The following is a 144,179-nucleotide window of genomic DNA, read 5'->3' on the forward strand; positions in this document are numbered from 1 at the left end:
CATGGGCTGCAGAACATCTAAAATATTTTTTATCTGTGGATAAAACTTTTTTTCTTGCACCCTCAGAAAATTGTCTCGTAATCACAAGTGCTAACTTTTTTCTGCTGTGCTAACAATTTTAATGTGTACTGTTCAAACTTTTAGGATAGTTAGCTATGTAAATATGCCACAACACGCATATCTTGAATTTTTTTTACTGAGATATTTGTGCCCACCATGCTTTCTTTTCCGCATTTTTTTTGCGGTAGTTGCAAGAAATTTGTTGTTTGGGATTTTTTTTGTGCTATTGTGTTGCAAACACATGTTTTGTATTTATATCATGAAAAAGCGCATTTATTTGTCTACATTTTGGTGTATTACAATCAACAAAAAATTATTGTTATATAACGATAAACTTTTTTTTCTGCACCACATAAAAACGGGTCTTTTCCTGGAGGTAAGGAAAGAGTTAATGAAGTTGTGCCTGTCTTACAAAGGAGTGGTTCATATAGGTATTTATTAATGCACATCTTTACACATCTCCATACACTGAAACAGTTTTTAGAGACGATAGTCTTTCTTGAAGACCTTCGTCGCAAAAATTTTGGTCTGTCTGTCTATACTTTCGTCTCTTTGTTCATTTTTAACAGCACCGGGTAGTTGAAACGGTCGACCCCATCTGCAGCGCCCACCAATGTTGCTCAGGGTTGAGCGTTCATGCTTGTGCCATTGTCAAATAAAAAGCAATTATTGCGCATGTCTGGGGCACCATAACAACATGTATATATATTCTGCATGTGCATCTTTTACTGGAAAAGGCATACGTAAGTATTTTAAGGATCGTAGCGCTAATCACGCTGCGCAGACCATGGAACGGTTGCAGGAAAAGGGGAGTGCTTGCAACGATTTCATAAGACGAGACAGTGGTGGCACCTAACTGTCACCTTCGGTCTACACCTTATCACCTCAGAGACAGGCGCACACACCCGTCTCAGAGGCACGCGCTTTGTTTTCTAAGAAAACTGCCAGATGGCGCTCATGTCTCACATGTGACATGACTTGATGCGCTCGTTCGCTTCCGCTGCATGCTCGAGACACTAACGCAGCGCCTCCACAATAACATTCACCAATTTTCTTGCACAGAACATCAAATAAACGTCTTGTTCACTCTCTCCACAAGCAAGACTATCGTCTTTCGAAGACATTTGCAGAAACATGCAGCTACGGGGCCAATTTTTTATTTAAGTGACTGGCTCTCTTGGTAGAGGCACTTTGATATTCCCGTCTACAATTTGTAAATGCTTGTAATACAAAAAGAGTACTGTGGCAGTCCTGTTTTGTTTCATTTTGCAATTGAGCCCCTGAAAGCTGCATACATCTCTTTATAGTGCTCCACAAGATCTCAAAATAATGTTGACAAACATTATTCATTTATTATTTTTTGGAAATTGCATACATTAGGCAATAACCACCTTAGAAGTATTATTAGCAGTGGATCTTAATCGGGTAGCTGCGGAATGCGAGAGCTTCTTACAAATAATTACTGGAGTATTTACTTACTAAGAGATGACAATTTTTATAAAATGTTTTGTGTCATTGCACTCTTACTGCTTCAGTAACATGTGCTTCGTAGAGGTGAAGGTGATTGTGTTCTTTATTTACAAGTGCAGCTGTGGTTCAGTTGTAGACAACGTGTGTGACAGTTTGCATTGCTTTTCTTGTTGTGAATTGGCAGGTCCCTCAACAGTGGATTTCGATGAGCTGTACTATTCTCTTGTCTCCCCAAAAGTTGGATGGATATCCAGAAAAGCAACAGGCACGCCAAAGAGACAACTAAGATCACAGGAAGACATCTGTTGCGCCTGTTGTGGCAAGGGCATGGTAGCCTGCCCCCGGCAAGGTTGAACAACCTCATGAACAAACTGCAACCCTTTGCTGAGGTTATCGAAGAACTCAAAGCACCCTTCCAGGCCTTGGTTGAACAACCTCATGAACAAACTGCAACCCTTTGCTGAGGTTATCGAAGAACTCAAAGCACCCTTCCAGGCCTTGGAAGATAAAATAGACCACGTGACCTTGCAAGCAGCAGCCCCTAGTTCAGTAGAAATCCCGCTGCCACGTTCGACAGCGATGGTAGCATTGTGATGATAGTCTCCGCCATTGAAATCTGCTCATCTTATTTGATTCAATACACTGTTGCTAGCATTTTTACACGTCCACGTCTTTTTTTTACACCTCCTGGAGCGGAAGACTCTTGCTTGTGGAACCACACGGAAGGATCGTCGCACGTTCCCTGCGGAATTGAAGGACTCCACATGGGAGAAAAAGGCAAAGAGGGGAGATGTTCGCTGGCTGCGGCATCAAGGCGTCCTGTACCTTCAATGGAAAGACAGACGCGCGGTGCACATGATGAGCACTGCCCATACTGCGAACAGCCATGTGACTGCAACACGGAAACTAAAGGTCGCTGGCCAATGGAAGAAGATCCCAATTAGGAAACCAAGACTACTTGAAGAATATAATGCAGGCATGCTTGGAGTAGACAGGTCAGACCAGCTCATCGCATCGTACAATGTGTTGATGAAGTGCGTCAGGTGGTGGAAAACTTTGTTCCACTGCATCGACATCGCTGTTGTGAACAGTTTTATTCTTTTTAGGGCCCATAGGAGAGAGCACCCCAAATTTCCAGAACTGCACCGAGCGCCTCGTTACGATCAGCTTGCCTTCCGAATGGAGCTTGTGAAGCAGCTACTGGGAATTGAAGCCACAGGTTTTGGCAGCGCCCCTCCCCCTCGAGAGTCTGCGCACAAGCCAAAAGTGATGGAAACGAGGCGCAACTGCAAGCTCTGCTATGCGAGCCGCAAGGTTGAGCCCAAGACGAGCGTCTTTTGTGAAACGTGTGGCGTTTACTTGTGCTTCAACGCGACCAGAGACTGCTTTGGCGAGTGGCATCGCCACCACAAGGGATAACATTTTTGTGTGGTCTCACAGTTGTTTACGTGTACTCTTGTAACCTCTGTGGTCTTTAGAAGTAACTACTACCTAACCAATGTATATTCAGAATTTGTATTGCCATCTTTTCGCTTGTTACACCCACTTGTTTTGAAAAAAAAAAAAAACTTGTGTCCTTAAGAATTTTTTTGTTTGTTATTTTTTTATTCTTACTGTGTAATAAAAACTTGTTCTAAAATTATTGAAATAAATAGACCATTCATTCTTCTACATTTTCATGGGCTGCAGAACATCTAAAATATTTTTTATCTGTGGATAAAATTTTTTTTCTTGCACCCTCAGAAAATTGTCTCGTAATCACAAGTGCTAACTTTTTTTCTGCTGTGCTAACAATTTTTGATGTGTACTGTTCAAACTTTTAGGATAGTTAGCTATGTAAATATGCCACAACACGCATATCTTGAATTTTTTTTACTGAGATATTTGTGCCCACCATGCTTTCTTTTCCACATTTTTTTTGCGGTAGTTGCAAGAAATTTGTTGTTTGGGATTTTTTTTTTCTGCTATTGTGTTGCAAACACATGTTTTGCATTTATATCATGAAAAAGCCCATTTATTTGTCTACATTTTGGTGTATTACAATCAACAAAAAATTATTGTTATACAACGATAAACTTTTTTTTCTGCACCACATAAAAACGGGTCTTTTCCTGGCGGTAAGGAAAGAGTTAATGAAGTTGTGCCTGTCATACAAAGGAGTGGTTCATATAGGTATTTATTAATGCACATCTTTACACATCTCCATACACTGAAACAGTTTTTTGAGGCGATAGTCTTTCTTGAAGACCTTCGACGCAAAAATTTTGGTCTGTCTGTCTATAGTTTTGTCTCTTTGGTCATTTTTAACAGCACCCGGTAGTTGAAACGGTCGACCCCATCTGCAGCGCCCACCAATGTTGCTCAGGGTTGAGCGTTCATGCTTGTGCCATTGTCAAATAAAAGCAATTATTGCGCATGTCTGGGGCACCATAACAACATGTATATATATTCTGCATGTGCATCTTTTACTGGAAAAGGCATACGTAAGTATTTTAAGGATCGTAGCGCTAATCACGCTGCGCAGACCATGCAACGGTTGCAGGAAAAGGAGAGTGCTTGCAACGATTTCATAAGACGAGACAGTGGTGGCACCTAACTGTCGCCTTCGGTCTACACCTTATCACCTCAGAGACAGGCGCACACTCCCGTCTCAGAGGCACGCGCTTTGTTTTCTAAGAAAACTGCCAGATGGCGCTCATGTCTCACATGTGACATGACTTGATGTGCTCGTTCGCCTGCGCTGCATGCTCGAGACACTAACGCAGCGCCTCCACAATAACATTCACCAATTTTCTTGCACAGAACATCAAATAAACGTCTTGTTCACTCTCTCCACAAGCAAGACTATCGTCTTTCAAAGACATTTGCAGAAACATGCAGCTACGGGGCCAATTCTTTATTTAAGTAACTGCCACTCTTGGTAGAGGCACTTTGATATTGCCCGTGTACAATTTGTAAATGGTTGTAATACAAGAAGAGTACTGTGGCAGTCCAGTTTTGTTTCAGTTTACAATTGAGCCCCTGAAAGCTGCATACATCTCTTTATAGTGCTCCACAAGATCTCAGAATAATGTTGACAAACATTATTCATTTAATATTTTTTGCAAATTGCATACATTGAGTAATAACCACCTTAGAAGTATTATCAGCAGTGGATCTAAATCAGGTAGCTGCAGAATGCTAGAGCTTCTTACAAATATTAACTGGAGTATTTACTTACTAAGAGATGACAATTTTTATAAAATGTTTTGTGTCATTGCACTCTTACTGCTTCAGTAACATGTGCTTCGTAGAGGTGAAGGTGACTGTGTTCTTTATTTACAAGTGCAGCTGTGGTTCAGTTGTAGACAATGTGGTGGAGGGATAAGGGGGGGTGGTGATCGACATTTCTCTTCACCCTCAGTACACGTATTTTTCAATCACAAGCTACAGACGGGCAAGGTGCGTGTGTCCGACGAAATTCTTGCAGAATTCTGCAACGCATTCCCCTACTTACACGTACATTACGAAGAAAGGGTGGCGCTTTACATATCTGCCATGGGAGGGACTCTGTTTAATCCCGACAGGGGAGGCACAATGTGTCATCCACTGAGATCGATACCTTCCGGAGATCTCAAAAGGAGGCACTTTTTCGACCCACACAACGATCCCGCGCGTAACACGTTGGTGTTCGGCATGATAAAACAGGCCGTGTCAAAGGCGTCAACGGGCACGGGGCGGACATGGGTGCGCAACGGAGAGAACAAAGTGCTCTTGTGGTCTGGCGTGGGCCACTACGGCAGCGAGGCGAACGTATTGCCTCTGGCCATGGGCTCCTGCGTGGAAGACGGCATAGTGCTATCGACCTCTTTCACAAAGAGAACCGCTTACATACATATTAAGCGCTTACTCATACCGGCAAACGCGTACGGGTGCACTGTCTACCCGTCTCTGCCATCGGAATGTTCCATGCGCTACGACACCAACGTGTGGGGTGTGTTACCGGGAACCGTAATTAGAGAGAGAAAACAGCCCGTGGTGGTTGTGTTGGATTCCAATAATAAATATGTTGCCGTGTTTGCGGGTAAACAAAGTAACGTGGGGTATGCTTTTCAAAATTGTTATTGGGTAGGTGTGGTCGACAAAAAGCTGGCAGTGTTTATCACCAAGTGTGCAATGCCGATGCTGGGTTACAAATTCGCCACGCTTCACGGTCAAAAAGGGGTAGTTTGTAAAATTCTACCCGATTATCTGATGCCCAGAGGAGTACGCGACGGGTGCATTCTGGATGCAATAATACACCCGGTTACAATACTTTCTCGCCTCACGGTGGGTCAACTGAAAAATAACAGATTTGCGCTGCAAAAATTCAGACTGGGTGACGGCAAGTTGACACTTAATGAGTTACAAATGCACAGAACGGCGTTCTTTCAACAGAGAAATGTACCTGAGGACAAGTTTCATTATCGGAACAGAATTAATGTATATAATACATTTACCCGGCAACCGACTGAAGGTTGAGCAAATGACGGCAGCGCGCGGATGGGAGAGATCGAATGCTCTGCCCTCTACGCGACAGGAGCAACGGAATCTTTAATGAGGTTAGGGACCCAGTGTGACACTTCGAATCATAAAGCACGCGCCTGTATGGATTGTGGCCTGATCACGATCTTTTGTGACACCTGGCTGGGAGACGACGGCAATTGTGCGCACGAAAACGTCATAGAAGACGTATCCGTTAAATACGCCGGGGTTTTAGCGTCTCACATCTTTGCTTCTATGCGAGTCTGTGTGGCGTTATACGACAATTAAAGGGAGAAGAAGAAAAACCTTTTTTGCCAGCAGAACAGTTTATTTTTTGCCAGCAGAACAGTTTGTTAAAAAATGGACATCAATACAGTTCTTATACCTTGTCTGAAGTACTACATCGAAGATTATGATCGAGAAACGTTCTTGTCTTACATCAAGATTCTACAGGGAATCGATGTGTGTCGAGGGGCCCATCACCGCGAGTTGCTGCTCACGCAACGCGGCATCGATACGTTACTGCAGGTATTCCAGTACATCGACAACCAAGCAAGTGTGGACATGATTATGCAAAGTAAGAATGTCTTTGGTATTGAATTTACGAGCGACCGTTTCAAAAACACTACGTTCTCGTGGGAAGATACGCAAGAGCTAGCAGAGAAGGCTGTGAATACTAGATATGACCGCTTTGTGGAGTTTAACGAAGGAGTGAAGGTCGAACAGTCTACTAGTCCGAGCAATGACGACACAAATTTACCCACTGTAGACTGCAACTACGAAGACCTGATTACGGAGGCACACAAGCAGTATGCAGACATCAAGCCGATACCGCTGCAGACTGCGCGAATGCTTACCGACAGTGATATGGCCACCGAAGAGTTTCGCATCGCCATCACCGAACTGCTTTACGATAGGTACGGGGACAAGGAAGAAAGCATGAAACTGGCTAAAAATCTGCGGCGTCCTTCCGAAAATGAAAAGGAAAAGGTTGTGGGCTTCGGATTCGTCACTATTGACGGAAAGAGACTGTACACTTTGGACTTTATGCTCGTTGCGTTTGCAGCCTTTCAGGAGGAATCAGACGATGTTGGCGAAGAATTTCACGTGGTCATGCCTTTCCTCTACCGGAACGAAACAGGCAATGTGGTCGTGCCCCCCTTCGATGTGGTCATGCAAGCCGTCGCAAAAAATAACGCGGCACTTTGTTACTTTCCTCTAACGGCTCGCTACTGGAACGACAACGACTTAACAAACGAGGCCTGTGCGTACACTTAGATATTTTCTTCTATAGACGTGAAAGAAGCCAGAAGCGATTACTATGGAGAAGAACTGTCTATTTACATGCAAGAGATGACCTCCTCGTACTCGTGGCACGGACGATTACTGCTTGCTCGCAAGGCGGCGCAAAAGATAGGAGAGCCGCAGGAGTTCTTGTTTTCCGCATATCGCATGGGTCTAGAGTCCTACACGAGACTGACTGAACGAATCGATGGTCTCGCAAGGTTGGGTCGGATTGGAACCTGTGTGGCGGCAATTTTGAATGAGCCTAGCGAAGACGTGCGGACGGCATTCTTCAGAGCGCTGGATTCTGAATTCACGTTCGACTTTACGCGACGAAAGCATTCAACGGCTCTGCAACACGCCTATACCACCCTCGTTGGAACCACCGTCAAAAACGTCATTCACAACGGGCTAGATCCAGACCTAGACAACGATATGACTTTGCTCGGAGAGAAGATACAGTATTATTACAAGAAGAAAGACGGCACAGCCACTCTCTCAGATCTACGACACATCACATCTTTGAAGTCCGAAATGAACGCAAGGCGTCTCGACCGCTTTCCGGGTTTGTTGGAGTATATCGAAAAACACAGAGGCACGCGGGCCACCGTTTGCAGCGGTAAGAAGGAGAGTACTGTTGTGGAAACCATCCCCGACTACGTTCACGTCTCTCGAGAAGAACGCAAGCAGCGGGTGAATAAAGTCATGGAATACATGACCGATGCGCTAAAGAACGCGGAGAGTTTGAAGGAAAGCGTGACTAATCAAATGGAACATCTTCGTGAGTTGAGAAGTAACGATATCGAGCAATCGGGAAAGTCTCTCATTAGCGACAGCGACATCGAGTTATTGAGGAAAAAAATCGAAGCAATTGATGTGGACATGGACGCGATCATTGATCCGGAAGAGGCCAGAAAAACGGTCGAGGCATACATTGAAAACATCATGATACGCATGTATGCGTACAGGGACAGGATAATGATGAATATTTTACTGGGACGCATAGAGAACATCCCCTTTGCAGATATTCTCAAGGTGTTTAGTATCAGTGAGCCATCTCTGGACGAAGAAGATGCTGCCAAGTATCGTCGCATGAACAACCAGGAGCTGATTAATGCGATGAGGGAGGTGACGCTAGAGCGTGCGTCTTCTATCGACTACGAAGTGTTCACATATGTGCGGATGAATCTTGTCATTCATGAACTGTTTAATATGCATGTGACAAGCAAAGAGGGCAACACGATCGTCGCATCGGATGCCCTCCTTAATGAGATGCTGCTGCGTCTGCAGAACGCGTGGGACGTTAACGGCATTATTTACGACATCATCACTAAGCCGTACAACGAAACCTACGTCCGGTCTCTGATGAGCAGAACCGACCCGGTCGATGTGTACATCTTGCATCTGATCACACAGTCTGTGCAGCAGCAACAACAAATGCACAAGGTCGTGGGCAATGACGACGCCATGGTGCAGATGTGGAGCCAATACAGCAACGAGCTGTACAGAGCTTTTTCGCTCAAGATGCTGGAACACAAACGCGTTATTCAACAAGTGAAGGCCGAGGTGACAGAGGAAGGCGACGAGTGTCGGTGGGTCCGATATAAGGAGCTCATGGTGGGTAACAAGAGCGCCGACATTTGTGCCAATTTTTCGAAAAACGTATACATTACGTTTTCGGTGGATGGCAATATGGACATTTACATTTACGACGACGAGAAGAAGAATCTGATCAGCATAGTGAATTACCACCCTTGCGTATCGGTTCGCGCTTGGGACGTTGCATTCAATTACCCCGAGCATATAATATACTCGGATTTGTCTTCCGAACAGCAATACCAACCCATTCTGTATACGTTGTTCAAGAGAGACATTTTGGCAGAAAACTCGTACGATGATTTTGACGACCAGGAACAGCGGATGAATCGACTGGTGTGCATTCTAATGTGCAAGAAGTCCATTGAGACGTCTTTTCTGTTTGGTGCAATGACAAATCAATGGGACGCTATTTGTTTCAAGCAAAGCACGTGCTTTGTGACTCTCGGTGTGCAAACCATGACCTCAGTGGGCGAATTCAATCAACTGATCAATAACATTCCCAGGGCTACATTTGAATTTGCCGCCGCAGACAGAATCGGAGAGGCCATTCCAACAACGGTTCCGCAGTTGGCGACTATGGCAGACCAATGCAACGGTAACAGGGATGTGGTTGTCGAGCAGCACAGTATCTGGTACATGTACGAGATCACTCGTTTCCTGCTCTACCTCGATTCGCTATATCCACATATGATGTTTGTCTACGCGGTATGGAAATACGGATGGTCAAACAATCTGATGTCTGAAACTCACGGAGGTACCGACAACACTCTATTTTTTCATCTGGTGAGCATGTGCGCGCTAGACTTGCCCAAAAGGTGTGAATGCATAGAAAACCTGCTGAAAGAAACGACAGATTGGACCGAAGACTTCAGAGACGTAATCAAAGCCAACCACAATAATGAAAACAACTCACCAACAACAAAAGAAGAAGAAGGAGTCGGTGGAGAGGGAGAAGAACTAATGAAGTACACTTACTCCTGCGTCGTTAGACACCTGCTACGGTACGAGCATGATGGAGAGCACAATGACTTGTGCTCAAGAGAACAGGAATGATTATCTAAAAAAAGAAAGGAATAGGCTAAAAAAAAGAAAACGAGGAGGTTAAGGCCACAGCGATAGAGCCGAGTGGCATTGCTGCGGGGATTGCATGGCCAGGCACAAGGGCACCCACGAGGAGGTCCAGGGCTGTCGCGATGCGTTTGCCAGCTGTCGCAATGCGTTCGAGGAAATCTCTATCAAACCGGGCGTCTGCACCTTCGTGGTCTTTCTTGGCACGCTTTGCAGCGCCTCGCGATATGCGCCCTTCCTCGCCACTTCACATTGTCGAGTGTTTCACAATTTCTGCTTTGCGACGCTGTCTTGCCGATGCCGCTTTTTGTTCTTGTGCAGAAGGATCTTGCCGGCGCTGACGTGTCGCTGCAGCTTCTTGTTCACGTATGGCGGGATCTTGCCGACGCTTCCTTGCTGATGCAACTTCTTGTTCCCGTACAGCAGGATCTTGGTGGCGACGTCGTGAAGCTTCCCGGCGCGCTTCTGCCTCTCGGGCTCTCACTTCAGGGTCCTCTCTGCGAGCACGCGCCGCCGCTTCCCTTTGCGCCCGTCTTTCGGCATTCTTATCCATACAAACACATACTGACGGCAATGAGCATGATCAACTGCAAAGCTGTAGCGCGATATGGTTTTGATTATATAATCATTTCTTTAGAAAAGACCTGGTGTATCTTTTCGTTTTCATACTAGAACATGCCAATGGCTGCTAATAGGAAAATGGAACCATTGCTTCAGAAAACACCTGGTGTCAGAAAACATTGCTTCAGAAAACACCTGGAACTATTCACTGCTAGTAGACAGCAGGTAATTGTAATTCGGGACCAGCAATAAGGCAGGTGAGAAAGAGGGTTTTGCCGGGTTCGTCGGCCTCCCCTTCAACGGCACTCTCCTCTTTGTGGTGCTTAGTGGCTTGGTGCAAAATGTCGTCCTTCACGTTGGCCACGAGAACGGCTGCAAGGGCTAGAAACTGGCAACTATGGATTTCGTTGGGTCAGCATGTCTAGATGAAAGACCGTGCGAAGGTCACAGTGCTTCGGGCGAAAAGGCACATTGGGTTGTTGTGCGATAAGCGATAGACAATTGATCGTAATAATATTTAGTTTTTTCCTTCTACCTAAACATATCTACTGCAACCAACTACGAAATGCCGTAGAGCGATACAAGAGTCGATGGAACGAAGAGGAGATTCCTTACCAGTCGATAATCCCACTACCCATGCATTACCGAATTGATCACTTCCAGAGACTAACACACGACGAAAACTACTGGAACTTGCCATCTATGGCCACTAACAAATACGATTGCATGACCTTGTATATTTACTGGAACGACACTTCGCGAATAAACACCCTTACACCCGACGTCAGTAAATGCAAGATACGAGAGCCCATAAAGGAGTGGTCTCGTAATTTCTTTTCCAAAATGACGACCGGTAGCCCCGGGGATGCCCTAAGCCCCACATACACCCTTATTCAACGTCGACCGAGCCTGTGAAAACAACGGCACTATGACATTTTGGCCAATTACATACCCGACAACGCAATCGTACAAAATTGAAGCAGATCGAAACACGTGCCAAGAGCGCTTCTTCAAAAACAGACACTTTCCGGAAGCACGCTACGAGACGCTTTTCGAATTCAACTTCTCCTCGCCTTTGGTGTCAGCGAAAGAATGTATGAATGGTGGTAATATTCTCGTATTCAATGGTACTGAATTTTAAATATACAATCTAGAGAAAAACAGTTGGTTAATAAGCATGGAAGTATCTCAAGAGGAGGACAACGTGTTGTATTTGAAAAGAAATATTCCTTCTATCACATTCTGTACGACATCTCCTTACGATTGGGACCTGGCCGGTCGCGGTCTGAAGATGGGCTGTTATCGTTATAACGACTCGACTGCGGTCGCGGTACCCATGGATACGGTGCTGATGAGTCCCATTGCGGTGCGTGGGTGTCGCGGGTGGGTAGACGGTAGCGTCATGGGAGTGAAAAAATACGGCGCTACCACGACCTGTTCTAGCGTCAACACACCTCTGTCGGGTTTCTACACCGTGGGCACCGTTTTTTACGAAAAGTGTCTCAACGATACTACTTTCAAGGAAGCAGCGTACGAGTGCACCAGCGATGGCTTAATTAGGACGATCGAACGTCGCATTTGCTCGCCGGTAACAACTTACTGTCGCGCTTACATCTACAGTGGAATATCCACAGACGACGACAAGCGCACGTACGTGGACGTGTCTCCCTCGGTAGTCAACTCCGAGGACGTCATAGTGTCGAGTCTCAATTTCTATTCTGACAAAAGGACCAACGATGCCGCCTTCACAGGTCTCTTGTGTGGCCCCGTGAAACGCGTGCGCGATTACTCCATGAGCCTATATTCCATAGGTAGCGGTCGCCACGTGAGTACCGATACGTTAACGAGCATGTATGCGGCGCAATGACCACATCTGTTTGAATGGAAGGACCTTGAACCCAACGTAATCGTCGATTCAATTGTTATAGCGGATAGCGTAACCTATCATGCAACTAGACTCTTGTTTATAACGCCGCAAACCGAAATTACGGTAACGTTTAAATATATCAAACAAATGCCGTTTTCAATGATTTACTCTTCCGAGGGAATATTTAACGCAACTTCTTGCGCGGGCAAATACTATTTCGAACCCCTCGACCTGGTCATGTCAATTTGCAACGACAAGATAGTCTTTAACGGTACGATAACTACTTGTACGTACAAACAGTCGCGTCATCTCTCAATTTTATACCACATTAGACATTATTTTAAATCTGCGTTGGAATACAGCGCAATTCATTCACAATACCTGTACAATTTATTAAGTGGACCTTCTTCGTATGCACTCCCCAGCTCGCCGCCCGTGATAGGAGGAGACGACGCCTGTTCTCGAGAGAGGCCGAGCTACTATCAACTAATGAGTAGCTGCGTGAGAAACGTCCAGTGCTTCTTTTTTACCTTCCTAATCTTTTCTATCCCTTATTCGCTACTCTTTCTATTCATATATATATGTAGCGCAGTTATCATGCGACAGCGGCGACGTCGAGATATGATGCGCAATGAAAGGAAGAGAAGTGAGTGGGTGGCTTCAGAGAACGAGCTCTAATGGAAGACGTTGCTTTTTTTTTCGAATTGGGTCCTACTTGCAAAAGACGCGTTCGCCAGTTGTAACCACCGAGAGTAGGAGGAGGGGTCGATAAACGGAAGAGAAAATAATAAAAGAGAGGACGCGTCAGCTGTCATCGAGAGATAGGGGCGGGGCAATAAAAAAACGAAGGCGAAAAAAAAGTGGGCGTGTCAGTTGCTGGCCGCCGAACGATGGGAGGAGTCGTAGGACGGGGGTATTTAAATAGCTACATCGATCGTTCAAAAAAAGCATCAAAAATGCATCCCGTTGTATGTTCGTGTCTTTTCCATACCGATTTACATCGGTTGTGCAGAAGAGTACAGAAGGAACTAGACATGTCTATCGTTATGGAAGAAGGAGGAGACAATTTATTTCAATTGATTTATGACGGTACTAATCAACGTCCGATCAAGCACGCCGAAGACGTGGCTCAAGCCCTGGTGTGTATGATCAAAAATTTTCACTTCACCGTATTTGAAGTCCCACTGGTGCAAAATCACATCTCATCAGAAAACTGCCCGTTCCTCAAGGCGATCACTCCCGTTCACATCCCCAAGAACACGGCGGTGGTGTTTGTATTCCCCAAACCACCTTACCAAGACGACGGACGCTTGCTCGGGGACGTCAAGCGGATCCTTTCTACGAACATGACCAGTGCTACCAGTTGTGAACTGTGTGTGCCCGCATACATGCGGGATGACAATCTCTACACGGGACCGGTCTTTCTTAATGTTTCAGTAGAAGATGTTGTGTTTTTTGCCACGCACTGTACCACGCAATTGGTGTTTTGGGGGGTTGCACTTAACTATACAGGACCTGGAAATCTTTGCAGTTTGTTGTTGGAAGCCACGCCAGACTTTGTAGCCAATGTATTGCAACTGGTGTTCACATACACTGATGACCTAGTAAATACTCCCTCGTTTTGGCAATTACTCAGAAAATTGGGTCCCAAATGCGAACACGTGGGGGTCTTACTATGGACACACAATTGCTTCTATCAAAAAAAGCACTTCATTGACATGTCGTGCAGGGATGGGACCGAACTCCCGGTGCACGTGATGTATCCCACAATCAGCTTATACGAGAAGACTTTTCACGTAGTTAAGCCTCTTACCCAACAACATAGACTACCAAATGACACAAAATATGTGTTCATCACAAGCGTCAACCAACCATGCACTTACGAAGACGTGTTGGCCGCCAAATACCACGTGGCGGCTAACGAACACGATGCATGTTTAGTCAAGGTGGATAAAATTTCAGCTAGTGGAGTGCCTCTCTTTTACGATGCACCTAATAACATAACTCTCAACATGATGACCGTGGATGAGAATTATCCGAATCTCGAACTCGTCCTGAGCGGCGGATTGGCCATTTCGGCACTCAAAATTACCGTTAGCTCGAAAAGTGGAATCTCTAGGTTAGAAAAGGCGATCGAGCAAGTCGCCAAGACTCGTAGAATGCTACCTCGATTGGGTTATATCGAAGTTGACATTGAGGATCCTCCCGAAAACACGGAGCGGATCACGCTACGAACTGAAACTGAGCACTTGCTCCTTCGACTAGGTTGCAAGGTCCAAGTGCGTGCTTTGCACAACTTCAGATTGTACAATCCAGTAAATGCAGTAACCAAGTGCTACGAATGGATGGACAGCAACTACAGGCACGATTGCAACGAAAACGCAGTGTACACGACCATGTATAACTCTAACGACTATGCCACCATGGACTGCACCCCAATATGCGACTCGAGCACGATGCCCGAATATGTTCGCTTCCAAAATCTCAGAATGATTGGGTGTATGTTTCATATGTATAACTATCTCTATGCATATGCAAATCACTCCGCACACATGACATTACAGAATTTGTTTCTCAGAGATGCGAGAAGACTCACGCTGAGAGAATTTCTTCTTGCAAGGTCTGTCATATTTAGTGAGGACAGATTATTTTGTGAAGACGAAGAGTCCATGCGTAACATGAACATTTTGGAGCAAGTGTGGACAGAGTATGTTATGAAACCCTATGCTGTACAATTGTTTTCGGTCTAACAGTTTGATAAATGCACCTATTGTCAGTAGGAAAAACAATAAAAATCCATTTTTTCTTCTTCACAACAATAGTCTCGTATTGCCTCTTTTTTTTCTTTTTAGATGCGCACTCTCGAAAACTAAAAATTTTTATATGGAACCTACAATTAAAGCAATAACATGGCATATTTTTTCCCGCGTTGACGGGGCAGCCACACTTGTGGCATGCCACGTTCTTGCAAGTTCTGCCACACAGTTTGGAAAAAAAAAACGAACCACATGCTTAACGGGGACTACATGTAGATCTTTTTTTTGTAATTTTTTTGTCTCTCGCTTTTTTGTATGGAGACGCACCCGCTTTTACTTGGCTCTACGGCAACGCAAATGCGTCTTATGTATTAATTTGGACGATTATGAAAGTGATCTGACCATATTTTATGGAACTAATAATCGAAAGAAGGCTGCGTTTCGTCGCAAGAAAGCAGCCGAGTTGCATGTGAATCCCGACAAGTGGGCCGTAATTTGTTTCAATACTATTTCGGAGATTATGGAAGAGCAGTACGGAGAGGTTTGTATTCATGACAAGGAAAATAGGATAGAATTTTGCGATTTTGACGTGAGGGACACGCTTGTGGAATTTGTCAGGAACAAATTTTTTTGCGAGATCCGTAAGTTGTTGTTAGTGGGTAAGGTCACGAAACGCATTGTTTTTCATGACAAATTGGATCCAATCATGTTGGTCGCTTATGCCGAGCGTTTTCAAGACGGTATGGCTACTGATTTATGGAAGAAAATGCGCAAGTGTGCATCTATTTGCCAGAGCCGTGGGAATAACGCATCATCACGAGTAAGAAAAAATCACGCCATATCCACGAAATGAATGACGATGAGTGGGCGAAGCGCCGGAGGTAATCTGGTAAACCGCCAATCGCCGTAAATTTTGCCCACTCGATCATCATACAAAGACCTGACACACAAACGCGGGGGTCCACATATATGACGTTAAGCTCAGGGGAACGTTTTATTGTCGGCTTTGCCGTTTTGCCTTTCAAGGACGAGAGCGCCTTCACGATTGTTTTCATCCATGGCAGAAAGAGAATGTGTGGTCTGCAACACGCTTATACTTCATGGTCTTCAGCGTCATCGTAATCACGTGTAGGAACGCGCTTATTCTTCATGGTCATCGTCATCTTTATCACATGGAGTGGATACATCCCACTATGCGTGGCTACATACTACAAAGGAGGGACAGGCCCACACTGAGGAGCAAAATCTTGTAAAGTACTAGCTTTATGCATGTTCCTCAGATCGTGGTAGGACGTTCTGCAGATCCTCTTCGCGCTGCTGCCGTGCTGCTTCGGCCTCCCGCTCTCGTACGGCCGGATCTTGGTGGCGTCGACGCGCAGCTTCACGGAGCGCTTCTGCCTCTCTTTCATTTACGGCCGGATCTTGGCGGCGTCGACGCGCAGCTTCACGGAGCGCTTCTGCCTCTCTTTCATTTACGGCCGGATCTTGGCAGCGTCGACGCGCAGCCTGACGACACGCTTCGGCCTCTCGCGCTCGCACGGCTGGATTCTGTGTGCGAGCACGCGCTGCCGCCGCCTTGCGCGCTCTCCGCTCCGCAGCCTTGTCTGCTGCCTCCATCCAGCGACTCCGAGCAGTGAATGAGAAAAGCGCGCCAAGAGCGAGTGCCTTTTATGATAGGAGGCATCCAATGGCGTGCGCCATATATGACATCATTCGCATTATACAAGCGCCATCTGTCATCATTACATAGTTATTTCCGGAAAATTTTCGTTATTAACTGATTTTGGGGGCTAAATTAGTTCGTTAAATCGAGTTTTAATTGTACCTAGCACTCGGAGAGTCAAGTTTTTTTATGCTGCAGTTCATAAACTAGAGGTAGTAGCCTGGACACACAACACCATCTATTGAGCCATTCATAAAACTAAACTAGAGGTGGCTACATACATACATACATACATACATACAGAGGAGCGACAGACCCACGGCTTAGGAGCTTCGCCCCTAAAACAATGCCTCGTCCAATACGCGTTTAATAATGGAACTCCATCTGTATGAAACGCTAATTGGATCCATGGCTAACAATGACTGGCTAGTACCTATTGACTCGATGGTAGTGGACGATCAACTTTCGGATACGATGAGATGGCGGAGAAACCGGGCCGTGGAATTCCACAGAAATCCAACTCGATGGTCTCTCCTGTGTATTAACGGACTCGTGCAAGCAATCACCGTCAATCATCGGCGGTCTTACGAGGGAATTGACTATCTGGCAAAAATTGAAAGTGAGCTCGGAGTTAAACAAATGTTCATAGAAACGGTGGCTCATATGTACACTTTTTACCTAACTAGATATTGGATGTACAGGTCCAAAAACGTGTGTCCCATTTTAAAACGTGTTCACGAAATAGACAGGTTTGACCCTATAATGTTGGTGGCGTACACGGAACGTTACCAAGACGGCGTGCACACGCGCCTTTTCGAAAAATGCTCCGATCTGCATCATGCACAAAACGTTCATTATCAATCTCATTATTCGTGGCAAGAAGAAGACGACATTATTAATGCAATGCAGCACTGTTCATTATCACGCTAGCAGCGGAAACGTGTACTACTTTTTCAAAACTTCCGCCCCTTACAAGAACACCTTCGTGTCCTATGCGCTTCCACCGCAGTACGCGCGGCTTTTTACCGACAAGGAGTTGGTGGTGGATACGGGACACACATTCAGGGACTTTCTGAACATAATCATAAAGCACGTGTCGCTCATTCAGAAGAGGAAGAAGCAAGGCGACAGACGAGCCAGACAAAAGATCGTGTTTGTCTTTTGGGAAGGCAAGGGCATGAGTGTAGACGAGCGGTTCACTAAGGCCTTCGAATCCATGATTGAGGTGCCGAGACGGTATCCGGAGGGGGTGGACGTGCCGCCCACCTACGTTATAATTGACATCAACGATCCCGGAAGGATGCTCTACGATAGCCGAGTGCGATACAGCGCAGACAAGCCTCCCCGAGGCTGGAGACGCTCGGCCACCACAAACAAAGAGAACTGGTGGACGACTGCACCCGTGTACTTGGGCGGTTACTTCAAAGTCAAGGAGTTGGTACAGCTCGGCGGCACCGCGAAAAAGGCGAACGAACTGCAAATCAGTGCACTGGAGCATTCCATCACGGTCTACATGTACGTCTCGAATCAAAACAGTCAACACTGTTTTGATGCAGTTTCGGTGGTCGGCACGGGGCGGAGAGGAGCACCCGGTCGCGTGTATTCAAACTATGACGACCTGATTCAAGACAGGTTGGGTCTGGCTGCGGCCACGCATCACGCACCCAAGAATCAATGGACTAGGGAAGCCATATTGCAAGCTGTCCCAGACGATGACTACATGATTTTTGACGGTGTCTACATGGGTACCTACGTGAGTAACGTGGTGCCCGTACCCTTCGAAACGCTCGTCTTTCTCAAGTGCATGTGCAGTGGGCGCCAACCAGACACCAGCGAACAGGCTTGCATGAGTGGTCTCAAGACGTACGTTGACCACTACCTCGGGGTAAAGGATCAGTCCGATCATCGCATCCTTGATGGAATAGGCACTATAGTGGCCCGAAACATAGCAGACGGAGACAAGATAATCAATGCCGTCAGGCGGATTAATCCTCGTGCCTCACGCAAGGAGCAATGGCGATTTATCAAGAAGAAGTCCGGTACCAACGTCAGATTACTCAACAACTTAGACTATCTCTTATTGAGTGGAGACCAAACAATAATGTAGATAAAAAAAATTTATTGTCGTCTAGTCTTTGATCTCGTGTTGTAGGGGTGAACGTGCCGTTCCTCCTGCTGCTGTTGTCTCTTCTTCGTCTTGTTTGTTGTTATTGGTGGTGGGTTCTTCTCCGACACTGTCGTCGTTGCTGCTAAATGTGGTGGTGGTATTAAAATCAGGCAACGAGATTCTGGTAGAAGTAAAAGGGGGGGTGAGATAAAAATAGTTAATCATCATTGCTTTTAGATCTTTTGTTGAATTTATGTTTATTATGTGAGTCACTGTCGCTATCACGCATATAAGACCGATTTGAAATAGAGCGTAGCGAATCATAAACACCGGAAGTAATGTTAGAATTGCAACGTACAATACGCCCAATGTCAGAACCGCGGACGTAAGGTGTATCGGTAGTGGCATTCTTATATGCCTTTACTTCCTCTACCCGTTTCATTTTTTATATTAGCGGCGCGTAAAGAGAAAAATAAAGGTTTTTTTTTACACTTACCTGTGTGAGCTATGATGTACTGCAGTAGTTTGCCCGCAGCCTCGTCTCGATCGTTTATGTCGGGGAAAGGATGTGGCATGGGTGTCATACTATTCAAATCCACTTCAGGTCGCATGCACTTGAATCTCAAGATGCGGTTTCGAGAACAAAATCCCAAAAGCACTTTTGTTAGAGGACCAAACGTGGCATCGTCCGGGACGTTTATCAGTTGCACACATTCCACGTTACGACAATGTTGATAGAGTAGTTTCGGGAGAGATCTCTCTTCCGATTGCCAGCCATCAACCACCACCTCCGTTACTAGATGACCGTAGTGGGTCAGGAAGATCCACAGCGATGCAAGTGCAATCTGATTAAGAAAACGGTCGTCTGTAGTGCACTTCATCATCGTTAGCTTGATGCGATTCGATGACATCCAATCTAACTTCACGCAGGCATCTCGTACGACATTACACCACGAAGACACATATTCAAAGTTTAACTCGGGTGGTGGTGTTATCGTATCGCGACATTCTTGTGGACATTCTTCATCAACTTCGGTAATAGTAATAAAATCGTCACAGCGACACAATTTCATGCACCCGGCGAGTCTTATATGATTCAAAAAATCACACACTTTAGTCACTAAATGCATCGTGGATATTAAACCCCATGCTTCGAAAAACGTGCATCGCATGCGTGCATCCATGGCTCTAAGTTATGGTATACCCAATACTGTACATATCTCTCGCTCTCTCCACCACCTTCCCCCATATCTCAAGATAATTCGAGGACCTTATCGTAGAAGAAAACAGTCAGACTACGAAAACGACGGAACGTTTATTGATATTTCGAAAGTGCCGGTAGCTGGCGATGACACATGATTCGATGGATTACACTCAAATTGTACTCAGGTGGCGACCTGGGCATAGTCTTGAGATAATCACTAAACACAAGAGCCATGTAGTTGTACTTCGTGAAAAAAAAAATTTCAGTCAGAGAGGTGGTGTTGCACTTTGGATAGTTCAGCCTGGGAAATGTCGTTGCTCATGTAGGTAATCTGTTGGTTGATGCTCATGGACTCCACTTGCATGCCGGTAATCAGCTCCCTGCTGTCGTTCACTGCCGAGCTAAGGGCTGCGTCCGTGGTACTCGGGCAGTGAGGGCATGTCGTTTGGCATGAAATGCATGTACAAACGCGTCAGCTTGGGAAAAAGGTCCCCTCTGCAAGCATCTTGCACCACTCGCTATCACTGCTAATTGCCAGGTCGTAGCCGCAGTCTTGCTACAATGAAATTTAGAAAGGAATTCATCGAGAACAGAAACACTTGCTCTTCCAATAAGGGAGCCTGTGGAGTTCCTCCCATGATGCGCACGTAGCGAATGCTGGCTGGTTTTCAGGATGCTCGCCCAATTCTTGAGTCCACCGATGGGAGTCAATGCATTCGAGTAGTCACCAGGACCGGAACTTACCACCACATTGTAGTCTTTTTTAATTAACAAAGCTCATTTCTCTGATTTAGAGTAAAAATCACGTTGCACCTTTGCGTATGAAATAGACATGTTCCTCTGGTAAAGTGAATCTTACACTTCCTGTGCACAAAAGTAGATCGTAGTAAGCTCGGAGGTTACTTAAATACATATCAAGATCTTTTATTGTCTCTAATCTATCATTCAAAGTCCATACGTCTTGTGGTGACATTAAAGGCTCCTTTGTGTCCATCTCTTCCTCTCCACTATCAGACATACCGCTTTTTTTTATCTTCTGGAACGCCCCCACGATATGTCTCTCTCCCCTTTTTATCTTCTGGAACGCCCCCACGATATGTCTCTCCCCTTTTTATCTTCTGGAACGCCCACAATCTAAAAGTCTTTTTTCTCCTCCCTTAGTCAAATAGCCTTTTTTTGTAACGCAATGTTTTTTTTTTTCTTTTTTTGTGTTGTTGGTAAGTCTGCGTAAAAATGTCATTTTGAAAAAAATTGATATATCGCTCATTGTCTTTTTTTGAGGAACAAATATAGATAGCTAAACGTATATAATGGAGTCTTCTCCGCTGCTGCGCTCCCCGTGTTTTTCGAGCCCCCCCGACAATATCATGCAACCATTATCTCTCGGGGCTGATATTGCACAGCACCCTCTCGCTGTACTTCTTTCCCGAGATTAGATCGCGTGCAAAGTGGAGGGAGCCGTCGTCATTCGACCATGGCGGCTTGATGGAAGAAGCAGTTCATGGTCCAAAATACGGAGCATATGTCCGTTAAGGAAATAATTTCCCTTACTTCCAGTGGCCGGTCGAATGCTGATGTTGACCATGATAGAAGAGTTGGCGTGTTTGCCCGTACAAGGAATCCTCTGTGGTTATTGGAACGACGACTGTTGGGACTCTCCTAACCACAAGTTCCTGGCTATTCAATTTTGCAAGATTTTCCACAAGATGCATGGCTACATGATGATGGCTCAACTTCCCGAGCTGGAATTCCAAGCGCGACACATCGAGCTGAGCAAAGACCAGATGGACCTGTGGGAAGTGTTTACGCAAAGCGGCATGTCGACATCATCACAGGTATCCGTGTGCATCTCTACGATAGAAAGTGTTTTTTCTGTGACAAGTATTGTGGACTCGAGACTCTTTTCGGGATGTTGTCATTTTTTTACATGCATGGAAAACGCATAACGGGCTTTCTTACTTGTGATGACAGAAGGCTTTGTGAGAAGCACGGAAACTTGTCGCATGAATACATAGAAATTGCAGTGGATAGATTCTGCATGAATGCACACATTTTGTGGTGCAGAAAAGACATTCCTTGGATAGGAAAGTGTATAAGAGTGCAGAAAGTTGTCGATGTTGAGGATGACATGAAATTGTACAGTGATGTTTACATGCAGATTCCCACCTCATCTTCCTTGAGTTGTTTTTTTGCAATTGCTAAAACAAATGCAAAGATTTTGCAACGCGTGGACGTGTGCATTAAGACAGAGTCTGAATACAGTACCTTGTTAGAAATTTTGCCCCTCTGTACAGCCATTAGAACTCTGAAAATTGTATTATTGTTGAAAGAACAAACTTTGCACGCTCTCGCACAAAGCATCTCTCGTAACCGACTCGAAGTGCTCGTAATTCATATGAGTACTAGTGTCGTCGATCAGAGCATTTACTGGGAACTAATTGGAGGATTGAACTTGCCCGTACTGCAAAAATTTTCAGTCAAATGGAACTATTCGCAAAACGACCAGCAACCCCTGCTATATTTAATGAAGAATAGTCCTCTGTTGGAATGCGTGGCGGTTTACGCTCCAAACGAAGAAGTGCGCACGCTGGCTAACATGAAGCAAGTGCGATTACAGGAACCTGAACGTGTGTTTGGGTATGGCTTTACAAAATGCCTTGATAACATATCATATTTGGACTTGAGATATGTCGATCGAAAAGCGACCTCGTTTCAAAATGCAAGTGATTTAGTTCAGGCATTAGGAAATGTAAAGGAAGTGCAGTTTGACTTTTTAAGTGGAAATATTGTAAAAGATTCCATAACTGCTCTGATTGACCTGTATGGCAGTATTTGTTCTCATGCAAATATTCAATCAGTGGTGCTCACATATGGACAAATGAATCTTCCAAAGAGTGTTAATGGTGTTATAATTAATGCTTTGTATAAAGAGAAACCATTGTTAGTCTGTGGTGTTCTAGCTGGCCATTTGGTTTTGAGGCTGCGTTTGTAAAGCACGACAGATTTTATTCAAATTTCAATCTCATGGAGATGAATGTACACCATGAAAAGATTGTGTCTTTGTGTAACCGAAATCGACTGTTGCTTGTGCGCGTGGCATGTGATGTTATAAATGGCCAGATTCGAACTCTGTTTGAGAATATTGCAATGCATGACTTGATGCTTCGTCATGCTCTCATAGAGAAGAAAGTTCGCCAACTGCTGGTGATTCCTACCAGGAAATACAGTGCCAAAATCTTGCTGCCGTTCATTAGGAAGACCGTGAATTCCGAAATGTGGTCGGAAACGGTGGGTCCTGAATTGCCTTCCTGCCTACCCAAAGATTGCTGGGATTGCGTCAAGAAGTACTTTGCTTTGTCTGATGTGAAACTTACCCCCGATCACATAAAAAGAAATCAACACTTGACATTTCTTGGGTTACATGGCAAGATCATCAAATCTCAGCTTGCCATTGGTGACATGCTGCGGACAGTCATTAAGAAATAAAACGTTTCTCTTTTTTTTTTCTTGGAAAAAAGTCGTCTGTCCTTTTTTTCATCTCCTTTTAATCTATTTTTCTCTCTCGTTTTTTTTATATAGCGCGTTAGAACACATATACATTTTTTAACTTTTTTTTTACTGCAGAGCCAATCTCTCTAGTGAGTATTGTATGGGATTGCATGAACCCACGTGTACCACTTCCTCACACCCACTGCAGTCACGTGGTCTCACCGACTCAGGTACACCAGTTCCCAGAGTCCAGGCGGCCGCACGGTGACCTATTCTTTTTTTCCTCGGTTCGTTTATTGCGCCGCCTTTCCTCACCATCAGGATCTGCTGCTACCGAGATCCGCCCGACTCCCCCCCCCATTGACTTATGGCAATAAAAAGGACGCCGGTCGATGCGTGTCGTATTCTTTTGCTACAAGATGGCTAAACGACCAGATTATGAAAAACTAATCTTACGCATGGTCACGTTCGACGGATGGCCGTCCGAAGCACAGTATACCAACGTAAAAAAACTTGCAGAAGCAGGCTTTTATTACATCAACTACAAGGACTTTACACGCTGTTACTACTGCGATGGCGGTCTGTGCGATTGGATGGACACCGACGACCCCTGGGAGGAACATGCGTGCGTCTATCCATCGTGCGAATTTGTACTGCAGCAGAAAGGCAAGGAATACATCGACTTGTGCCGTAAGCGATGGTTCAATCATTTTTCGAACTTGTCCATAACTCCTCGCTGTTACGTGGAAGACAACATTTATCAAAAAGAAGTGGACATGTGGCTCAGTTCTCCTCAAGTGCAACAGTACATCAAGATGGGACTTTCCGAATCCTCCATCCGTGCCGCACTCTGGAACGCCATACGAAAGCAAGGCAGCGGTTTTGAAAAAATTCAATACGTGATGAAGATCATATGTAAATTGTTCTTGGACCACGAGCCTTCCGACACCACCACCAATGAAGAGCAAGCACAATCCGAGTTTCTAAAGAATCTAGTGTGTAAAATTTGCCTCGGTGAAGAAGCTATCATTGTAACCCTCCCATGTGCCCATCTCACAAGCTGCGCTAATTGCATCTTTACCTTGCACTCCTGCCCACTGTGCCGTATGGTCATCAAAGGGACCATTCGAGTTTACGTTTAGTGAGAAAGGAGAGGGGGAGAACAAAAAATAAAGCAAAGTATTTTTCCAATTTTTGTTTCAAAGTTTTATTGCAAACATTTGCAAAGCATGTGACTTCATTATATGACTCCACACAATTTCAAGAATGTACAGTACTCGTTGAGCGCTCTCGTCGCCGTTACAAAAGAGTCTGTCTGTCGCAGGAATCACATGGCGAGCAGTGAGAAACTGTCTAACTGTTAGTCTCCGAAGACCGTTATTCATGAAATATTTCACCATCGAAGAGTCAGACTTGTACGATTGTATGTCCAATAAACGATGCCACTTCACAATCATACCAACCATGCGTAGATTAGACAATTCTTCCGTTCTCCTATAGTAGCTCGAACACTCCAATTTATTAATTGTACAGAAAGTACTCTTTGGGTACAGTGAGTAACAATTCATTTGAGATTTAAAGTTTACATTATATAGCTTCTGTATCCAACTGATACATTCATCGGCTAACACGGGACTGTAAGAGCGCTTTTTTTGTCTGGGCTTATAAATATCCACTGAACAGACAATTTTTGTGAGGAAGTATTCACTATGGGAATTGAACCTGATGTTCTCATCAACTTGTACCATGATATTCCCAAGCATATGAGTAATGTTCTCTCCATTTAACCGCCGGCAGTACTCATCAAAAATTGCACGCATAAATAAATATGACTGCTCTTGCGTGTGAATGCGTACAAATAGTTGTAACACAGCAAGTTCTCCGCTGAGCATTTTACGCAGAAACAGCAGGTTGTATTGATCTGTGATATAAACGGCACAATCCAGCAATATTTTACTCGGGTTTTCATATAGAGACGGAATAGTATCGTCACAAATCACATATTTCACACACACATACATTGCTCGTGATATTTGGTATCTAGAAATATGACGGAATACTTTCGCTCCTTTCAATTTCCACGTATTTAACATCCGATGGTAGTCTTCGCTGCAATAAGCCCGCCTTCCCTACATAAAAATTGTCATTACGAGTGATAGGAGGAAAGACGATATGCAGGGGTAACTCCTCACCACTTCTAAATTGTTCACAATCATTCAGAAAGGGGAAAATCGTGGATTCATTATCCGTATATAGAGAGACTATTGTATAATTGGTGCCTATCACGCGCATCATGCCATAAAATTCCTTAGGTTGAAAAATGTCGTCTCGATTATAAGTGAGCATAAATTCGTTGACATTGCTCAAAAAAACGCCTACCAAATCTAACTAACACATTGGGAATAGAAAAAACGCACTTCATGATAACACCACGAAACTCGAGCACTTTGTCGTATCTAGTGAGGAACAAAAAATTGTCCATGTCCATTTTCAAACTCACAAATGACGTATCGTGGTTGCATAGCACAAGCTGCCTGACTCGATTATTAATAAGGAGACAGTCCTTGATTGTTTTCCAGCAGTATATTTGGTAGCGTATCACAAACCTCAGAATGATGTCGTCATTTCGAATCGCACCGAGTAGTTTCAATAAAAAGTGCCTACTGGGTACGAGTGGGACAATCAGGTCGATTCGATGGATGCGATTCCCGGCAAGCAGGCAGCATAAGGCTTGTTGCACGATGATTTCTTCATCTTGAGGCTGAATCATGGAGGTCGGATTGCCAGAGTAGATGAGGTCGTAGTACAAGATATAATTATGCACATGATGAAGGATTAACGGCCAACCGTAATAATATAACAATAACATATTAAGTTTGGTTAGTTCCAGATGAGCTAGGCAGCGGCAGTTCTCCTCCATCGCACCGATTCCAACGATAGTAAAACAGATTCCACCTCCTGCTTTTCAACTCTATCTTACATACAAGTGCCGGCTTTAACGTCACCTCCTGCTTTTCAAGTGCAAATGCACTTAAGCGCCCCGGAAACTCCATCAGCATCCGTGATCCGCCTCCTCTCCCCCTAGCAACGGCGCAGCGTCGCTCCGTGGCTGTGCACGCTCCGCCCCCCTTCACTCCATGGCTGTGCACGCTCCGCCCCCCTTCACTCCATGGCTGTGCGCGCTCCGCCCCCCTTCGCTCCGTGGCTGTGCGCGCTCCGCCCCCCTTCGCTCCGTGGCTGTGCGCGCTCCCCCCCCCCCCCTCATAGCATCACTCCATGCTTCGCTTATACTCCTCTTCGGGGAAAAAATGCGGGTTTTCAACTCTATCTTACACACAAGTGCCGGCTCTAATGCCATTTCCTGCTTTTTTGCTCTATATCATACACACAGACACAACAAGATTCAATGAGTGGAAAAAAAGAAGCAATTTCTTTATTCCGTCTTATCTGTTTATGAACAAGTGACACAAAATATCGACAACTTCTCTATAATTAGCAAAGCCCTTAGTTTTGCGTTTAATTTCATTACTAATGGCACATAGAGCCAATTGAGACGGAATCTCTAATTCTTGAATGAAGAATTTAGTGAAGCTTGCTTCCATCCAGTATTTTACTTCATTATTAATAATATTATCATCAGTAATTTGACACATGTGTTTCTTGGAGTCCCAATAAGTTGCGTCGCACTTGTAACACTTGACCATGTCACCGTACCCCACGTAGAACAGACTGGCTCGAGCAAGTGGGCTTGGTTCCTCCTCTTTGTTCCATTTGGCAAAACTTGCAAGTCGAGCTTCGTAACTTTCGAAGCTCGGGTGTGCGATGTCGGTGTCGACAGTGCAGGTGCCAGCCATGGAATAAATTCCACATTCGTCTCGCGACTGTACAAAATCACACTGGGGAGCATACTTGCAGTGCTCTATGGCAGGATCTTCACCATATACCCACTTGCCAATGGTGATGCAGCAAGACACGCATTTCACAAAATCCTCTTTGCCCAGATAATAAAAGCCTGCATTTGCCATGTCAGACGCACAAGGACTCATCAAGGGCCATGTTATGAAGGTAGCCAGACGGCCCTCAACGATGCCTGTCCCGATACGCACTGAAGCACTGTCTTCGTCGATCAGAACCGTCATTTTTCCCTGGTGTCTAGTGAGTGTCCTGCACTCATCCGCAAGCTATATATACCAATCAACGCCGCCTGATAACGACACCCCACCCCTCACCCCACTATAAGAATACCACGTATCTCTCCCTACTTCGCAAAAAAAGGATGAATTGCGTTGAATTGTACGAAAGTGCTAAAGTTAAGGGATTGCTGCTACCACTGGGTCTAAAATTATGTCGAGGAAGATTGAAGAGCATCGCAGCGCCGTATATTACCACACCGGCGCCTACCGCCACCCGGTTGGAAACGCTAACAGGCATCCATTGCGTTACAGGATTGATTGCCACGCACAGCACTTGTTGCATTAACGCTCTAGACGTGACTCCCGCGCTGCTCACTACGTACGCCATATCCGATCTGGCAAAAGTGTATCAGAAGAACTTTATCAAAGAACTGTACGTGCAATGTTTCGACCTGCATGGCACCTTGCCCAATTTCATCGCATTGTTTGGAAAACTCAATAAGTTGTGGCTGAACACACCAATGTGTCTGTCGGATTGCCTCTTTCAAAACTTTCTGGCCCCGTCACTGGTATCGAGCGTGACGTGCGTGGACCTCGAGGGGCTGGCCTATGGCATCAAGGACGACTACCTGGCGACGGCGCTAATTTACGCTCTCAAGTCGAGTTCTTCTCTCAAGGAGCTCTTTCCCACGCTGGTGGAAGGCGAAGCTTTGGAGCGTGCCGCGGTGGAAAACCCTCCCGTTCCGTTTTTACTCGACAGGCGCTACGTGACCACCGCGACGCCCGAAACGGATCGATTGTCCAAGCTGGTGCTGAAACTAAATACGTATATATGCTTTCGTCTGGATTTGTCGAGAACGGTGGCACCCCACGAGGATTTCGTCTGCCATACACTGCGCGCTCTGACCGTGGTGAACATTCCCAGCGTGGTGCTCTTCCGCTGGTTCCCGGCCGCACCGGGCATTCCTCTCGCGACGCGATGTAAGCCGGATCGGTGGAATCAACGAAACCTACCCGAACTGGACGAGTTTGCTTCGAAGCACGAGGAGTGGGTGGGTAGCGTCGCTTCAACCGCATACAGCGACTTTTGCTATGGAACATCGGCATCCCACGTGCGATTTCCGAACCACCACTCAGTGACTTACACTGCCATGCTTGCATTTCGAGCGAACGTCCTGGATCGCAGCAAGAGGCGGGTCGAAAGCGACATACGCGTCGACGTGGACTTGTCGGATACGCTAAGGATGCAGTGTTTCGGGGAAAGTCTGAAAACTTCCACGTGTATCTACTTTTGGTCCGCCCTAGAACCGGAACACAGTTGGCCCACATTGCTTACTAACGTCAACCTGGACAAGGTGGATGCAACGACGTCGACCAACTATCAGGTTTCGGACCTGCAGTTCGTAAACGACGTGCATGCCAAACACTACGAGATTTTGATGCACAAAACCTTAATTGATACCACATGCCACACGATACCAGCCTCCTACCTGGAGTTGAGTTACAGTACCCGAGTATACGAAAGTGTAGTGCTCGATGGACACATGTTTGTGTACTTTTACGACATCGAAGACTACTCTAGACAGGTGTTGCAGTTTATGGACAGTAGTATCAATTTGAGAAGGTATCCAATCACGTCCGCGCCTCTAATTGCATGGCAGATCTGCAGTTCGATAGAGAAATGTAAATTGCAACTATACAAGATCATTCAAGTAGACGACGCGTTAAAGCGCATTTCAATCCTCGGCGAAACTTCGCAAGCATACGAGTGTTGCGGCATGGAGGTGCGCTTTCCTCGCCTCCACGAGAAGACCGTCAACCCTGAGCTCGCGATCGCGGCTATGTCTCGAGCCGAAGCTGAGCGCACGCTCCTAGAACGCCTCACGGACGTGTGCAACACGTACCATTTGACCATGCGCAGAATGCACCTGTCCTACTACAACAAAGAGGTTCCTCCTAAAATGATCACCAAAGAACTCTTGAGTACCTTCTTCGATCACAACAAGGTGTTTTGTTTGGACTACAGGCCCATAAATGGACTGGCGTCTAGAAAGCTACTTCTGCAAGAATTGGCGTCCCTTTACGAAAACACGAAAGAGACCCAGAAGAAGTTATATTATGATCAATACGCCTCCAGCAACGAGGGCAGGACGAAGGTGCTCTATGCAGCACTACACAGCGCCAAGTACGGATCGAGCAAACCCGTGCCTCCAGCAGAAACGAAAGCGCCCGCTCCTGACACCGAATGCCAAGACGGCCGCCTTTTGAACACGTACGACTCAATTTCCCATCAGGACTACGTACTGAGCGAAAGGATTCCATGCAGTGTCAAAAGTGACGCGAAGAGACTCCTCCTAACCATGGAAAAGTTCTATGGGCCCGTGCCGCCCGGATTGTACACTTTCATCGGCACCCCAGTGTTCCCCGTTACATCAATGATCAAGTGCGGTTGTTCTCTGTGTAAATGTCTGGTTAAACAAGACGAAACGACGTTTAAGAAATAATAAATTTTTGTGGACCCATGCGAGGTTTTGTTGATGTACGTTAGCCACCTCTGGTTTTTTTTTTGTTTTTTTTTTTTCAGTTAGTTGAGATATTTAATAGATGGGAGAGAGGATGATTATTGAAAATGTTTTCTATCATTTTTTTTCACGCAATGTATGCACGAATAGTGCCTTTAATAGCAATTCTGCATATTGGGCAATTGAATATGACCGAAACACACTTGAGACAGGTACAGGTGCGATCAAAAGTGTGCAGACCACGGGATCGCGTGGCAGAATGCATCGACGCGCCAGCTAGCGACGAGACACGACGAGACACCTGCTGCAAGGGCGCATGCGCGTCCCGTCTTATCACTTGGCTTCTCATGTCGCTCTGTTGGACGCGGTTACGGCGCTCGTACCCAAAACGACAACTGGGTGTCGCTTTCTTTGCTCCATCGAATCTGTGTCATTCTTTTACGTAGCGGCTGCGACGGGGCCGGTTCAACACCGGCTCGCGTTGTTATTGACACCGGTTGATTAGGATAAGTAAGCATAGCGAGCATCGCACAACCTGACGAAGCCAAACGCACAAAATTAAATTTTCTCAGGCCAGCTTGCCTTTGTCGGGCTAATCCAAGTTGCACTTAAATGAGCTTAGCTAAGTCAAAGTTAATGTAGCCGAAATTACTCAAATGTAGTCGAGCACTTTATGACCTAAATAAGTGAGGTGTAAGTAGCTTTAGTTAAGCCCAGTCCAGCTTGGTGTTTTCATGTTAAGCGAAGTTAAGCTTAGATGAGCCCAGATGAGTCGAAATAAGTATAGCCAAATCTAATTAGGCAAAGTTGATCATGCTCATCCTTAACCTAGCCGTGCAAAATTAGCCTATACAAGGCAAACCTTATCGGGGCCAATTAATCTAGGTCGACTTCCCCATGAGCCCACAGAAGTCAAGGTCAGGAAGATACTAATTACTCTTTACCGACTCCATACTAATTAGGATAATTTACGTCTAATTAGTGCTAATTATTGTGAACACTAATTATGACTAAATATTAGTCTGAAATCCAGCTAGAGTATCCTCTATACTGGAATTTCACGTGGCATAATTAAGCTAAATATGCATAACTAATCTAATTAGGCAAACACCAAGGAAATTATAAAAAGTCTGATTAATCTTGGTTGGTCATAGCATCATCAAACCAATTGGATTATGATTAGCTTTAATTAGGCAACATCTTATTAAAACACAAATAATTAACGTAATTGAAATCGAATTCTCATGAGCTCAGAGAATCCAAGCTCAGCAAGATGCTGATTACTCCTGACCGAGTCGAGTCTCATTTACCTAAATATAAATCTAATTAGCCTTAACATTATTTATAAATATTACTGAATAATGTGCGTGACATCAAAGCCCACCCGAAGTACTCGAGTTTGATGTCGCAGAATTATGCAAATCACGGCTCGATCCGCCTAATATAGACATCTATTGCTGCATAGCACGCTTTTGAGAGTAAAGGTGTTTAATGCAGTGTAATTATTCACGTCAATGTCTCCAGCGCAAGCAGGCTGTAAAATGCTAGTTCTATTTTTTCTGGAAATGTGCAACAGAGTATCTAAATTATAATAATGGGAATTGTGGTAATTAATGCAACATCAAGAAATGCCAGTGAGGGCTCAAGAATGCGCCTTCGGTTTTGGCGCCAGCTTGCATCAACAAAAAAAGGTGTCAGTCGGTCGCTAGTGCGTAGGGTTGCATTTTATATCTCAGATGATTCCGCTTGATAATTGAACCCCTGAACGATGGTTATGCCAAGCGACAAAAAAGAGGCATAGGTTGAAGCATTCGGCCGCATATGCTGCAGCAATTCTGTGTGGCCATCCTTAGCACGCTTAGTCCGACGCCCTACCTCCGTTATCACTGCAAGCGATGAGAGCCGACGGTCACGTTGACGGATAATGTAAACGGCTCCTAGGTAGCAGACTGTGGAAGCAGCATCGAAGTGGTAGTGCTTCATTTTGTATTTGCAATGCCGCCATACGTGCCACTGGAGCAGCGACAACGTATTGTGGAGCTGTCGTTGCAGGGATGGTCCCAACGCGAAATCTGCCGCTTGATGAATAGGTCGAGGGCCGCAGTTAGTAGAATTATCAGGACCTACCTCGACCATGGAGGAAGTCTTGCTGACAGAGAGCGCAGTGGACGTCCAAGAGCAACGGACACTCAAACTGATTCGCTTATCGTGGCCTGTGTGGTGGTAGACCCATTCATTGATGCCAAGGAAATCCGCCGTGAGCTTCAACTGGACGTCTCCCTCAGCACTATTCGGCGGCGACTGCGAGAGGCCGGGCTGTGGGGCTGCGTGGCTGCTCAGAAACCTCAGTTGACGGAGCGACAGAGGCAGCTAAGGCTCGAGTTTGCGCGTTCTGTGGAGGGCTGCACGGTGGAAGAATGGGGCGAAGTAATTTTCACCGACGAATCTACCTTCTCTTCGCGATGGGACCAGCAGCGTCATGTATGGCGCCCTATGAATTGCAGGTGAGATTCACCTGCAGGTTTGATTCGTGGCAGTTAACAAATTGACCATTACTTCAGTAATGCCATTTGTCAGCTCCTCACACTTTGTATCAAACCCTCCCGTGAACAACAACACTTATAATACAAATGTCATTGCTTGTCTCCTTCCGAGGCAAGATTTATATATCTTTTCTCCCATAGAACAAAGTATTTCAACATATATAATATCACGCGGGCCTTGAAGCATCGCTAGGTTACCTGTCGCGACTATTCCGTAGCACCTGAACTATATACAGGACGCTCGGCAGCTTACCCGAAAGCCGCGGGTTCAATCTCGGCAGTGGCAATCGCATTTTTATGGAGTTGAAATGCTAAATGCCGGTGTATTGTGTGATGTCAGTGCATGTTAAAAGAGGACCTGACAGTCAAAAGTTCCGTAGCCCTCCACGACGGCATGCATGCCCTATAATCCTATGATGTTATGGCACGTAAGATGACAGATATATTATTATGAGTAATTGATGCGTCCCGTACTCCAACGAAACACCGATTTTTCTGATTAAATTCCCCCAGATACCTTCCAGAATACTGCCACAACGTTTTGTCCAGCGGCCGCTGCGCCGTGAGCGCATGGGGAGCCATCAGCAAGGAGGGACTCGGTCCACTTGTCCGAATCAATGGATCCTTCACGGCATCCGCTTATTGCAGATTGCTGCAGGAAGTGCTGGTGCCTTACGCCCTGGAGGGACCATTCGAGGATGGCTGCTACCAGCTGCAGCACGACCGAAGTCCAATCCACACAGCTCGCATGGTGGCCACGGTACTCAAGAACCTTGCCATCCGCACTCTGCCTTGGCCCCCCGTCGGTGCTGACCTGAACCCGATTGAAAATGTGTGGGGCATCGTGAAGAGCCGCCTGTCTGCGCGACGGCTTTCAAGCGCGACTTCCGAAGCGCTTTGGCAGGCAGTAAGCGAGGAGTGGGAGCGCCTGCGCCTTACCCCTGAGGTGGTCGTGAGGCTGTACGAGTCGATGCAACTTGGATTAGCCCGACAAAGGCAAGCTGGCCTGAGAAAATTTAATTTTGTGCGTTTGGCTTCGTCAGGTTGTGCGATGCTCGCTATGCTTACTTATCCTAATCAACCGGTGTCAATAACAACGCGAGCCGGTGTTGAACCGGCCCCGTCGCAGCCGCTACGTAAAAGAATGACACAGATTCGATGGAGCAAAGAAAGCGACACCCAGTTGTCGTTTTGGGTACGAGCGCCGTAACCGCGTCCAACAGAGCGACATGAGAAGCCAAGTGATAAGACGGGACGCGCATGCGCCCTTGCAGCAGGTGTCTCGTCGTGTCTCGTCGCTAGCTGGCGCGTCGATGCATTCTGCCACGCGATCCCGTGGTCTGCACACTTTTGATCGCACCTGTACATAGGTGACAGCAGGATAGTATCAGAGTGTTGGCTTCCTCGTCCATACATATTTTGCAATAGAGGGGATTTTTAATCGGTGATCGCTCGAGTGGCGTAAATAGCCCATTGGATAATGCCTCTACGAGTTCGTTTGGCGATGCAAATCCACGACTTTGTTGTTTCATGGTGTTTAAAAGGAAGTCGCCGATGATTTGCCGACCGATCCCGGCATTGACGTAGTTTTGCATGAAACTCGCGTTTAGCCACACATTCAGTTCAGTAGCGTATAGTGCGGTGTTTTTTTGTATATATAAGTAACGTTAATATTGATTACCAACAAAGAAAACAAGCCCACAACTTGCACTACTTCGCTTCATTTAGACTATTGCCTCGCGTCCAACGGCCTAAACACGCATTTTGAAGACATTAGGAACTTTATGGTGCATATATATCAGTACTTAAGGTTTGTGATTGAAAAAAAAAGCGACTTCGCCATCGGACACATGGGCTGACCCAGGAATAATACTATAAGTAACCACGTCGAAATCACGCTGGTGGCTGTTGTATCCCCCTTTTCTCAATCCCAGCTTAGGAGAAATTGGCGCCAGCCGTGACAGACTTCCCCAGATACGTGGTTTCACATGTACAACTTTCGAGAGTACACCAAGTAGTTCTAGTCTGGTAGCACGTGAGCACGTGATATAGCTATCCCGGTAGTCTTGTCGGAGAAAGCAGTGCAACTGACGCTGCCGTTTAATTTCAGTTCACGGCGTCCATCTCAATACTTGAACAAGAAAACACCGTCAGGGAAAACCTAGAGCACCTGAAAGAGATGAAAAGAAATTGCGAGCGTGCAAAGAAGAAGCTAAAGGAAAAAGAGGCTGAGTTGTATGCAAAGCTGGGCACACATTGCTTGAACATGTGCAGTGTCTACATTCCGTCAGAAAAGGACCTTCAGGAGATGGAGCTTCGGGTTCAAGCTCTTGAGCAGGAGAAGGTTTGTGTCTGCTAGCGCAGCGGCATCGAAAAGATTGCTTGGAAAACTTTGTGCTATATTGGCAATAGCAATCATGAATCTGAAGTCTGGCAAATCATGAAGTCTGTATGTAAATACATGTTCTGAGACGCCCAATGGCAATGTAAGCTTGTGTCACGCAATATAACTGCTATTTTTTATTGCATGGTGAAAGGGAGTTTGTAAAGCATGAACGTTTTCACTGTGCTGTCTAGCAGAGAAAGTTATTTCACTGTATTCCCAAGCAGGAACGTACATGTGGTAGAACATTTGCTTGCCACGTGCGCGGACAGCTTGTGTTCGACTCTCATTCTGGCCCGGAGAATTTTATATTTCATTTTATTGCGATAGCAATTATATGGAAACTTTCGACTCGATTTGGCCGCCGATGTCGTGCACCGTATATGCACACGTACCTATATATATATGAAAACGCAAGACAAAAAAAAATTGAGAAAAAACACTCCAGCGCACGGAATAGAACGTGGTACCTCTGCGTCGTGAAAGCGAAGCGTTAACCACTGAGCCACCCAGGAGCACATCCTTCACCGTTCTAACGGCAAGCTACTTTTATTATTTGCATCTTCCTCGATTTTTCGGTCGCGGACGAGATCCATGGTTATTGCTCACAACCAACGACTCCCACGCCGATGCCGACACAACTAAAACAAAATAAAATGATTCCCGGAGTCCTAGTGGGGATCGAATCGAACTTAGGCCTCCTGCGTGGAAAATTTTGCTTTCTACCTGTGCGCGGCACATTCCCAGGCTTTTTTTATTATTATCATTTATGCGCCAGGGCGGGGTTCACGAACGGTGCGAGTGTAGACATCGCAGCTGACAAGCGCACAGTGAGTGAAGGTCACGAAAGTCCCCGCACCAATTGACCGACCGACGTTTCCTGCAAATGCGAAACTTTAAGATCCAAGCACATGCGAGCGATTTTCAAGCGGCGATGACAGAATTTGCTGTCACCACGGCTGTTGGGAAGGACCGTTTGTCGCCATTGCGTCACAGGTTTCTGGAAAGCCATTGAAACAGAAAACGATTGTCCTTCAGAAAAGATTGTGATTGTCATCCGCAACATGGTAGCACCCCCGATTTATCGCCTCGGTTACAATTTGCTCTTCGGGCTTTAAAGTTTTCCCAGACCAAACCAATGTTGCGAGAAAAGATAGCCACGAACTGCCTTTATGGCCCACACGGGAGGCGCCCCCGAAGTGCTTCAAAGCAGCTGTTGCCAAGCAGTAATCGCTATTCGACCCAACATTTTTTTTCTCGCCGCATTTTTTTGCCTATCCCGAATAAGTTTTCATAACATTTACTCTGCATAATAAACGCACCCCCAACTTTACTCTGATTTTTCGGGGAAAATGCGTCCTTAGGCGAGTAAGTGCGGTACGGCATAGATGTACCCCCCCCCCCCCCCCGAGAGATAATTGACTTAGCCATTCTATCTAATAAATTTGCCGATTTACGTGACGTGTAGCACCTTCGTGTCATTCAGATTGGTGTATACCAAGAAAGATTTAAATAAAAAAAAAAGAAGTGGAACCTCCCGCAATGCCTTGCTCGCAGAAGTGAAGCCATCTTTTGCCACTCCCAAGATGGCGGAAACATGCTATTTTCTGATAGTGCTCACTTAGAGATCAAGTGGCTTTGATATGTTATTGTTATTTCTACGTTAATTCTATATTAAAAGACAGTTGTTACCAACGAGATAACACACAAGGATGACTTTGGCCGACTGAATTTCCCAAGTACTTTGCCTCCGATCGGAGGCTCACTAAGGAAAACTAGTAACACTAAGAACAACTTGGAGCACTATGTGACCCGAAAAAAGTTTCCAGATTACACTCGTTGGGCGTGCGAGGGAAACGCTCTGTTCTTAATCGTCGAACGGTGACACATTATCATGCCCCTGGTAATATGGCCCCCGCAGCCGCCATCTTGCCGGAGACACGGCTTCAGTTCAAGGCTATGATTTCCACTCCAGAAATTTTTTAATCCTCCTTGGTGTATACCCATGCAGGCACACGTTCGGGTCACTGGCTATAGTGTTTAATTATCGTGGTAGGTTTCTTCGAAGAGCCTACCCCCCACCCCCCCTGTATTCAAAAACGACCCTTTATATACGCAGTGGCGTAACTAGGGGGGGGCAAGGGGGTACAAGTGCCCCGGGCGCCACTAGGGAGGGGGCGCCAAGCCGAGTCCTCGGGTTGGCGCCCCCTGGAAAGGTTGTCAATGTTTTTTTCCGTAAAACCGCCTGGAAGGGGGGAGGGGCGAGGTTGTAATGTACGACTGGAAGTGGGGATGGTGGTGAAGGAAAGGGTTGCCGCAATGGCTTTTGCATCGGGAAAAGGATCCTCTATTTTCATTTTGCTGCGCTACCTCCGTGCCTTCCCATGACCCTCGGCTAAGCTTTGTTTTGTGCTCCGCAGCACTGGGTTAGATGAGTTTCAGCGAACCCCACCAGCCTCCCAAACCACTTACTGAAAGCTTCCCTGAAACCAACCACGTACGTAAACAAAATAAAATAAAAAAGTTCGAATGCACCTTTTTTGAGTAAGAACAGAAAACTCCAACGAAATAGCCGATCGTCCAACGACTAATCGTCCACGCAGCGGCGGAAGGAAGGGCGAATATAATCCGTGACCTCGGCACCAAAGGCTAAACAAAGGCGTTTATTCGCAGAGTTCTCTGGAGGAAAGACGGAGAAAGCGTGACACGACGGCGACGTTTGTTGATTCCCTGCATCGCGGGCGCCAGCAAAGCAATAGAAGGGCGGGGGTCAACGTTTCCCACATGCCATCCACCGCCATGGGCAGGTTCATCCTTTGGCCCAAAGAACACGCACCTGCGAAAAAAGCGCAGAGCGTAGTGTACCCGACAGCATGTGCCGACTGCCCCGCTTCGTACGTTGGAGAAACCAAGAACTTCCCTGAAAGAATGCGGCCGCACAAGGATGACCTCCATCAATGGAACAGCGAACGGAGCGAAACGGCAGAACACTCCGACCAGTTTAACCCCCATACCAGACCCGAGGGCGCGGTGTCTAGCTGGTTGCTTTGTTTTGTACTCACCCTGCATTCCTTGGGATGCACAAATAGCGCGAAAGCTTAGGTACGAGAAACTTGGGCCTGGGAAGCGCCCGTGCCGTCAAGATTTTTGCAGTGTGGACTGGAAGAGAACAATGACGGGTAAGGGACTTCCGGAAGTTTGAATAAAAAAAGAAAAATACTATACAAAAACGCGGGCGTAGCTCATCGAAATCAGAACTGGTGGCCCTTGGCCTCCGAAATGGCCCGCCGCGCGCCAGTAGGCAATCGCGGAAGCCTACATTAGCGCTTTTAATGGGGGGGGGGGGGGATTTTGCACGTTTGTAACACCAGATGTTCCTTGGTCCACACCTGTCGTCCCGTGTTGGCCACCAAAAATCATGGCGCGTGCCTCACCGACGCCAGCGTGCATGGGCAGACTATCTACGCGGAAAAGGCCCATTCTAACAGCGTGCTTCTTCTAGCAAAGTAGATGCGCAAATTGTGTAGTAGTAGTAAATTAATCAGCCTTGCTCGCTCAGGAGCGTGAAGGCCGCCCACAACGCTACATATAAAATTTTTGAAAATATTTTTTTTTTACTTTTTGACCTTCGCACAAATAGTTTTCACCACCATGAGGAACTCAATAACCAGAAACGCAGCTGCCGTTGCATAGAGAAAGAAGCAAAATTTGTTTTCAAGACAGAGTTGATGGGTCTTATCAACTTTGTAGCAACTGTTATGTAGCAACTATCATAAAATGTCGCATAGTGAGACATTTTGCGAAAGTACTTTGCTTCATTTTACAAGTTTCATAGAATGTTACTTTATTGTTATTCAGTAAATTTCTACATACACGAAATTCATGCTCGAAATTTCTTCTTTGTAACGGTAATATTTGTCTGTTACATCTTCATGAACTTTCGAGAACGACGAGTTGTGAAACTAGTCCCTCCGTGTTGAATATGTTCTATATTTTTTGCCTCCTAAAGTTATATAGGCGCTTAAAAAGAAAACAAGGTTCCTTTTCGGGCTGCTTGGTGAGATGGGCATAAAATATAAAATATTCAATCAAATCGAAAATACTAATTTTCAGATCCGTGTCGATCTCTCATGGAATCACCCGTCTACGATAACAATGGTTAGGAGACAAACTGCGGACATGTCTGCCGTGTAGCTAGCATACCTGTAACCGTGGTTAGCCGTAGTGCTCGTGTGACAGAGGTATTAGTGGGCTTTAGTTGAAACTGGGGTATGCCAATCAAAGTACCAAGTAAAAAAACTTTTTTGCGCTACAAGAAAAATTCGAAGTTTTGCATCTCGCATTCTCTTTAAGGCCCTTCTTCCTGCCATGTACTCGCACCTAATGTTGGATCGCGAGTCTGCGAAATTCCGCTGAGGCAGACTGTCGATCGGCAGCGCACCTGTAGGCCGGTTGAAGTTACCGGCTGTCTCCTCGATGGGCCAGGATTCCACAAAAAGCTGCTTATAGTAATCGACCTCTAAGTAGACCACGCGGGAATTGTCAAATTCGATGCGGTTGTCGTTCACCACGCTGTGCTCAGGCAGCTCAGCGAGTGTATTCCTTTTTCACTGAAACTTGCACATGTCGTTTTTATGTTGCCTCAGACTCTCGGGGAAGTTCCCCAGCTGCATCGCCCGCGAAGGGAGCGTAACTATGAGCACGTGCATACCTGCGAAGTTCAAGTATTCTGAAAAAGGTGGGGGGGAGGGATTGCGCCGATTTATCTCCCCCCCCTCTTTTTGCGCCCAAAAGAAAACTGCGGGATCAATTAAATGCAATCTTGCTTTCGTGGCGAGATGTCGCTTTAAGGTATAAAGTCTGCAACCCCCTCCATCGCGGCAATAGCTAAAGCCGCGGCGAAGCAGCGGCCATTTGCACGTGTGGTGAAGTATATGATGCCGCTTTCTAACTCGCCGAGAGCAATCACATGAATGTGTGATTAGAAAGAAAAGGAAAAGGCACGTAATTTCTGCAGCCCTATAGGGAGCACGGCGCAGTGCCCTTCGTGACGACACCGCTTCAACACCGACAGAGTAAGGGCGCGAGAAATTGACCATTTGCAGAAATCTGCAAGGCGGCTTTCCTGCAAGGTTGTTTTCTAACCAAAAAGGAAAAAAAAAGAAAACTATCGTGCCCAGTCTGCTTTTCTCGCCCACTGTGCTTTTACCACTCCTATTCTAGTGAAGGCACGCGAGTGCGACAAAACGACTTTTTCCCCCAACAATTACTGTGTGGTTGTCCCACCTCTAACGAACCCTCACATCGCATGGAGGGCGAGGCACCTGTCGTTCGTAAAGAAGGGAGTGGGGGAAGGCAAAAGCACAATGAGTGAGAAAAGCAGTTTGCGAACGAGACCTTTTGGTTGGAAAACAACTTTGCAGGAAAGCCAGCTTGCTGATTTCCGCAAATGGTCAATTGTGTCTGCTTTTGTTTTGATGAATACCGGAGAGTTCATAAGTCAGAGTGGATCACGTGATTGTGAACAAACATTCGGTTATCGTTGATGCAGCCAATCAGTTGCCCTGTGTGTGTTACTTAGTAGGCCCTCTCACAGGGTGCCGCCATAGTCCTCTTTTCGCTTCCGTGCAACAGCCCAGGAAGGAGGGATTCCTATTGGTACATGCCCTTGGAGGCGTGGTCTTGGTGTTATAAAACTACAATGTTAGGGGTTATGGGTCGATCCAGAGAAGCGAGAAACGAGGGTCAGTCAACCGAACGAGAGTGGTCAATGAGACGTACATTCGCGAGTTAAATTGTTTAGCTACCCCAGAAGCTCCACAGGCATTGAATATTGAGTCTCCGGACCGAACAAGATATCCTAGAGGCAGGCCACAACCAGTCGCTACATGACTCCATTCCTGCAAACCCCGAGTTGAAATCCCAGCTCACTTCTCCAGAGTTTGTCACCACGACGAGGGACGTCTTCGCAATAGAACTTCTGCCTAGGTGTGAGTATTTTTTACCTATGTTATTCTTTTGCACATGGATTATTACCACTACGTTGACACAAACTGCTGAGAGTATAAAGGTGTTATTCTCGGGAAAATATACAGGTTGTCCCAACTATCATAAAACCCGATTAAAAAAATGAGTAACTCCGTTACGCGAAGCAAACCTAGTGTACATTGTTCCTAGTAATTTGGAGCAACCACTTATAATTCATTCATGCATGAGAATAAATTAATGAGTAATCAAAGTATTTATAATTCCGCAAGTACTCACCTGATTATATTCATTGGAGGGCATGTTTAGTTCAATTACTGTACAGCTTGAAGCTTAGAATATACTTACACATTTAGTTTCTCATATATGTATGCATAAAGTGTTATATATGTAGCCATTGATGAGGCTATTCATGTACGATAGTTTGTATGTATGTTCCCCTATGGAACGCCGGTGTCTCCACTACTATTGCTCTTTTTTATTGTAAATGTGCTTGCAATGATTCGTATGCTATAAACACATTTTCAAATTAATTTTTTAATTTTTTTTTGTAGAAGCCATCGCCTAGTTCTTCGTAATGTTATGTTCTTGCATTTCTTATTCCAATGCAGTTGCGTTGTGTGACGAATGTACTGTGTGGTGCTAGAGGCCTAGTAAGGTGACTTATAACGTCGCCTTTAGTATCCTGCGCCACGACAATCATCTACTGTCAAACAAACGAATAAATAAATAAAGTAATTGAATGTTGAAATTACATCTAACTGCGCTATTTTCAACAACGTATTGCATCCACATTTTTTTTTTCCTGTTGATAAAGAAAGCCCACCAAATATGAAAAGTGACGCGTAACCAGACTGCTGCGTACATCAGGAAGCAGTACCCTCAAACAGGCTCAATGGGAGGTAGCCAGCGTCAAGAAATAGATGCAGAAAGAAAAAAAAAAAATGTGCATGGCCCTTTGTGCCAATCCCCGGTCAAAGAAACACGCCGCTTTGAACTTACAGAGTCAGGCCGTAATCAGAACAGTGCTCCGGTCGCGTTATCAGTGGAACGGTTGACCGCTAGATATGAATAATTATAGTGACATACAGTTGAGCGAAAGGAATTCCTGCAAACTTGCAACGCATGTTGGCGCGCCCTGAACACCCTTGTCAAAATGCGGAACGCTGCTGTTTTCAGCGGACAAGAGGCAAAGCGGTTGCTTGCTGCTCTTTTTTTTCTTCCTCAGGGGGGCGCGCAGTCATATGTTATTTTCTGATTTCGCAGGCTTTTTTTATTGGCCGCAAAAATGAGAGCGCAATCAATGCGTTGTTGAAAATGGCGCAGTTGGATGTCGTTCGAACTTGCTTACTTATGTCTAATTGTTATTTTGATAATTACGCGAGTACTTGTCGAGTTATGAATTGAATTGTGACAACTTACTTAAACTACTTGACGAAGAAATAGTGGTGCGTACTATAGTGCACTGTCCACTGGGAATAATATGTGCGAGGTTAGCTTTGCGTACTACCATTTCTCCTTTTTAAAATCATGCTTCATGATAGTTGAGGTTTTTCTACTTGAACAACGTTTTGAGCAGTTGGGTTAACCGCGAGTTAACATACATTTATGGATAGAAAACGGAGCTGTGAAATTGTAAATCCACCTTAATATCAGCAACAATTCTTATAACCAAGGCCGATGATGCCACCGCAGTGGATCATTTGCCGTCACCAACCTTAATCTGAGAATGTACGTATATTGCCGCGAACTATGCCTTCTCGTTTGTGAGACCAGCGTTATCTGTGTGAACGATGTTGGTGGAGAGGATACGGCAAGGTATAAGAACGCTTCCACTAAAAGCGCAGGGACATTCGTTTTCCGCCGTCGTCGACCGGTGGGCTGTTTCTTCACCACCTGTGTTCCTTATCATTTTTTTGCACTTTTGCCGAGCACAAGTTCGCTCTAATAGAACTAGCTTTCCGAAAAACTCTGAATCGTTCCTGGCTACATGACAATACACATACATTGTGTCTTCGGTGACAGCAAGTGTTCAGGCGACTGGCCGCATAGCTGCATTGCTTGATGGCTAAAAAGGCATCTGAATGTATAGTGAATGAACGGCTCAAGGATTTTTTATTTTTTTCAGCCAAGCAAAGCCATGGACCGGGTGACAAAAACAAAAAGAAAAGAGAGCGGAGCTGAAGGACGCAAGAGGAGAAGGCTACAGGCGCAGGAAGCTGAGAAGTCAAAAAAGTTTTTCGCGCCATTTTTTGAAAAACCTGGGGCAAGTACTTCATCATGTCCTTTGGAAGTAGCTCCATCTCCTGCCACTTCATTAATGTCCGTACAACTTGACGAAGGAGTCGTTCACGAAACTTCTAAACACAGTATGCTATGCGCAGACAATCCCGGGGATATTGCAGTAGAGGAGGAGGACAACGGAACCGACATTGGACTTCGGCTGGTTGAGCCTGTTGCTCTGAAGCTAAGCAAACTGGATTCCACGAAGCACCCTCAACCTATCATCTCAGAACTCGTTCAGAAGCATGACCTAGGTCTCTTAAAATTTGACACTGGTACTGGAAAAGCCGTTGTGTCTGACGCTGTACGAACGGAAATTGTTAAACTCGGGGCCATGTATTTCCAAAATCGGGAAGGACCTTTCTTGCCAACAAACAACCGATCAATGACTAAGAGTTGGTTTAAGAAGAAATTAGGTGATGGTCGTGGTGAAGAAGTCACCCGTTCGTGGCTGGCCTACTCTCCTGCCAAAAAGGCAGCATTTTGCATTTGTTGCCTCCTTTTTTCCCGCTCAGATCACCTATCATCTTTGGAACAAGAGGGGGGATTCACCAAATGGAAGGCACCCGAGAAGATCACCCTTCACGAGAATGCAAAGAATCACCGAATGTGTTTCTCACAGTGGAAAGAAATGGAAAGAAATTTGATGCATACTACGGGAATAATTGACGCTGACCTTCAGTCACAGATGGAGAAAGAAAAGCACAAGTGGCGTGAAATTTTGACGAGAGTCCTCCACTGCATAAAATTTCTTGCTACACAGAACTTGGCATTACGAGGGCATCGAGAGAGTTTTCAAACCAGCCGCGAGAACAATGTCGGAAATTTTCTTGGTCTTTTGAAGTTAATTGCCGTTTTTGACCCCGTTATGAAGCAACACCTCACATACGTTGAAAGTCATCCAGGGTCCACTTCGTACCTATCGCCTTCTGTACAGAATGAATTCATTCACATGATGGCTGTCACAGTTCGCGAGTCCTTGCTGCGAAAAATCCGTAAAGCCAAATATTATGGCATTATGTTTGACACCACTCCCGACCAGGCACACCGTGAGCAAATGTCAGAAGTTGTGCGATATGTGGAAGTTGACTTTGATAAAAAATCTGTTTATGTTCAGGAGTCCTTCCTCGGCTTTATCCATGTAAAGAACAAAGACGCCGAGAGCTTCGTTGACGTGATACTTGGCAAGCTGGAAGAGGACAGAATGAACTTACAGGACTGTCGGTCACAATGCTACGACAACGCTGCCGTGATGGCTGGACAAAAAAGTGGTGTCAGTCAAAGAATCGCGGAAAAAAACAAACTGGCAATCTTTGTAAACTGCGACAACCACTCACTGAACTTGGTTGGTGTACATGCTGCTAAGGAAGAAGCCATGATGATGACTTTTTTTGGGACCATCGAAGCACTTTACGTGTTTTTTTCTCGCTCAACGTACCGTTGGGAGAAATTAAAAAATGCAGTGCCTGTTGTTGTGAAATCAGAGTCTGAGACCAGATGGAGTGCAAGGGTCGAAGCAGTGAAGCCGGTCGGTAGATACCTTGAGAAGATACTTGAAGTTGTTCAGGAAATGTCAAATAATGACCAAGAAACGAGCGAGACGAAAAGTGATGCTGCACTACTGCAGAAGCGGATATTAAGTTATGATTTTTTGATTTTGCTGGGCTTTTGGAACAAGGTACTTGTTCGCATAGACCGTGTTCAAAAAAGACTGCAAGATCCTAAAATGAACTTTCACGATGCTGCCTTAGACATGAAAGCTCTCAGAGATCACTTTCATGAAGAAAGGGAAACTCTGGTAAGTGAGTCACTTGGTGAAGGGCTTCGTCTCTGTGAGACGTATGATGTCGACGTTGAAAGGCGTGCACGACGAAAAAAACAGATGCCTGGTGAAAAGTCGAAAGGAGAGGCGTTGACGGCTAAACAGGAAACAGAAAGGGTTATGAAATGCACACTCGATCGTCTTCATTCGGAAATCGACCAGAGGTTTACTCGCCTGCAGGACACCGACCTCAAGTTTGGCTTTCTGCTCGACATCAACAAGCTGTGCTACAGCGAAGACAAAAACGAACTAAAAACAAATTGCAACACATTTGGCAATTTCTACAGTTCCGACGTTAACGCGCAAGACCTCTATGAAGAGATTTTAGATTGTAGGCTGCTGCTTTCACGGCGTATTGACCAGACAGTATCAAGACCGGAGGAACTTCTTAAATTTATTGTGGAGTATGGTGATGATGGCGTATTCCCCAACCTTCGCGTCGCCCTTCAGATGATGTTAACCATTGGAGTTTCCATCGCTGGCTGTGAGAGGTCCTTCAGCAAGCTGAAGCTAATACTCTCCTATTTGCGTGCCACAATGGGCCAAGACAGACTTACTGACCTTGCGCTACTGAGTGTGGAAAGAGAAGAAACTGAAAAAACGAACTTTGACGTCATTATAGAACAGTTTGCTTCATCGAAAGCAAGGAAAGTGCAGCTCTAGTTTTTACGGAGTGTTCCAGTGTATAGTGCATTTTATATTTGTCTTAATATCCAAATGATGTAAATAAAGTGTTTTAAATAAAAAAACGGGTTTTTCTTGACAACAATTATTCACGATCAGCGTTACAGCACTGACGTCATAAAAGGCAACAATATGCGATAACAGGGAGACAACAGGGTTTGCCGGAACGAGTTTTTTAACGCATCATTAGCACTGATGAAAAAATGCAGGCATCATATGCAGATTTGGCGTACGCAATAATTAATTTTGAATGATACATTTCACGGTAATGTAGCGAGAAATGGTATGGACTATTTACATATGCCTAGTTCGTGATTCTATTTTCTGTGCTTATATGGATTTCATGAATTTCGCATATTTTAAGTAAAGCGAGATGACAAGAAGTGACCACCAAGGTCCATTTTTTGTTAAACTTTTTTTGCTACCATTGTGGACTTCTGGTGTGTTGTGTGATGCATGGACGTACAAGGCGGCTATAGTACACTGTAGTACAACAGCAAGAATAATAATAATAATAATAATAATAATAATAATAATAATAATAATAATAACAAACATTATCACGGGCATAATGAGGGGCGCGGAAATATATTTGCCCTGGGCGCCGTCCTATCTAGTTACGCCACTGTATATACGTGCTCCATCTTGGCTCGAAAATATTGATGGCGCATCCACATTCCGACAAAAAATCATGTTCGTTCGGTGGCACTGTGCTCTGCTCAATCATAGCAGTTACTGATGAATATGTCCAGCTATGACCAAGTTGTGTATATGCTACCTCTAGTCGGAACTTGAAAGTGCGTCACTTAGGGCTAATTGGTATGACATGATGATAGTTATAGCGCGAGAACAGAACGATGACAAGAGGACAAGAAGGACATGAGCACTCGTGCCCTTCTTGTCTCTTTGTCATTGTTCTGTTCTCGCGCTATAACTATCGTCTAGTCCGAAGGCTGAAATTCGAGTTGAGTACAGTAGTTACATCACTGTTTAGCCAAAGGTCAAAGGCAGCACCGTAGCAACGATGTTCAACGCTGAAGTGAGCGGTTGCCAGTGCAGCAACGTCGGGACACGTGGTGCTACGTTTCCCCAGAGCGCGCCAATATCAAGAGTGGCAAGCACAGTTCACTGGTGCTTGGCAAAAGCACTCCAAAAACAGCGCTTTCTTGGCGACTGCAATGAAAATAATTTTGCGCACAACTTCAGCGAAATAAAAAAAATCATAGCATACCCACGGAGTGCACGATGATGAATTAGGCGAATAGCCCATCCCTGCGTTCTTCCGTGTGTCCGTTCATTTATGTGTCCGTTCGTCCGTCCGTGCGTCTATGTAACACTCCAAGCACTGCCATCTCGCATCTTTTCATCAAATATTCATTATATAGACGTACCGCCATCCAGCAGACATTCCAAGAGCTAAGTCAGAGGAGGCATGGCCAGACAAGAGGAGCTGCAGGTGCGCATTCTCCAACGACCTGTGACGAGAGTTGTGTAAGATGTTGATGCTCAATGAGGCAAATGTAGTCTTTACGAAAATTTGGGTAGGCTGCTTTTGAATCTGTTAAAACGAAAGCGGACCTTGGATTTCGTAGGGCGAGGGCGATTCCTGCTTCTTCCATACTAGTTGTGTCTGTGTCCTGGGCTGATATACAATCAGCCTGTTTTCCACAATGAATGACGCTTGCTGTACATTTGTTGTTCACTTGTACAGCTGCATCGACAAGATGTGCGGGACTTCTTTACAGACAGAGAAGTCACTATCGGCATAGGGGACCTTAACTCTAAACCCATCGCCATGGGTGATTTCGGTACTCCCCAAGGGGCTGTCCTTTCTCCGCTCCTCTTCAATATCGCCCTCATGCGCCTCCCAGAGGCCCTAAATTAAATTTCGCAAGTACGCCACGCCATATATGCTGATGACGTCACTATCTTGAGCCTGTCTGGTAACATGGGTCAGGTAGAAGACGCCTTCCAACAGGCCGCCTCCATCGTAGAAAATATAGGACGCAAAAGTGGTCTGGAGTGCTCCCCAACTAAATCAGAAATAGTAGTATATAGAAACAAGGAATCTGACAATACATCCTTCAACGTGTAACTCAATGGAACGCAAATTAAAGAGTTTGAAACCACCCGAATTCTGGGGGCCCACTTTAATGAACGGGGTAACAACTCATTTGCTTTACATAAACTAAAAACGTCCTGCCTACAAATCTTTCACATGATTAGTCGGGTGGCTAACCGACGACGAGGAATGAACGAACTTGATATAATGCAACTTATTCAGGCATTTGTCATCAGCCTCACAATCTATAGCTTTCTTTACCTGAGGGTCTTGAAAGCAGGCGAGCACAAAATAGACAGAGTCATACGTGTGACTCTCAAAAAGGCTCTGAACCTTCCCCCGTGGACCCTCACGGAACGTCTGCTTCAAATGGGGCTTCACAATACCGTATCAGAACTATGCACATCACACGAATCAAGTCATGCGCCTCGCCATCACTAAAACGGGGCGGAAAACACTATCAGAACTTGGCATCGAAGCCCCCATTGAGAAAAGGTGCAAACAACGTATCCCACATGAAAGAAGGCAGGACTTCATCATCAAACCACTTTCACACAACATGCATCCTCAGTTACACGAACATCGATGTCGGGCATGGGCAAAAGTTCACGACAACTATATGTGAATTTAAACGTGGGAGTGTCAGTCAGCGCCACCTGTAGCCATGGCGGCAAGTGTGGCACACTCTTTTATGAGCCTGTATGGCATCACGTAGCACATGAACTTATTACGGGCTGGAAGCTGACCAATAGTTCCTCGTATATATATATATATCTATATAAAAGTGTTTCTGCAGGTCCAGTGCTTTGTATGCGTTGAAAAACTACGAAAGAATGTGCAAAACTATTTTTTTCTTCCAATGTTTTGACCAGCCGGAACGTTGGAAGAAATGCACATTTTTGCACATTAGTTCGTCATTTCAGGATGCATCTATGTATGTGTGTGTATATATATATATATATACACACACAAACGTCCTTTCTCGCAGTTTGGAAACCCTTCCCGCATTTCGACAACAAAGCCCGACATATAGAAGGGCCACCCCATACACAATTAAAACCCCCAAACGCGGATTCGCAGAGCAAAATAGCATTCAAAACGACAGACAGCGCCTTAAGAAACATTTTCTCCCGCGCCGACTTCCTGGAGCCTCGGAACGCTGTCCCCGACGCCGAATTAGTGACGGTCTTTAAAAAATAAAAAATAAAAAATAATAATAAAAAAAGCATTTTTCGCGACACGCAAGCCCTTACCTTAGCCAGGCCCCGTCTACAATAAAGGGACCGCCACCAAACTGCACTGAACGCAATACTAAGAAAATACACACTGACGACGCCACTCGCGAAGCACAGTGGAACCTGGAACTTTCTGGATATCCTTTCCTCTCTCGTTTTTCAAACTCTTTCTTTCTTTCTGTTTTTTTCGTTCCTTCCCTCTCATTTTTTACCCAAAATACTATAAATGTGAGCGCAAACAGAATGTACCATGACTCCTGATGAAGGCCAGACTCTGGCCGAAACTGTCGAATTAAACACTTCCGTTGTTACCGTTCTCTTGGAGGATCTACTTGACTTATTGCAACGCTACGGCCATTTTCGCCACCATGCCTGCCTACTCCAGACCGGCCACCGGCGCACCTCCAGCGGAAAAAGTATCACGGAAATTTCCTAAACATGCACCAAGTACAGCTATCATTGGAAATTCACAAACGAGATACCTTCATCGACACTTCAACCCCTACGACAAGTCAACACCGGCATTCATAACGATCCGCGGAGCATCCACTTTCGATATTGAAGATGAGCTGGCAAATGTGCCACGCTCAGTAACCACGCTCGTTTTCCACGTGGGGACGAGCGAATTGGAACTGTACGGGCCGGATGAGTCCCTTCGCCGCCTTCGCCGCCTGGTAAATAACACTCTTCAAAGACGCCCGGAACTTGACAGACTAATTGTCTCATGTGTGCCACCACGATCCACCAACAGGCGCCTACAACGTTCCAACGAGAAATTCGTCCACCGCTTCAACAGGGAAGCTCGTCACTTTAATGAGACAATCAAGACGTACTGCCGGAAACCGGGCAAGGTGTCATACATCGACTATGAATTCGACCAACTGCCAGCCAGACGTTTCCTTGCTGCGGACGGACTACATCCGAGCTTCATGGGGGTAGCACTCATTGCTCAAACGCTGAAAGGGGCAATATATCGCGGGAACCTCGAGCCTGCCGCGGGGTGGTCATCCCAACCTACCACTCCCATCCAAATGCGAACAGAAGAATATCACCAGGGAACCAGAAGTCACCAACACGTTCCCGGAGCACTGCAGACCTCTGACACCACGACAGAGTTCCCAACGATCGTTGAAAGTATAACACCTCGACGCCCGATACAGCCCACCGTCATCGACAGCAGTACCGCACCTTCCCAAGAGGTGAAACCTGCCGACCAACAGAGGCGTGTTGCTCTATTGCCGACCCCACCCAAAGAAACATCGAGCAACACGGACATCCTGCCCTCAACGCTCGCTCGGAGCTCAACGCCTGCCAGCAGCTCGACGCCCGGATCATCCTTTCAACGACGAAGGCCTACACAACACACCTACAACCTGCGGACTTCTGCAGTGCCGTCCCCGCGCCCAAAAGAAGACTGACTTCCAATCTGTAAGTCCAGCTCTCTGCTCTCCGGTTACAGTGCCACTTTTCTTAAAGTAAGAAAACTCACGGATAAACGAATCAGACATGCAATGCATAGATCGACGCTGCAAGTATACCTAAATGCTAGAATAGCCCCCAAAGGAATGACACTCTCCATCACCCCTGCCGCCACAAATCTCGACGAAAACAACCAGGCCGCATGGCAAAACGTCCTTCTAGAAGCATCACTCAAGCTAACAGAAATTGCAATCAACCACAGTGAAAAACAAGTAAAGAAACTGACCAACATGACCAACGCCATTCTGCGCGACAACAACCACTTATCAAACGAGGAAATCACCCTACTAACAGAGTTCGAACAGAATAAATACCAAGAGGTCAAGAAAACTAAAATACAGAAACTTAAAAGAGACAATGTTTCCAACCCCACACTACCAGACGCTACACTGTATGACTACAACACATTCACCCACGAGGAAACTCACGGCACAAACAAGAAAACACCTATCAACACTCACTACGACGCTGCGATTATAAACCTATCAGACACGAGTTTGTCAACTGATGAAGTAAAACTATTATCTAAAGGACTAAACTTCTGCCCAACTAGAAAATCTTTCGATGAGTTTCACTTACTCCGAGACCTCGACAACTTCGCTAGAAAATTGAGGCTGCACGAATATTTCTTGGACAAGCCGTCTAACATTCCAAAGACTCCCCGCCACCAAACAAGCGATTGGACACCAAATAGTCATCGAGACAAGTGTCTGGACTTATATATTAACGCGGTCCAGAAAGATATATTACAGGAGTATCACAGACAGAAGGGAAAGCGGGAAAACATGACAAAATCCGAGAAAAAGAGTATGCAAAACCTAACTTCTAGGACTGATATAATAATAAAGCCCGCTGACAAAGGAGGGGCAATTGTAGTCCTAAATACAACCGACTACCTACAAGAAGCATACCGTCAACTAAACGACTTAAAATTCTACGAACGCCTCCCAGGGGACCCGACAGAGAAATACACGCGTATTGTAGCAACAGAACTGAAGAAGCTGTTGGACGAGGGAAGAATAACACGCAGTGAGCACAAATTAATGCGGCCAGTACACCCTCGTCCAGGGCGCTTCTACATACTCCCAAAAATTCATAAACCCGGTAATCCAGGCCGACCAATCATTTCAGGTATAGGCACAGTAACCGAGCCCATATCAGGGTACGTAGACAAATTAATAGGCCACATTCCGTGCACTCTCGGGTCGTACGTAAAAGACACCTCACATTTTCTTCGAGATATTGCAGACCTGCGCATTCCGAAACACTCATACTTAGTTACCCTTGATGTGTCTTCACTTTATACAAATATTCCCCACGATGATGGCATAGCGGCATTAAAAAACACATACACAAACCATAGACAACCTGACACCCCAGATTTCTCTGCCATCGCAAGCCTCACAAGACTTGTATTAGAACTGAACTCATTCGAGTTCAACCAAGAGTACTTTCGACAAATCAGCGGCACCGCCATGGGTACCAAACTCGCACCAAACTATGCTAACATTTTTATGGGAGAACTAGAAACCGAATTTTTGTCCCAAACTCCCTTGAAACCACTCCTATACAGGCGGTACATTGACGATATTTTTCTTATTTGGACTCACAGCGAGGATGAACTGCTAAACTTTATCGATACTTACAATACTGTGCATCCAAACATACACTTCACACACACCTACTCACAAGTAACCGTAAATTTCCTTGACGTTACCATAATAATAGAAGATGATAAACTTTCCACAACCCTCTACCGCAAACCAACAGATCGACAACAGTACCTCCATTACCAAAGTGATCATCCACGCCATTGTAAAAACAGCATTCCATACGGCCAGGCCCACCGTTTTAAGCGAATTTGCTCAAAAGACACTGACTTCCACGCGAGCTCACAAAAGCTTAAACTCGTGCTCGAAAAACAGAAATATCCTCCACATGTAATTGATGACGCTATTCAAAAAGCTAGAAAACTTCAGCGTGATGACCTTCTGATGAAGCGGCCACCACAACACAACCTGCAACAGACACACCTATGTTTAACATACAGCACGAATTTCCCCAACGTTAACAAAATCCTTAAACGACATTACAACATACTGGAACAAAGTGAACGTCTAAAACGTGCATTCCCATCGGCTCCTGGCGTCGTTTACCGACGAACACGCAACCTCAAAGACACACTTGTAAACTCCCAAATCAATACTTCAACTTCCGACAGTTCATGCCGACCTTGTCTGAAGCCTCGATGTTTTGTATGCAAAGCGATGCGAGATACAAGCAAGGCAAGCAGCACACAATCCAACTTTTCAATTAACATACGAGGAAATCTAACATGCGATTCCCCTAATGTGGTATATCTACTTGAATGCAACGTGTGCGGCATGCAATACATCGGACAAACGGAAACACCCTTTAGGATTCGTTTCAATAATCACAGAGCCCACGCGAAATCAGCGCCGAATCTACCTCTATCAAAACACCTTAACCTTCCCGGCCACTCCTTCGACAAATTGTCAGTCACACTTTTAGAAACAGGATTTAAATCAAACCGGGAACGTGAACAACGTGAATCATACCTCATACACCGATTTAACACCCTCGAAAAAGGCATAAATGAAAGTCCGGGTACACTTGCAGCAATCAAAGCACTATAATATATACATATGCATTTATATGTGTATATGTACTTATGCATATGCGCATATGTATGGGGGTGTATGTGTGTATATGTAAGTTTATAATTGTAATCATAACAGTTCAAGATTTCGCGGCACTGTGGCGGCGACGAGGACTGGACAACTACAAATATCTTTGCGTGTTTCAGTGAACCACTGTCGTCTATTTCTATTTCTCTGAATAACCGAACAATAGTTGTAAGCCCGACTTGTCGAAGGGTCACCGCATGCACAACTAAAAGCCCCGAACGTGGATTCCCAGAACAAAATGCAATCACTTCAAACGCCCCTTCTCGCCTTTTGGCAACCCTTCCCCGATTTTGGCAACAAAGCCCGACATCCACATACACAACTAAACGCCCCGAACGCGGTTTCCCAGTACAAAATAGCAATCACTTCAAACGTCCTTTCTCGCAGTTTGGAAACCCTTCCCGCATTTCGACAACAAAGCCCGACATATAGAAGGGCCACCCCATACACAATTAAAACCCCCAAACGCGGATTCGCAGAGCAAAATAGCATTCAAAACGACAGACAGCGCCTTAAGAAACATTTTCTCCCGCGCCGACTTCCTGGAGCCTCGGAACGCTGTCCCCGACGCCGAATTAGTGACGGTCTTTAAAAAATAAAAAATAAAAAATAATAATAAAAAAAGCATTTTTCGCGACACGCAAGCCCTTACCTTAGCCAGGCCCCGTCTACAATAAAGGGACCGCCACCAAACTGCACTGAACGCAATACTAAGAAAATACACACTGACGACGCCACTCGCGAAGCACAGTGGAACCTGGAACTTTCTGGATATCCTTTCCTCTCTCGTTTTTCAAACTCTTTCTTTCTTTCTGTTTTTTTCGTTCCTTCCCTCTCATTTTTTACCCAAAATACTATAAATGTGAGCGCAAACAGAATGTACCATGACTCCTGATGAAGGCCAGACTCTGGCCGAAACTGTCGAATTAAACACTTCCGTTGTTACCGTTCTCTTGGAGGATCTACTTGACTTATTGCAACGCTACGGCCATTTTCGCCACCATGCCTGCCTACTCCAGACCGGCCACCGGCGCACCTCCAGCGGAAAAAGTATCACGGAAATTTCCTAAACATGCACCAAGTACAGCTATCATTGGAAATTCACAAACGAGATACCTTCATCGACACTTCAACCCCTACGACAAGTCAACACCGGCATTCATAACGATCCGCGGAGCATCCACTTTCGATATTGAAGATGAGCTGGCAAATGTGCCACGCTCAGTAACCACGCTCGTTTTCCACGTGGGGACGAGCGAATTGGAACTGTACGGGCCGGATGAGTCCCTTCGCCGCCTTCGCCGCCTGGTAAATAACACTCTTCAAAGACGCCCGGAACTTGACAGACTAATTGTCTCATGTGTGCCACCACGATCCACCAACAGGCGCCTACAACGTTCCAACGAGAAATTCGTCCACCGCTTCAACAGGGAAGCTCGTCACTTTAATGAGACAATCAAGACGTACTGCCGGAAACCGGGCAAGGTGTCATACATCGACTATGAATTCGACCAACTGCCAGCCAGACGTTTCCTTGCTGCGGACGGACTACATCCGAGCTTCATGGGGGTAGCACTCATTGCTCAAACGCTGAAAGGGGCAATATATCGCGGGAACCTCGAGCCTGCCGCGGGGTGGTCATCCCAACCTACCACTCCCATCCAAATGCGAACAGAAGAATATCACCAGGGAACCAGAAGTCACCAACACGTTCCCGGAGCACTGCAGACCTCTGACACCACGACAGAGTTCCCAACGATCGTTGAAAGTATAACACCTCGACGCCCGATACAGCCCACCGTCATCGACAGCAGTACCGCACCTTCCCAAGAGGTGAAACCTGCCGACCAACAGAGGCGTGTTGCTCTATTGCCGACCCCACCCAAAGAAACATCGAGCAACACGGACATCCTGCCCTCAACGCTCGCTCGGAGCTCAACGCCTGCCAGCAGCTCGACGCCCGGATCATCCTTTCAACGACGAAGGCCTACACAACACACCTACAACCTGCGGACTTCTGCAGTGCCGTCCCCGCGCCCAAAAGAAGACTGACTTCCAATCTGTAAGTCCAGCTCTCTGCTCTCCGGTTACAGTGCCACTTTTCTTAAAGTAAGAAAACTCACGGATAAACGAATCAGACATGCAATGCATAGATCGACGCTGCAAGTATACCTAAATGCTAGAATAGCCCCCAAAGGAATGACACTCTCCATCACCCCTGCCGCCACAAATCTCGACGAAAACAACCAGGCCGCATGGCAAAACGTCCTTCTAGAAGCATCACTCAAGCTAACAGAAATTGCAATCAACCACAGTGAAAAACAAGTAAAGAAACTGACCAACATGACCAACGCCATTCTGCGCGACAACAACCACTTATCAAACGAGGAAATCACCCTACTAACAGAGTTCGAACAGAATAAATACCAAGAGGTCAAGAAAACTAAAATACAGAAACTTAAAAGAGACAATGTTTCCAACCCCACACTACCAGACGCTACACTGTATGACTACAACACATTCACCCACGAGGAAACTCACGGCACAAACAAGAAAACACCTATCAACACTCACTACGACGCTGCGATTATAAACCTATCAGACACGAGTTTGTCAACTGATGAAGTAAAACTATTATCTAAAGGACTAAACTTCTGCCCAACTAGAAAATCTTTCGATGAGTTTCACTTACTCCGAGACCTCGACAACTTCGCTAGAAAATTGAGGCTGCACGAATATTTCTTGGACAAGCCGTCTAACATTCCAAAGACTCCCCGCCACCAAACAAGCGATTGGACACCAAATAGTCATCGAGACAAGTGTCTGGACTTATATATTAACGCGGTCCAGAAAGATATATTACAGGAGTATCACAGACAGAAGGGAAAGCGGGAAAACATGACAAAATCCGAGAAAAAGAGTATGCAAAACCTAACTTCTAGGACTGATATAATAATAAAGCCCGCTGACAAAGGAGGGGCAATTGTAGTCCTAAATACAACCGACTACCTACAAGAAGCATACCGTCAACTAAACGACTTAAAATTCTACGAACGCCTCCCAGGGGACCCGACAGAGAAATACACGCGTATTGTAGCAACAGAACTGAAGAAGCTGTTGGACGAGGGAAGAATAACACGCAGTGAGCACAAATTAATGCGGCCAGTACACCCTCGTCCAGGGCGCTTCTACATACTCCCAAAAATTCATAAACCCGGTAATCCAGGCCGACCAATCATTTCAGGTATAGGCACAGTAACCGAGCCCATATCAGGGTACGTAGACAAATTAATAGGCCACATTCCGTGCACTCTCGGGTCGTACGTAAAAGACACCTCACATTTTCTTCGAGATATTGCAGACCTGCGCATTCCGAAACACTCATACTTAGTTACCCTTGATGTGTCTTCACTTTATACAAATATTCCCCACGATGATGGCATAGCGGCATTAAAAAACACATACACAAACCATAGACAACCTGACACCCCAGATTTCTCTGCCATCGCAAGCCTCACAAGACTTGTATTAGAACTGAACTCATTCGAGTTCAACCAAGAGTACTTTCGACAAATCAGCGGCACCGCCATGGGTACCAAACTCGCACCAAACTATGCTAACATTTTTATGGGAGAACTAGAAACCGAATTTTTGTCCCAAACTCCCTTGAAACCACTCCTATACAGGCGGTACATTGACGATATTTTTCTTATTTGGACTCACAGCGAGGATGAACTGCTAAACTTTATCGATACTTACAATACTGTGCATCCAAACATACACTTCACACACACCTACTCACAAGTAACCGTAAATTTCCTTGACGTTACCATAATAATAGAAGATGATAAACTTTCCACAACCCTCTACCGCAAACCAACAGATCGACAACAGTACCTCCATTACCAAAGTGATCATCCACGCCATTGTAAAAACAGCATTCCATACGGCCAGGCCCACCGTTTTAAGCGAATTTGCTCAAAAGACACTGACTTCCACGCGAGCTCACAAAAGCTTAAACTCGTGCTCGAAAAACAGAAATATCCTCCACATGTAATTGATGACGCTATTCAAAAAGCTAGAAAACTTCAGCGTGATGACCTTCTGATGAAGCGGCCACCACAACACAACCTGCAACAGACACACCTATGTTTAACATACAGCACGAATTTCCCCAACGTTAACAAAATCCTTAAACGACATTACAACATACTGGAACAAAGTGAACGTCTAAAACGTGCATTCCCATCGGCTCCTGGCGTCGTTTACCGACGAACACGCAACCTCAAAGACACACTTGTAAACTCCCAAATCAATACTTCAACTTCCGACAGTTCATGCCGACCTTGTCTGAAGCCTCGATGTTTTGTATGCAAAGCGATGCGAGATACAAGCAAGGCAAGCAGCACACAATCCAACTTTTCAATTAACATACGAGGAAATCTAACATGCGATTCCCCTAATGTGGTATATCTACTTGAATGCAACGTGTGCGGCATGCAATACATCGGACAAACGGAAACACCCTTTAGGATTCGTTTCAATAATCACAGAGCCCACGCGAAATCAGCGCCGAATCTACCTCTATCAAAACACCTTAACCTTCCCGGCCACTCCTTCGACAAATTGTCAGTCACACTTTTAGAAACAGGATTTAAATCAAACCGGGAACGTGAACAACGTGAATCATACCTCATACACCGATTTAACACCCTCGAAAAAGGCATAAATGAAAGTCCGGGTACACTTGCAGCAATCAAAGCACTATAATATATACATATGCATTTATATGTGTATATGTACTTATGCATATGCGCATATGTATGGGGGTGTATGTGTGTATATGTAAGTTTATAATTGTAATCATAACAGTTCAAGATTTCGCGGCACTGTGGCGGCGACGAGGACTGGACAACTACAAATATCTTTGCGTGTTTCAGTGAACCACTGTCGTCTATTTCTATTTCTCTGAATAACCGAACAATAGTTGTAAGCCCGACTTGTCGAAGGGTCACCGCATGCACAACTAAAAGCCCCGAACGTGGATTCCCAGAACAAAATGCAATCACTTCAAACGCCCCTTCTCGCCTTTTGGCAACCCTTCCCCGATTTTGGCAACAAAGCCCGACATCCACATACACAACTAAACGCCCCGAACGCGGTTTCCCAGTACAAAATAGCAATCACTTCAAACGTCCTTTCTCGCAGTTTGGAAACCCTTCCCGCATTTCGACAACAAAGCCCGACATATAGAAGGGCCACCCCATACACAATTAAAACCCCCAAACGCGGATTCGCAGAGCAAAATAGCATTCAAAACGACAGACAGCGCCTTAAGACACATTTTCTCCCGCGCCGACTTCCTGGAGCCTCGGAACGCTGTCCCCGACGCCGAATTAGTGACGGTCTTTAAAAAATAAAAAATAAAAAATAATAATAAAAAAAGCATTTTTCGCGACACGCAAGCCCTTACCTTAGCCAGGCCCCGTCTACAATAAAGGGACCGCCACCAAACTGCACTGAACGCAATACTAAGAAAATACACACTGACGACGCCACTCGCGAAGCACAGTGGAACCTGGAACTTTCTGGATATCCTTTCCTCTCTCGTTTTTCAAACTCTTTCTTTCTTTCTGTTTTTTTCGTTCCTTCCCTCTCATTTTTTACCCAAAATACTATAAATGTGAGCGCAAACAGAATGTACCATGACTCCTGATGAAGGCCAGACTCTGGCCGAAACTGTCGAATTAAACACTTCCGTTGTTACCGTTCTCTTGGAGGATCTACTTGACTTATATATATATTTATATATATATATATATATATATATCACCCTAAATGAGTGGTTAACTGTCTCCTTTGCCTTTTACTGCAGATCGTCGTGCACGGATCCGGCCATCGAGTTACTCCGCACACAAAGGTGGATTTACATTGCACAACCATTGCACAGTCGGAATACACCGAGCGCATCGACTGCTCCTTGATGCGCAACTGTCCATTTCAATGCTAGTGAGTGTTTTCATAATAATAACAACAATAATATTTGATGGGGTGTATTGTCTCCAAACCCTGTTATGATTGACAGACACCTAAGGGGAGGACCCGGAAACCTAGACCATCTGGTGTTGTTTAAGGGGACGCTGAAAAGGAAGAATGGCTTCATTGACAAACTGCACTCTAAGAGCTCAAATGCTATACGTTTCACGATCACAAGTTCGTTAATATTGGAGAAAATTGAGGTTAAAGCTTAGTGAAAAATGTTTAAAATCTGTGCATGGCATCAAAAACTTCAAAATTTATTTTTCGTATTTTCACCACATTGGCTCAGGTGAAGTTCGTATGCTAGGTCTATGGCATCCACGAATGACAAAGTACTCTATTCTTATTGATTAGGTGCTACGTAGGAGGCAGTAGACTTATTGAAAATAAATCTAGGACGTCCTGGTGTTTGCTGTGGGAACCTGAAGATGTAGTTGCTCGTAGCTTCAGTTTGCCCATTTTGTCACTTATCGAGCCCGGTGTTGCGGTAAAAGTTGTGGTTTTGGGGTTGTTAAATGGTACTGTACTGATACACGAAACTTCTTTTTTTTTTTTAGTGTCCCTACAATGTGCACTCACCTCTAAGCGGATGTGCAGCAAACATTATCGCCTCGGTATGAAATCCGGCACCGGAGGTCATTCTGCGACCTTTGGGTCAGTGGTGGAGCACCATAACCAGTGAAGCACCGCGACGGGCTGAGCATTTCTGAACTAGTGGGCTCTGTGAGGATGCCTTTCAGTGTGCTCTCAGCGGCACGACATTGTTCTACGAAAGGTTTCCTCACCCGCATTTCTCGTGTACAGTGAAATGTGACATTGGTAAACGCCCTGAACAGAGAGCTGCGGAAAGTGGTAACCCATGAAACAGATCATTGAAAGGGATGCCCACACTCCGAGAGAAGCTTAATATGCAGAAATTCACGTATACATTTTCTGGTGCCGACACCTGGGCACTTGAGGGAATGGCAAATGTTAGATTAGGTCTATCATTACTTTGTTCTCACTGCACAATCAATTTCTAAAAGGTGTGGTATGTATTTTCGGCATTGCCCTGTTTTTCTTACTTTTGTTGTGCCATATGATGTGTCGTCGTTCTCATGGCCGCTGCGAACTGTATTGTACCAAGGTACCCGTGGCCTCCTGCAAGGTCCCTTAAGAGAAGCTTGAAGCCGTAGGTTTCTCCGCCAACAAGAAGAAACATTTATTGTTGTTGCTGTCGTCGACCTTGTTCTTGTTCTTTTTGTGAATGCAGCGCTTTATGGGTGTTCTGCCTTCAGCGTAGGTCATCCCGTTTTCGCAATATCTTTGACAAGTTTTCATTTTGAAGGAGAGACGTGAGCTGCAAGCAACAAGAGATTTTCACTAGCTCAAGCCACACGCAGTTTTACCGCGAAAGACGACGCCAAGAAGCTGACCCAACAAGATTTGTATTGGGGCTTTTTTGTGTATCGTTATTATAGTTACGATGCAAAAGGACACACTCAAAGCCCAAGTTGATACAGAGGAAAGTGCTACGAATAACTTGAATATATATTGTGCTAACAAACTGCTGCAAACACAGACAGAAAAAAATAGGCCCTGACAATGCAAATGTCGACAATTCATTGAAAGATGGCACTGCAATACAGAAAATAATGAATATACACAAAACTCACGGAATAAATGTTCAATGGTGAAATATGGTGTGATTGGAGTCAAGGATTCGTGAAGTGAAAAATAAACTCAATAACGTTTCTGTCGCCCCACAAGAGCCTTAGTCACAATCTTGAATACTGCTGCTAACAATGCTGCCATGGATGCCTAAACGACAAGCTTTGGCCAACACAGAGCTTATGTGCACCTGCTCAGAAATGTCGCGAGCTGTCTGCACACGTGAACATCTGCAGCTTGAGGGTGAAGTTTATTCCTTATGCGGGGTAGTCGAAGGCTCGCTTGCTGATCTTGTTGTGATATGTAACTGCATACCATTGTTCAATGAATGTGCAAGTGCATAGACGCCCGAATGAAGAAATGCATATCATATACCTATACAATATATCAACACGTGTGGACTGAATGTGTGATTAATTTGTATTAAGCAGGTGTGAGTCTTAGTTATGCACCAAATACCACGAGCGGTCCCATCACTTTAGTAACTTCTCTATAATTACGGTACAGCAGTAATATACACGTCCAGTGGCCACACTGTATGGTGACTCGGCATTTGTGAGGCTTTTATAGCCTGCCAGTGCCACTTGTGCACTCGTAGCAGACTGTTCAGCCGCCACAAGGGCATAACTGTATCTGCAGATTGAATCATGGCGCTGCCATTTCAGAGCATGTGCAGGCAAGTTTTTGTTATTCTTGCATTGTCACAACGCAGCCTTTTCAGTTGATAGTCGAACAGTGCGCTATCTGGTTATCTTCTGCGGCGTCCGTATTCAACTTTCTGTCTTTCCAAGCATTCACACTCGTATCCAACTAGAGCTTTTTCTACTACACAGTGTCAAACAAGTTGGTGTTCCTGGCCTGCAAATTGCATTGAAAAGCATGCTTGGGGGGAGCAATGCCAGGTGAGAGTATCCCCGGAGTACGGATATGGGGACGTGGGCTGCGGCCACAGAATTCCGCCCGGCGCGATTCTGTATTTCGAGATAACCCTGCTGAACTGTGTCCGGACCCACAGTGACTGCGTCGTGAGCAGCACAGAAGAGTGCTCCAGGCTACCGTTCAGCGAGCTCTATAAGGTAAGCCAACAGCTTACGGTCACTCTTGTATGGCACAGGTTGTTTTGCAGGGCACCCTTGTTATGAGGTACAGAAAAGGTGTTAATTGTGTGATGCATGTATGGTATTGCAAGTAACCACTAATTCCTGAGCATGAGATATAGTTGTTCAAGTTATTTAAGATAGAACAGGATGTGACGGTGAAATAACACGGCCAGGAATCATAGACAGTTGAGAAAGTGTCCCACCATGTCAATACGGTGAACTAAAAGTGTCGTTGAGCGCTTCGCATGCAGCGTACGCAATGTATTGCCGCGTACGTAGGCTTGTTACGTACGCCCAACCAAAAGTGCTCAGTAAAATTAATTTTTGAAGGAGCATTATCAACAGTTTTCGGACGTATAATTACTTAAAAATAGTGTTCGCTTTTTTTTTTTCAAAACAATGGATTTTTTTTGTTGATGCAGTGCTAAATAAAATATCGAATTTCTCATTGGACAGTTATTTCCAATAATGCACCTCTTGAGATGCCAAGCTTCCCTTCACACTGTAATTTTTCAGATGGGCTGCCAGCTATATAAGTAACGTTAATATTGATTACCAACAAAGAAAACAAGCCCACAACTTGCACTACTTCGCTTCATTTAGACTATTGCCTCGCGTCCAACGGCTTAAACATGCATTTTGAAGACATTAGGAACTTTATGGTGCATATATATCAGTACTTAAGGTTTGTGATTGAAAAAAAAAGCGACTTCGCCATCGGACACATGGGCTGACCCAGGAATAATACTATAAGTAACCACGTCGAAATCACGCTGGTGGCTGTTGTATCCCCCTTTTCTCAATCCCAGCTTAGGAGAAATTGGCGCCAGCCGTGACAGACTTCCCCAGATACGTGGTTTCACATGTACAACTTTCGAGAGTACACCAAGTAGTTCTAGTCTGGTAGCACGTGAGCACGTGATATAGCTATCCCGGTAGTCTTGTCGGAGAAAGCAGTGCAACTGACGCTGCCGTTTAATTTCAGTTCACGGCGTCCATCTCAATACTTGAACAAGAAAACACCGTCAGGGAAAACCTAGAGCACCTGAAAGAGATGAGAAGAAATCGCGAGCGTGAAAAGAAGAAGCTAAAGGAAAAAGAGGCTGAGTTGTATGCAAAGCTGGGCACACATTGCTTGACCATGTGCAGTGTCTACATTCAGTCAGAAAAGGACCTTCAGGAGATGAAGCTTCGGGTTCAAGCTCTTGAGCAGGAGAAGGTTATTGTCTGCTAGCACAGCGGCATTGAAAAGATTGCTTGGAAAACTTTGTGCTATATTGGCAATAGCAATCATGAATCTGAAGTCTAGCAAATCATGAAGTCTGTATGATAAATACATTTTCTGAGACGCCCGATGGCAATGTAAGCTTGTGTCACGCAATATTACTGCTACTTTTTATTGCATGGTGAACGGGAGTTTGTAAAGCATGAACGTTTTCACTGTGCTGTCTAGCAGAGAAAGTTATTTCACTGTATTCCCAAGCAGGAACGTACATGTGGTAGAACATTTGCTTGCCACGTGCGCGGACAGCTTGTGTTCGACTCTCATTCTGACCCGGAGAATTTTATAATTCATTTTATTGCGATAGCAATTATATGGAAACTTTCGGCTCGATTTGGCCGTCGATGTCATGCACCGTATATGTACACGTACCTATATATATATATATGAAAACGCAAGACAGAAAAAAAATTGAGAAAAAACACTCCAGTGCACGGATAAGAACGTGGTACCTCTGCGTCGTGGCAGCGAAGCGTTAACCACTGAGCCACCCAGGAGCACATCCTTCACCGTTGTAACGGCAAGCTACTTTTATTATTTGCATCTTCCTGGATTTTTCGGTCGCGGACGAGATCCATGGTTATTGCTCACAACCAACGACTCCCACGGCGATGCCGACACAACTAAAACAAAATAACATGATTCCCGGAGTCCTAGTGGGGATCGAATCGAACTTAGGCCGCCTGCGTGGAAATTTTTTCTTTCTACCTGTGCGCGGCACATTATCAGGCTTTTTTTATTATTATCATTTATGCGCCAGGGCGGGGTTCACGAACGGTGCGAGTGTACACATCGCAGCTGACAAGCGCACAGTGAGTGAAGGTCACGAAAGTCCCCGCGCCAATTGACCGACGGACGTTTCCTGCAAATGCGAAACTTTAAGGCCCAAGCACATGCAAGCGATTTTCGAGCGGCGATGACAGGATTTGCTGTCACCACGGCTGTTGCGAAGGACCGTTCGTCGCCATCGCGTCGCAGGTTTCTGGAAAGCCATTGAAAAAGAAAACGATTGTCCTTCAGAAAAGATTGTGATTGTCATCCGCAACATGGTAGCACCCCGATTTATCGCCTGGGTTACAATTTACTCTTCGGGCTTGTTGTCCGCGCGCACTTAAGAGGTAGCAGTCGTATTTTATAGTTAATTTGTTTTTGTTTTGATGCTTCAGTGGTAGCTTGCTGCAATGTTGGTTGCTTGGCGAGAAGTGCAAAGCTGAGAATGGCGACAAAGGGGCGAAAGAGACAAAAGTATCGGCTTGCACAACCATAGTTTTTTTTAAATTTTTTTCCTCATTTCCTTAGGTTTACTTCTTGTTTTTTTTTTAATTTCTTGCATAACTCATTGCATTGCTCATATTTGTTGCATGGTTACTGCATCCTTTCTATGTTTTTGCGCTCTGCACAATGAACTCGGAAGTTAGCGCTCATCTTCTTGTCCCCTCTGTCGTCGTTGTCAGATCGCGCTGTAGCAATCGTCATGGCTTACCAAAACCGCCACACTTCTAAGTTGGTTGCTACAATGTCGACGGTATCGTAATGGTGGACGTGCGATGTTGCCGGGAAGTTGGGGAATTGCGTCGTAGACACTTCTGGGCGTCTCTAGAAATCACAGCTAATAGAGGGCCCAGGATGGGGCGCTAATTCTCGGCCTTACTGTCCCATCGTGGGAGTGGCCCGCCGTGTGCTACGGCGCACGTCTTCGGACTTTCACAATAAAGTTTTCCCAGACCAAACCAATGTTGCGAGAAAAGATAGCCACGAACCGCCTTTATGGCCCACACGGGAGGCGCCCCCGAAGTGCTTCAAAGCAGCTGCTGCCAAGCAGTAATCGCTATTCGACCCAACATTTTTTTTCTCGCCGCATTTTTTTGCCTATCCCGAATAAGTTTTCATAACATTTACTCTGCATAATAAACGCACCCCCAACTTTACTCTGATTTTTCGGGGAAAATGCGTCCTTAGGCGAGTAAGTGCGGTACGGCATAGATGTACCCCCCCCCCCTCCCGAGAGATAATTGACTTAGGCATTCTATCTAATAAATTTGCCGATTTACGTGACGTGTAGCACCTTCGTGTCATTCAGAATGGTGTATACCAAGGAAGATTTAAATAAAAAAAAAAGAAGTGGAACCTCCCGCAATGCCTTGCTCGCAGAAGTGAAGCCATCTTTTGCCACTCCCAAGATGGCGGAAACATGCTATTTTCTGATAGTGCTCACTTAGAGATCAAGTGGCTTTGATATGTTATTGTTATTTCCACGTTAATTCTATATTAAAAGACAGTTGTTACCAACGAGATAACACACAAGGATGACTTTGGCCGACTGAATTTCCCAAGTACTTTGCCTCCGATCGGAGGCTCACTAAGGACAACTAGTAACACTAAGAACAACTTGGAGCACTATGAAACCCAAAAAAAGTTTCCACATTGCACTCGTTGGGCGTGCGAGGGAAACGCTCTGTTCTTAATCGTCGAACGGTGACACATTATCATGCCCCTAGTGATATGGCCGCCGCAGCCGCCATCTTGCCGGAGACACGGCTTCACTTCTAGGCTATGATTTCCACTCCAGCATTTTTTAATCCTCCTTGGTGTATACCCATGCAGGCACACGTTCGGGTCACTGGCTATAGTGTTTAATTATCGTGGTAGAATTCTTCGAAGAGCCTACCCCCAACCCCCCCTGTATTCAAAAACGACCCTTTATATACGTGCTCCATCTTGGCTCGAAAATATTGATGGTGCATCCACATTCCGACAAAAATCATGTTCGTTCGGTGGCACTGTGCTCTGCTCGGTCATAGCAGTTACAGATGAATATGTCCAGCTATGACCAAGTTGTGTATATGCTACCTCAGGTCGGAACTTGAAAGTGCGTCACTTTGGGCTAATAGGTATGACATGATGATAGTTATAGCGCGAGAACAGAACGATGACAAGAGGACAAGAAGGACATGAGCGCTCGTGCCCTTCTTGTCTCTTTGCCATTGTTCTGTTCTCGCGCTATAACTATCGTCTAGTCGGAAGGCTGAAATTCGAGTTGAGTACAGTAGTTACATCACTGTTTAGCCAAAGGTCAAAGGCAGCACCGTAGCAACGATGTTCAACGCTGAAGTGAGCGGTTGCCAGTGCAGCAACGTCGGGACACGTGGTGCTACGTTTCCCCAGAGCGCGCCAATATCAAGAGTGGCAAGCACAGTTCACTGGTGGTTGGCAAAAGCACTCCAAAAACAGCGCTTTCTTGGCGACTGCAATGAAAATAAGTTTGCGCACAACTTCAGCGAAATAAAAAAAATCATAGCATACCCACGGAGTGCACGATGATGAATTAGGCGAATAGCCCAGCCCTGCGTTCTTCCGTGTGTCCGTTTATTTATGTGTCCGTTCGTCCGTCCGTGCGTCTATGTAACACTCCAAGCACTGCCATCTCGCATCTTTTCATCAAATATTCATTATATAGACGTACCGCCATCCAGCAGACATTCCAAGAGCTAAGTCAGAGGAGGCATGGCCAGACAAGAGGAGCTGCAGGTGCACATTCTCCAAAGACCTGTGCTTTGTGTCTAGCTCCCACCCTGCACCGCCGCTAGTTCATGGCATCGCGGCCAAGCCCTCACTAAATCTGTGTTAAGAAAAAGTGTAACGATTTAGAGTATTCGGTACTCTACTATAAGAGCGCTGAACGCCGTCCCTTGTGCCTCACGGCAGCCCCGACACCAGGTACGTATCTTGCTTATATCAAGGAGGTTGCGCCCAGCGAGTTTAACATAGCAACCTTTTCTTGTCAGATAGTGCTCAAAGTGTGTCCTTCTGTTACTAGTTCTTTTTAATAATCATCGAATTCAAGGCAAATTTTATTGGAGATTAGGTCACCGATACTCGTCTCTGTAGGTCATTTCATCAGAAACAACTATTTTTTTATTAATGATTAACGTACCCAGATGACGTCCTCAATTAAAAAGAGTGCTTGTGTGCCGCTCCTCTAGTTCGGCTGCGGAGATGGCTACCTACTGCTACTACTACTACTACTACTACTACTACTACTACTACTACTACTACTACTACTACTACTACATACATCGCGGACGCACGACCCACGGCTTAAGGAGCTTTGCCCATAAAAACAAACAAAAAGGATCTATTGTGTAGCCACATCGGCCGATAAGCAATAAGTGAGCGTTCCTTCAAGATGCAAGAATTCGAGTAGGGCAACAGCAAGATGGCCTGCTTTGCACCAGTCTGCCGGCCACCACTCTTTTGGAAAAAAATTGAATGTGCGCGCCGAACTTTTACTGGGGAAGCTTATTTATGAGTGGCACATATATATATATATATATTGATACTTTGTATCATTGACGCTGGTTGCGCTTGTTGATGCTACAAGCCAAAATGAACATCTAGGCTTAGAAGGTTCAGAAGATGCCCAATTGCTACAAATGGTCAGCAAGTCACTGGACCAAAGCAAACGTCATACCCTGCTCGACGTTCTGTCTAAGCACTCGAAAGTGTTCGATTTTTCTAAATACAGCCAAAGGCCCTTAATCCCAGCGTCCCGGATACGTCATCAGATCCACACCGAATCGGCGCATCCCATTAGGCAGAAACCTTACCGAGTGGCACCATCGGAGCGCAAGATCATCAACGAGCAAGTTCAAGAGATGCTGGAAAAGGGAATAATACAGGAATCGGCGAGTCCGTGGGCTGCTCCCGTCATTCTAGTGAGGAAGAAGGATGGTACGTGGAGATTTTGCGTTGACTACCGCCGACTGAATTTTGTTACCAAGAAAGACGTCTATCCACTGCCGCGCATCGATGACGCTCTAGACTGCCTGCATTCCGCGTCCTACTTTTCATCTGTTGACCTGAGATCAGGTTACTGGCAAATTCCGATGCACGCAGCTGACAAAGAAAAGACGGCATTTGTTACGACCGACGGACTTTACGAGTTCAACGTTATGCCATTCGGATTATGTATTGCTCCTGTGACATTCGAAAGATTTATGGACTCTATATTGCGTGGTTTAAAATGGCATATATGTATGTGTTACCTTGATGATGTAATTTTTGGCCGTACGTTTGAGGAGCACAACACTCGCCTAGACCTCGTGCTCAGCTGCATTGAAAAAGCTGGCCTTGTATTGAATTCAAAAAAGTGCCACTTTGGCGAGCGACAGACATTGGTGTTAGGACATCTCGTCGATAAAGATGGCATTAGACCTGACCCACAAAAGACCGCGGCCGTTGAATCGTTCGAGCGTCCTAAATCTGTGAAACAACTGCGTAGCTTCATCGGGCTCTGCTCGTATTTCCGCCGGTTCGTACCCAAGTTTGCGGATGTGGTTCACCCCCTGACGAGCCTTCTATGCAAGAACAGCCTGTTTCAGTGGACCTCCGAGTGTGATGCCGCTTTTCACAAGCTGAAGTGTTTGTTAACTTCGCAGCCAATACTTCGGCACTTCAATCCTTCGTCGCCCACGGAAATTCACACAGATGCAAGTGGCATCGGTATCGGTGCCATTCTCGTTCAGCGTTCTGGCAAGAAGGAACACGTTGTGGCGTACGCAAGTCGTTCTTTAAGCAAGCCTGAACGCAACTACACAGTGACCGAACAGGAATGCCTAGCGGTAGTCTTTGCCGTGCAACGGTTTCGCTCATACATCTATGGTCGCCCGTTCACTATCGTCACAGATCACCATTCCCTGTGTTGGCTGATCAACCTTCGTGACCCATCCGGCCGCCTCGCACGATGGGCAATTCGTTTGCAAGAACATGTCTTCATCTCATACAAGACTGGCCGTCTACACGCTGATGCGGATTGCCTTTCCAGAATGCCGCTACCGTCGACAGATTGTGAAGGCGATAACTTTGACCACCTTATCACTTCGCTGTCTGGCTTTCCCGATGCCGTGACTTTCGCCGCTGAGCAGCGTAATGACCCAAGCTTGAAAGCTCTCTTCCCTGGAGCGAGAAATTCATTAAGCGAAGGCCGATTCTGCGTCCGAAATGGTCTTCTTTACCAGAGAAACTTGTCCACGAGGGGCGCCCGCTTTCTGCTGGTTGTTCCTGCGTCCCTCCAAACGTCTGTTCTGCGTCTCACGCATGATGACCCCACCTCTGGCCATCCAGGCACCGCACGAACACTTAGTCGCACGAAAGAGCGGTTCTATTGGCCGAAAATGAGCAAAACAATTCAGAACTACGTGGCCAGCTGTATGCAGTGCCACAGCCACAAGCGGCCCTCCTCGGGTCCAGTTGGTCACCTGCAACCTGTAAAGCCTCCCGGTTCCCCTTTTGAAAAGGTCGGCATTGATCTGATGGGACCATTTCCACGCTCCTCAAAAGGTAACCGGTGGATAATTGTATGCGCCGACTACCTGACGCGGTACTGCGAGACGGCTGCCTTATGCTCCGCCACGGCAGTCCAGGTTTCGGAGTTCCTGTTGAACTCAGTCATCCTCCGACACGGACCTCCTCGCGTGATAATAAGTGACCGTGGTCGACAATTTACCGCTGATATTGTCGAATCATTACTTCGTTTGTGTGCCTCCAAGTTCCGACACTCAACTGCGTATCATCCGCAAACTAACGGCCTCACCGAGCGCACAAACCGAACGTTGATCAACATGTTGTCAATGTACGTCGCCTCTGACCACAAAAACTGGGATGAAGTATTACCGTTCGTCACGTACGCCTTCAACACGTCAAAACACGAAACGACAGGCTATAGCCCTTTCTATCTGCTCTACGCTCGCTCACCTCGACATACGCTGGACACTATCTTTCCTTTTGTCATCCATGACGATTTAACAATTCCTGAAACCTTGTGTCGTGCGGAAGAAACCCGTCGACTTGCCTGCTTACGTACACTGGCAGCGCAAGAGTCATCCAAAACTCGCTACGACAGTCAACACGGGCATGTAACCTATGCCCCCGGTGATCTAGTGTGGGTGTGGACCCCAATACGCAGACGTGGCTTGAGCCAAAAGCTACTGGCACACTATGCCGGTCCTTTTGTGATACTCCGTCGTGTCAGCGAGGTCAACTACGAAATTGCACGTGTCACCACTAGTGGCCGACATTCATGCAAGACGGAGGTGACGCATGTTGCCCGCCTGAAGCCATTTACACGAAGGATGCAAGAATGACTCGCCCAGAGGGCTTCGTCTGAGAGAGGAGGAATGATACAAAGTATCACTACCAGGAAAAACAAGGGAAGCGTGGGCAGAGAAGGAAGACGACGTTGCCTCCACTGCGATCCCCCTGAGTGGGTACGAGCCATGGCGGTGATCATCATCATTAGACTGTGATCGCGGACTCGGGGCCCATTAAAAACCCCCATTATTTACCTCGCCTTGTGTAAGATTAATTTACCTCGCCTTGAGTAACAATATTATAGAGATCTAACAGACAATAATACCAAGGAGAGTATACAGGAAGTTATTAGACCGAATTGCAATGCAAATGTGAAGAAAGAAAAGTGGGTGAACAGATAACTTGCCGTGGGCAGGATCCCAACCTGTGACCTTCAAATAACGTGTTCGATGCCTTACGAGTGAGCTCTCACGGCGGCTGTCCCCCCAGCCACTTTATTGGCTTTATATGTGAATTTAGAGAGAGAGAATAAAACATTTATTTGCAACCGAGGAAAGAGTGTCGGTGAGTGGGCTGCTAAGTCCCATTGGCACGGGCCGCTGTCCTTGCTCGTCTCAGGGGGCCTCTTGGGTCTTCGGATCTGAGCTGGACAGAACTGTCTCCCACCCTATAGTGTTGTGCTTTGCTCTGAGTTGTAGAGGTGTATTGTGTTGGCATTACCATACCATGTGTACAGGGTGGCTGTTTAAGTGATGCAGAACTTGCACTGTGATGCGTATGTGTTGGGATCTATTTTGGACATTATGTATGGATAGGGGTAAAACAAGGTCTGTAGGCGACGCCATGCTACCCGAGATTCTTTATTGAGCTTTGCCCCCGGGGGCGGAAGTTTCGGTCTTTCAAGTTTTTGATGTTCTAGAATATCTGTGTATGTTAGGAACGGGTCCATACGCATAGCCGACGGTGGGTGCGATATGCCGGAGTCGGAAGTCTGGAAGAGTAATTCTCGGGCCGAGGCATGGGCGAGCTCATTGCATCAAACTCCGCAGTGGCCGGGTATCCATATCAGCTGTTTCCATTCACCCTCTGAGCGTGAGGACGAGAGTTGTGCAAGATGTTGATGCGCAATGAGGCAAATGTAGCCTTTACGAAAATTTCGGTAGGCTGCTTTTGAATCTGTTAAAACGAAAGCGGACCTTGGGTTTCGTAGGGCGAGGGCGATTCCTGCTTCTTCCATACTAGTTGTGTCCGTGTCCTGGGCTGATATACAATCAGCCTGTTTTCCACAATGAATGACGCTGTACATTTGTTGTTCACTTGTACAGCTGCATCGACAAGATGTGCGGGACTTCCTTACAGACAGAGAAGTCACTATCGGCATAGGGGACCTTAACTCTAAACCCATCGCCATGGGTGATTTCGGTACTCCCCAAGGGGCTGTCCTTTCTCCGCTCCTCTTCAATATCGCCCTCATGCGCCTCCCGGAGGCCCTAAATGAAATTTCGCAAGTACGCCACGCCATATATGCTGATGACGTCACAATCTTGAGCCTGTCTGGTAACATGGGTCAGATAGCAGACGCCTTCCAACAGGCCGCCTCCATCGTAGAAAATATAGGACGCAAGAGTGGTCTGGAGTGCTCCCCAACTAAATCAGAAATAGTAGTATATAGAAACAAGGAATCTGACAATACATCCTTCAACGTGTAACTCAATGGAACGCAAATTAAAGAGTTTGAAACCACCCGAATTCTGGGGGCCCACTTTAATGATCGGGGTAACAACTCATTTGCTTTACATAAACTAAAAACGTCCTGCCTACAAATCTTTCGCATGATTAGTCGGGTGGCTAACCGACGACGAGGAATGAACGAACTTGACATAATGCGACTTATTCAGGCATTTGTCATCAGCCTCATAATCTATAGCTTTTTTTACCTGAGGGTCTTGAAAGCAGGCGAGCACAAAATAGACAGAGTCATACGTGTGACTCAAAAAGGCTCTGAACCTTCCCCCGTGGACCCTCACGGAACGTCTGCTTCAAATGGGGCTTCACAATACCGTATCAGAACTATGCACATCACACGAATCAAGTCATGCGCCTCGCCATCACTAAAACGGGGCGGAAAACACTATCAGAACTTGGCATCGAAGCCCCCATTGAGAAAAGGTGCAAACAACGTATCCCACATGAATGAAGGCAGGACTTCATCATCAAACCACTTCCACACAACATGCATCCTCAGTTACCCGAACATCGATGTCGGGCATGGGCAAAAGTGCACGACAACTATATGTGAATTTAAATGTGGGAGTGTCAGTCAGCGCCACCTGTAGCCATGGCGGCAAGTGTGGCACACTCTTTTATGAGCCTGTATGGCGTCACGTAGCACATGAACTTATTATGGGCTGGCAGCTGACCAATAGTTCCTCGTATATATATATATCTATATAGAAGTGTTTCTGCAGGTCCAGTGCTTTGTATGCGTTGAAAAACTACGAAAGAATGTGCAAAAATATTTTTTTCTTCCAACGTGTTGACCAGCCGAAACGTTGGAAGAAATGCACATTTTCGCACATTAGTTCGTCATTTCAGGATGCATGTATGTATGTGTGTGTACATATATATATATATATATATATATTTATATATATATATATCACTCTACATGAGTGATTAACTGTCTCCTTTGCCTTTCTGCAGATGGTCGTGCATGGATCCGGCCATCGAGTTACTCCGCACACAAAGGTGGATTTCCATTGCACAACCATTGCACAGTCGAAATACACCGAGCGCATCGACTGCTCCTTGATGCGCAACTGTCCATTTCAATGCTAATTAGTGTTTTCATAATAATAACAACAATAATATTTGATGGGGTGTATTGTCTCAAAACCCTGATATTATTCACAGACACCTAAGGGGAGGACCCGGAAACCTAGACCATCTGGTGTTGTTTAAGGGGACGCTGAAAAGGAAGAATGGCTTCATTGACAAACTGCACTCTGAGAGCTCAAATGCTATACGTTTCACGATCACAAGTTCGTTAATATTGGAGAAAATTGAGGTTAAAGCTTTGTGAAAAATGTTTAAAATCTGTGCATGGCATCAAAAACTTCAAAATTTATTTTTCGTATTTTCACCACATTGGCTCAGGTGAAGTTCGTATGCTAGGTCTATGGCATCAACAAATGACAAAGTACTCTATTCTTATTGATTAGGTGCTACGTAGGAGCCAGTAGACTTATTGAAAATAAATCTAGGATGTCATGGTGTTTGGTGTGGGAACCTGAAGGTGTAGTTGCTCGTTGTTTCAGTTTGCCCATTTTGTCACTTATCAAGCCCGGTGTTGCGGTAAAAGTTGTGGTTTTGGGGTTGTTAAATGGTACTGTACTGATACACGAAACTTCTTTTTTTTTTTTAGTGTCCCTACAATGTGCACTCACCTCTAAGCGGATGTGCAGCAAACATTATCGCCTCGGTATGAAATCCGGCACCGGAGGCCATTCTGCGACCTTTGGGTCAGTGGTGGAGCACCATAACCAGTGAAGCACCGCGACGGGCTGAGCATTTCTGAACTAGTGGGCTCTGTGAGGATGCCTTTCAGTGTGCTCTCAGCGGCACGACATTGTTCTACGAAAGGTTTCCTCACCCGCATTTCTCGTGTACAGTGAAATGTGACATTGGTAAACGCCCTGAACAGAGAGCTGCGGAAAGTGGTAACCCATGAAACAGATCATTGAAAGGGATGCCCACACTCCGAGAGAAGCTTAATATGCAGAAATTCACGTATACATTTTCTGGTGCGGACACCTGGGCACTTGAGGGAATGGCAAATGTTAGATTAGGTCTATCATTACTTTGTTCTCACTGCACAATCAATTTCTAAAAGGTGTGGTATGTATTTTCGGCATTGCCCTGTTTTTCTTACTTTTGTTGTGCCATATGATGTGTCGTCGTTCTCATGGCCGCTGCGAACTGTATTGTACCAAGGTACCCGTGGCCTCCTGCAAGGTCCCTTAAGAGAAGCTTGAAGCCATAGGTTTCTCCGCCAACAAGAAAAAACATTTATTGTTGTTGCTGTCGTCGACCTTGTTCTTGTTCTTTTTGTGAATGCAGCGCTTTATGGGTGTTCTGCCTTCAGCGTAGGTCATCCCGTTTTCGCAATATCTTTGACAAGTTTTGATTTTGAAGGAAAGACGTGAGCTGCAAGCAACAAGAGATTTTCACTAGCTCAAGCCACACGCAGTTTTACCGCGAAAGACGACGCCAAGAAGCTGGCCCAACAAGATTTGTATTGGGGCTTTTTCGTGTATCGTTATTATAGTTACGATGCAAAAGGACACACTCAAAGCCCAAGTTGATACAGAGGAAAGTGCTACGAATAACTTGAATATATATTGTGCTAACAAAACTGCTGCAAACACAGACAGAAAAGAATAGGCCCTGACAATGCAAATGCCGACAATTCATTGAAAGATGGCACTGCAGTACAGAAAATAATGAATACACACAAAACTCACGGAATAAATGTTCAATGGTGAAATATGGTGTGATTGGGGTCAAGGATTCGTGAAGTGAAAAATAAACTCAATAACGTTTCTGTCGCCCCACAAGAGCCTTAGTCACAATCTTGAATACTGCTGCTAACAATGCTGCCATGGATGCCTAAACGACAAGCTTTGGCCAACACAGAGCTTATGTGCACCTGTTCAGAAATGTCGCGAGCTGTCTGCACACGTGAACATCTGCAGCTTGAGGGTGAAGTTTATTACTTATGCGGGGTAGTCGAAGGCTGGCTTGCTGATCTTGTTGTGTATGTAACTGCATACCATTGTTCAATGAATGTGCAAGTGCATAGACGCCCGAATGAAGAAATGCATATCATATATCTATACAATATATCAACACGTGTGGGACTGAATGTGTGATTAATTTGTATTAAGGGGGGACGCGGCCCTAGAGAACCGAAAAATCGCGAAAAAGTTGGTTTTTGAAAAACCACATTTTTGGGTTGTATGTCTCATAAACTACCTATTCTGTAATTATCAGCACCTAATTCAACCGCAAAGTGCAAAAAAAATACTATTTTCGAGGCCGCCGTGGCGTCCAAAACAGGCGCAAATCCCGAAATCAAACCAAACTTCGCGCGCGCGCCATTCCCGGACTATGCGGTCGTCCCGCGCCATCTTGGTGTTGTTTCGACCATGAATTCTTTTCTCGTTCGCCGCCTTGCAAAATGGCGTCGGCAGCACAGTTGGGACGCTATTGGCGTTTTCCCGCGATGCGATGCGGAGCGCTGATTGGCTAGAGCAGCGCATTCATATCTCGCGGGAGAAAGCATGCCCGCCATTGGCTGCTGTGCAGCAGCGGGGGCGGTCGCTCCTCTAGATGGCGCGTCCAGCGCGCTCGCTTCGTTGTTGCTCTCTGCTCCGTCCGCCTCGACAGACGTCTGCTTACGAGCCGCTCTTCGCCTTGTGCTATCTTTTCGATCATTTTCTCTCGTTTTTTTTTTCTTTTTGCACTAGTTCTGTGCCTTTCGTCTTTGTTGTTGCGGGCGATGCCGGCAACGAAGCCGAAGTCAGTGCGGAAGTCCGGTGCGCGGAGGCGCGCTATGCGGCTTGTACGATCATCGAAATTCCGCTATTCTGCTGCGGGTGCCGACTGCGTAGACGCTTACAGCGACGGAACTGTGTTGTCGGCTGTCGCCAGTCGAGAATCCGACACATGGAGTGTGGCTGGAGCCGCAAATGCACGAGTGTTTCCGAGATCGCCGGGCTCAACACGTGCTCCGAATTGATGCCATCCAGTGTGACACCGAGTGCTTCTGATATCACCGGACCCAGCACTTCGTCTGAATCGGTGCCATCGAGCGTGACACCGAGTGCTTCTGATATCGCCGGACCCAGCACTTCGTCTGAATCGGTGCTGCCATCGAGCGTGAGTGGACCGTCGCTTCATCTGCGGACGCGTTTCCTAACGAAGGAAGAAATCGATGCGAATGCGAAACGTCGTGATGCCGTTCGCGCTGAACTTGAGTCTACGCCGGCGACGCAGAAGAAATTTCAACTGATGCAGCCGGCTCTTGCACCTGCAGTGACAAGTGAGGGCGAACATTTTTCGCTCGTTCAAAGGAACATCTTTAACGTCGTGCTCAGCCGCACAGTGTGCAAAGAATGTTTGAAAGGTGCTATGACTGTCCGAGAGAGCACCAAGCTTGGACTTGCAACAAAGCTTGAAGTCATGTGCGCCTCTTGTGGCACCGTCGATAAAGACTTGAAGTCGTGTGCACCTCTTGTGGCACCGTCGATAAATTATGGACATCACACCGCAAAAAGGACACGCAGGCCTTCGATGTAAACGTCCACGCCATAATGTCTATAAAGCAAATAGGCAAGGGGCAAACAGCTCTTAAGGTGGTGGTCCCACTCCAGTGGCAAGAGCTCGACATTTTAGTCGTTTACTGGCTCACTGTGCTTGCTCTTCTCAATGAAAGAATATGAGTTCTATTGCATTAAAAAGTTTACGTTCTCCGCTTTCTAATGACAACTAGTATTTTCGCCTAGTCTGGAGTGTTATTTCATGGCAATTAAAACAGTGTGAGCAAAAAACAGCGTTTTTGCTGTACAAGCCTCCGTTGTACTGCCGGTGCAGCAAAACTGTCCAACATAACGAAATGAAATTTGCTGAGCCTTTTAACGAAGCGTTATGCAAGGTTTCTATGAAGAGATAATGCCAGTAAAGCAATTAGAAATTGATGCACGCTCTAATAAAAATGGGAAAAAGAATGAAAGTTTATGAGTAAACAACTTTTTTTCTATTTTGTGCAGAACAACAATATTGAATGGGTTTCCAGGCTACAATGTACATTACGTGTACGCGAAGTTGTTTTGTGTTCTGATGAACAGTTCTTGAATTATTACTCCTTCAATACGGCAATTTATGGCGCTACTTGGTCAGGCATTACCGACGAAGGGACAAAACTATCCAAGCTGAAACTCTGAAATCTTCAATAATAAATCAGCAAGCCTTTCCCTAGGTTTCTATGAAGAGAAAATTGTCGTAAGTTAATTAGAAAATTTGTAGGACAGCAGTGAATTTAGCTCATTTTTCTGCTTGCCAGGTTCATGCAAATTTCCTTTTTTTTTGTCTTTTGTAGGCTAATTCACAAGTATTGCACATTAGCAGGACCATGTAGTGTCTTGTAATCACCAGTACTCCCTAACTTTACGAAGCGGTGCTTGAAACAAAAGATTTTTCAAAAATAATAAAGCTCGCAAACACTTTCTGACGGTGACGCCATCTGTCAAAAAAAAACATCAAGTTGTTTCACGTCAGTTCCGACGTTCGTCAAAAGTGGCGCTTCTAAACATAACTAAGCGGCCAAAACAGGGATGGACTTCTTTAGACTTCAGTGGCTAAATCCTGCTGAAAAAGAAAGCAAGAGAAGGAGAGAGAGAAAGGAAGAAGGGAATAAAGGGTGTTGCACTGTACATCAGGAATGCATAGCCAGCAGGTTAGGCTATTGTGCCAAAGATTCCAGGAATTGCTTGGTTGCTCGCCTTTGTACTCAGGTGACTGTAGAAGTGTTTTTGAAGGACGCAAAGAACTGGACCTTGCCTCCCCATATTTTTGAAGCCCTTAGGACATTATCTGAAGTGGGCTTTCCCATGGCAGCCAGTGTATGTGTGTTTGAATATTTCACATGATGCTGGTTGAACTAGGATAACAATGGACTTTTTTTTGGGAGACTAGCCTGGGCATGCGAAGTGGTGCAAGTGGTGGTGACTTGACGCCATGTTTTGGGGGAATAACAGAGCCAAACAGCTTCTATAAATGTTGCACAGGGCGGCGACAGGTGCGAACTGAAGGGCACCTGGCGTCATTTGCAAATTATCCCGAAAAATACCAGGCCTACGAGATTTTTCTACCGGGCCGTGGCGGATAACTTCGGAGGCCACGGACTCCCAGTTTCGATTTCGGTGATCTCCACTGGAGGCGCTGTTCGGACCTGAAATAGTAAATATACGGCTGGTATTGTGAGCCATATGTCAACAAAGAGCGTTAAGGGAAAAGTCAGGGAGGCGGAGAGGATTTACTGGATGGCAGCTATGGAGAAAAAACCGGCTTTGAGTAACTACCGAAAGGGAAAAAATGAAATAAGGAGGGAGGCATTTTACGATAATTCAAGGGGAAGCGCTTTACTGTTTGAAGCGAGATCGGGTTGCCTTAGAACGCGTAGTTATAAAGCAAGATTCAGTAAAGAAGAAGAACAATGCACATGCTGCGGGAAAGATAAGGAAACGGCGGAGCATGTTCTGATTGAATGTGGAGATATCCACCCAGGTGTACGTTTGGGCACGAGCCTACAGGAAGCCTTGGGTTTTAGGGACAACAATGGAAAGCTGAACACACCCGCGATTGAAATAAGTAAGAGACGGTTAGAGTATTGGTGGCAGAAAATTAGAGAGAAAGGACAAAAATAAATATTGGAAAAATAAAATATGGACAGTGTGCCGTAAATGGCAGAGAACTTAAGCTGAAAATTTACCTTTTTTTCCATTAAGATAGAATTTATCGAAGTAGAGGCATTAGGCCAACATAAAAAAAAAAGGGAAAAAAAGGTTTTTTTTTTTTTTTCTTGTCGAGCCTGGTGGCATACTTGTCACCACCCCGTTATAAAGGGGACGCTCATAGCATCCATCCAAGGCCCATTGACTCTGATGATTTGAGGCTGATCACTTTGTATCGGGCGGGCAAGATTAATTCGCCCTAACCAGAGAACAAAAAAAAACACCTATCAAGTAAATAAACTAAAACACTCCACAGGCGTACACACCCCGTACCAGTTCGTATAGTTAGTCTGCAGGCCTTCAATTTTTCTCCACATAAATCACTACCTCTGTATTGTGCGCCACCACTGCAACAGCCTTGTTGGATGGATGGATGATATGAGGGTCCGGGTTATAATGGGGTGGTGACAAGTGTGCCACCTGGCTCGACAAAAAAATTTTTTTTCTTTTTTTTATGTTGGCCTTTGCAAAATAGTGAGGGACCCCTGGCCAATACCCTCTAGACTAGCTGAGGCCTCTTGGTGGCATCCATCACACTATGATGGATGCCGCGTTCTCAGAAATGCCCATTGCTACGCCCTGGGAATCCATTGTTCATGCTGTCTCCACCTGTAAAACTTCTGCTTCCCTGAATGCTTTTCTCCCTCTAAACATGTTCACCACTCCACATTCATACGAAGGGGCAGGATCAGCACCAAGACTTCTCAAAACGTACTTCAGGAATGTCACGCCTCATTGCAAGTTTCCTCTTCCACTGAGAGAAAGGAGAAAACGAAAGAAAGGAAAGACAGGGATTAGTGGTAAATGGGAAAAAAATTATTCGTCTGCTAGTCTGTGGTTGAGGCTTTCGTGTGGAAAACAAGCTTACTCGCATATGCGCAGTAACTCTTTTGCAAGCCGTTAGTTAGCGAGCCATAGTTCCCCGACTGCAGCGAAAAGTGCGGATGGCTGCGTGAACTCTAGCGTTCCCAGCCGCGCGCAGCAAAGCAAACGTAACACGTCCCGACGCCTACTGAAGTTTGGAAACACAGGAATAAAGCTTGCACTGCGCGAAATAGACAACACGCGCACAATTTATAACAACCTATAGCAAAACTAAATTTAGCAGATAATCCCTTTTCTCATGTAGATCATGTGATGTCTTATTTTCTAGGCACCCTTCACTGGCCAGAAATAAAGTTTTTCAACCAACCAACCTTCACTGACCAGAGCGCGAGACGTAGCTCATTTACCGTCTCAGTATCGCTCGCATCAGCCGCTAGACACCTAGTAAATGAGGCGTTCGCACTAAACATAGGCGCGCTCAAGCGTGCCCCTCCGATGGACCTAGGCATATGTGTGAGCCGCCTATCCCCCGTCCCCCAAATGACAAATGTGGTGCCGGGACCAATTTTGCAGCTTCCACTCGCTAGGCCAGGGGTCTCAATCAGCTAGCGTGCTGCAATCACGAAATTTAGTCCCACAAGTGCCGAGACACTGAAGATGATAAAAATATAGAGGGGGGGGGGAGAGGCACAGCGAATTTGAATAAAATGTCACCTAACGTTGTCATTGAAAGAACGCCTTTCCAGTATCCTATAAATGGGTCATTTGACGTCAAAAGGGTTTTGACGTCAAGTTTCGAAAAAAAAAAAAAAACACATCACTAAAGACTTCCACAATGTCTAAAATCTGGACGCCGATTCTGAAATAGAGAATTTTCGAGCCACGGTGAAGTTTCAATTCATAGTGACCGCACGGGGTGCCTCAAGAAAAAAAAGAATGGTTGAGACCAGTGCCGTCTCTGCAGCTTGCGAGTACTCTTTAGCAAAGTAAAAAAATTTATTCCGTGCGAAGCCGCGGGCGCCCTTTTTCAAACCCTTGCGCTAAGTTGCATGCTCCGGGGCTTCTGTCGCATCTCAAAAATGTCCGTCGGCGAAACGTGAAAAAAAAAAGAAGGCTGTTTTTGAACAGCCTTCTTTTTTCGCGATGGTTTTCGCGATGGTCATCACATATGCTGGCGCTATGAGTGCTCGCATTGGTGAGCGCGTGCGAATTTCCTACAACACCGTTTTGTGTGATCGCTTCGTTTACCACACCACTGTGCTGCGGCTCTGAAACGAATGAGAAGATCTGCAGTGCCATGTGCGCGAACTGATCAGGCTCTGACAGGTGCGCCGTCACAAGCCCTTCAAGTGCGCAGGGTGTGTGCGAAATATTTACCCCAATAAAACTCGCAAGGTCCCTTGTGCATTTGACTAAGAGGATTCGAACGCCAAAGCCGCCTTCTTTTTCTTCTCAGTCGACTGCATTGATCCCCTTCCCGAAAGCTTTCCGCACCTCACGCGGTTTGTCAGTTCCTCGGGGATCTGCCCACCTTTGACCAAGCGGCGATGTCACGTGATGACGTCATGACAAAAATTTTGGTGATCTGTGACGTCATAAGGTGACGTCAACCAACGATTTTTTTTTTTTTTTTTTTTTTGTAGCACTCACGTAGATGGCGACGGGCACTTTTCGCGCTAGATGAGGCCTCTAAACTTTCCCAACCATGTGTACTGTGCTGTTTATTTTGTAGGGGAGCGCGAATATTAACTTTTCACATTGAGTCAAATACTGCCAAAGGCAAATCAACTTAATTAAAGACCTCCTTTTTCAATTAGAAATCTAATCGAATATGGTATTATTAGAGTTCTTGTTCAAGGTTCGCTCTAAATTCATTTCCATAAAAGTTATTTCCGAAGCACACAAGGAAAGTGCTGCTGTTTGCGTGATAGTTGTATAAGTGGAGTATACTTGGGGAAGCAACCAAACAAATAGACATGGTCACATGGCCGATCGAGAGATAGCTCTAAAGTGTTGAAATAAACCCATACAGTAAAGAATTTATATATACGCATATACGTATCTTCATTATTTCACTGAGTGACAATCACTTATCCACAAAGTATACAGTCACATGTAAGCAATGTTCTTTGAGTTGCATTGCTTGCTTCACGTGTTCGCTTGTGAATAAAACAATTTAGTTGCTTAGGCGGTGGTTGCAAATGAAGCACGGCTTTCCGTTTTACGTGGGACGCACTTGTGCAAAGCGATACACAATAAAGGGGTGCATTATACAAGCATCGGTATATGACTACTACGAATACTAATGTGAAAAAACGGAACTGCGACTGTTGTGAATTTATCTGAACTAGAAGATAAAAACTGTATCCTTCTCAAGTATACAAGCACATGGACGAAAGGATGGGAAATTCCGCTCGATGCTGAAGTCTATTCGGCACCTGCAGCCTTTCCCAGTCTGTGAGAAAGGGATAAGCTGAAAATGATGATGATATATGGTGTTTTTTGGCGCAAGGGCCATTTGATGGCCAAAGAGCGCCAGTTCATGAGACAGGAATGTGGACAATGATTGTGATTAGCGGCTGTATAAGGGCCATAGAATTCCTCGCGGTAATGCGGGTAAAAACATACAAGTGATAAAATCATGACCATGCCGTGAAAGGTGTGTGTGGTGCGAATAGATGAACAAAGTTGGTGATAATAAAAGACGATGGTGGATACGTATGGCATTAGCACAAGTGCCTCATTCGTTCATACCCTTGCGTCCAAGGGCCGTGAGGCACGTGCTTTCTTGTGTAGCCACCGCAGCAAAAACCTCTCAGGAGAGGTCGTGCTACGGAATGCCGGGGTATATGATATGAAAACTATGAGTTTCTTTTAAAAACGCTAGCAATGATTTATAACTAAAAAGCGGTTCCCTACCGACGAACATTGCAGGGTGTAAAGGTATATGTTGTCGGTAGGGTAATGGAAAGTATTGTTTTCTTATACTGTCCAATTGCTTGCACTGAATTAAAATGTGAAGAACTGTTAGTGCTTCACCACATCTGTCACACAATGGTGGGTCGCCATTGGACAAAAGATATGAGTGTGTCGTGTATGTGTGTCCTATCCTGAGTCTCGTTAATATTACCTCTGTATGACGTGATTTTGATACTGGTGGCCAATGGCCAAGGTGTGGCTTGATAATGTGTAGTTTGTTTTGTGTGTGTGTATCCCATTTGCTCTGCCAGTAGTCCCTGAGGTTTCGTTTGAGAGACGGCTTAAGATCAAGGGCCGGGATTGATATGGATGTAATGGCGGTGCTCTCATGGACGGATGCAGCGAGCTGATCCGCCCTCTCGTTGCCTTGGATCTCACGGTGCCCTGGCACCCAGCACACTACAACATGTTGGTTGAGTGTGTAGAGTGTGCATAAAATGGAGTAAAGTGAAACGAGGACAGGGTTTTTTTGTTTTTTAAGACTGTGCAGAGCCGTTACCACACTGAGGGAGTCTGTATAAATTACTGCTTTTTGTATTTGTAATTGTTTAATGTGTTTAGCTGCCACAAGTATCGCGTAAGCTTCCGCTGTGAAGATACTTGTGCCTGGATGTAGAAGGCCAGCATCCGAAAAGGAAGGGCCAACAGCAGCGTAGGACACAGAGGAGTTAGACTTGGAGGCATCTGTAAAAAACTCAGGACGTGTGTATTTCTGTTGAAGTTCCAGGAAATATGTTCGGATATGGGCAATGGGCGCATGTTTTGTAACCTCTAGAAAAGACACATCGCAGTCTATAGTCTGCCACTGCCACGGTGGCGGGTATGCTACAGGAGCCATTAAACTGTGTTCGAGTGACACTCCAGTGTCCTCAGCTAGACCCTTCAGGCGAACTGAGAAGGGCTGCCTCATTGAAGGCCTGTTTTGAAAAAGAATGGAGCTCGGCAAGTCATTAATAGTAGAGTATGAGGGGTGCCTCTTGTCTGCTTTCACCTTAAGGAAGTATACAAAGGACATGTAGGTTCTTTGCAGATGAAGCGACCACTCATTTGACTCAACATAAAGGCTTTCTACGGGGCTGGTGCGAAAAGCACCCGTAGAAAGGCGGATGCCCAAATGGTGCACGGGGTCCAGCATCTTCAAGGCACTTTGAGTAGCAGACCCATAGACAACGGCCCCATAATCTAAGCGGGTGCGAATGAGGCTTTTATAGAGGTTCATGAGGCATTGCCTATCACTACCCCACGTAGTACGTGACAACACTTTTATAACATTCATGGCTTTTAAACATTTTGTTTTTAAATACTTGATGTGCGGTACGAAGGTCAACTTGTTGTCCAAGATTAAGCCTAAGAATTTATGCTCCGCATTGACAGACAGACGTTGACCGTTCAGTTCAATGTCAGGTTCTGAGTACACACCTCTCTTTCGGGAGAACAAGACACAGGTACTTTTTTCTGGGTTCAGCCGGAATCCGTTTTCCTCTGCCCATTTGGACACCTTGTTTAAACCTAACTGAACCTGCCACTCACACATTGCTAGGTTGCATGACTTAAAGCCAAGCTGGACGTCATCGACATATGTGGAATAGAACATGTTGCGGGGGATGGACAGGTGCAAGGAATTCATTTTGATAATAAAAAGTGTACAACTAAGTACACCACCTTGTGGTACCCCCGTTTCTTGCACAAATGTTTGGGAGAGAATACTGCCCACACGGACACGGAATTTCCGATTGGACAAGTAACTCTCAATTATGGAAAGCATTCTACCGCGCACACCCAGGTGAGACAAGTCTGCCCTCGGCCTTCCCCCCAACACGTCCACCGATCGTCTTCTCCGTTTGGGTGTACACAACACGCTCGACGAGTTGATTGAGGCTCACCGCTCCGCTCAAGTGCAACGCCTTTACCGTTCGCCGACCGGTCGCCACATCCTTTCCTCCATCGGCCACGACACCTCCTCCCACCCTCCGGATCTGGTCTCATTACCCCATGCTATTCGAGCGGCGTTCTACATCAAGCCGCTACCTAAGAATATGCTGGCGGGCCACCACGACGCTCGCCGCCAAGCCCGTGCCGCCATGCTTCACGCAAAGTACGCCGACCACCCGGCCGTCGCCTACGTAGATGCGGCCCGATACAATGCACGCAGGGACGCCTTCGTAGTCGTTTCCGTGTCGCCCTCCTCAGCTCCTTTGGGGCCGACCATCACGGCTGGCACCGTCAGAACGCCTTACGCCGTCGAGGCGGAGGAAGTGGCCATTGCTTTGGCCGCGACCTCGGCTGACGCAAGCGTCATAATCAGCGACTCGAAACAAGCCATCTCGAATTTCGCGCGAGGTCTCGTCTCGCCTACCACCTTACGGCTACTTCGGCCCCTACTGCAGCAAGATGAGCAGTGCCGCATAGAACTGATCTGGGTCCCCGCCCACTCGGGTCACCCCGGCAACGAGACAGCTCACCAACGCGCTCGAGGATTCGTCGACCGAGCGGTGGGCCACTCAGAGTCGGACGCCCTGGTGCCGGAGCCCCTGGTCACCTACCACGACATCACTCAGCACTATCGCCTCGAGCGATATTTCTATTCACATCCTCACAGCAGCCTTCCCAAGCGGTCCGAGATCGCCTGGCGTCGCCTACAGACCCGCACCTTCCCGTGCCCCCTCGTGTTTTCATACATGCACCCAGGTGCCATCGATCCACGCTGCTGCCTGTGCGGCAACGTTGCCTCGTTGAACCACATCCTCTGGGGCTGCCCGGAGGATCCCCCGCCCGCCGACCTCCTTTGCTCACCCCCCACCGAGGGACAATGGGAGGCCCTTCTCTCCAGCAACGACATAGACATCCAGACACGGGTCCTGAAACGAGCGGAAGAAGTCATCGAGAAGCACAGCCTGGCAGCCTTCGTGGCTTAGCCTCCCTTACCCCTCACCCCTTCGACTAATAAAGTTGTTACTCACTCACTCTTAATATGCCGAAACGCCATGTTGTGTCGTAGGCCTTCTCTATATCGAGAAACACAGAGAGGAAGTATTGTTTGTGGGCGAAAGCGTCTCGGATCTGTGCCTCGATACGCACCAGATGGTCGGTGGTGGATCTACCCTCTCGAAACCCACATTGGTATGGGTCGAGCAAATTGTTTGTTTCTAAGTAGTGGAGTAAGCGGCAATTAATCATTTTTTCAAATAGCTTGCAGAGGCAGCTTGTTCACGCTATAGGTCTGTAACTTGATACAGTAGAGGGATCTTTTCCCTGCTTCAAAATTGGAATTATAACAGCCTCCTTCCAGGAGGAGGGGATCACACCCGAAAACCATATGCGACTGTAAAGAGAGAGGAGGGTTTCTTTAGTTTCGGAGGGTAGTTCCTTCAGCATCGCGTACATTACGTTGTCAGAACCTGGGGTAGATGTATTACAGCAGCTGAGTGCTGTTCGCAGTTCTGCTAAGCAGAATGGTGCATTATATGCCTCATTTCTTGCGGACTTTCTTTCTAACTTTTGTTTTTCTGTTCGTGCCTTGTAATTCTGAAAGTATTCGGAGTAGTTTGAGGAGCTCGATATGTGTTCGAAATGTGTGCCAAGAAAGTTGGCTTGATCCTCCAAGCTTTCCCCGAGGCTATTAACTAGTGGAAGAGAATACGTTTGTTGGCCCTTAATTTTCTTTATCTTATTCCACACTTTTCCCTCGTCTGTGTACGAGTTGATACTCGATATAAACTTTGTCCAGCTCTCTCGTCTAGCTTGTCGACGCGTTCTCCTTGCCTGCGATTTGACCCGCTTGAAATTTTCCAGGTTTTCTGCTGTAGGGGAATCGCGAAGCAACGCCCATGCTTTGTTCTGAGTGGTCCGCGCTTTCCTGCATGCGTCGTTCCACCATGGGACTCGCCGTTTAGAACACATGCCAGTCGTTTTGGCAATACATTTAGATGCGGCATCAAGTATAAAAGCTGTAAAATACGTGACAGCGTCATCTATGGTCAGGGCAGACAGCTCAGTCCATGTCATGTGTGTAAGAGTTCTATACCCTTCCCAGTCAGCTGAGTCAATCTTCCATCGAGGAACCTGCGGGGGTAGTTGATCTTTGTTCGGCGCACTCAGGATGATTGGGAAGTGATCACTCCCATAAGGGTTCTTAAGAACGTTCCACTTAAAAACAGGTAAAAGGGACGGTGATGAAATGCTAAGATCTATGGAGGAGTATGTGTTGTTTGCAAGGCTAATATATGTAGGCTCCTTCATATTTAAAAGACATAAACTAGAAGAGAAAAGGAGCTGCTCAATGAGACGTCCTCGCGCATCACAGTGAGCATCGCCCCACAGGACATTGTGTGCATTAAAATCACCTAGAACCAGAAATGGCTCTGGGAGTTCATCTATTAATGATTCCAGATCACGTCTGTGTAGCTGTTGATGCGGTGGTATGTACACAGAACATATGGTAATGAGTTTGTTAAAAAGTACAGCTCGAATGGCCACTGCTTCCAGGGCCGTTTGGAGCTTCAAATGCTGGCATGCTATACTACGATCGACTATAATGGCTACACCGCCAGATGGTACGACAGGATCCTCCCGGTCTTTCCGGAAAATAATATATTGTCGTAGAAAGTCCTTGTGCTTAGGAGTTAAGTGCGTTTCTTGCACACATAGCACTTTCGCGTTAAACTTACACAGAAGCTCTTGGATGTCATCTAAATTTCTAAGCATTCCCCTTACGTTCCACTGTATGATTTTGTCCATTGTGGAAATAAAAAAGGAAAAAGTGCTGTGTGCAAAGAAGACGGGGATTAACTCATTTTACAGGGCCTTTGTCAGGCCCTGTAATCGGCGTTCTGTCCTTTTTGGGGCGGTCGAGCGAAGCTCGCCGCTCCTTCGGCGCTTCCTGCGCCGTTTGGCTTGAACTGGTGTCCATAGCCTCTTGCGAGGCACTGGACACCCGCTCTAAAGAGCGATCTGTGCGTCGCTTAGACTTCGCCTCGATCGACGAAGTCTTTGTCCCCACCGAGCTGGGGGTTGATGAAGCCCCCTTGGCCTCGTGATTGCCCTGGCTGCTGCCAGAGCTTGTAGAGGCCACTGGTGTGGACAGGGTGAATGTGGGCAGGGCAGCGCTGGCTGCTCCCGCCGTAGGGGCTTGTGGCGTTGGCCTCGGCACGCCAGGCGCGGTCCGGGCAACTGCCAAGGGCCTTTGTGGTGCCGCCCCTCGTTGCACCACTTCGGCGAAAGGTGTTTTTAGTGCCATTGTTAACGACATCCGTTGTCTTGCTTCCCTGAATGTGATATTTTCCTTTACTTTTATAGCTATTATTTCTTTTTCTTTTTTCCAGGCTGGGCACGCTCTGGAGTATGCGGGGTGACTACCTTCGCAGTTAGCACAGAGGACCTCATCATGTCTACATTCATCAGCATTGTGGCCGGTTGTGCCACACTTAGCACAGATCAGCTGCCCTCGGCAGCTCTGGGATGCATGACCAAATCGCTGGCATTTGAAACAACGCCTCGGGTTTGGAATGAAAGGTCGGACATGGAGTTTTACATAGCCAGTTTCGAGAGTTTCAGGTAAAGTGGTTGAATTGAAGGTGAGTATCAAGTGCTTTGTTGCTATTTCATTGTTGTTACGTCTGATTTTGATGCGCTGGACATGTATCACACCTTGGTCCTTCCATCCATCAAGAAGCTCTTCTTCACTCAGCGTCATCAAATCTTCGTCCGATACCACGCCCTTCACTGTATTCATGGTACGATGTGCGCTCACTGAGACGGGGATGCTGCCAAAGGCTACAAGGTGCGAGAGTTTATTGTACTGTTCTTTGTCTTTTAATTCAAGAAGCAGATCACCACTTGCCATCTTCGTGGCCTTATAACCGGTTCCAATAGTCTCTCTCAAGCACTTGGCTACAAGGAAGGGTGAGATTGCTCTAGCTTTTGTAGACGATTGTTCGCAGTGAAGGACATGGTATTTTGGGAAAGTTTCTCTGTTTTTAGGCCAAAGTAGTAAAGTTGCGTCGGTGCGTACCCTTTTCGAGGCACGATCAGTTAGCGAGGGGGTCGAGGATCCCATGGGAAAATGTGGATTTTTCGGTAACGGCGCCTACCACCCACCATGGAGTCCAACAAGGGGACGTGGCAGAGCATGTGGGCATGTCTGCGCAACGCCAGCAGTACGCAGTTACTATAACCCAATGTGGTTTACCCTAGTTTGGATAGCCACACAAGGTTAACCCTTGCCGCCAGGAAAAATTGGAAGTAAAATGAAGTGAGGAGGAGACAGGAAAGATGTAAAGTGAGAACAAAAGACGAAGATATAGGGAGAGAAAGATAGGAAAAGGCGACTGCCGATTTCCCCTGGGTGGGTCAGCCCAGGGGTGCCGTCTACGTGAAGCCGGGGCCAAAGGGGTGTGTTGCCTCTGCCGGGGGGCCTGAAAGGTCCAATCACCCAGCGTCGGCTCAACCCCCAGGATCCCCTTTTCCCCGGACACGGCAAAGCCACGCACGGCTAGGCGTGGGAGGGAGTAGAAACTCCCCTGTTAGCTCGGGTCCGTGGTGTCGCTACACACCAAACGCCTACTTGCGCAGGCGCCCCTGCGGGGGGGATAAGCTGAAAAAGCTACCGGGATTCCTGGGAGTGTAGGATTCTAGAGAAGAATCGAATTCGCAAACAAAACATGTTCTTGAGAGTGGGAACAGTGTCGGCGGGGGTGTCACTATTCTCACCTCTTTCAAACTGGAGACACAAATCCATTTACAAATCAGACGAAACGAATTGTCTCCCTCTCCATCCATATATCTATTAATGTTTGTGCTCCAATCGGGACTTCCGAGACGCTACGCCATGCTCCCTCAAGGGCTGCATAAATAAGCGTCTGTTCTCCACACTCATCACCACCACTTCGACGTCGACTCAGCCAGTCTGGTTGAGTGGTAGCTCGCTTGTGAGTTTTGCGGCTTTCAACGCTGTGTTTCACTTGTGTTTGACGTGCGTCCTGCGAGATACTGCGGCATTGCGTGATTTGGCGCCTTCGAGCCCTGCAGTCAAACTGCGCTTCCATATCATGAGGAAGCTGAGAAAGGTCCTTTCGCGAAAGCCAACGGTACTATCGGCGAAACGCAGAAAACATCTCAACACCTTGCGAACGAAAAGGTAAGCCTTGCATTCTTTCGTACCTTTCTCGCAGTGGTATGTCATATACTGCTCATATGCATGGCACGGGCACAGTGAGCCTTTTTTTTTTTTTTTTTTTGCTCTCACTTCACTTAATAAATAAGTTTACAGAAGTTTTATTCCTGTACGATAATGGAAACAAGCCCGATGACGCGCTTACGCAACAATGAAAATGCTGATCTTATTTTCTATCCTGAGTATCGAATGGTTTGTTATTTCATTTTTACAGAGAGAGGCCACAATCCATTTTTGAGAGCCCAAACAGCGACAAAACTGCAAATGAGGGTACCATTCCTCGTACGGAAGTGACTGCTGACGTCTGTGATGAGGTTGCTGCAGACTACTGGGACGGCCTAGGGGTGGACGAACACTTGCCAAATCTCTGCTTTTCAAATGCTTCGAATGAAACTTCGTCACAATGCATGAACATCTCTGGAAGAAGAGTTGTCTCAGTTGTTCATTTTATAAAGGCCATACAAGAACTCGGCAACCATCGCTGCACCAGTCCACATGGTGGGTTCTTTGAACTGCAGACAGAGCGTAGAGTAGGCTTCTGGTCAGAATATACATTCAAGTGCAATGGATGCGCCGAAAACAGGAAGGTCACCACTGATCTTGTAGCGGAGCCAACACCCCTAACAGAAAAGACGGCACTAGGCGTCAATGATGCTGCAGTGTGAGGTTTTATGAGCATAGGTTCTGGACACTCGCACCTAGAAGAGGCAATGTCCGTCATGGAAATTCCTGCAATGAGCAAGAGATCGTTCCTGCGGTGAGAGGAAAGCATTGGCAAGGTAAGAGACACATTTTGCTATACTGTATATACATCAAGACATCGATGAATCACCCAGTATCCGAGTATTTTAATTCACAAGGTGCCTTAGAAGTGCAACCTTTCCTCTATACTTTTGAGTGAACCACTAGCTGAATTCTGTAAGGTGGCTACAGTGCTGTTCAGGAGAATACCTGCGTAGACCCATTCAAATATCCACGCAGAAAACGGTGAAAAGCAGTGTGAGGAGAATAGTCTCGCATAGATACAGTACTTGTGCAGCGGTAAAAACTTAGAAAGACGCCGACAAGATGAAGAAATATTTAGGTGCGTCACCGCAAATATATCTTCATTCATATTAGTCAGCGCCTTTGAAAGCTTTCAGGGATGGTTTGTCTCGATCAAACGAATCGTGAGTAAGCTTCCGTTTCATGCACTCGGTTAGGGCGTCGATGTCATTTTGCGCTTCAATACTATTTGCGGCTGCTAGGGCACCACTTACGAACGAGTAATTTTCATTGAAATGACAACACTGTAGCAATTTTTTAGTACCCTGCAAAATGTGGTGCTTAGAGGCGAATGTAGCCGCCAAAGGTAACTTGAGACATAGCTGAAAGCTCTGCCGTCTTTTTTTTCTTGTTTTTCAGTTGTGGAAGGTAGCCCTCCTGAAGGAAATGACTGAGGCTGGCGAACAAGAGAAAAGGCTCGCAGAGGCTGCAGGAGACTTCTGCGAGGACGGCAGTACCCCATGGATCACCGTAGTAGTGGATGGCGGTTGGTCCCACAGGAGTCATGGCCACAGGTACTCTGCCAACTCAGGTCTGGCTGTCATCGTAGGAAAGCGCACGCAAAAGCTGCTTTACTTGGGCGTGAGAAACAAGCTGTGCAGCACTTGCGAATATTATTCCAAGAAAGGCCAGACGAAAGAGCACACATGCTACAGAAACTGGAATCAAAACTCTGGCGCCATGGAGGCCGATATTCTTGTGGAAGGGTTCCAAAGAAGCACTGAAATGCATGGTGTGCAGTATCGCACTTTCATTGGCGACCGAGACTCGTCAGTATACTACCAGCTTCAGACTAAAGTATAATATGGCCGTTTCATAAAGAAAAACGTGTGCGCCAATCATGTGGTCAAGTGCTATACTTCTCGACTTTATAGCATCGCTAAGGAAAGCAAGGGCACTCACTCGTTGCTGTCGGCTCCTAGAATCAAGCGAATTAAGAATGGAGCTCGGAAGACTGTGAGCCACTACGCCAAAATTCTGCGCGATTGCAATGGCAGCACAGAAGACCTGAAAAAAGAAAAATCACGACTCATTCAAGAGCTAGCTTCAGACCTCAGGAATGGGCCGCTACATGTTTTTGGAAGTCACGATGGCTGCAAAAGCTACTTTTGCAATGGAAGCAAGGCAGATAACGTGTATCAAGCAGTTCCTAAAATACATTTGCGGACAAAGCAGACCGTCTCATCACAGATGGCACGAGCAATCTTGCTGAAGCCATTATGTCCCTTGTGGCTAAATTTTCTGGAGGAAAGCAGATAAATCGTTGCCAGAAGGGCTCCTATGAGCATCGCTGTCAAGGTGCGGGGCTTCATTTTCAACTGGGACCTGAATGGCACGTGAAAGCAAGCAAGGCTGTCACTTGCACAAGCCCAGCTGCAACCCTAAAGAAATACACGCAGAGGAGATTCGAAATGAAAAGGCAGACGATGTCACGCAAAAGGCGGCTAGTTGAGGAGAGCGGCGTGAGCGCAGATAGGGCAATCACGCAGCCAGCAATTCGGCACCCCATTATGGACCAAGTTGTCAAAAGCCAGACATGTCGGCTGCCGTATTGTCTGCGAACACAGAAAGGCAGCTGCAGGACCTACAGGTGGATGACAGCAAGCGAGCAAGCATCGAAGAAGAGACGCGTCGGCAAGCCAGCAGTCCCGAATGGCACGAGCAAAGAAGGCTCCGCCTTCACCGCCTCCAATTTTTATGCTGTCTGCACAAGGAAAGACAGCACTCCTTGTGATGCGCTGGTGAAGCGGCTCCTTCAACCCAAAGGCTTCACAACCGCCGCAACAGAGCACGGGAAGCAACACGAAAGTGTTGCACTCCAACTGTATGCAACAGAAAAAGAAACGGTTGTTCAGCCATGTGGGCTTTTTATTGACCTGAAACACGGGTTTTTGGCAGCTACCCCGGATGGGCTGGTTGGAACAGACCGAATTGTGGAAGTCAAATGCCCGTTGAAGTACAAGGAACATGAACCACTGGAAGCAGCAAGAAACTTCTCTGAGAAAAAACAAAGAGATGGCGCTCTGGTTCTCTCTAGGTCGCACAGCTACTATTTTTATCAAGTGCAGGGCCAGCTGCACATCACCGGGCGGATTATCTGTGACTTTGTAGTGTACACCACAAAAGGTATACACGTGCAGGAAATACGCAGGGATGATGCTTTCTGGAGAGCAAAAATGGAACCATTTCTTTTGCGCTTCTACAAGGACTGCATCCTTCCAGAGATTGTAGACTCCAGACTTGCGGAATATAAGCGGTGATCTTCCCTTCGCGCCTTATCAAAATATGAGTGGTAACTATCTTTCCGTGTCGCTGCGTTTCCTTGTGTCAGCTATTCCGAGTGTGATTTGTTTGGGATCAACTTGCTGTGATAGCATGGAAACAAATTCACTTTCTAGACCAGCCTAACTCGTCGCTGTTCATAGCACGGAGCAATTTGTATTGATGCCCGAGAAACACTGTTCCTAAAGACATTTTTTTAACGTTTTATCTGAGCTCCTGAAAAAGTAGCTCTCTCTGCGCCTGTCATGTTGTAATTTATTTGAAGCATATTGTGAGAAATGTCGCGGAACTGATGGTACAACCACTGCACTATATTTATGCAGTGATTCTAACAACATCGAAATATAAGCCCATTCTAGAAAAAAGCATTATTTCAGCAGTTCGTATCATGTTTGTGTGTTTACAGGGAATAGGAGCAGCGGACGCCAACGCAAGACACTCGTGCCCGGTGTTACAACGGTGCATGGCAGTGTGCCGTTTCCTAAGACGGCGGAAAAGGATGCGGCGATATCCACCACCTCTAGCAGAAGCAAGAAAGCCAGAAAAAAAAAAACGGTCCTTGTCAGGACCAACCTTCTCGATGCTTCGGTGGAGATTTCGCACTGAATGCGTTCTTCGTTCAACTGCCGTCTCTCTCTGTGTTCTGTTTTATTTATCTCTTACTTTACGTTGCTGCTATCTAGACAGCTGAAAATAATGCACATTGCCCAATGTTGCCCAACTGCCATTAGCAGCCAACCTGCGGAATGAAATTATAATTTTAGTACAAGAACAATCGCTTCCGTGTGCCTTATTGGACAGCCTCTTGGAAAAGCTGAGCTAGTTTTCGGGTGTCGACTCTAGGTCTATACAGATAGGTTGGGTTTCGCTGAGAAAGAGCCCTTACGCATTTTATTATTCAATACTCCCAAAAGGACGCAATTCGCATCTGTGTTACGACTTGCGCTCTTCGGTGCGGTGCTAGGAGGACTCGTTTTATAGATGAAAAAATTGTCTCTCATATGTTTCGCTAAAGCTGAGTAGCGCATTCGTGTATACGCCTTGTGCACCGCCTATAGAGGCGCCACTGATAGCCACCTGCGCCCCATACATCTGTTTACAGCTGCGCCCCATACATCTGTTTTGAGATGCATGAGGCTCATAGTGTTCTCGCTAGCAAAAAGGCAAAGCCCTTCTGTCGTTCATGCATACAAAATCACCATTTTTGGCTCACTGCAAGGCACGGAAAAGGGGCTTTGTGTAATGATAGCCAGGAAGTAGTGGAAAGAAGCTTCCTGGGTAGCTTCTGAATGTAGCGACATAAGTATCAAGCGGACCATGCGCGACACCCACACTACATTCACAGTCGAACCAAAGCTGCTGACAGTGGAGAAATCTATAATTACTATGCACGTGCACAAGGGCCACGCGACCCAACACTGCCGGTATTCAGGGCCACTGAAGAACAAAAAAAGGAACTCAAAATGTCTGAGTCATCAGATAATTTAGACAGTGTAAAAACCTATCACAATGAGTACTGCAGAGCAGCACGCAGACCGCCGAACTCGGCGTCGTATCTGCAAGCAAATCAAAGCGCCCGCGCTTTTGAGTCCAAGCGTTGGCAGGAGCTGCTCGCTCAGTACGAAAAAGCTGGATGTTGTATCGGCTGCGACTTCTTGAGTGTCTCAAGTGAGAGCGCCAACAACATGCTTACCATGGCGGATACAGCGCAAAGGCTGTATGGAGACGTCTTGGCCGTTAGAGCTGTAAAAGCTCCAACTACTGGTTCAAAGGTGGGATGGAGGATAACTGCCTCCCTCGCCGACCGGCGGTGGCTTAGTGAAACGGACGACAATCATGTTCTACTAGCATTGTACAAGTTCGTTCACGTTCGCTCCCACGGTATGGCAGCCATCTGCAACCTAGTCCAGGAGACCGACGTCTTTGGGGTCTCGAGTTTAGTACTCGACCTCATTCCGCCTGCGAGGTGTCAGCTATGCAAAATAGCTAATCCGGAACTACCCGTTGGAGGATTGCTCCCAACTGGTGCTGTTGAGCAAGCGTCTTCACGCGCTCCAGTGGTCCAGACAGTGGAGCGGAAAAGTTCCGTTAAGGCTACGGCACAAGCGAAGGTTCAGAAGAACCCACCTCCAGCACCTAAAAAGGAAGAGCAACATCTTCCGAAACAGGTGTCTCCACCTACGTCCGTTCCTGCGAGCAAAGAGCTCAGCAAGAAACGGATGTTTAACAATCTCGCGACGGGAGCGTCAGATTCCTGGTCACACGCGATGCGTCGAGGCTATATGAAATATGGTTTCTACGTAGCATACATCCGTGTACCAGAGGGGAAGAAGGCTGCGGCTATGGAAGTAGCCGACAGGGTTCTTTCCTACGAATACCCGTCTTGGCCACCAGATTGCAAAGCAATCTGGGACTACGAGATGAGTCAGTTCCAGCCTCGATTCCGAGTCTGGAACGATCCGCGCGCAGTGCTTGACCCAGAGTTCGAGCAAAGGCGCGAGAAGGCTATAGCTACGCAGCAAATTGCGTGAGCAGCCAAACAAAAGTCAGCAGTTGGGAAACCAACTGCCAAGGCCAAGGACGACAGTCCTGTTCCTGTTGACAGGGAGAAGCTGATCGACGCATATCGAGATCAGTACGCACGTTTCTTATGTGCAGTCGACGACGCTGATCCCTCAACTGAACTGGATGTCAGCAGCCCTGACTTAACAGACCCACGCATCAAGGAGACAACGTCTCCAATAGCTATGGAGGTGCAAGACCTCGTGATTAGCTATCTTGATAGCTGGGCAAACGAAGAGTGCATCCAAGTGAAACCACTAGATGCACAGTTTCTTGATCAATACACCAAACCTATTGGCTTGTTTCAAGGTAGAGTGGGGTACACTGAAGATCAGGTCGACCCAGTCACCAACGAAACAACTAAGGTTGAGCGTTTTCATTGGCGAGAACTACTGTTTTTCTACTCTTTTTCTTTCTACTCTTTTTAGCGAGAAAGAGTCGGTTCAGAAACCAAACCATTATTTCCAGCAACCCTTGGGGTTCAGCGCTCTATTGTAAATAGTTATAGGTTACCAGGAGAGAGAGAGAGAGAGGCACCTCTTTTGGGTGCCTTTTTTTGTTGCTGTTGTTGTTATTGGGGAGCGGGGGGGGGGGGGGGGGAGGCGTCAGGCACATTTGAAACGTTTCAAAGGAGATATGGGAGCAGCCGCACCCCCGAAAAGAATGGATTAGTTCCAGCAGGAACAGGCTCTTCGCCACTGCATGCTACAACAGCGGAGAGTGCATTTTCCTCCCTTTTTTCCAAACGTGACTTAGTGGGGTCTTCTGGTGGCTCAAGCAGAAACTACTCGTGGTGGTACCGTCACCTTAAGGAAGCATGGCACCGTGTCTGTGTGTACTGCCCCGTCCCTGTAAGACGATTGGTGCGTGCCTTTCTCCCTTTCTTGGGACTGCCTGGTTGTCGAGTGAAGTGAAAGATGACAATCCTATTGGAGGGTCCTGGACTCCATTGTCTTCCCTCGCAGGGAATCTTGGGAAGGCGGAGGGTATAAAACGTGAGCGCAGCGACACGGGTTTGCTTTTTCTTTTTGTCGTGGATCACGCTACACCGCCTAGCTGCCTGGGCACTGCGTTGCTAAGCCAGTTCGTATTCGAGAGGAATTCTTCCAGGGCTGACAAGTCAGACCACGCCGACCAGTCAAGAGTCATCAGAGCTCGCAACTGTCTTCTTTGCGTCTTCGAAAAGGCAATCCAGAAAACGGTCATGCAAATGTGTGCTTCAACGTGTGGAAATGAAGCTCAGCAGTCAACTGAGCGTCCCGTGCAGCCTGGTCATCGCGCCGTACTCAGCGGATTTTGCTGCCCTTTCTTGGACATGCGTGAATTCACATTCGTGGAGCCGATTGAGAGCTGCCGAATCTGCGTTTTCTGCAAGAGGGTTCCTGGTCTTGCCACCCAACTACCATGTTTTCACATCGTGTGCTACGGCTGTCGTGATAAAGCCTTCTGGGAACACGAAGAACAATACCTTCGAAGCGGAAACAACGCTGCCATGTGCCGTCTTCATGCTCTATGCCCCATGGACTACACACCGTTCGACCAGACCCATCTCCTGGGTAAGCCGGCCAACCTGCCTCGCGTTCAAGAGAAGCTCGTATACTGCTTACAAGCAAAGCGCGGCTGCCAGTACTGGGACAAGCTCAAACACCTGAAATGGCACTATTATAACGACTGTCCTTTCGGACCCAACAGTTCCCACCACTAAGGACGCGCCGAGATCGAAGTGGTCGACATTTTGAGACACCCTCTGCAGTGCCGGCCAACACGTCGAATGATTGAGATGATGGACGACAATGAAATCTAGTCAGTTTGACTGTTACAAGAAATCGCACGAACTCCTTGTATTTTGCGCAAGTGATTTCACTTTGGCTCATCGTGAACGTTTGGGTTGTCCATACGTTGTCATCTTAAAGCCTCATGTTGCAAATATGTGCTCTTGAACGAATGTATTGTATTCATGCTTGGAAGGCGTTGTGGATAGTCTGTGATGGAGGCATACCCTACAGTGATGCTGAACTAGCGATTCTCTACGCAGGTGCTCCTGTTCGAAGTAGGAGTTTCAGATTCCCGAAAAATAAAATTTCAAAAGACTGCCTTTTTGTTGTTGTTTTTTTCTGAAGCGGGAACCCTTCAACCTGTATGCGTTCACTTTTCAGTTCTCCTAAGAATAAGAGTGGCGAATGCACCCTCTTCATGCCGTAGCTCACACTCACTCAGTGCGTGTAGCTACCACTAACCTACCCGGAGTCAAGTTCTCTCAATAAGTAAACATCTGAATATTAGACAGATTTAGTTGCGCGTCCACAGCATGCAGCCGCATGGACGCAGCCTCCCATTGCGAATGGCTGGCAGGCTTCGTCCGTACGGCTGCTGTGACGCGCGACTAAATATGTCTATGATCATGTTCAGGAAGCCAGAGGCCACCGCTTTGGAGAAGTTTTATGCTGATTCTGCCACAGCAGTGATCAAAACATATAAAGAAATGGACCCCAGCTTCTGCAAGGACATCACCGTAGTGTACGATGGCACATGGCATAAGCGGGGTCACACATCACACATCGGAGTGGGATCGGTAATTGACTTCTTTACAGGTCTCATCTTGGATGCTGTAGTTCTTTCAAACCACTGCCTTGGATGCCAAACAGGGCCCAAACCTGGAGATGCAGCATACGAAAGCTGGCAGAAGCCCCACATTTGCCAGAAAAACACAGACGCAAAATCGGGAAGCATGGAAGTGGAGGTAGGCTTGACTCTCTTTGGGCGGTCTGTATCCAAGCATGGCCTGCGGTACACCACTCTTGTGTCCGACGGAGACAGCCGTACCTTCGCTGCCCTCACACAAGAGAATGTGTACGGGCTAGTGCCAATTGTAAAAGAAGAATCTCTGAACCATGTTCAGAAAAGGATTGGAAGTGCTCTTCGAAACATTGTGCAGAAAAGTGATAAGCCACTGAGTGGGAAGGGGAAGCTGACTAAAGCCCTCATTGAAAAGCTGACAGGATATTATGGTTGGGCCCTGAGAAACAATTCAACTGACCTAACAGCCAGCCATGCAGCGTGCAGTGATGGCAACATATCACCACGTCATATCGACTGACCAGGACCCTCACCATGAACTTTGCCCAGAGGGGGCTCAATCGTGGTGCCACCATAGAGCTGCAGAGGCAAAGCGTGAGCCACAGCCAAAACATAAACACAGCCTACCGGACTATGTCGCTGCAGCTATGCTGCCCATCTACGAAAGACTGTCACAAAAGTCGCTGCCTGGGAGCGAAGACGCAAAATGCATCAGAATCATTCCACTCCATTCTGTGGTCTCTGATGCCGAAGGAACAACACTCATCCTTGATAGCGGTAGAAACAGCACTGCATGAAGCAGTGCTGCGCTACAATGCCGGCTGCTGCAAAGCAACCCAAGTGATATCGGACTCCATTGGACTTCAACCAGGTCATCTGGCCATCCAGCGAGCTCGTGAAAAAAACGCTTTACGCCTAAAAAAGAAGAAAAGAGTGCGCCAGGACACTTCTAGCTACTGTGCTGGAGCTTTTTGAAGAAAACACGTGTTTTGAACTTTCTCGGCCTGTTTTCTCAGAAAAGATTTTTTGGCTAGTTGTAGTGATGAGGAAAGCAAGAACTCGAAAACCGTTCATCAGATTTGTGTGCCGTTTTTTTTTTTTATTCTGTTCCTGAATGACCTTGCAAGGGCGTAACAAGCTCCTTTTTTTGAAAATTGGTGCGGTCAATTTATAATAAACAAATAATTTTTGATGAATCTGGTCATTACTGGTTACATCAAATTCAAAGTTGCGTGAAAATTTTTTTTGGGGGGGGGGGGGGGGGGGGAATTAAAAAAACGGCTTTGTAGCGCCCTGGGATAGCTATCAAGGAATGACCACAATGAATTTCAGCTTTCTACTATGTCCTGGGATTTCTCACGACTCTTCCTCAGGCACCCATGTGAAGCACCCAGTTAAACCTCAATAACTCTAGAACTAAGAAACACAGCTTCGTGAAACTTAGCAGTTGTGCTAGTTTTATTGTAGTGAACAACCCCTAAACGTTTCATCAAGATATCTTAAAAAATAAAAAAGTTCGGTCTCCAGGGTAGCCTCCCCCCTATAAGAATTCATTTCTGTCTGTTCGTTTGAATAAATATTTCCTGCTTTCTGCCTTATTAGGAATTACCTGAAAGGACAAATGTGAACGCTAAATGGACCTTAAAGGTGTACCGCAATGCTCCACAATTACGCCCGTTTTTAGACGTTCATATAACCGACACGTTTGCGATCGCAACATCACCAGATCTAATTACTACACAAATGATATCAATGCATTTTTGGTCAATCACACTCCCACTTCTTGGTGGAATGTGGGCAATAATCTCCCAACTGGTATTGAATATACTCCCCATAGTGAGTTTGCACTGCAGGAAGACGACCACTATGACATCCAAGAGGAAAGTGCACTGTGATGAAAATATCTCCGCGGCTGTTACCGGTACGGTGGTGGCACTGCCTGGAGCCATTTTAGGCAGGCAGGTAGTGGAAGCACCTGCTAAATGTGGAATCCTGCTTTTACAAATTGGCATTCAAAGCGATGTTTATTATAGCGCCAACAGCGAGCTTAGCACGTTGCTGCTGCGGCGACCAAAGGCTTGTCATTGATGAGTGCCTGTTTTACAGATTTGGCAGTATTTCCGTGCTAGTACGCTCTTTCCCAAAATAGTGTCCATGCCTCATACCTGTATCAGTTACCCATTCTTAGGGAAGCCGGGTCGCTGCAGTGTGTTTTTCCAGCAGAGAAATCATTCTATGCTAATATAGAAAGTGCCAAAACAAATTGTTGATGCCCGACATGCAGAAGCTGTGCACGCACCTGTTACCCACAGCGAACCTCATACCCTCATTTTCATGAACATCAATTCAAAGCGTTATAACCTGCCTGCTTTAGTCATAAAAGTCAGTAATACGAAAAAAGAAATCCCTTCAGGTCATCTCGGCCAAGATTGACGAGTTCAAACAATAGATAATGTGAGAGGCGAGCTAAATAATAGTTCTCGAAACATGGGTGGCTTATTTACAAGAAAATGGCATGATTAACACTACAATACAATGCGAGATTCAGTACAGCCAGACGACCTGCGATTTCGAAGCCGGCGGGTTACTGTGGGAATACACGGTGCCTGAGTTGTTCCGGTTGAGCACACATTTTCATAAACAGACCAGCATACTCAAAGCTTCGAGTATGTGGACTGACAGATTCTAATGTTGCATCAGCTCATGTCCGCCAGCAAGGCAAAATAAGGTTCCATATATTCTTATCCGGTTTGCCAAACAATAAATAAGAAACATCTCAATGTTGAGAAAGGACATAAGACAGCAAACCAAATGCCTTCTTACAAGCAAATTTAGGTCCCTACCACAGAAAGTTTTTTCGATCTAAAGAGATCATGCGAAAAAGAAAAAGGCTATGCTTTTGTTTCGCATGTATTTCGAAAGTTCTTGTCTGGAAAAAATATCCAAAATGGCATTGATAACCTGTAGCTTATCTGCAGTTCCTTTTTTACAGTTCAACAAAGACACAATGCATGAAGCATGCTAATATAAGTATAATGATATAAGTATAATAAGTTCGCAGTAACAGAGCACCTGACATAACACGGACAACTGGAATGAGCGTCAGGACGTTCCGCATAGGCCACGAATTTCATAACAAATTCTTATGACATGCTATTTAGTTGCTTTGCTCTTCATTGCCTACGCTCGATGAATGAAGCCCCCTAATATTAGTATGATGGAATGTGCATTCAGTATCTCAGCGCCCGACATAACACGGACAATTAAAATGAGCGTCAGGCCCTTCTCCATAGGTCTTGAACTTTGTTACAAACTCTTATGACACTCAAATTATTTCTTTTGCTCTTCGTTGCCTATACTCGATGAATGAAGCCCGCTAATAGTAGTATGATGGTGCGAGCATTCAGTATTTTAGCGCCCGACATAACACGGACAATTGGAATGAGCGTCAGGACGTTCCCGCATAGGCCTCGAATTTCGTTAAAAATTCTCATGACATCCTAATTATTTCCTTTGCTCTTCACTGCCTAAGCACATGTCACCTTGCAGCTATGATAACCTGCTCCTTGCGAGGTGCTCGGCGCGGAATAAGACATGATTCTGTGCAGGGACAACGTGTGCAAGCTAGCAAGCTGGTTTCCGACGTTGACGGACTTGATGCTGCCGCACAATCTGGCCTTTCACAGCATCTCCAGTCGCCAAGACTGCGAAGGTCACAGCGAAAGAAAGGAACGTGCCTGCAATTTTCTTTTTCAACGTACCGCAGCTGAAACATCGCAACTTTGCACTTACTACTGGTTGTTTTTCTTATAACCAAAACTTATGGTCGATGCTGTGAGGTGGACAATATTTTGCGCATAAGTATGATGCACACTTTAAAATCTGTATGCACATGTCAACTTGCAGCTATGATGATGACCAAATAAAGTGTATGTGAACCAAAAAATACTCTCCATTAATTTCTTAAGTAGGACCAAGGCGAGGGCGCCCAAGTTCACCTTCCTCTAAGCCTGTGGCCCGAATGACTGAATAGTGCTCGAGGCAGCTGGGTATGCTGAAGCAGACCAAGACATAGGCCTAACAAGTAGGTGCTACAGAACCATATGTGAAAGAAGATTGCATTATTTGCTTGTTTTTGCCACTTGAAATTGTCATAGTTGGGAACAAGCATGGTAACATTACCTTACATACATTAGACCTCATAGGATCATTGATTTGGCACGCTTGACGTCGTGAAAAGGGTTTCTTGACCGAAGAAGCAAACACCTACGTACCAGTCATGCACAATACTGACTATAGGCAACGTTCATGGCAGTGACGACAAAGTAGGAGAACTCTTTTGTCCTTTGCTTGTTACATGAATCTTAAAAGTACAATGATGCATTTTGTGCAGCTAGGATGACTATAATATTGTTTGTGAGCCGAAGGGCCAGTAATAATGGCACAAAATGTATATTGTGCGAGAATGGTGATGATCCTGGCAACGGTAATAGATATAAAGTTGTCATTGCATGGTGTATATTACCGCTCATGTTTGAGACACTTTTGCTACACAGTGTTCAGCAAATCTATGCTTGGTGCAACACGAATTATTTACCTTTTGCCTGTCTGACTCCTAGCCAGTAAACGCAGCAATGCAATCTTGCAGGCATTAAAAAGTTTACCTCAGCTTCTGCGTAACCCAATTTAGAAAAAAATTTTTTCTGAAGAGAGTGACACTTACTACTGGTTGTTTTTCTTAGAAGCAAAAGTTATGGTCGATGCTGTGAGGTAGACAATGTTTCGCGCATAAGTATGACACCCACTTTAAACTCTGTTTTTCATGTGTTTTAAGCTGTGTTGCCCCTTGCGCATAAGTATGACACCCACTTTAAACTCTATTTTTCATGTGTTTTAAGCTGTGTTGCCCCTTGATATTTTGTAGATGACATAGGTATGAGTATTTTAACTTATACCACAAGCTGTGCTGCCTACAAAAAATAATTTCCACTACTGCTATAGCGACGAAATTTGAGCCACTGTCAAAGCGTAACTGCTTTTCAAGAGCACCGACGGCGTTGTGCCCCAGCCAATGTGCTCAGGCTCGATGCACTTGCCCACGATAGAGAGAGGGTGTTAACTGTCCAGAGCTTTTCTGCAAATTCACAGCGATTTTGTACAATTTTGAAATCTATTAACATAATTACTTGTAGGCATTTCCACAAATTGCGCACCGGGAACAATCTTGAACGAACAGCCTATGAGCGATCTATATATAGAAAAGCTATGTTCGATCACTTTATACACCCACCAAAATTCAAGAGCAAAGTACATGACGGTAAGACTTGCAAACGACTACAAAACATACACAGCTCTATTTTTCTTCATCAAGAGAGTGCAGATAAAATTGTAATACCTTTAGTTTAACTGAAATTTAATGCAGTTACTGGGATCAACGAAATGAGCACTGCACCCATCAATATATTGCCTTATTATTTGCTGATGTATATTATATAATTATTCTAACTTGGAATTCTGAAAAGTACCCCAAGAAACTCGAGCTTGGGAAGGTAGTTCCGGTCTAGAAGGGAGTATGTGCGATCGCCTATCGAACTCTCGGTGCGTTCCATTTCTTTTATTCGACAAGTTTTGAAGGTGTGACATCAGAAAGCATCAATACATTATTTGCAGAGTACAATTTTATAGTGAGAAGCCAGTATGGTTGCCAAAAATACAAATGTATGGACCAAGCCCTTTGTTATATCAAGAATACTATAATAGAAAATATTGAAGAGTAAACCTTTACCATGGATCTAATTCACCGCCTTAGAAAAGGTTTTCACTATTTATCATCAGATATTATTAGGGTCAAGAAAATGTGCCACGAAAAAAGTATTAACATGCCTTCACCATCATCACCACCATCATAATTTCATATTGGAAGTAAATAATACATGAAATTAAATGGAAACCACTTAGACTTCCTTCGTTCAGTTTGCCAATGATTTCTGATTACACTCATGATTATTTGAGCTTCAGTGATGCCCCGTTACACAGCAGAAGTGTACTCATCATTACGGTAATTTTTTTTCATAAAGCCAACATTGATGCATACCAGTGGTTTATCATTGTTGTGTGTTTTCGCATAGTGAGCTGTGGCAAAAGGCTTATGAAGCAAACTAACTTTCGAAGTTTCGTTGTACCCTCCTGTGCACTGCAGAGCTCGTGGACAAGTGTTGTTCTGTGGTGTTTTAATATAAGAATTCATTTCTGTCTCGTTTGCTTGAATAAATGTTTCCTTCTTTCTGCTTTCTGCCTTATTAGGAATTCTCGAAAGGACAAATGTGAACCTTACAATGGACATTAAAGGTGTACCGCAATGCTCCAAAATTACGCCCGTTTTTAGACGTTGTTTATATAACCGACACGTTTGCAACTGCAACATCACCAGATCTAATTACTACACAAATGATATCAATGCATTTTTGGTCAATCACACTCCCACTTCTTGGTGGAAGATGGGCAATAATCTCCCAACTGGTATTGAATATACTCCCCATTGTGAGTTTGCACTGCAGGAAGACGACCTCTATGACATCCAAGAGCAAAGTGCACTGTGATGGAAATATCTCCGCGGCTGTTACTGGTACGGTGGTGGCACTGCCTGGAGCCATATTAGGCAGGCAGGTCGTGGAAGCACCTGCTAAATGTGGAATCCTGCTATTATAGCGCCAACAGAATAAACAGATGCAAATACCCACCACCACGCAACAAATTGAAAAAAAGACAGACCATAACTCTGAGGTTACTGCAGCCAAATATGTACCTTAGTCCGGCAATCTGTGCTACGCCTGTGTTATCCTCACCTATACCCAACAAACGCATGTAAAACGTGCGGGGAAAGGGCCACACTGAGGCACATGCTTTGGGAGTGTGCTGGAAAAGTTGACGTCACTGCCGCCGCTTCTCTGCGACCCATGTTAGGCACGGACGAACTCCGAGGCCAATTACTCCTGCTAGGGGCCGGCTTCCGCCATGGCTGCGGTCACTGTTGCCGATCAGCGACATCAGCTGTGCTGCTGCTAGGAGGCGGCACTTACCAGCGACGAGCTGGCTGACCAGCTTTGGGCTGTCCGACAAGCTGAAGATGCCGCCCCTATCCAAGGACTTCGAGCGGTCCACTGAGGCGCCGCCATCGTAATCGACGGAAAGTGGGAAGGGACTGGAGTTAATTTTCTCTTCCCCCACCTTGCCCGGTAAAAACTGCGGGACTTTACATAAAGTTTATTCATTCATATTCAAGTAGCGATAACAATATGTACAAGCGATCATTATTTTCAGCATTAGTTCGTGATATCATTATGTAAGGAGAAGACAATAAAAGCCGTAGTTGTGACATTGTTTAGCGACAACTAAATCCTGTAACATTGCAAAGCTTAATGTACACAAAAATCAACGTACAAGCGAGCCAGGGAGGTGGGAGAGAGATGAGGTGAGCACATTGCTTGAAGCAGACTGCAGGTAGCATGTGCACATTGTTTATGCCTTTGCAGGAGGACGAGAGGAGGACAGATGGGAAGAGTGGAGGGCCATGTGTTGGCTGTCCTTCACGTGACGGCGCCGGACTCCCAACCAGTACGCCTCTTCACAGGTGACGATGAGGTGCGGTATATTATAGATTTCCAGTGTCTCATTGGAAGCGCAATGTAACAGTGGGGTGTTTTATGGTGCCCCTTTGTTGATGAGGTGATCAAACACCAAAGCATGTATTATTTGTGCCGTGTATTGTCAAAAATCTCACTAGAACAAATGATATTTCTCTTCAGACCAGTGTCAATAGTTGGACGTCACAACTTCTTCCATGAAACAAACAGTTACAAAGAAGTCACGTTCTAGAAAGTAATATGTAAAGGACAAATTCTTGAAAGTCAAATTATTGTGCACAAACACAAACATTTATTAGCTTGCATATTAGGCTCGTGATAGCTGCATGTGTTTTTTTCTCATGACGTCCTATTTAGTTCCGTCGCTCTTCATTGCCTACACAGGTCACCTTGCAGCTATGATAATGACCAGATAAAGCAAATGTGTTTCTACAAAATACTCCCCATTCATTTCTTAGGTTTGACCAAGGCAACGGCACTACAGTTCACTTTCCTCTAAGGCTGTGGCCTGAATGATTGAAGAGTGGTCGAGGCCGCTGCGTATGCTGCAGGAGACGAAGGCATAGGCCCAGCAAGTAGGTGCTACAGAACAATTTGTGATATAAGACAGCAATGTGTCATTGTTTTTGTCACTGAAAATTGTCATAGTTGGGAAAAAGCATGCTAACATTACCAGACATACATTAGGCGTCACAGGATCATTCATTTGGCACGCTATCTGTCGTGAAGAGGGTATATTGACCCAATAAGCAAGCACCAACATATCAGTCATACACAACGCTGACACTAGACAAACATTCATTGTAGTGACAGAGAACTTTTTTGTCCTCAGCTTGTTATGTATAGCTTTAAGGTACAATGATGCATTTTGTGCAGCTAAGATGACTACACTCTAAAAAAAGAGTGAGTAAAAAGGGTGTCTTTTTGTCCCACAACAACAATCGTCATCTATATTGCGTTCCATCCTTGCACTTTCGCCCCGCGCCCGCTACATTTCGGTCACGATCGACATGCCCATTATCAGGGTTACATTGTATTCTCGATAGAAAAGTGGCCAGCGCAGAGTTTTCAAGAAAGGAAGCTCACGCCAGCCTGATGACGATTATTGTTGTGGGACAAAAAGACACCCTTTTTACTGGATATTTTTTTAGAGTGTATCATAACACTTGTGTGCAGAGTGGATTATTCGTGGTAAAACAACACCCCTTTCTGCTTGGCTCAAACGCCGATCCTAACAGCACCAAGAAAGAAGAAGTTCAGGCAGCTTCCCATTCGTGGTGCTAAATGCACCGGCTCTTCTTATTTCACCATTTCTCATTTTCTTCTGTATCTTCCTATTTCCTTACATCTCACCCTCTTTTCTACCGATTCCCACTTTTATCTCTCTCTTTGCAGTGTTTTTTTTCTCTCATTCTCTCTTTTTCTTATTGCCTCTTTCTGTGTATGTCTACTTTTTGTTTCTTTTTTCTGCCTTCTCTATTTTATGACTTTCCTTCATCTCTTTTTTCATTTCTCCATACTCGTCCATCCAGATCATTACACCCCACATCGATTGAATCAGTGCAGGGGGAGAGAAGCAGGAGATGAAAAGGACATAAAGGGCCCACACCGGGTGAGTTATTGCATTTCACGTCAAGAAGTTTGTGACGATAGCTTGAGCTAATTTTTCGTAACAGACCTCGAGCTTAGGCATCTCCAGTGTGCAAACAGAATCAAAGAAGCGAACCAAATGATGTATGTTGCAACGGTTATTCACCGACACAAGCAAGCTCTTTAAGGGATGGCCAAAGCAAGAGCTTGCTTACCTCCATTATGCCTTTGTCAAAGTGAAGACGGATCAAATAAATCAATCCATACTGTCAAACGCTACATGTATTCACAAAGTCCCTAGCAAGTGAGTGAAAATACATGGCTGCAAGCATGAAGAAGGCACACTGCAATGTCTTGACAACAGACGCAGAGCGCCGCATTGCTTGGCAATGCAGCTTTATCGATTTCAGCGATCAGTCGAGTATTCTCACATTTCTGCCCTGTGTACAGCTGACATTGCAGAGTTTGCTTCACCACAACTAATACAACTTCCTCATTTGAACGCTGTGGTGACTGCCACTGTTAGTTCTTGAACAAGTTATACTCTTCTGCAACTAATCACTCGCCAAATAGGTGGCACACCAATCTAAGATTGGTTTTATTTATATGTCATATTTATATTTTGTGATTCATGATGAAAACACTGATAAACGAGCGGAAAAGGGTTTACGATGTATATATGCATCAAAATAATTCGCAGACACTAGATGCAACTATGAATCATGCAACCTGTTTATCAAAGTAAGCTACAAGACCAAGTATGAAAGAGAAACTAACATACCTTGTGACATCCATGGATCAGTTCACCTACCTGCACAGGCTCACCGTTCAATGAACACGGTCAAAGATGTGATTGAAATTAGCATTGCACAGATCTGGCCGACGAAGAATTCTTCGAAGGCTGGAAGGGGGAAAAGATCACACATTTTATGTGTCAAAATTCAACAGCACGACAAGAAAGATTTATCGGCGTCGAATGAAACGCGAATAGCAGAGCACGTGGCCCGAGCCACTGCTTAAAATCGAAGCCACTAAAACAGTGACCAAAAATGTGTGTAATCTCTCTTTCTAGAAATTGGTAAAACATGAAAGTGAGACCTGTCTTCACAGAGGTAGGTGAGAGTTTACTGTACATTGTTTCACCACAAAGACGAATAAATGAATGCTACAGCAACAAATTACAAAGTACGCTAAGAATGGCAAACAGCAACAGCTGGAAAACTTGCATTTCGCATTTCAAGCAATAAGCACGCACGAAATGAGCATATACAGGAGGAGCACATACTAACAAATGTCACAGCTCAACACTTAAAGTGCCCTATAAACAGCAAGAACAACGCACGAAACGAACGGACAAGTATTCACAGGACAAGCACGAACTGTCACAATTCTTACTTTATGTGTGAGTAGCATGCTTCTTTCGTAAATACGGCTGCAGCAGCGAGTGCAGTGACTTTCGTGCTCTCTGGACACACGAGTCCGATAAGCGTGCACGCAGGAAAGACCACGTTCTGTGTAGGTGACGAAACGAGAGGCCCAACATGCACTCATTATAAAGTATATTTCATTCTTATAATGGTGAAAATAAGAACGAAATAGACTTTATAATGAGTGCACACCCAAGCATTGTGCAGGATGTGGAAGTGCTTGGCAAGGTGCGATGCAGTGACCATAGACTGGTACGGTCTCGAATCCACCTATACTTGAAGAAGCAACGACAGAAATTGATACGCAAGATGCCAATCAATGAGCTAGCACCGAGAGGGAAAGTAGAGGAATTCAGCGAATCACTTCAGAACAGGTACTCGGCTCTTATCGAGGAAAGCAGCCTTAGCGTTGACGCAATGAATGATAATCTGACGAGTATCATTATGGAGTGTGCAGTGGAAGTTGGAGGTACCGTACTTAGACAGGACACTAGCAAGCTGTCCCGGGAGACGAAGAACCTCAATAAAAAGCGTCAAAACATGAAAGTCCCTAGTACAACAGACAAAATAGAACTGGCAGAGCTTTCGAAGTTGATTAATCGACGTAAGGTATGCGATGTAAGAAGGTATAACATGGAGAGAATTGAACACGCTCTGAAAAACAGAGGAAGTGTCAAAGCAGTAAAGAGGAAACTTAGGATAGGCAGAAATCGAATGTATGCACTAAGGGACAAAGAAGGCAAAGTAACAACCAACAGGGATAGGACAGTTGAAATAGCGGAGTTTTACAGAGATCTGTACAGTAGCCGAGACAACCACGACCTTAATACTATAAGAACTAGCAGTAACCCAGATTACACCCCCCCAGTAATGATAGAAGAAGTCAGAAAAGCTTTGGAGAGCATGCAAAGGGGCAAAGCTGCTGGTGAGGATCAGGTAACATCAGATCTGCTGAAAGATGGAGGACAGATTGTGTTAGAGAAATTAGCCACCCTGTTTACGAGGTGTCTCCTGACGGGAAGAGTACCAGAGTCTTGGAAGAACGCTAACATCATCTTAATACATAAGAAAGGAGATGACAAGGACTTGAAGAATTACAGGCCGATCAGCTTGCTCTCTGTAGTATACAAGCTATTTACAAAGGTAATTGCTAACAGAGTAAAGAAAACATTAGAATTCAATCAACCAAAAAAAACAAGCAGGATTTCGAACAGGCTACTCAACAATTGACCACATTCATACTATCAATCAGGTAATAGTGAAAATTCTTCCAAGACTCTGGTACTCTTCCCGTCAGGAGACACCTCGTAAACAGGGTGGCCAGTTTTTCTAACACAATCTGTCCTCCATCTTTCAGCAGATCTGGTGTTACCTGATCCTCACCAGCAGCTTTGCCTCTTTGCATGCTCTCCAAAGCTTTTCTGACTTCTATCATTATGTGGGCGAGAGCTATTCGAAAACATACAGTGTGCTTCAGTGAGCCATGGCACAGCCTAGAATGGACACTTGCTTAATTTTTACATAACAGTAAATAGTAAATAGTCTACAATAAGAATTTGATAGTTGTGGTATTTCTCACTTCATTATCAATTTTCAGTGAAAATGCTGTCATCCCTCATTAGAGTGCATAAGTTTTTGGCATGTACAGAATTAGTTGTGTGCTTGTCGGATAACACACACTTTCATCCTAGAGGTAGGATCCCTGCTTTAGCTGTCTTGTCCATAAACCCTGGTCCAATTTTTATATTTGGTCATCGAATCACAACCTGTAGTTATTTGAACACATGACTGCCTCAGCAGTAAACACAGTCTTGCATATGTTGCCTAATTGATCTAGTCATTTCTGTTTTTAAAAGGACTTCAAACATATCTGCTGAAACACTCTACATGTTGGACACAGTACAAGCAACGAAAAGTTCTTGGTGTGTTGCTGAAGCCAACATTTGAATAAGTTTGCTTTTCAAAATCTTGGCTCCAGCGCCAGCTCATGTTCCAAGGATCCTCCCATGAACTTCTACCTTATTTAAATTCAGAAGTAACGGTCATAAGACAGTCATAAGCTGAATTTTCCGAATGTGTTAGTGTGTGTCAGTAGACGCAGCACATCACTCATGAGAGATGCATTTCTTGATTGATTTGTTGGGTTTAACGTCCCAAAACCACCACATGATTATGAGAGACGCCGTAGTGGAGGGCTCCAGAAATTTTGACCACCTGGGGTTCTTTAACGTGCGCGCAAATCGAGAGATGCATTTCTAGACTTGTTCATTCGCAAGTGCGCAAAATTAAGCAATTCTGTTTATTAGTGTATTGAGCGGAGAAAATTTAAATTCGTTTGTGAGGTGATGTTACCAAATTAATTTTTTTAGTGATTAGGCTTAATTTTGGTCACGAAATAGTTCCGGTACTATTACTCCTGTCCTGATGTAACTTGAGCGGCGACAGGTCTACAACTAGGGCTTTGCCCTGTATGAGTTAGAAGTTTCCCGGTAGGTTATTACCAAAGTTAAAAGCGATCATAAGGGGAAAAAAACGTGGTCCGAGGCTTCGATTTGACGGGCGTATTTTTTGCCCGAGCATAGAGCCACCCTCCTCCTCTGAGCGAGGGCGAGAGAAGACGCGAGCGCCTCACGTTTATTAGCGTTTCTCGTTAAATTCTTTATAACTCTGCATCTACCGGTTACCTTAAGCTATCAAAAATATTTTTACACGGAAAAAACCGGACTGTTGTGTTCTAAAAAAAAATATTGGCTATTTTTCGGCGGCGTTTGTAGCTCCTTTTGAAAAATTGTTTTAATGAAATGAGCTTTTTGCTGATTGATTGATTTGTGGGGTTTAACGTCCCAAAACCACCATTTGATTATGAGAGACGCCGTAGTGGAGGGCTCCCGGAATTTTGACCACCTGGGGTTCTTTAACGTGCACCCAAATCTGAGTACACGGGCCTACGACATTTCCGCCTCCATCGGAAATGCAGCCGCCGCAGCCGGGAATCGAACCCGCGACCTACGGGTCAGCAGCCGAGTACCTTAGCCACTAGACCACCGCGGCGGGGCAGCTTTTTGCTGATTACCACCTTAATTAAGGGCCTAGAGTGTACGGAATTGGGCCTCCTGGTACCCCATGGGATGCTGTTTATTATTATAATAAGCGGACAAAATTTAAATGCGTTTGCAAGGTGATATTACCAATTTAATCTTTTTAGTGAATAGGCTTAATTTTGTTTGCGCAATAACTCTAACTATTAAACCTAGCCTGATCAAACTTCAGCAGCGTCAGGTCTACCCTAAGGACTTTCAACTTTATAAGTAAAAAGTTTCCCGGTAGAATATTAACGAAGCTACAAGCGATCGTGAAAAACACGTGGTCCGACTGTTGTTTTCACAGATTCAGTTTTACGCTCCTAAAATTTAAAATTTTCGTTTGTAATAGCAGAATTTGTAGCGGTTTAACTCCTTGTATCTTCACGAACAAATAGACACCACTCTGACCCTCCTAGAACCAATATTGCTAAAGTTATAGGTAGATATGTGCAGAGCTCACTCACCCATGTTGCTGACGCGGCCGCCATAGAGAAAGAAGAAACCTGGCCTTAGGAAGTGCGTCACGACTACGTAACGAACACGTGTTCTCAGCAAACGTCCCAGGACGCAAGCGCAAAAAAAAAAATCGTTATAATCAATGCAACAAAATTGTTTTAAAAATTAATAATTATACGCCCAAATCTGGTATGTTTTTTATACATAAAAACAATTTATTTAACACACCTTACGCGATTATTTTTTTTTAGCCGTACTGTCATAAACACCATCCACACAGCGACAAGCCCATGCATGACTGACAGCGGGAAGCTTTCGTCGCTTTCGTCAACGTCGGCGTTTTCGTGCGTGAGATAACAGGTGAGGCACGTTTTCAAGCGAAGCTTGTTGAATGACATGTTGTTGGGCTTGTTGGGTCATTTTTTCAGAAAACGGCTACACCTCGCGAATAAGACACCATACAACAAACATAGAAAGATGTACACACACGTTGCGCTTCGTGTGTGCGAGTTTGTTTCTTACGTGGCGTCTCATTCACGCAGTTGTAACCTTTTTCTGAAGCTTGTAAGGACGGGGAGGTTCGCTAAAAAGAAAGTTTGCGGCTCTATGCGGCGGCTAGACGGGAACATTGTGCAATGTATGCAGTATACCGAAAGCGGCACGTCGTCAAGCCGAGGAGACGCGTGCTGCGTCTGCCACGGATGCGAGCGTCTGTGCGCTGAGCGTAGCTGGGCAGCTAGGTCGTAGGCTCGGTGGAAAATATTTAGAAACGTTCGCTGGGCCTCGCATGCTTCACGACGCGTTTCTCGAAGGCTCGGAACACGAATAATTCTTGGTGTGCCGGAGGTAAATCTGGACTAGCCAAGTGGCCATCATCTTCGTTTCTTCGCTAGCCTTGTGCCACTAGTGCAAGCTGCCCACAAATTTTTTTGACGTTTCCAATATAATTTTACCGCACAAATTTCAACTACTATTTTTCTTCCCAATGTACTGCTGGTACTGCGTACGCCCGAAGCTGTTCTAAAGTTCCCAGGCCGCAATACCATTGTGTTACAAGGGATAGTGGCCTGGAAACTTCTGAAGAGATTTGTACGTGGTCTTGACGTCTCTTTGTAAGTCAGAGTTTTATGGGTCAGAGATGTATCACTGGTTTTGTATTGTGCATCGATTAGCTAATCATTCAAAGGGGTTTGCTGGTACACTTATGACGTGCACATATCTTTTTCGTAATTTGACAGTGAAGCATCCACTTACTAACATTTTCAGACCGCGCCGATGCCATGCCGTCCGGCGGTCCAAGCTAAGGCAGCTACTGCTGTGTATCGTGGTGCTTCAACAATGGCAGAACCCTCAAGAAGCCTGGGACGAGTTTCTTCCGCATATCACGGGACGGCAGGTGTGTTAAAGCTTTTGTATGGTTTGCATGTCTTTAGGCTTACCGTTCGTACTTGCTCAGTGATGGTAACAATAAAAAATCACTATTCAAGCACTTCCCCTTTCAGCTGATAGTTCATTGCCAATGCAGGATGAAAGCATGGATTCAGTATGCTGGACATGATCTCCTGAGTAAGCCGGCCAGCCTATTGTACGCTACGTACAGGGTTTGTAGCGACCATTTTACTGCTCAAAGTGTCATAGACCCTGGGCACACAAGGCTTACAAGAATGGCTGTTCCCAGTGTGCAACTAGCTGCACCATGTAAGTGATTGACAAACTCAAATATGTGCAATAGCAGCCACTTGTATTGAATCAGTGGCAACAGTTAACCGCGAAGATCTTTGTAGCAGATGGAGAAACCTCACTATAGAAGTAACACTTGGAAAGTCTTCAATTTTGTGAATTGTGGGCTATTACCTTCCTAACAGCAGCTTTACATTTCTGTCGTTTTTCGATGCTCTTGACCTGCGCACCTTGTTTTGAAAGACTTTAAAGGGCTATTTCACGTTATCTTCAAGCCTGAGTGCACTTGTACATATACCTTTCATCAGTGAAAGCTGGTACTGTTGATAATTCCAAAAATCACAAATTACTTGTTTCCTGGTTGGTGCCTTCTCTTTTCTTCCACGTTCGACCAATTGATGTGTTTGAAAGAGCTGTTTAAGTTTCCCCATGCTACAAGCATTGTAACTTGTACCAACTGCACATGTATGCAGGTTCTCTGAGCGTCTCTTCAAATAGTGACTGTGACATGACTGCAGAAGCTGCACTGCAAGGTGCGGATGAGCTTCAGTTTGTGTTATTTTATACCTCTTACCGACACATTGACATAATTTCATTTCTTCAGGACCTGCGGTAGAGGCTTCAAAAAGCGAATCCCACACATTGAGGTGCCCCGATGAGCAGGGTGCGTTCAGTGTTGCGATTTCTTTTTTTTACCCAAATTGACTGTTGACCAAACCTCTGCAGGTGGCATCTCCCTTGTAGCTGGTGAAAAAATTTCTGCTGACTTCGTCTTGCCGGAGAAAACCTTAACCAGTCGTTCAGCTGTCACAAAAGGAACTTGTGTGACCGGTAAGTTGGATGTTCACTTCAACACCAGAGTGGATTGATATAGAGACTTCCGCAGGCCGCTCGCAAGATTGTTCCGACAGCACTGTCCGAGGCACTGAACAAGCTTCACAAGACCCTCCAGAAGATGTCTCCGCCAACAGCTCCACGCCTGAGTGCCCTAGAAAAAATGGTGACTATGCTTTTATTGCAGCTGTTTTTAATGTGCTATTTTATGTTTACGACATTCTGGGGAAACTTTCCTCAAAAGGACACTGTGTGTGCACTTACAAAGTGTAAGGCTGGGCTCTCAGTGATTTTCAATTTTTTGTGCATTGTCAACATTGTGAATGGTTTGTTTTTAGGTAGTAGAATCGAAAACTTTGCACCACAGAATGTTGTGCACCTTGGGTCTGAAAAAGCGAGCAAAGTGCTCGTATGGGATTAGTTGTTCTTCGCTTTTACATCATTTTTTGTTTATTGCAGTGCGTTCCTGTGTGCCAGCGACAATGTCTCCATTAATGAAGTACAAGCAAACCATTAAACATCTGCAAGCCAAAGTAGCAGCACAGCGGACCCACCAGTATTTCACAATACTGAACGCATACCCCGTTTCCAGCAAACTTTTTGGGAATCTCACTGTGCCATCAGAAGCAGCTTTTGCATACGTACACCGACTTGAATCTCACTTTCTTGCCATGATTGAGGCCACTGCACATCACATAAAAGTGTGCGATGTTTTGTATCACCATCTGTCAAGTGTTGGCGATTTTCATTTCTGCTCTGCTGCGTGTCGCGCGAAGTTTCTGAAAATGTTTTGCTGGGTTCGTTTATGTTGGCATGTGCGTTTTGTGAACCGAAACTTAGATAGGGTTAGGTTCCAGTCTTCAATCTCAGGCATAAAGCTTGACAAGTTCAAAGGTTAGCAATTAGCGGTGGGGTTACACTAAAGTATTCGAGTTGAGCCGAATCCTGCAATAGCTTTGTTATGTTATTACTTCGTTACAGCAGACTACATTATGGTCCTATATGCTTATATTCAGTTCAATTGGACTAACCACTCCTTCGTTGCATACGTTGTTTAGGTTACCCGCTATGAGGAGTAGGGACACTTTGTATTCGCTCGAAGTGATTTGCATAATCTTAAAAAGAATGTTGGGTATCCTGTCTGTATTTTTGTAGCAAATGCGGGCGAACTGTACACTTTACTGTGGGTCGCTTGGTCACTGTGTATGCTTTATCTCTCCAGCTCAAGTAATATATCGATAACAAAACCGCTTGTTGAAATGTCTTCGAGCGGGTAAGGAACACAGTATGAAGTGGGCACGGTTCACGTTATCACGCTTTTCGTATTTTAGCTTCTCATCAACCTCCTCATCTCGCCCATCAAAATTTTCAAGAGAATACCCAAACTTGTAGCGTTTGATGGGGCTGCGGACGCTGCCATTTTATTTTCATATAGCTTGTGAGTGATAACGTATGATGTAGAGCCTTTGTGAAAAATAATGAGCCAAAGTGGTTTACTTCTGCTATTTATTAGCCCTGTAATACCGCTCTCGTAGCACCAATTAAGGTCCACAATTCTGGATAAGTGATGACTACAATCTATTTTAGCTCGCAAGCGTCACAGCAACACCCAGATGCAAATCGCTTGGGATCTTAAGTTTTTGATGAAGGCGACGCATAAGAAGAGCCACAAGACCTGCCAGTGTTGTAGCATAAAGTTTGTCTTTCACGTAGTAAGCAAGCTGCAAAGCCCAACTTTTCCGAGGACAAGAAGGCATCAAGTCTGCTTTTTTTCATTTCGGGCTAGCTGTTCTTGAGCACAACCAGCACACTGCTCGTTTGCCTTTCTGCTATATTGTGTCGTGTGGTTTTTTGCGCTCTTTTTTTTTTCTATGCATTATTTTGGTTAACCCCAGGCATGATTCGCGACTTCATTGCTGTGTATATGTCACTTCTTCATCAGCATTTTGCACTGTGTTTTTGCCATAGATCCTTACTTACCCACTGGCCCGGTGTGTCATACTTCACCAGCTTCTCGGCTTCTGCCAACTCTAGCGATGTGTGTGTTCTCTCTGTATTTGTTACAATTTATTTGTAAGGCGAGATGAATTTGTTGTCTACCTTTGTCATATTGTGCTTTTTATATTCTCAGACTCTACCTTGCCTTTGAATAAAACATTGCAGATACTCTGTCTCTTTGACTGATATATACATTGATCACTTGTTCCAAAAGAAAAACACAAGCGTGATGAATAAAACCGTAGTGAATTATCATTACCTGCATCTCTTTTTTATTATAACTTAATCGAAATAAAAATTACGTCACGACCAATTCGCACGAACCACTGAACAAAACAAAACAGGGAATCGCTAAATCAAAACGACCTACAAAAGCTATCCATTTGGGCGATGAAAAGTGGTCTGAAATCATGTACTTTCGTCATAGCCAAATGTCGGTTACGCAAAGTATTTACAAAATTTGCGCCAGTGAAACCAAAACAGGAAGCGCACGCCACTTGCTCTCACCAACCACCAGGTGTGCTAGGGTCGATTGAGCCACTGGGGTCTACGGGAGTGTCCACTCTTAACCTTTTTTTTTATTTCTCTATGCGGCCACTCCCTATCTAGCAGCACAGCACTCCAGTCGCATGCGCAGTATTTCTTGACATGTCGCATGCACATCTCTTTGTGTGCCGAGATGTGCGAGCCTCTTACACAGGCCTGCGAGATTTCTTGATGCGGAACAGACCAATCTGACATCACTGTTGGCAGCAACCTTTTTTAACCTGTGTGAGATACTTCCTAGGTGCGGCATATCCATTAGATTCTACTTCTCTTGACCTCGAACATAACAATCACTCCTATGTTTCTGAGACTCTTGAACAAATATATAGCCACACTCGTAATCAACGTCTTATGATAGCTTGCCGCCCGACTAAGAGGAGAGGCCTTTTTCGAAATAAACGTCACTTGTCACTAGCCATTTCTTAATTTTCACTTTCTCTGCTTCTACCTTTTTTTAACTTTTGAGTAGCAAGTACGTACCAACTTGCCCTCCAAGCAACATTTTTGTACCAAGCATTGCAATGGCAAAGTGCGATCCCTCCTGCCGTTGCCTCAGATAGACTCGCACATCCGGTTTCGCAGCACTGCGCGATCCCACTATAAGAGGACATTTCTGCTACTGTTGCAGTTTTCAAATTGTAAAGAATACTAGAGAAGAAAACAGAACAAAAACAGAAGCTGAGGTATTGCAGTTGACATTGACTACTGTAGCATGGGTCACTAAAAGCATGAGTGCAATCGGCGCCCAACGAAACACAACAGTGGTATGCGTGGAGCAGTTTGCAATCTCATGGGTAGAGATAGATGCACTCATCTAGGCTCCCACTCATGCGCTGCACGCGTGCTTTCAGTCGACAAATCTGCGCATCGTGGTACATCACTGGAATGGCTACGATAGCCAGTACAAATTTTTTTTATATTATTCATTTAAAGTTTGTAAATATCTGTTAATTGAATCATTTGACATTTATATAACCGAATTCGTAGACTCCTATATAGAATGTGTATAGATATGTAACTACACTCATTTTTTTAGACTACAAAAAAATCTGGTATGCTGATAGGTTGTAGAAACTCTGTAGCTAATAAATATTTACCTTAAAACCAATGTCTGTAGAATATTAATGAAAGAAAGTATATATGTTTATATAAAGGCACTTCAGTTCATTTTTGTCTATTAAATATTTCAATACAAATGTCTGTACACCTCAATAAACTACTTCTATAACCTATAGTATATGGTTTCCATACAGACTTTTGCCATCACACTTTTTGTTAATTGCCGTCTTACCCTTTCTGTTTGCTAATGCACACACTTCGTTCCTATAAACATTGGATCGAAAATGAGAAAAATCACCACACAGAAAGATAGAAAAAAGATACAAGAAGAAGCAAAAACACACAAACTTCACACTTTGCATGTGCGAAATACAAAAGCCGGCCTACTTTCGCTAACACTGTAACGGTGTTACATCACTGTGACCAGGATATTCATTAAACAAGAGATGTATGGTTACTCAAAACAAAAGAAAATATGGTGGAGTCAAATGCTTACCCTCTTCTTTCTGACACTAATACAGCCGCAAGCAGAGCACACACTTGACAAGTTTAGTTGAACCCACATCCACCAACAATAATTTACACATACTATAGGTATGATACTTACAAATTAAGTTTGCCACTGTACGTGTCTACTTACTGTTGCACCAACAGCACATAAGATGTTGCATAGAAACACATCGCCTTCCAGTGAGCCTCTCATACAAACAGAATGAAAGAAAGGGTCATTCTTTTGAGAGCCTTGTTCACTTTGTTTCATAACATTAATATTATTATTATTATTATTATTATTATTATTATTATTATAATTCATCTCCACCAGTAAAGTGTTCATGAAGGGGGTGAGAAAGAGGTGACTAGCCAATTGACCGAGTTTCTATCCCCAGTTACATCAGGCAGAGGTAGTGGTGGCGAAATAATACAGAATGGTGGCAATACTGGCCCTAGTTACACAAAATAGAAGCCTATACATAAACTCCAGTAATTTTAAGTGGAGGGGGTACCGGCATATACTTTTGATATAGCAGTAGGCATACACGACCATGTCTACAAACACTGTTTATAAACATATGTAAAAGAAAACATTAACAAGAGAGAAAAAAGAACAAATTAATCAAATAGACAATTAGGGCAAAGAAATTGTAGCAGACAATAATCGATATCTTTAACTGCAGAGTTGTTATATTGCATAATGTCAAATCGATTTAGGTGGACGAAAAAAATCACCCTTTTCCTCGGTGAGACACACATTCTCTCCCAACCTTTGAATTGCGAGTCTGATGCTTGACAAATTGAGCAACAAAGAAACGCGCTTCCACTTTTTAGATGCTTATGTAATCCACAGAAGTATTAGCCAGCGCCATAAATAGACCGAGCGGCGAATGTAGAACATTTATTTTTGGCAGAGGGTATTATGGGCTAGGGTTACCAACTCTTCAATAAAGAGAATCGGGACGAGGGGGTGGTCTTAATACAGGAACTCAACGAAATCAGTCTTGTTCATTGCAGTATTCTACATAATCTTTTTTTTGTTCAGTTTTGTAGTCCCGTGCTACTTTAGGGAGTGCTGCTCCTAACACTACCTCTTGCTGAAGAATGTACTCGAGAAGTTGCACCTTCTGCGGAAGTTCAGCTAAGTTTGCTCAGGCCTCTCACAACCACCACAACATTGCTTCACCCAACTCATGAGACATTCGTGTTTCTTAGCCTGACACATCTTGATGGGCGTGCATTGCATTACATAAAAATTTTCAGCCGGAGGGTCAAGACCACATTCGGGACATATAGCTGTCTCAACAACAATGACGAGGGACTCGGGACATTGTATGAAAATTCGAAAGAGTCCGGTGAAATCCGGTACGTTACGTAAGCCTACACGTAAACATGATCTTAGCGTCAGACTGCAGCTGAGTTATAAATCCTCACACAACTCGAGAAATCAAATTTTCCGGGGCGCAGTTCTCACAGAATCTACAAAAAAAAGGGATGTTTTCGATTCATTTGGTTGTCTGTTGGAGAAAAAGGCCCTCAGAAATCCCGCTTCTTTCCTTCTTTATTGGCGAGGGCCTCACCCCAGCAGGCTTAGGTTCACACTTATGTTCACACGCTACTGTTTATTGGTCAGCAGTCGCCTTGTGGGCCTTGTATAAATAGTCAACAAAGTTATTGATGGGGTTCAACACCTCAAAACCACCGTACGATTATGGGAGACACCATAATGGCGGGCTCCGGGAATTTTGACAACCTGTGGCTTTTTGATGTGCACCTAACTCGAAGTTCCTGTAGCGAAGCGCTTTTTCCAACATGCGCCAGAATGGCATGTTGAGTGGCATGTTGGAAAAGTCGCCGACAGCAACAGTAGCACAAACAAAGTAGTGAAGGGTGGGGAGACAGCATTAACCCTTTGAGACGCTATGTACAGAGTTGTGTACAGCACTCCTTTTTGTTATTTGCATCAAGTAAAATTTGAGAAAAAGCGAGAGCTATCGTACTTTCGATGAATTGAACTTCCTGAATAAGAAACTTGTCTTCATTTAACTTCATTTTGCAGTGTACTAATACATATTATCACTTTTCTGAAGGCACTACCACGTTCGACGAGTCCTGTGACATGCCGCTTCCTGCAAGCAATGTGAAAATCAGAATTTGTTTTCTGAAAATTCACATGACCAAAATGAATTCGCACTATATTCCTAGCCTGAGACTTTATTCTCTTTATGCGAAAAGCAAGCATTAATGACTTCAGGATAAAGAAGGAAATAAAAGTTATGACACACAGTTATGCCAAGAAAAGTATACGGATATTTATTTACTGTTTAATTTGAATGGGTAACTATAATGCACATAAATTTGACAATTATTTTATTATTGTTCCATTAGAATGAGTGTCTGCAGGTAACGTAGGAATTTCAAACATATACAGGGCAGTTCTTCATAGACAGTTTCTGAAAGAGTTATAGCGCCTTAGACATACTGTCACTGGGACGCTCTCGAGAGAACACAATTCGCAAGGCATAAGAGGGGGGGGGGGGGGGACTATGTCGACACCATAGTTCAGCACGACGGATACCAACGGCATATAGCCACAGTTACACAAGGAACTGAGACAAACTTTGGAGCAACACAGTCCACATAAGAATAGAATTGTAGTAGACACATTACTTAGAAATGTACCGCACTTGTAATTAGCAAAGCCATTTTAAAAATGCAGTTTCATTGTTAAATCTATAGCTCTGACTTACTAATGTTTGAAGTTAGAAACAGGACATTGATGAAAATGTGCTCTATTTACAAAAAAAGACCTAATTGCATTCCCATTTCATTCTATACAAAAGACACTTCATTCCATTCTGTGGAGAAGGCAATTAATTTCATTCCCATTCTACCACACTAAATGTCGTTCTCATTTCATTCCGATGTCAAGAAAATGTGGAATGATTGCAGAGTAATTCCAATTCAGTAATGCTAGTCAACAATCGAGCACCGTAACCACTCGACCACCGTGGCACACTCCCAACGAAGTGCACGGGAAGCACTTTCCATCGTAGATCAATCGGCAGAGCATCGTACATTAAGATGAACAATATTTTTCGCACAGCTGATTGGTTCCGTTTCACTTTAGGTCATCATTACAACACTACAGTTCAAGTAGAGAAATAATGTCCCCTATGCTTTCCCTCGGCTAATTTGATTGTACCTGTAAACATATAGGCGCTATAAGCCGAGACTTCATGCAACCCATCTGAAATCCTCCCTACAGAAAAATTACGTCAGCTCCTTTAAAACCAAGCACAGCACCGTAAATGGCGACACAACCACAAACACATACGCCGAAGAGCAATGCAGCATGTGCACAACAGGTTTGTGCGTAAAAAGAAGAGAATAAATAGTGAGAAAAGTGTAAATGAAATAAGTTAGAGAAAAAATGCCTGCTGCCTGAGAAGAAATTACATTATTGCTGAAATTACCCCTACCAATCTCCAACTGACCGAGCACACCACGAGGCTTCAAATTTTAGAATCAGACAGGCAGCAGGCGCTGCTTGGTACACTCCTTTCAAGTCAGTAAAATGTAACGCAAGCAATCTAGTCATCTGGCAATGGAATTGCGTCAGCTTCCGCAAAAGGAAGGCAGCATTGCAACACTTACTTAGCTCTGCTACCGAAAGGCCATCAGTAATCCTCCTCCAAGAAACGCTCACCGATGTCATCGTTCTTCGTCACTATCGTGCTGAAGCGTGTTTCAAGGAGGGCAAGAGGGGTGTAGCCACAGTCACCTCAAAGCATCTCGCCTATTTGTGTCATGACGTAAGGCCGGACTTGAAAATTGAACACATCATGTTCGAGCTCATCCCGAACGCTAAACTTAAGCAATCCGTTTTCATTTTAAACGCTTACAGCTCACCAGCTGACAGAAAAGAGACGTTTCATGCTCTTTTCCACAAAGCGTGTAAAATTGCAGGTGATCGAACGCTCATCATAGCAGGGGACTTTAATGCACATCATCAAGATTGGAGTTATATCAAGGATACCGCAAAGGGCAAAGCCCTCGCGGCACATATCACAGCTTGTGGTCTCACATAGGTCACCGATCCGCGATACCTCACCAGATTAGGCAACTCGGTCAGCAGAGGTATCACACCACATTTGACCATGGTTAGGAATGTAGAAGAACCCGTATCGACCAACTTACAAGAGAATCTTAGTAGTTATCACTACATTAGCAGCCTCACAATAAGAATCTCGTCACCACCGCTCAGAAAATTTCACGTCACAGACTGGGACCTTTTTAGAGATATCAGAAAGCAAGACAAGAATTAATACAACTCGTTAAAAGAATAATTCATTCGCCTCAAAGAAGACACTGCTTCCGCAAAGGAAGTGGGGACAGAAAGAGGGATAGAGCACATGGACAGTCGATTAGCCCACCTGCTGGAAGCAAAAAACGCGCTGCAGGCTCAATGGAAAACACAGAAACTAAACCGACGCCTACGCAAAAAATTGCTGAACTTAATAGGCAGATAGATGGGCATAGTGAAACGCTAGCTCGACTACAATGGGGCGAAGTATGCAATGCCGTCAACAGGCAAATGAGGAGTGGTGCAAAGTGGAACGTCCTCAAACATTTACTGGAAAAAAACAATCCAAATCCAATCAGCAGCTTACAATTGACAGACTTATCCACAACCTAAAGAACTCTGGTCGGACAGAGACACAAATTATCGATGAGCTCCCCTCGAAATATTTTGGCACAGAACTCGCCTCACACAATGACTACCCTCCTGCTGTGCCAGAGAACGAAACGGACCCTCTTGGTTCCCCCTTCATGTACGCAGAGGTACGAGAGGTTCCATATGAGCTAAACTGCAGATCAGCTCCGGGTCTCGATGGGATCAGTAACAAACTCTTAAAGAATTATCCTGATGAGTATATCGAGCTTCTAACGAATAAAATCAACGATGTATGAGAGACCAATGAGGTTCCAATAGAGTGGCGCAACCCGAACGACCTCCTCATTCCAAAGCCGGGGAAACCCCTGGAGCTTGGCTCGCTCCAGCCGATAACTCTCTTGAGGATAACGAGCATGTTATCCTCAAGCGGGCCACCAAACTTGCCGAGGAAAGAAATCTCTTTCCATTTAATCTAATTGGATTCAGGCCATCTATGTGAACGCAGGATGTAATGTTGCTTTTAAAACACAAGATCATTGGCAGAGTCTCCAGAGACACCCGAGCTGTTCTGGCACTTTACCTGGAAAAGGCCTTCGGCAAGGTCAAACACTCTCACATACTTTATTTCATTAAAGAAGTGGGTCTAGGAGAACATTTTTACAACTACATCAACTCATTTCTTAAGAATAGAAAAGCTACCATTCGCCTAGCTAGAATCTCTCGGCTCGAAGACATTTGATCTTGGACTCAGAGGCACTCCACAAGGGGCAGTGCTATCCCCATTTTTATTTAACTTATCGCTGAGAGCACTTTCCCACAGTCTGGCCGAGACTGAAAGTCTTGGTCACGTCTTCTACGCCGACAACATCACTGTCTGGTGCAAGGGGGGTAGTGATGGGCAAATTGAAGAAAGATTACAAACAGCGATCACGGTTGTTGAAGATTTTTTTTCACAAGGCAGGACTCAGCTTGTCGGCTAATAAATTGGAACTGCTTCTTTACCGGCCAACAATTGGTGCAAAGAAAGGAATTTTCCCCGATATCTTGATCACCACAGCAAACGGCTCTATTATTCCGATCATAAAGAAAGTTAGAATCCTCGGTATGTTCCTGGAGGAGGATGGCAGTAATGCCTACACGTTAGAACGCATCGCAGCCAAAGCTAATTCCATGACAAAATTAATCATGAGGGTGGCCAAAAAACGAGGGGGTTATCTGAGGCGAACCTTCATAGACTCTTTCATGCCTTCCTAGTGAGCTAAATCAACTACATCGCCCTGTCCGACAAGTAGAGCAGGAGGGATGAAGCTTGATTAATGATGATGATATATGGTGTTTTTTTGGCGCAGGGGCCACTTGATGGTCAAAGGGCGCCAGTTCATGGGATAAGGAATGTGGACAATTATTGTGATTAGCGGCTGTATAGGGGCCATAAAATTCCTCGTGGTAAGGCGGGTAAAAACATACAAGTAATAAAATCATGACTATGCCGTGAAAGGTGTGTGTGGTGCGAATAGATGACAAAAGTTGGTGATAATAAAAACGATGGTGGACATGTATGGCATTAGCACAAGTGCCTCATTCGTTCGTACCCTTGCGCCCAAGGGCCGTGAGGCAAGTGCTTTGTTGTGTAGCCACCGCAGCGAAAACCTCTCTGGAGAGGTCGTGCTACGGAATGCCCGGTTATACGATATGAAAATTATGAATTTCTTTTAAAAACGCTAACAATGATTTATAACTAAAAAGCGGTTCCCTACCGACGAGGATTGCAGGGTGTAAAGGTATATGTTGTCGGTAGGGTAATGGAAAGTGTTGTTTTCTTATAGTGTCCAATTGTTTGCACTGAATTAAAATGTGAAGAACTGTTAGTGCTTCACCACATCTGTCACACAATGGTGGGTCGCCACCGGACAAAAGATACGAGTGTGTCGTGTATGTGTGTCCTATCCTGAGTCTCATTAGTATTACCTCTGTATGACGCGATTTTGATACTGGCAGCCAATGACCAAGGTGTGGCTTAATAATGTGTAGTTTGTTTTGTGTGTGTGTATCCCACTTGCTCTGCCAGTATACCCTGAGGTTTCGTTTGAGAGACGGCTTAAGATCAAGGGCCGGGATTGATATGGGTGTAGGGGCAGTGCTTTTTTGGACGGATGCAGCGAGAGAAAAAGCTTGATTAGAATCAATATTTCGCAAGCGCATGAAAAAGGTACTGGGTCTCATTTAACCATATGGTGTAGTAGCGCAATTTTCACGGGGACAAAGAGAACAAGAACACACGACACTCGCTATTCTCCAAGGCTTTCATTCACACACCTTCCAGATTGGCCAATGTACACGCATTCACAAGTCAAAGGAGTGCCATAGACAACAACCCGACAACATTTCAGAAATTTTTCCCGGTGCTTGATCTTACACTCCCGTTTCCCACAGCAGTCTGCATTTACCTTTTTGCACATTTCTTGCAACCGTTCGGGAGCAGAAAAAACTACATCCGCACCAGCCTTTCTCGCTATCCTTCGCAAGCTATGCGAAATGGCATGAATGTAGGGCACTACAGCAACTTTGGCTGCCTGGTCTCTGACGTTTGCCCTTCCTCTCCTGCTGATATTTTCCGCAATGCGGTTAACAGGTGCATGGGATAACCAGAATCAAATAAACATTTAGCTTGAGCCCACAAGCTTGCATCAAGGTTGTGGTGGCATGACTTCACCAGTGAATTTAGAAAACAGGAATTTATCACCGCTTGTGGGCTCAAGCTAAACGTTTATTTGATTCTGGTTTTGCCATGCGCCTGTTAACTGCCGTCGTGGAAAATATCAGCAGGAGAGGAAGGGCAAACGTCAGAGACCAGGCAGCCGTCACTAAGGCAGCCAAAGTTGCTGTAGTGCCCTACATGCATGCCATTTCGCATAGCTTGCGAAGGATAGCGAGAAAGGCTGGTGCAGATGTAGTTTTTTCTGCTCCCGAACGGTTGCAAGAAATGTGCAAAAAGGTTAATGCAGACTGCTGTGGGAAACGGGAGTGTAAGATCAAGCACCGGGAAAAATTTGTGAATTGTTGTCGGGGTGTTGTCTATGGCACTCCTTTGACTTGTGATTGTGTGTACATTGGCCAATCTGGAAGGTGTGTGAACAAAAGACTTAGGGAATACAAATACAACTTAGAAAAAGCTATATCTGGTCATTTGGCCCTTCACTGTCAGAGGTGTGGCTGTGTCCCTATGTTTCAAAACACCCGTATTCTCTTTAGGGCCCGTGATAGAACTACACGTGAAATCATTAAAGCGAAGTTTTTGAAATTGACAAAATGAAAGATAAATGTGCGAGTATGGCTTCGATAGATTTGTCAGCTAAAGGAAAGAAGTATCTGTAATCTTCACTTTGACGTTGGCAAGTTCAGATTGTTGCGATCGATGACGACGCGTGCATGAGGCGTGCTGTATCTTAACATAATATGTTCCAGATTGTATCGGTGCACTGTTACTGTATAAATAGCATGTGTTATCGCAAATAAAACAATAGTTGCAAGTTAGCACAGTGTGTATGTGCATCTCTCTTTTTGTGTCCTTGTCGTGGTGCACTATACCCTTATAAATGATGAAATTTTTTTCTACCTTCATATATTTGCTACTGGGCCAATGTGTTTGCTAAGCTAGCCTGCTAAATTTCGTTGCAATGATAGAAGTCTGCTCGAAGAGAACAATTTGTGCCTTTTGTATGTGCTCAGGTTCCTGGACCAAGTATCTGGCCAGCCCCTCAATCGCTTTGTATAATTATAGTTATTATAAAGCATGGAAGTTTTGAGACAAAGTGTGCAGTCATTGTTATGTATAATAAAGGTTACAAGTATGCAACAAGATTTGTTGAAATTTTGCATTTGCTTTTGGATGTGCAGTATGATGCATTTTAGGCAACACCAGAAACAATAATGAGTTGACATTTAAAAACTCGTCTTGTCTTCAAGCAAAACAGATTTTTGTAATGATAGATGGAAGCCACTAATTAATTCTTTCAATAAATATGGCACCAATTTCACTGATTAGAACAGTGCAAGCAATAATTTGATGCCAAATTATGCTGCTGTCTCTACTTGTCGCTCTCAACAGTGAACAGCTAAATGCACCGATTCTAAAACGCTGACATTATGCAACAAATTAACCAAGGAAAATGCTCAACAAGCTGATTTGCATGTAAAATAAATGTATAAGAAAGGTGTTAAAAGATCTAGCAAAAGTCTTTTTAGAATCTTGGCAAGACGTTTACTAGGCTTCTAATAATGTAAGTATAGTAAAGGCTTACAAATGTAATTTAAAAAATCCAGCAAGACATTTTTTTAGAACTCTTGATAAAAGTTTTCTAGCCGTATAATAACGTGGCGTTAGCCCAGCTACAGGAGGTTTTCGAGCAGCTTGGGTTTAAATAACATCTCAAAAAGACTTCTTATATACTTTTGGACTATCCTTTTTGGACATTTACTAAAAGTTTTGTATCTTTTCTTGTGTTTCGTTGGCGGACGGACGGAAGGACAGACAGGCAGACGTATAGACTCAACGACGTACAGATGTATGCACGCACAGACGCACGGATGGACGGACACAGGGACGAAAGTACGCACGGATGGACAGAAGCACGGAAGCCCGGACTGACTGAAGCAAGAACAAACAGACGGACAGATTGACGAGCGCTTCCCCCACCCCCTCATCATCATCATTCCCTCTGAGAGGGACGTCCGCTGGACCAGCGCACATCCCCTGTACCGCCGGGCGCGCATGGCCGATCTCGCGTCCTTGACACTCCAACCTTTCCCGTGTCGTTGGAAATAGGCCCACAACTGAGTTTCCAAACGTCCGACCCGGCATGTGTGCCTTTAAGTCACTGGAACGGGGAAAGTACTGCGATCTTTTTCTCTTCGCCGCCAGGCGCAGTCGGTGGACTTCGCCACACAAAGAGCCCCACTTGCTCGGTTCGCTAGTCTCTCCCGGCCGCCGGAGTTGGGCGCGTTGGCGGGCGATCCCTTTAGACCTCAGAAAAGCATTCAGGAACTTTGAGACATCAAGTGTCGATTGCACACTGAATCGCACGCTTGTTGTGCGGCGCATTTGGATGCAACAACCGGCGGGAAACGGGCAAAGCCCTTTTTGCTATTCTCAGAGGTAAAAATGACGCTAAGCGAATAGCTGTGTGACTGCACAGAATACGGCGGGAAAAGTTGTTCACTCCAACTGCTTCAGAGTCTATTCACGAAGCTGCTGCCGCTCTCTTGCATGTCCCAACAAAATAAGCCTCCACCCAAGTTACGGAGCAAAGCTTGCAGACGGGAGCTTGTTCGTTTTCTTCACGAGCAGTTTAAAAACAAAAAGCAAAGAAGAATCTGTCTTATTAGCCATGTTGGCGGACTTACTGCGTGCGTGAGTTGCTGGGTGCAGGATCCAGTCGGATAGTGCACTGCAGTGGCCTCGAACCGCCAAGAGTCGCCGGCGTCACTCTGGGCCTTCCTCCACGCCAGAACAAAGCGTACGCCGGTTTCAGTTGGTTCGGCGCGAACCGTTGTGTGCGGGCTCGGGGTGGAGCTGCCGTGAGCGTGATCGCGTGGTCTCTCGCCTGCTTCGGCCAGCTTCCCAAACCAATGATTTCAAAAGTTTGCTCTCTCTCTGTCTCTATTTTTCTGTACGGAGTTCGCGGGCACGTGCTGTGCTGCTCTTGACTAGAGACCTTCGCTGACAGAAGCCTGTTTCACATGCGAGCGAACGAGCGGCGGCGGTCGCGGCGACGAGCGGCTAAAGTCTCTGGAAAATAAACTAAAGTGGTGGTGGTGGTAGTGGTTAGAAGAAAGAGGAAAAAGGCACCTAATTTCTGTCTGCCTTCAGGCGACACGGCGCAGTGCCTTATAGGGGTGGGGGGAAGAAGGGATAAAAAGAATTGAAGGAAAATAGACGAAGAAGAAGACAGGCAAGCGACAGAAAAAAAGGAGATAGGAAAGTAAGGATCCGGTCTAAGCAGTCGAAGGGCGGGGTGCCACAATGCGAGAGCTACACGGCGTCAAAAGACCACGGAGGGCGAACCAGTCGGCGGGAGCTTCGCTGGCGTCGGAGATCGCGAGGGCACAACCGTCCAGCTTGAAATCCTGCGAGCGAATCCCAAACTAAAGTAGCGCCATTCAAGTCAACGTGCAGATTCCTCTCCCCTCGCGAGCATTGCAGATAGTAAACGACGCTAGTTGAGGGGCTGTATGGCTCCTGGCCGCAAAGATGAGCTTGTGCTCATGTTTCCGTTAAAGCGCATCTGGGCACTGCGGTTCTAGGCGATGCACCAAAAGAGTGATTAAGAAAGAAAAATAATATAAAAAGTAACGTTATATACAACGATGTGACGTGTATATAAGCAAGTGGCATGCAGTGGCAAAAGCCATCACCGCAAGCACGCAATACTCAACGCGATAGCCCACCGTTTGCATGCAGACGCGCTCAGCGGTGAATGGATGGATGGATGCTATGAGCGTCCCCTTTATAACGGGGTGGTGACAAGTATGCCACCAGGCTCGACAAAAAAAAAAAAAACCTTTTTTCCTTTTTTTATGTTGGCCTAATGCCTCTACTTCGATAAATTCTATCTTAATGGAAAAAAAGTAAATTTTCAGCTTAAGTTCTCTGCCATTTACGGCACACTGTCCATATTTTATTTTTCCAATATTTATTTTTGTCCTTTCTCTCTAATTTTCTGCCACCAATACTCTAACCGTCTCTTACTTATTTCAATCGCGGATGTGTTCAGCTTTCCATTGTTGTCCCTAAAACCCAAGGCTTCCTGTAGGCTCGTGCCCAAACGTACACCTGGGTGGATATCTCCACATTCAATCAGAACATGCTCCGCCGTTTCCTTATCTTTCCCGCAGCATGTGCATTGTTCTTCTTCTTTACTGAATCTTGCTTTATAACTACGCGTTCTAAGGCAACCCGATCTCGCTTCAAACAGTAAAGCGCTTCCCCTTGAATTATCGTAAAATGCCTCCCTCCTTATTTCATTTTTGCCCTTTCGGTAGTTACTCAAAGCCGGTTTTTTTCTCCATAGCTGCCATCCAGTAAATCCTCTCCGCCTCCCTGACTTTTCCCTTAACGCTCTTTGTTGACATATGGCTTACAATACCAGCCGTATATTTACTAGTGAGTCTTCTAGTTCTTTTTCTCCACTGTGTGTCCACGCTCTTCCTATACAAATAACGGAACACCTTCTCTGCCCATCTACTCTCCTTCATATTTCTTAGCCTTTCTTCGAACCTTATTTCGCTCTGCGCTTCCCTCGCCTCAAAACCTGCCCACCCCATATCGCCCTTTACAGCCTCGTTTGTCGTCTTCCCCTGAGCACCCAACGCGAGGCGTCCCACAGTCCTTTGATTTACATCCATTCCCGATTGCACCTCTGCCCTCATGCACACCACTGAGTTCCCAAAAGTAAGCCCTGGAACCATTACACCCTTCCACAGACCTCGAAGCACCTCATACCTATTGTATCCCCACAACGCTCTGTGCTTCATTATTGCCGCATTCCTCTTTCCTTTTGCTGCCGAGGCTTTTTCCTGTACCTCCATGTATCTATCACTCTCATTTACCCATACTCCAAGGTACTTGTATTCACTTACCCTCGGTATTTCTTGGCCTTGTATGGACACCGTCTGATCACAGGGATCATTGAATACCATCAATCCACACTTCGTTACACTGAATCCTAGTCCAAGAGCTTCACCTTCCCTTCCGCATATATTCGCCAGCTGCTGTATATCATCTCGACTGTCCGCAAATAAGACGATATCGTCCGCATAAAATAAACCTGGAAGCTTCTGCTCAATCATCATGCCGCCCTGTTTGTGTGACAGATTAAAACCAATGTTGCTACCTTCTAGCGCTTTTTCCATACTCACCATGTACAGCATGAATAACAGCGGGGACAAAGGACATCCCTGTCTCAGACCCCTGCTAACCTCAACGTTCTCTTTGCTACGCATTCCTTCCCACTCTATGCAAACTGTATTTTCTCGGTATATCTCCCTCAAAAGCTGTATACAGTCGTCGCCCATGCCCATTCCTTTCAATATATCCCACAAAATTTCCTGATTAACGTTGTCGTATGCCCCAGTGATGTCTAGAAAAGCCACGTACAAGGGCCTATTCTCTATTTTAGATATTTCTATACACTGAGTGAGAACAAACAGGTTATCGTCTAACCGCCTGTCGACTCGAAATCCGTTCTGAAGTTCTCCCAAAATATCGTTATGTTCGGCCCATGTTTCTATTTTCATTTTTACTGCTTGCATCGCCAACCTGTATAGTACCGATGTAATGGTTAGTGGTCTATACGAGCGAATCTTGTCCTTTTCTCCCTTGCCTTTATAGATTAAGTTCATTCTACTTTGTCGCCAACTGTCCGGTATTTGTCCGTCCTTTAAGCTTTTTTCTACTGCTTTTAACAATGCTTCTTTAGTGTTATGTCCTAGTTCGTTAATGAGGCTAACGGGAATCCCATCTAAACCCGCGGCAGTGCGCTTTGGAATTTTTCCTTCGGCCTTTTTCCAGTTGAAATTATCAAGTACTAGCTTTTCCTCTGTTGCTTTCTCCGCCACACTTTTACTCACCGGGGAGATCCCCTGGACGCTCTTTTGAAACGAATCGGCTGTTACCTTTTGGATGTAACCTAGCGCTTCGTACCCTTCCAATTGATTTCCTCCTTCATCTAGAATATGTTGTTGCGTTGTGACAGGCTTCCTACCTAGCGCCTTTATGTGGCTCCAAAAAATCCTAGGCGCGGCCTCCTTTTTTTCGTGTATCTCTGTCATCCAGCGTTCACTTTCACCTTTAATTTTTGCCTCTACCAATTTCTGTACAAGGGATTTTTTCTCTAAATATATTTCCCATATTTTTTTGACTTCGTCCTGCGGCCGCTTCTCCTTTTTTGCCTTTCTATGCTCCCGTGATGCTTCGCGTCGCTTCTCGATCGCCTCCCGGATTTCCTTGTTCCACCAACTTTTTGGCTTCCTTTTTCCTTTCCAGCAAACTGTTTTCTTCTCTTTCCCTATCTCCTTCGTCATTAGATGTAACAGCTCACTATACTCCCAGTCCTTGCCTGGTATTTCGCCTACTTCTTCCTCGACTCTTGCGGCTATATTTATTATTTGTTTGTCATTTAAATACGAGCTGCCAGACTTTGATTCCATGCTCATATTTTCAGTTTCGTATCCCATTTGTAATGTTATTCGTTTATGATCACTACCCAAGCTGTTAATGCCTTCCTCGTCTATCCTCATTTCTGTCAGTTTGTGGTAAATTCCTTCAGTCATGAGACAATAATCAATACTTGATTGCTTGTTTCCGACTTCCCATGTGATCTGGCCGTCACATTTAGGCCCCGTGTTAACTATCTCCAGACTATGTTACTCGCAAAGATCTAGTAATAACTTCCCATTGGTGTCTGAATATCCGTCAAGGTCATGTATGTGGGCATTCATGTCCCCTAGAAGGATGATTTCGGCCCCATTACCAAATTCCTTAATATCCGCACTCATGCAATCCACTATCTCCTGATTCTTTTCTCTGCAGTTATTCCCTGTCCACAAGTAGGCTACCCCTAGCCACGTTTCCTTTCCACCTACTGTGCCCAGAACCCAGAGGTGCTCTGAACACGTCTGTTTCACTCTAACCCATTTGGCTCCGCGGTGAATTAGCATTCCTACTCCCCCACCTTTCCTTTCCGATATGGTCCTGTTACACCCTTCCCAAACATAATTTTTAATATGTGGTGGCTCTTCCAAGTCTCTAAGGTGTGTTTCTGTAACCGCATACACGCCTATCTGTTCTTTGTTTAACTGCTCCTCAATCTCTAACCATTTTGCCTTCTTTCTGCCACCCTGCATGTTTATGTAACTAATTGCAACACGCGCCTTTTTCCTTTTTCTTTTACCTTTTTTCTGGTTTTTCGCAATTCTACCTGTCAAAGCGTCCTCCTGGTTGTTTTCCCTGTTACGAGCTACCCCGGACTCCGAAGGGCCCGTGAGCCCCCCAAAAAAGCTACTGCGCGTCCTGCCAGTCGCCAGCCCACCTCGTGTCCAAGCCTCTTATCGAAATGAATCTTGTCTCTTTGGAATCCACCCCACCTGTGCTCTTCCCTGTTTAAATCCACTACCTCGAAACCCTTCTCTCGACTAATTCGCCATATCTCTTTGTTTGCGTCGACAACCGCTCTTTGCAGGCTGACGTTGCGTACTGGTACTTCCGGTACTGTGCATACTACAATTTGCACCTGGGGGGACACGGTGCGCATGTCATCCACCCCTTTCGCCAAGGTCGTCGCTAGTCCTGACGATTCTTTTTTCAGGACGTCATTTAACCCTCCCGCAATTACAACGAGGTTACGATTGTTAGCTTTAGCTGCGAGTTGTTCACCCGCTTCACTCATTACTGTCCCCAGCGTTTGTCCTGGGAACGTCCCTATCGCAACTCTCTTGTCGCCTTTCACCCTTTCTTTGATTGCCGCTGCGCATCGGACTAAATTTGAGTCACCGGCGATGATGACCTGTTCAGACATTCCTTCTGAAACCTGCACCTGGCTGCTGACTAGGTGACTAGCGTGAGTCACGGCTGCTGGTTTGCTCCCTCCCTCCCTCAAAACTACTTCCCGGAAGCTGGACCCTGTGGCCAATGTATCTGCCTTTGTCATGCCTGTTTCCTTCATCTCCCCCGCACGGGGGGTCGTCGCCATAATGCTTCCGCCGTCACCTGCGTCTTCGTTCCCTTTCACGACCTTCGATAGGCCCTTCTCGGCTGCCCGGAGCCTTTCTTCCATGGCTGACGTTTTCTCTCGCTCCTTCGCCAATGCATTCTCCAGCTCTGCGATTTTCTCCATGAGCCCACTCTGGACCGCCATCATATTTTTCATTTTCTCCTCGAACTCGCACTGTCTACACTTGGCGTCATCTTCTGCTTTCTCCTCCGCACTAATTTCCACCTTCCACCCTACCCCGCACTCTGAACACTTTACGGTCTTTTTGACCATGGCTAGCTCAGTTTACCGATGCCCACGTGTTAGAAAACTGTACTAAAATACACTGGTCTAAGCCAAAAAGAACCACAATAATAAATAAATACGCTACACTTCACAGCACCTGCGCATGCACGTGGTCGGTCTACGCGCAGGCCTCAGCCACGTGGTGGCTGGAGAAAAAAAAGACACAGTACAAGATACTAAAAAAAAAAAAAAACGTACACCGTACTAGACCTAATCAAGCTTTACGCTAGCGCCTTACGTTCTCATAACGCTACATACAGAGGCAAGCTGGAAACATGCAAAAACACTTATCTGTAGCTGTCATTCCGGAGCTCTCCAAAAACACGTCCGACCTCTACACGTCTGGCTGGACGGGCAGACGTGTGACGCTCTCGATGGCAGCGCCCCTGCTGTCCGTGTAATAAACTCGGTGGTGCTAAGAATCTGCAGCATGACGCACTAGCCTTTGTGAAGGTATCGCAAATGCCATTTTGTTTGTCCACTTTCGCGGTGTTTGTTTGTGACTAGGCGTGCGCGCTTGGTATTGTTGTGTAGCCGGAGTTCGACTGCGCGTGAGTGTGTGCACTGTAATCCTGCACGTTTCGGGATGCCGACCTGCTGTGCCAGCGGTTGCAAAAGCAGGTACAGCAGAGGAAAGAAGCTATTTTCGCTTCCGCGAGGAAAAGACAATGCCGCTCGGCAAGAAGTGTGGCTCCAGCGTATCGGAAGGACTGACTTGGCCCCTGTATCGTCGCGGCTTTGTGAGGTGAGTACCGGCGAGCTAAACTCTATCCTTCCACTTGTATTCGTGTTTACAGTGTTGCGGTACTGTCAAGCTTGAGCATCACACAAAGAGAGTAACCGCGTCGATGGTTAACGTGCATGCCAGTTCAAACGCGTGCCGCGTTTAGTGCCGTGTAAACGTTGCGTCTCTGGCTCGATTCATGCCGACCGCGGCGGCTGCATTTTCGATTGAGGCGGAAATGTAGGGGCCTTTGTACTTAGCATTATATGCACGTTATTGAATACCAGGTGGTCGAAATTTCCGTAGCCCTCCAAAAGAGCGTCCCTCATAATCAAATTGTGGTTTTGGAACGTTACACGCCAGATATTATTATTATTACTCGTTTGATCCAGAAATAATCGTCGACTATGTAACAAAGTAAATGTAATGGATACATTCAAGTTGTAAACTAAACTTTGTTTATTGGCCGACGTATAGTTAAATGACTCCCGCGTGTATGTGTGTAAGGACTTTATGTATAAAGGCGTGCGCAGCGACCTGAGTGTCGCATCATTTCGTTTAAGCATGTGCTCCAGCGCGCTCAGTATTCAGAAGCTTTGTGGTTGAAATAAGGACACGCAAAGCTAAATGGTGCGTATTTGTACATACTGTACGCACCGTGTGCTAGTCTGGTGGGAAGAAAATGTGGCAAACAGTGCGTAGTCGTGTATGTGTTGACACTAAAGGTTATTTTAGTTTCTTTTAGAGCGTGCTGTTTCATTGTGTAACAGTAGCCACGAATATTTCCTTACCTAGGACCACTTCACTGCGGACCGATTCGAGCCGATACTGCTGCGCAAGTTTGGTACTGAAAAGTTGAAGAGAGACGCGGCGCCTACGATCTTCAGTCAAGAGCATTTGCAAACGTCAGGTAAGCCAATCGCGTTAGAAAACTGGAGAATGTTTAGTCCGTCTTCATTGTTTTCTGAATCACCCATAATTACTTCTCAGCCTTTCACTAACCTGAAACATGTCGTCTTGCTTATAGGTGTTGTGCACTGTTTTTGTATAGCTACTGGCTTTTCTTTGGTATAATTAATGCATTTTTTTTTCATTCTCCAGAATGCAATGATTCAGCCCGCTCATCTTGTGGCCTTAATCTACTACTAACAGCAGCTGCTCTTGTTGATGGTGAGTTGACGGTTAAACACATCTCACGCCTTTTCCCTCTTCGTTATGAATAATACATGTTTGGATTATGCAGAAGCCAAAGAGACACACAACCCATCAGCTACGAATGTGCTTCTGACACCAGCTGCTGTTAATGGTGAGTTCTTATCGCATTTATTACTTATCGTAATTACAAACGTGCTTTATGCCTTCATTGATGTTTTATAATTTGCACGCTATGGAGCCAACAGTGATGCCACTCAAGCAGGGTTAGGTTATTCACAAGGTAACGTAGCTAACACACATGCTGCATGTAGTCGAAGCATTGTAACAGCTTGTAACTTGTATCCATTCGTTTATATATTTTACAATCATGTCTGTAGAGGTGTGCTGCAGATCCACAACAATTTGCTCCGAAGTATGGTGTTCAGCACATTGCAAGCATTGAAAGCATTGTCGCTTGGGTTTTGGCATGCATTCTCATTACTGAAAATTGTAATGCGCCTGTGCGTATTGTAAATGCTTCAAGTAGTGTTGATGCTTGTTTGCCAAAATGCGATGTAACAGAGCTGATGGTCTTCTTCAATTTGTCTTTATCTTTTTAGGTCACACTGCCACTGATTCACCACCATCGGATTTTCCAGAAGGTAATGACAGTGACATGTTGCTTTGAAATTTCACATAATTTATTGTTGATCTCATGTTGTAGATGCACCTTCAAGTTCCTAGAGTGCCGCACTGCCAGCTTGTTCAGCAGGTGAGTGCTACTTTTCATGATTTGTATAGGCATGTGTCTGCCAGATGGTTTTGTTGGTTCCAACTATCATATGTGCGCAGGTGTGGAAACCACCCATGAATCGAGCTGCCAGCCATTTCAAGCTTTGACGGTGCCTGTTGAGTGTGAGTGAAATTTCTATTCAATATTATATACATTTTTTAAATTTAGTCACGGGCCATCCCTCATTGCCTGTGCTGCAACTGTGCTAATTTAGAGCTTTGGTGACTGTACCGGTCTTCAGTACTACTAAATAAGATTATCCGTCATTTACAGCTCAGCAGAACTTTTGTGCTGCCTGTGGAGGATTTCTGTCTGCTGAGAGCATAGCTGATGTCACCGGTAAGTGTTCAGTGCTACTGTTCTGGCACACTATGCATTATACACTTGAGTTTGACACATCGCCGCCTACAGAAAATTACGTGCACGCTCATAACAAATTGATATATTGGTGCATTTAATAGTGCGGATGCGCTCCAAGTACTGGTGCCCTGTTTTGTTTCTTTTGCTCGTATGCTCATTCTTTTAAAGCGAGAGTAGTCGCACACAATGTAAGTTTATTGGAGGAACATGTAAGCTGCGTTTTGTGTACAGTAATGCATAGCACACTGCTGCACACTGCGCAAGATCATCACACTATCACTTGTGACACGCAATCAGCTGCCGTGTTGTAGCAACTCTGTCAAAAAAAGCTACAACAGTGGAACCATGGCACTCTCCCCACTTTGTTTGAAATAGCCACCGCCATTGATAACCCTACGTCATAACCGAGAGTACGTGCCATATATTCATGTCTTTACTCATTACTAACTATTGGCATAGCTAGGAGGTGGTACACCGGGCACTTGCGTCTCCCAAAATGTCTTTCTGCCTTCACACGCAAAGTACAAAGTGAGACGTGACCACACTTGACTTTCCTGCCCCTATTTCGGATCAAGGACACGCCCCCACCAAAAAAATAGTTCAGCTGCATGCATTGTGGGTTTTGCGCAGCTCCATTTGTCCCTCTTCATTGAGCAACAGTGTCAGCTTATGCTGTTTGTTAAAACCACTGTTGTGTTCTCAAAAAGTTACGCTTACACTTTTCTGCTGAATATTATGAAGTGCCACTGATTTTTTTTGTTTCTTTAAATCCTTATGGTTCTCCCTCACATGCTAGTCTGGGTTAAATAGTAAAATTTTCAAACTCTTGTCACTTCCTGCTCAATCTGTGCTTTGCAGGCTCCAGTTCCAAGTAGTTGGGATGCTGATCAAGCAGTAGTAGCTGCCCTTCACAAAAGAAAATCTACATTGGAAGAGTGCTTGAACAACATGAAGCGGAAAGTTGCTACACTGCAACAACAGAAAAGCAGAGCAAACCGTAGAAACCATGAACTCACGCGAAACATCAAGAAGTACCTGTCACCAGATCTACTGCAAGGCATGTAGACTTCTTTGCAGCAGCAGTTACGGCTCTACGTATCGGCATCTATTCTAAAGGTTTTTCAACGCTTCCGCAGGCTTTTGGACGATTCCGAAGAAATCAAGTGTGCTGTTGGACGAGGACGGTTGCCACGGATTCGGTGGTCCTGTGCTACCAACCATTTCAGCTTTTCGACACCTGCTTCACCACCTGACTGAGCCATCTGTGTTGGGGCATTCTACACGAATATCAGCGTCGGCTATCCTTGGTGGATAAGGAATCATCTGCGTGGATCTACAGCGCCGATCACCTGCTCGTGTTCCGGCATAAAGCGGAGGCCCGTCTCACCCAGCGTCACTTTGCAGTAGCAGTTACGGCTCTATGTATCGGCATTTATTCTAAAGGTTTTTCAACGCTTCCGCAGGCTTTTGGACGATTCCGAAGAAATCAAGTGTGCTGTTGGACGACGGTTGCCACGGATTCGGTGGTCCTGTGCTACCGACCATTTCAGCTTTTCGACGACTGCTTCACCACCTGACTGAGCCATCTGTGTTCGTGCATTCTACACGAATATCAGCGTCGGCTATCCTTGGTGGATAAGAGATCATCTGCGTGGATCGACTGCGCTGATCACCTGCTCGTGTTCCGGCATAAAGCGGAGGCCCGTCTCACCCAGCGTCACTTTGCAGCAGCAGTTACGGCTCTACGTATCGGCATTTATTCTAAAAGTTTTTCAACGCTTCCGCAGGTCAGTGGCCTTCTTGTTGTTTTGGGCATCGTGCGTTGCCGTGACTGCTGCTGTGAGTGATTTAGTTCTGCAATTACTACCGCACTGTACAATCTTGCTCATTGTTTTGATTACCTACAAACATGCCCTCAAATGTCGAGTTGGCGAAGCACATTGAACAGCTTGAGGCCTGGACTGAGAATAAACTGGGAGAAATAGCCTCTAAACTAATTGAAGAATGCAAACTTAAACTTCTGGCACTAATACCAGAGACGTCAAAGTTGAAGGCTAAAGTACAGAGCCTCGTGTCAGGCGTATGGTCTCAATGCGCTTGTTGAGGAGCTACGCTCCGAGAACGCCACGTTAGTTGCCTCTAATAAGTCTCTAAAGAAACAAAATGAAACTTTAACCAACCGTGTGTCAGAACTGGAACAATACTCAAGGCTTAACAACGTAGAACTAAAGGGAATTCCGTGCTCTCAAGGGGAAGATTGCACAGCCATAGTAAAAGCTGTGGCAACTAAAATCAACTGCACTATTCTTGATTCTGACATCGACCTCATTCATCGCGTCCCCACTAAGAATGACTAAAAAAAACATTATCGCGCGCTTCTGTTCTCCCGATAAGAAGCAAGAATTTTTAAGCAAGGCTCGCAAGGCCAAGCTGCACACGAATGATCTCAGATTTCCAGGCCCTCATCATTATCCTCTGTATGTAAATGACCATCTCACCCTAGAAAACAAAAGGTTGTTCGCGAAAGCTCTTTCCCTCAAGAGAGAGAAGGGTTGGGCGTTTTTTTGGACGGATAATTGCCATATTAAGGCGAGGCAATCAAACGAAAGTAGGGTGTATCGGATTCGCACTGAAGCTGACCTTTCTATCTTTCGATAGATCTGGTCACTTATCTATCTAGGAAACACTGCGCGTCATCATGTCGTCTTATTTTAGTATCAATAACTTAGATTCCTTCTTGAATAACTCTGCCATATCAGGAATTCACACTAACGCGCGTAGTCTAAGAAAAAATCATGATGAAATAAACGCTCTTTTGTATTCTTTCAAAAGTTCCTTTTCCCTCGTCTGCATCTCGTAAATATGGCTTACACTAGAGGATCAAAACTTGTTTGGCTTACAAGGTTACTTGTCAGAATACTGCAATCGCACATCAAGTAGCCATGGTGGCACAGCCATCTTTATTTCACCTACTTTGCCCTATAAACGCAGATCTGACCTTCATATTGTCGTCGATAGCTGCGAATCTGTTTGGATAGAACTAGACAAGCCTTCATCCACTGGTAAACTTATCATTGAAACTATCTATCGGTCGCCTTCATCGTCAATTTCAGAGTTCTTTTCAAGTCTCTATGCTGTCCTTGAAACATTATCATGTGAACGTAAAAATGTTGTTATTGTGGGTGACTTAAACATTGACTTACTTGAACATACTTCCAATCGCATTGAATATGCAAATTGTTACCAAGGTTTTGGTTACGAGTCCTTAATCACACTTCCAACTAGATGCATTTCTGGCCGCAGTAGCACACTCATTGACCATGTTCTGTCTAACTTCCTTTCACCTTAACACAGGGGTGTTCTTAAAGTAAATATTACTGACCATTACCTTGTTTTCTTCTCATGTAAAAAATTCAAGCATAATCGCAATTTAAGGTTTTCTAAATCAATTCTAAACAAAGAAGAGTATGTGAACCGCGTAACAAATGTCGACTGGTCTTTCATTGAAACATGCTCTGATGCCAACTTAGCTTTTGATTTTCTTTCGTCTCGCATACGCAAATGCATTCACGATAGCGTCACGGTAGTAAAATGTAAAAGAATATACTCAGCACCCCATTATCCCTGGACCTGGATAACGAACAGTCTATTGACATGCATGCATAAAAAAGAAAACCTCTACAACAAAGTGAAACGCCGTCCTCTCAATATGAATCTATAACATCGTTACACCCTCTATTTTAATACTCTCAATAGACTCTTAAAAGCAGCTAGAAAAAGTTATTACGAAGAAAAAATAGTGCGTGCTGGCAACAACTCTAAAAAACAATGGAAAATTATTAACTCTCTCCTAAACAAGAACACGTCTGAATTAACTATCACTGAGCTTCAAATTGCTGACCGTGTCTTAGATCAGCCAATTGACATTGCGAATGAATTCAACTCATTTTACTGTAAACAAGCTTTTAGTACACCCCCATCGTGCAATAAATCTCAGGTCCGCTCTTCACAATCTTTCTACTTCTTCCCAACTGACCCTAACAAAATTATCAGCATTATTCATAATCTTAAAGTAACCTCTCCTGGACTGGACGGAGTTCACTCGTCCTACATTAGGCTAATTGCCAACCATATTGCCGTCCCTCTATCCCGCATTATCAATCTAATATTCAAGACAGGTACATTCCCATCACAAATAAAACAGGCCAAAATAATAACAGTGTTCAAAAAAGGCGAGAGAACTTTCATATCTAATGATCGCCCCATAGCTATCCTATCATCTTTTAGTAAAATAATAGAAAAGTGTATTGAGAAACATATAACTAATTAATTGTCTAAGTTTTCCATTTTAACTCCTAGTCAGTTTGGTTTTCGACCTGCTTTCTCGACTAATCTTGCATTGTTAACTTTCACTGATAAGATTAAAAAAGCTATTGATTCTGGTGAATTGGCTGGAGCATTGTTCATTGACCTAACCAAAGCTTTCGACTCACTTAATCACAGCATCCTGGCAACCAAACTCACGGCCATTGGTATTGTTGGACCTGCCCTTACACTCAATAAAAGTTACCTCTGTAATAGACAGCAGGCTGTTTATGTTCGCTCTACTTTATCAGATTTTCTTACTACTAATCAGGGTGTTCCTCGAGGGTCCCTTCTTGACCCGCTTTTATTTTTAATTTACATGAATGACCTTCCCCTTTCAGTTACTAACTCTCTGCCTTTTCTTTGTGCCGATGACACTACAATACTAGCCACTGGTAAATCAATTGACTCTTTAACGCTAAAATTACAAAAAGATCTAAATAACATCTTAAGCTGGTGTCTCACGAATTCCCTCAGTATTAATTCTAAGAAAACTAAGTTCATGATATTCCCCTCAGCTAACAAAGTTCTTCCCTTCCAAATTTTTATTAAGCTGAATGGCTCACTCATTAACCCTGACAATGAATGCTCTTTCTTAGGAATCGTTCACGACAGCAACCTAAAATACTGTAATCGTGTTATTCATTTGCGCAAAAAACTAGCATTTGGTGTCAGGATTCTAATCAGAGCACGTTACTACTTTAACATTTCAACTCTACTCAAGTTATATTATGCTTTTATTCACAGCCATATTAATTATTGCATCACCACTTGGGGAAATACATACCTCACCCACTTATCTCCCATTCAGCACATTCAAAACCAAGCCATCAGACTAATGACTTTCAGTTCATATCGTTCTAGTGCATCATCATTACTTCGTAACTTCGAAATACTTTCTACTGTTAGTTTATTTAAATATCACCTCATTATCATGCTGTTCAAGTCATTGCACCATCTTGTCCCATCAAGCGTGTTTTATCCTAATGCTTTGTCTAACTTAAACCGTACTAGATTCGCTTCAAATGGAAATTTTCTACTACCTACTATCCGCACTAATTTTGGTCGCCACACTGCATATTTCTCAGCATTATCATTATGGAATTCATTGCCATTTCCCATCAAGCAATGCTCGACTATTGGCACATTTGGTGCATCTAGGCGATGCACCAAAAGAGTGATTTAGAAAAAAATAATATAAAAAAGTAACGTTAAATACGACGATGTGACGTGTATATAAGCAAGTGGCATGCAGTGGCAAAAGACATTACCGCAAGCACGCAATACTCAACGCGATAGCCCACCATTTGCATGCAGATGCGCTCAGCGGTGACGCTCTCGATGGCAGCGCCACTGCTGTCCGTGTAATAAACTCGGTGGTGCTAAGAATCTGCAGCATGACGCACTAGCCTTTGTGAAGGTATTGCAAATGCCATTTTGTTTGTCCACTTTCGCGGTGTTTGTTTGTGGCTAGGCGTGCGCGCTTGGTATTGTTGTGTAGCCGGAGTTCGACCGCGCGTGAGTGTGTGCACGGTAATCCTGCACGTTTCGGGATGCCGACCTGCTGTGCCAGCGGTTGCAAAAGCAGGTACAGCAGAGGAAAGAAGCTATTTTCGCTT

General features: G+C 45.3%; 5 protein-coding genes and 1 long non-coding RNA gene across 7 annotated transcripts in view; 5 read left to right on the forward strand and 1 right to left on the reverse strand.

Moving 5' to 3' along the window:
- Positions 1–18,930: 18,930 nt before the first annotated feature.
- Positions 18,931–112,928, reverse strand: LOC119185219 (uncharacterized). 2 transcript variants are annotated; one of them, XR_012887708.1, is made up of 6 exons: positions 112,852–112,928; positions 108,659–108,778; positions 74,562–74,836; positions 60,574–60,848; positions 19,435–19,783; positions 18,931–19,119 (listed from the first exon to the last, which is right to left on the reverse strand). It is a non-coding gene; the product is annotated as an uncharacterized LOC119185219 (long non-coding RNA). The 2 variants fall into 2 exon arrangements; XR_012887709.1 differs by lacking the exon at positions 74,562–74,836.
- On the forward strand, positions 23,737–24,773 carry LOC119187920 (baculoviral IAP repeat-containing protein 8). Its single transcript, XM_037436024.2, has one exon. It carries the CDS (start codon positions 24,024–24,026, stop codon positions 24,771–24,773), a length of 750 nt encoding a protein of 249 aa, XP_037291921.2. The 5' UTR covers positions 23,737–24,023.
- On the forward strand, positions 40,759–46,051 carry LOC119168329 (zinc finger MYM-type protein 1-like). Its single transcript, XM_075880681.1, has one exon. It carries the CDS (start codon positions 43,293–43,295, stop codon positions 45,963–45,965), a length of 2,673 nt encoding a protein of 890 aa, XP_075736796.1. The 5' UTR covers positions 40,759–43,292; the 3' UTR covers positions 45,966–46,051.
- Positions 112,929–113,119: 191 nt separating the features above from the next.
- On the forward strand, positions 113,120–117,528 carry LOC142776659 (uncharacterized). Its single transcript, XM_075880683.1, has 8 exons — positions 113,120–113,203; positions 114,110–114,239; positions 114,369–114,541; positions 114,997–115,056; positions 115,128–115,187; positions 115,250–115,354; positions 115,410–115,523; positions 115,817–117,528. The coding sequence occupies exons 3-8, from the start codon at positions 114,370–114,372 to the stop codon at positions 116,254–116,256; spliced, it is 951 nt and encodes a 316-aa protein (XP_075736798.1). The 5' UTR covers positions 113,120–113,203; positions 114,110–114,239; position 114,369; the 3' UTR covers positions 116,257–117,528.
- An 18,138-nt stretch (positions 117,529–135,666) lies between these two features.
- The window catches only part of LOC142776660 (THAP domain-containing protein 1-like), a 9,875-nt gene continuing 1,362 nt past the window's right edge, over positions 135,667–144,179 (forward strand). The window contains exons 1-9 of the mRNA XM_075880684.1: positions 135,667–135,929; positions 136,704–136,818; positions 137,010–137,078; positions 137,152–137,214; positions 137,663–137,704; positions 137,767–137,814; positions 137,895–137,957; positions 138,109–138,174; positions 139,054–144,179. The exon at positions 139,054–144,179 is cut by the window's right edge and continues 981 nt beyond it. Coding sequence (XP_075736799.1) covers positions 135,771–135,929; positions 136,704–136,818; positions 137,010–137,078; positions 137,152–137,214; positions 137,663–137,704; positions 137,767–137,786 — 468 coding nt within the window. The 5' untranslated portion in view covers positions 135,667–135,770 and the 3' untranslated portion in view covers positions 137,787–137,814; positions 137,895–137,957; positions 138,109–138,174; positions 139,054–144,179. The remainder of the gene's footprint in view (positions 135,930–136,703; positions 136,819–137,009; positions 137,079–137,151; positions 137,215–137,662; positions 137,705–137,766; positions 137,815–137,894; positions 137,958–138,108; positions 138,175–139,053) is intronic.
- Positions 137,846–144,179, forward strand: part of LOC142775527 (uncharacterized) — a 20,897-nt gene continuing 14,563 nt past the window's right edge. The window contains exons 1-3 of the mRNA XM_075876969.1: positions 137,846–137,957; positions 138,109–138,174; positions 139,332–139,461. Coding sequence (XP_075733084.1) covers positions 137,846–137,957; positions 138,109–138,174; positions 139,332–139,461 — 308 coding nt within the window. The remainder of the gene's footprint in view (positions 137,958–138,108; positions 138,175–139,331; positions 139,462–144,179) is intronic.

Source organism: Rhipicephalus microplus, chromosome X (genome assembly GCF_043290135.1).
Source record: "Rhipicephalus microplus isolate Deutch F79 chromosome X, USDA_Rmic, whole genome shotgun sequence".
Taxonomy (NCBI): domain Eukaryota; kingdom Metazoa; phylum Arthropoda; class Arachnida; order Ixodida; family Ixodidae; genus Rhipicephalus; species Rhipicephalus microplus.

Bases quoted from the DNA above. Each gene is read 5' to 3' on its own strand.
- LOC119187920 (XM_037436024.2), top strand. From the start codon at position 24,024: ATGCGTGTCGTATTCTTTTGCTACAAGATGGCTAAACGACCAGATTAT.
- LOC119168329 (XM_075880681.1), top strand. From the start codon at position 43,293: ATGAACGGCTCAAGGATTTTTTATTTTTTTCAGCCAAGCAAAGCCATG.
- LOC142776659 (XM_075880683.1), top strand. From the start codon at position 114,370: ATGAAAGCATGGATTCAGTATGCTGGACATGATCTCCTGAGTAAGCCG. The intron at 114,542-114,996 runs GTAAGTGATTGA...ACATGTATGCAG, and splicing joins TGTGCAACTAGCTGCACCAT to GTTCTCTGAGCGTCTCTTCA. The intron at 115,355-115,409 runs GTAAGTTGGATG...AGACTTCCGCAG, and splicing joins AAAAGGAACTTGTGTGACCG to GCCGCTCGCAAGATTGTTCC.